At 40.7% G+C, this 144,179-nt stretch overlaps 2 protein-coding genes across 2 annotated transcripts; one reads left to right on the top strand and one right to left on the bottom strand.

Moving 5' to 3' along the window:
* Nucleotides 1–23,719: 23,719 nt before the first annotated feature.
* Nucleotides 23,720–57,567, top strand: LOC126060206 (uncharacterized). The gene is made up of 6 exons (XM_049856350.1): nucleotides 23,720–23,782; nucleotides 24,852–28,121; nucleotides 32,964–33,149; nucleotides 38,323–38,495; nucleotides 49,216–49,333; nucleotides 56,655–57,567. Exons 1-6 carry the CDS (start codon nucleotides 23,720–23,722, stop codon nucleotides 56,841–56,843), a joined length of 3,999 nt encoding a protein of 1,332 aa, XP_049712307.1. The 3' UTR covers nucleotides 56,844–57,567.
* An 8,019-nt stretch (nucleotides 57,568–65,586) lies between these two features.
* Nucleotides 65,587–143,912, bottom strand: ZC3H6 (zinc finger CCCH-type containing 6). The gene is made up of 12 exons (XM_049856610.1): nucleotides 143,454–143,912; nucleotides 116,864–117,044; nucleotides 100,793–100,915; nucleotides 95,542–95,794; nucleotides 92,057–92,190; nucleotides 88,785–88,901; nucleotides 88,036–88,147; nucleotides 83,076–83,185; nucleotides 79,231–79,484; nucleotides 77,105–77,610; nucleotides 76,360–76,590; nucleotides 65,587–73,775 (listed from the first exon to the last, which is right to left on the bottom strand). Exons 1-12 carry the CDS (start codon nucleotides 143,483–143,485, stop codon nucleotides 72,295–72,297), a joined length of 3,534 nt encoding a protein of 1,177 aa, XP_049712567.1. The 5' UTR covers nucleotides 143,486–143,912; the 3' UTR covers nucleotides 65,587–72,294.
* Between the last annotated feature and the right edge of the window lie 267 nt (nucleotides 143,913–144,179).

The following is a 144,179-nucleotide window of genomic DNA, read 5'->3' as shown; positions in this document are numbered from 1 at the left end:
ATCAACAAAAAGAACACCGAAGAGGAAATAACCAAATCAATACCATTCACAGTACCCCCAAGAAGATAAAATACTTAGGAATAAATCTACCAAGGATGTAAAAGACCTATACAAAGAAAACTATAAAACTCTGCTACAAGAAATTCAAAAGGACATACTTAAGTGGAAAAACATACCCTGCTCATGGATAGGAAGACTTAACATAGTAAAAATGTCTATTCTACCAAAACCAATTTATACATATAACGCACTTCCAATCCAAATACCAATGTCATACTTTAAGGGGATAGAGAAACAAATCACTAATTTCATATGGAAGGGAAAGAACCCCCGGATAAGCAAAACATTACTGAAAAAGAAGAAGAAAGTGGGAGGCCTCACCCTACCTGATTTCAGAACCTATTATATAGCTACAGTAGTCAAAACAGCCTGGTACTGGTACAACAACAGACACATAGACCAATGGAACAGAATTGAGAACCCAGATATAAATCCATCCACGTATGAGCAGCTGATATTTGACAAAGGACCAGTGTCAGTCAATTGGGGAAATAATAGTCTTTTTAACAAATGGTGCTGGCATACCTGGATATCCATTTGCAAATGAATGAAACAGGACCCATACCTCACACCAAGTACAAAAACTAACTCCAAGTGGATCAAAGACCTAAACATAAAGACTAAAACGATAAAGATCATGGAAGAAAAAATAGGATCAACCCTAGGAGCCCTAATACAGGGCATAAACAGAATACAAAACATTACCAAAAATGACGAAGAGAAACCTGATAACTGGGAGCTTCTAAAAATCAAACACTTATGCTCATCTAAAGACTTCACCAAAAGAGTAAAAAGACCACCTACAGACTGGGAAAGAATATTCAGCTATGACATCTCAGACCAGCGCCTGATCTCTAAAATCTACATGATTCTGTCAAAACTCAACCACAAAAAGACAAACAACCCAATCAAGAAGTGGGCAAAGGATATGAACACACATTTCACTAAAGAAGATATTCAGGCATCCAACAGATACATGAGAAAATGCGCCCGATCATTAGCCATTAAAGAAATGCAAATTAAAACTACGATGAGATTCCATCTCACACCAGCAAGGCTGGCATTAATCCAAAAAACACAAAATAATAAACGTTGGAGAGGCTGCGGAGAGATTGGAACTCTCATACACTGCTGGTGGGATTGTAAAATGGTACAACCACTTTGGAAATCCATCTGGCGTTATCTTAAACAGTTAGAAATAAAACTACCATACAACCCAGAAATCCCACTCCTCGGAATATACCCTAAAGATACAAGAGCCTTCACACAAACAGATATATGCACACCCATGTTTATTGCAGCTCTGTTTACAATAGCAAAAAGCTGGCAGCAACCAAGATGTCCATCAACGGATGAATGGGTAAATAAATTGTGGTATATTCACACAATGGAATACTATGCATCGATAAAGAACAGTGACCAATCTCTGAAACATTTCATAACATGGAGGAATCTGGAAGGCATTATGCTGAGCGAAATGAGTCAGTTGCAAAAGGACAAATATTGTATAAGACCACTATTATAAGATCTTGAGAAATAGAAAAAAAGGAGAAGAACACATAGTTATGTGGTTACAAAGGGGGGAGGGAGGGAGGGAGGGAGAGGGCTTTTTATTGATCAATCTGTAGATAAGAACTGCTTTGGGTGAAAGGAAAGACAACACTCATACAAGGAAGGTCAGCCCAATTGGACTGGATTAAAAGCAAAGAGGTTTCCGGGATAAAATGAAAGCTTCAAAGGTTAGCGGAGCAGGGGCTGGGGTCTGGGGAACTTGGTTTGAGGGGACTTCTAAGTCAATGGGCAGAAATAATTCTATTATGAAAACACTCTGCAACCCACTTTGAATTGTGGTGCCTGGGGTCCTAAATGCCAACAAGCGGCCATCTAAGATACATTAATTGGTCTCAACCCACCTGGAGCAAAGGCAAAGGAAGAACACCAAGGTCACACGACAACTAAGAACCCAAGAGACAGAAAGGGCCACATGAACCAGAGACCTACATTATCCTGAGACCAGAAGAACTAGTTGGTGCCCGGCCACAATCAATGTCTGCCCCGTCAGGGAGCACAACAGACAATTCCTGAGGGAACAGGAGACCAATGGGATACAGACCCCAAATTCTCATGAAAAGACCATACCTAATGGTATGATTGCGACTAGAGGAATCCCAGAGACAATGCTCCCCAGAACTTCTGATGGCACAGGACAGGAACCATCCCCAAAGACAAATCATCAGGCATGAAAAGGACTGGTTAGTGGGGGGGAGAGAGATGCTGATGAAGAGTGAGCTAATTAAATCAGGTGGACACTGGAGAGTGTGTTGGCAACTCTTGACTGGAGGGGGGATGGGAAGATAGAGAGAGAGGGAAGATGGCAAAATTGGCACGAAACGAGACACTGTAAGGGCTGACTCAATAGGGGGAAAGCGAGTGGGAGAAGGGAGTAAGATGTATGTAAACCTACATGTGACAGACTGATTGGAATGGTAAATGTTCACTTGAAGCTTAATAAAAATTAAAAAAAAAAAAAGTAATAATTTGTGTTCATCAAAAGATACCATTAACAGAGTGAAAGTCTACCCACTGAGTGGGAGAAGATATTTATAACACATGTATCTAATAAGGGATTCAAATCCCCAATAGATAAAGAAAAAAAAGAACTACAAATTGCATGAAAAAGACAGGTAACTGAATTAACAAATGGGACAAATTCTTGAACAAACACTTCCTGAAAGAGGATATCCTAATGGCAAATAAACATAAATAAGTACTAAGACTTCTGGTTCAGGACAAAATGGAGTAGACACATGTCATTCTATTCCTCCCGCTAAGTCCAGTACAAGTAAAAACCCTGGACATAATACATAAAACAAACATGAGAAGACTGAAAGGTGAAGAGGAGAAGGTGGACTGCTTAGGGACCTTAGGACTCAAGAAACAATATAATGGTGAGTTCCTTGGGTTTTCTTTTGGTGTCCTATATTTTCCAAACTGGGCGCTGGTGAAACTCACAGTCCAGAAATACCAATAGTAATGGAGCCTGGACTTTCGCCCCTTCCCAGCACTTCTCCCTACTCCGTGGTGCAGGCGGAGGCCAGGTAGAGAGCCCAAACTTGCATGCCTTCCCAGCAGTAACAAGGCAGTTCTCTGTCTTCCTACCAGAGTGGTGTTAGCAGAGGCCAAGTAGGAGTCTGGACTTCTGCTCACATGTAGCAGTGTGGAGGCACCATTCACCTCCCTCTGGGGCAGCATGAGCAGAGGCCAAGTTGAGAGTCTGGAATTCCACCCATACCCGAGGACAATAAGGCAGTATTCCCCTTCCTCCATTGGTGCAGTGTCACTGGAGGACTGCTAAAATAGAAGATTTAAATATGATGCAAAATCTCATAACGTAGTACTCATAATGTCCTGGAAAAAATAGAACATCGCTAATCATACAAATTGATTCTGCTCTGGCCTATAGGGTCGCTGTGAGTCGGAATTGACTCGACGGCATTGGGTTCGGGTTTTAATCATACAAAGAAACAAGAAATAAGATAATCAGCAGACGTGAAGATCAAGGTGTTGGAATTATGTGCTGTATTTCTAATTTGACAAGAGCTATTATTTTTTTTAACCATGAATGAATGTTGAATTTTATCGAATACCTTTGTCTATATATATTTAGTTGATCAAAAGTGAGTCCCCCCACCCCCCCGACCTTTTATCCTGATAATGTGGTGGATTGTATTGGTTGCTTTTAAAATTTCAAACAAAACTTATGTTCCTGGAGTAATATCATTTTGTCATGATGTATATTCCTTTTTATATATTGCTGGATTAAGCTTGATAATATTTTATTTAAGGGTTTCATATCTGTGTTCATAAGAGCAATTGGTTGTAATTTTTCTCACTCCTGGTTTTTATATCAGGATGATGTTGGTCTCTCAAAATGAGTCAAAGTGTGTTCCTTCTTTTTCTATAATATGTCTTTTCCTATGCCACACGTCTAGGTGTGGTTTTCTTTTGTTATTCTAGTCCCATGTAACTGCCAAAAGCTTTCATGATTTTAGTTTCCCCTAGCACTGGACTTCGCTTGGTCCAGGCCTTATCCCCAGCCTCTGTCCAGAATCAGCAACTGCCCCTAAAAAAACAAAAAACCACCGATTCTTAGCTCATCTCTGAAAGATTCTCCCCTCTCTAGAATTTCAGTCTACCTAGTGATCCTTGCTTCCACAGCTCTCTGATGTTTTTTAAACATAATTTTTGTAATTTATCTGATTTTTCTGATGTTATAGTAGGGAATTTGATTTGTTGTAGTCTATTATATCTTTTTTTTTTTTATTATTATATCCTAGTTTTTTTAGTTATAGTCAGAAGAGGAAGTATGGGCCTTCTTTAAATCTTCATTTTTTAAAGGGATTTTTAATGAGAGAACAAAATTGAACAACTCACAGGATTTCGGCTTTGGGATTCTGTCTATTTTTCCATACAGTGCTTGAGATTTCTATAAAACATCCTCAGGTAGTTGTCCAGCTTTGTATAAGGTCAGATGAAGGAAGTTTACTCTACCCTAAATCATACTAGGGTTATTGGAGAATTTTGCTTGTGAAAGACCCACTCGATCTAAGGGCAGGCTTTCTATCACCACATGCCTTCACTTCTTGTTCTGAGAAGCTCCTTAGGATACAAGTCAGGAAAAATATGTTCCCTTTAATTTTTTTTTAGTTTTTAATGTATGGTAGTGCTACAAACATTGAAGGCCTCATTCATGCCTTTATAATTAGCAAGCCCATTTCTTAAACTGTCTCTATTCCATATAGTTTGTGAGTCCATGGCCATTCTATTGGTCTTCCTTGGACCCTATCATATTGTATCTTTATCATACCTTTTCACATGTGACTGTTAAGTCACCAGGTGTCCTGTACTTACAAGGTCCTGAAAAGAATCCCTGTTTATCCCTTTAATAGTTTGTAGGTTTCTTTCCCATCAGAGAAATAAAATCAGATGATTAGTACTTCAAAAAGAAGTACTTTTACATGTCAATCATCGTGGGTTACAACAATGTCATAACTTCTGCTCACAGACTAGAAGAGATGGGGTCTTTCCTCTTGGATGACATTGGCTCCATGATACATAACAAAGCCATTGAGAGAATCATCTCACCAATGACTGTTCAGCTTTGCCACCTGATTATCTCAATGGAGGGGACAGATGTGGAAAATGAAGTATTTGCTTCTTTGGAGAAGATGGCAGAGGAATTGGCTGAAGCTAGTGAAGAGTTTGTGCAAATTGCCAAAAGGTAATAATTTCAAAGAACTCAAGCCTTTACTCTGATGAATTTGCAGAAGAAGAAAATTATAACTACAGTGTTATTGTTATGGTTTCCTTAAATGCTTTTGGAAAGAAGTCAGGTATGAAAATATAAATTGATAAAACGTAAAGCAGGCCTATTTAATAGGTTGTAAAATTTAATAGTTGGCGTGTAATTTCAGAATGCAAACATTGCAGAATTAGTTGACTGAATGTTCCAGTAAGAAGCAATTCTCTTTCCCATTAAATGGTTTCTAGGTTCATTCATATTTCATCTCATAAATTAATTTTTTTCTTATATTGTTGTTATTATGTGTCATCAAGTCAATTCCAACTCATAGTGACTCTGTGTACAACAGAACGAAATACTGCCAGGTCCTGCGCATCCTCGTGATCGTTGTTATGCTTGAGCCCATTGTTGTAGCCACTGTGTCAATCCATCTCATTGAAGGTCTTCTTATAGGAATCAGAATTTTCAGAGTTGTCTAAACATAATTTTCATGCCTGTCAATCAGTGCATTGAGTCTGATTCTTCATTTAGTAAACCTGCACACAAATATTTCCATATTAAGTTCCAACTCCAGGGCCTAGTTATAACATAAAAAGTGAACTCTATAAATGATAGTTGAATGCTTTGATAGAAGTTTTACTTTTTTACTGCCCCAAACTTTATGTAAGCTCTGGAGCTAGACTGCTGGTGTTTGAATCCCACAGTGGGCAAGTTCTGAAACCTGTCTGAGTCTCATCTGTGAAGGTGGAGGTAGTAGTCACCCTGCCTCAGGATTGCTATCAGGGTCATGAGAAATAAGTCACATGCTCACTGAGCACAGTGCTTGGCACATGGCAACCAGTGAAAGATTGTTTCAGGTGCATTTTTAATATAGAAAGAGGTCTCATAAATATTCCCTTCTTTCATCCAACAAATATTTATTGACCACCTACTAAGGCGCCAGATATGGCTTTAGGTGCTGAAATATAACAGTGAACAGGACAATCACAGTGCCTGCCCTCAGGACAGTGGAGAGAACAGAAAACATATAACTGAAAGTTACCTTATATGGCAAAAGGGACTGTGCAGATATGATTAAATCAAGGCTCTTGAGATTATCCAGGTGGATCTGATATAATCACAATAGTCCTTATAAGAAGGACACAGGAAGAGTCTGAAAGAGAAGGCGATGTGGTAATGGAAGGAGAAATTGGAGTGGTGTACCTTTAAGATGGTAAGAGGGCCACAGCCAAGGAATGTAGGTGGCTGTGAGAAGCTGAAAAAGGCCAGGGGGCAGATCCCTTCCTCAGAGCCTCCAGAGGAGCCAACCTTGTAGACTTGAGCTCGGTGAGATCCATTTCAGAGTTTTGACCTCGAGAACTGCAAGAGAATGCATTTGTGTTGTTTTAAGTCACTAAGTGTGTGGTAATTTGGTACAGCAGCAATAGAAACTGATACAGGATACTGATAGCAAGTGAATAAATACACAAAGGAGAAGGGGAAGCTCTTCCTTCTAGTAGGATGACAACTAACTGAGTAGAATGATACAGGATACTGATAGCAAGTAAATAAATACACAAAGGAGAAGAGGATGCTCTTCTTCTAGTAGAATGACAAGTAACGGAGTAAAAGGAACAAGGGAGCTAGAAAATTACCATTTCTGCAACTGTCCTAAGAATAACTGTTTCAAGCAAGAGTCATCAAAGGATGCTAAAAGGTTAATGAGGAGTGGGATATTTACATTGTCTCAGGAAGGTTTACTGGGCTCTTATCTGGAGGCTCTCGGGTATCTTCTTACAAGTTATTTATTAATTACAAAGGGGAAAATAGTAATTCCACAAAGGAGAGATCTGGCAGAGATCACCTTATCCAAATGATAAAGCCAACGTTACTGTTACTGGGACAAAAATGATGTCATTTGTCTGCTGATGTGACGCACTGAGAAGGACACAATGGCCCTTCTGAGGAATTACTTCCAAAAATATATAACCTGAATCAATCAATAAAACATCGGACATATCCAAATTGAGGGACTTTCTACAAATAACTGGCTTCTCTTCATAAAAATGTCAAAGGTCAAAAAGACAAAGACCCAGAAACTGTTCAAGAGTAAAGGAGACTAAAGGGATTTGAGAAGTAAGGTGCACCTGACCCAGTCATGGTGTTTTCATTCGCCTCATATGCATGTGAAAGCTGGACAATAAATGAGGAAGACCAAAGAAAAATTGATGCCTTTGAATTATGGCGTTGGCCAAGAATATTGAATATACCATGGACTGCCAAAAGAAAGAACAAATCTGTCTTAGAAGTACAGCCAGAATGCTTCTTAGAATCAAGGATGGCAAGACATCATCTCACGTTCATTGGACATGTTATAAGGAGGAACCAGTCCCTGGAGAAGGACGTTATGCTTGGTAAAGTGGAAGGTCAGTGGAAAAGAGGTAGACCCTCAAGGAGATGGATTGACACAGTGGCTGCAACAATGAGCTCAAACATAGCAATGGTGGTGAGGATGGCTCAGGACTGGGCAGTGTTTCATTCTGTTGTACATAAGGTTGCTGTGAGTAGGAACCACCTCCACAGCACTTAACAATAACAACAACAACAAAGGAACGTGTATTAATTTCCTTTTGCTGCCATAAGAAGTTATCACAAACTTAGTGGTTTAAAACAACAAAAATATTTTATCTCACAGTCAGAAATCCTGTAGGCGTGGCTGGCTCCTCTGTTCCAGGTCTCACAAGGCCGAAATAAAGATGTCAGCAGGTGGGGTTCTTACCTGGAGGCTCTGGGAAGAATTGTTTCCAGGCTCGTTCAGATTGTTGGCTGAATCCGCTGCTTGAGGTTATAGGACTAAGGTTCCTGTATCCTTGTGTCATTAAGGGGCCACCCTTTGCTCCTCCAGGCTGATTCCACATGGCCCCCTCCAGTGACAGGTTCAGTTCCACTCACATTCTAGAATCTTTCCTCTACTTTAGGAGGCTGGTGTGATTCCATTGGCCCATCTGAATAGTCCAGAATAATCATCCTATTTTAAGGTCATCTGATTAGTAAACTTAATTACATCTGTAAAGTCCCTTCAGTACCTAGATTATGCTTGATTAAATAACCAGGGGATGGGAATTTTGGTGGGACGTCTTTGAAATTCTGCCTACCACAGGAATTGACAATTCAATTTAACACAGGTTTTTGGGTTGGGGATAATTAGCAAATTTGAATATTTATTTTGGATTGGACAATAATATTGTATCAATGTTTAATTTCCTGATTTCAATGATTATTCTGTGGTTTTGAAATCAAATATCCTTGTTTTTAGGGAATCCACACTAAATCATTTAGGGGTAATAAGGCATCGTGTCTGCAACTTTCTACATGCATACACACACACACACAGAGACATACAGATAGAAAGATTATGATAAAGCAAACTTGGCAAAATAATAGCAATTTGTTAATCTGGTTAAAGGATATACAAGAGTTTGTTGTATTATTCTTGCAACTCTTTTGGAAGGTTGACATATAAAGTTACAAAAATATTGTTGAAAAAATACTCATGTTCTAAAGTTAAGTAAATTAGAAAAAAAAGAATTCGAAACTGTACATGTAGTGACTCTAATTATGTAAAAGAAAAAAATCCATGGAAAGAAATTTCCCCCCCAAATTACAATAATTTACTTAGGATTTTGGGACAGAGTGATTTTATTGTAATTTAATATTTTTTATGTATTCTAAGTCTTCTAATGCAATGCATTTTGTAATCACACATACACAAAGGCATAATCCATTTTAAGAGAAGTTGAATATCTCTTTTGTTTCAGTGTAAATGCCTTTGCTGCATTGTCGGATTCTGGCAGGTAAATTATTTATAAACGGACTTTATCCATGCTTAGGACTGTCCAGTCCACATATCAGGATAATCCTGTTTCCCATTGCCATCGGGTCCACTCCAACTCATAACAATCCTATAGGACAGAGTAGGACTGCCTCATAGGGTTTCCAAGGAGCGGCTGGTGGATTTGAACTGCCGACCTTTTGGTTAGCAGCCGAGCTCTTAACCACCCCACCACCAGGGCTTCATCAGGGCCGTACTGCAAATAATTTATATGCTGATTCCGGTTTGGCTCCGATGGTTTTCCAAGAAGCTTCTTGGGCAGCTCTCAGGGAAGCCCAAATGGAGGCAATCAGCATACAGCGTGCTAAGTGCTTGGCTGGCAAGTTCCAGACTTCCTCTCCGCTGGGCAAGCTCTGAGGGCCAGAAGGAACTTGCCGCATCAGCAGACCCTGGAGCAGTGCTTGGCGGCAGGGCAGGGCTTCAGTCAGGGCCCCTTGAGAAGAGGCTGGCACAAATGCATGCTTTCTGGAGCTTAAAAAGCAAATGCAGGATGAACATTTAGAAGATAAAAATGAGCCAAAGGGAGGGAACAATTATGCATTAGTCTGCGTCGCAGAGCTAACCACTGTTAACGTTTTGTTATATATTTATTCAAGACACTTACCTTTCTCTCTTGTCTTCTCATGCCTTCTCATTTTCTACGATTTCCCATCTCACCATTTTTCCTTCTTTTATTCTTATAAAGAAATACATGTGTAAATATAATTCTCTCTATATATAATCTACGTTGTTGTTCTTAGGTGCCATCGAGTCAGCTCCAACTTACAGCAACTCTGTGCACAGCAGAACAGAGCACTGCCTGGACCTGTGCCATCCACACAGCCGCTGCTATATTTGAGCCCATTGTTGCAGTCACTGTGTCAGTCCATCTCATTGAGTGTCTTCTTTTTTTGCTGACCATCTCCTTTACCTGTCCCTTCTCCAGGAACTGGTCCCTCCTGATAACATGTCCAAAGTACATGAGACAAAGTCTTGCCATTCTTGATTCTAAGGAGCATTCTGGCTGTACAACTTCTAAGACAGATTTTTTTCTTTCTTGTGGCAGTCCATGGTATATTCAATATTCTTTGCCAACACCATAATTCAAAGGCGAGATTTTTTTTTTGGTCTTCCTTATTCATTCTCCAGCTTTCACATGCATATGAGGCAATTGAAAATACCGTGGTCAGGCTCACCTTAGTCCCCAAAGTGACATCTTTGCTTTTTAACACTTTAAAGAGGTCTTTTGCAGCAGATTTGCCCAATGCAGTACATCGTGTGACTTTTTTAAATAATATTTTAGATGAAGGTTTACAGAACAAACTAGCTTCTCATTAAACAATTAGTACACATATTGTTTTGTGACATTTGTTGCCAACTCCAATGTCAACACTCTCCCCTCTCCACCTTGGGTTCCCCGTTACCAGCTTTCCTGTCCCCTTCTGCCTTCTCATCCTTGTTCCTGGGCTGGTATGCCCATTTAGTCTTGATTTGTTTTATGGGCCCGTCTAATCTTTGGCTGAAGGATGACCTCAGTAGTGATTTCAGTACTGAGGTAAAAGGGGTTCCGGGTTTCTCTAGTCCCTGTCAGACCAGCAAGTCTGATTTTTTGTGTGTGTGAGTTAGAATTTTGTTCTACATTTTTCTCTAGTTCTGCCTGAGACCCTCTGTTGTGATCCCTGTCAGAGCAGTCGGTGGTGGTAGCTGGGCACCATCTAATTGTGCTGGACTCAGTCTGGTGGAGGCTGTGGTGATTGTGGTGCATTAGTCCTTGGGACTGATCTTTCCCTTGTGTCTTTAGTTTTCTTCATTCTCCCTTGCTCCAGATAAGGTGGGATCAGTGGAGTATCTTAGATGGCCCCTCACAGGCTTTTAAGACTCTAGGTGTTACTCACCAAAGTAGGATGTAGAACATTTTCCTTTTAAACTATGTTATACCAATTGAACTAGATGTTCCCCAAGGCCATGATTCCCATGCTCCCAGCCCGGTAATTCAGTCCCTCAGGGCATTTGGATGTGTCTATGAAGCTTCCATGCTCTTGCCTTGGTCAAGTTGTGCTAACTTCCTCAGTATTGTGTACTGTCTTACCCTTTGGCAACATTACCACTTATCTATTGTCAAGCTAGTGTTTCCCCCCCCCCATAACCATCAAAGATTGTTTCTTTCAATGTATAAACCTTTTCATGAGTTTTTATAATAATGGTCCAATACAGTATTTGCCCTTTTGTGAGTGACTTATTTCACTCAGCATAATGCCCTCCAGATCCATCCACGTTGTGAGATGTTTCGAAGATTCATCATTATTCTTTACTGTTGCATAGTTTGTTTATTCATTCATCTGTTGTTGGGCACTTAGGTTTTTTCCTTCTTTTGGCTATTGTGAATAATGCTGCAACGAATATGGGTATGCATAAGTCTATTCATGTGACAGTTCTTATTTCTCTAGGATATAGTCCCAGGAGTGGAATTTCTGGATTGTGATTACTATTTCTAGTTTTTTAAGGAAGTGCCATGTCCTTCCCCAAAATGGCTATACCATTTTACATACCCATCAGCAGTTCAAAAGAGTTCCAATCTCCCTGCAGCCTCTCCAATATTTGTTACTTTCTGTTTTTTTTATTTATACCAGTAATGTCTGAGTGAGATGGTATCTCATTGTAGTTTTGATTTGCTTTTCTCTAATGGTAGTGATCGTGAGCATTTCCTCATGTGTCTGTTCGCAGCCTGAATGTCTTCTTCAGTGAAGTATCTGTTCATATCCTTTGCCCGTTTTTTAATTGCGTTATTTGTCTTTTTGTTGTACAGGTGTTAGATTTTCCTGTAGATTTTAGAGGTTAGAATTTTGTCGGATTTGTCATAGCCAATTTTTTTTTTCCCTGTGCAGTCTTTTGATGAGCGTGTTTAATTCTTAGAATATCTCAGTTATCTAGCTTATTTTCTGGTGTTTGTCTATTGTTAGTTATGGTTTGTCTCCTATTTATGCCATATATTAGAGCCTCTAGCGTTGACCCTATTTTCTCTTCTATGATTTTTGTAGTTTTCGGTTTCATATTTAGGTCTTTTATTTTGAATTAGTTTTTGTGTGTGGTGTGAGGTATGGGTCTTGTTTCATTTTTTTGTAGATGGGCATACAGTTTTGCCAGTACCATTTGTTAAAAAGACTGTCTTTTCCCCATTTAGTGGAACTTTGGGGCTTTTGTCAAAGATCAGGTGACCGTAGGTGGATTGATTTACATCTGGGTTCTGGATTCTGTGTCTGTCATTGTGCCAGCACCAGGTTGTTTTGACTACCTTAGCTGTATAGTAGGTTCTGAGGTCAGGTAGTGTGAGTCCTCCTACTTTATTCTTCTTCAATGGTGCTTTACTTATTTGGGTCCTCTTTCCTTTCCCTAAAAAGTTAATGATTACTATTTCTGTCTTGTTAGAGAATGCTGTTGGTATTTGGATCTGGATTGTATTTGTAGATTTCTTTGGGTAGAATCGACATTTTCACAATGTTGAGTCTACCTATCCATGAGCATGGTATGTTTTTCCATTTATGTAGGTCTTGTTTTGTTCCTTGCAGTAGTGTTTTGTAGTTGTCTTTGTATAGGTCTTTTTTTGTCTCTCATTAGATTTATTTCTGAGTATTTTATTTTTGTAAGGGCTATTATAAATGGTATTGCTTTGGGATTTCCTTTTTGTAGTTCTCTTTACTGGTGTATAGGAATCCAACTGCTACTCTGCTGAATCTTCTCTTAGTTCCAGTAGTTTTTTTGTGTGTGTGCATGAAGTCCTTTGAGTTCTCTATGTATAGTATCATACTGTCCATAAATAAAAAAAATAGGGATAGGTTTATTTCTTCCTTACCAGTTTGGATGCCCTTTATTTCTTTTTCCTGCCTTATTGCTCTAGCTGGGATTTCCAGCACAATGTTAAGTAGTGGTGGTGATAAAGGGCATTCTTGTCTTGTTCCTGTTCTCGGGAAGAATGTTTTCAGCTTCTCTCCATTGAAAATGTTGTTGACTGTTGGTTTTGTATAGATGTCCTTTTTTTATGATGAGGAATTTTCCTTCTATTCCTATTTTATTGAGATTTTTATCAGGAATGGGTGTTGGACTTTAATGAGTGTTTTTTTCTGTGTCAATTGAGGTGATCATGTGAGTCTTTTGTTTTATTTATGTGGTGGATTATGTTGATTGATTTTCTAACATTGGCTTACCTGGTATGAATCCCACTTGGTCATGGTGTATTATTTTTTCGATATCATGCTGAATTTATTGGCTAGAATTTTGTCGAGAATTTTTGCATCTATATCGTGAGACATATTGGTCTGTAATTTTCTTTTTTTGTGGTGTCTTTGCCTGGTTCTGGTATCAGGGCTATGCTGGCTTCATATTATGAATTCAGAAGTATCCCTTCCTTTTCTATGTTCTGAAATGGTTTGAGTAGTACTGGTGCAGATTGTTTTCTGAATGTTTGGTAGAATTCTCCAGTGAAGCCATCTGGGCCAGGGATTTCTTTTGTTGGGAATTTTTTTTTTATTATTATTGCCTTTTCAAATCTCTTCTCTTGCTATGGGTCTGTTCAAATTTTCGGCCTCAGTTTGTGTTAGTTTAGGCAGGTACTGTGTTTCTAAAAATTTGTGCACTTCCTCTAGGCTTTCAAATTTTTTGGAGTATAGTTTTTCATAGTACTCTGTTATGACCCTTTTTATTTCAGTTGGATCTGTAGTAATGTCCCCCATTTCATTTCTTATTTGGGTTATTTGTATCCTCTCCTAATTTTCTTTAGTCAATTTGTCAATGGTTTGTCAATTTTGTTGATCCTTTCAAAGAACCAATTTTTGGTTTTATTGATTTTTTTCTATGGTTTTTCTTTTCTCTATTTCATTTATTTCTGCTCCGATCTTTATTATTTCCTTTCTTCTGGTGGCTGTGGGCTTCTTCTGCTGTTCTCTTTCTATTTGTTCATGTGTAGAGATAACGTTTTGATTTTGTCCGTTCTTTTTTGATGTGTGTGTTTATTGCTATAAATTGACCTCTGAACACCACACAATGAAGAGGAAGTCAGCACAACTGGACTAAACCAAAAGTTAAGTTTCTTGAATACAACCAAACACTTCGAGAGAGAGAGTAACAGGGACGGGGTTCTGGTGACCATGGTTTCAGGGGACATCTAGGTCAATTAACATTAAGAAAACGTTCTGCATCCTATTTTGTCTATTTTTTTCCTTATTTTTGTCTGCATTTTCCTTCATCTCTTGGAGAGCCCTGAATATTAGAGTATTGAATACTCTATTAGGTAGTTCTAGTGCCTTTTCTTCTACCACAAGGTCATCTGGTGTTTTATTTTGGTAGCTTTCTGTAGTCATCTTGTCCTGCCTTTTTTTTTTTTTTTTTTTTAGTCTGATTTGATATTGTTTGCTGTCTCTGGGAAATTCAGGGATTATTTTCGTTGTTTTTTGATTGTAGATTTGTTTATTTCGTCCCGCTTTTTTGTTTCATTTGGTTATGTCTTGGCAGGTGGCCTGTGCTTGTTTTGTTGCTTGCTTACCTGTGGGCATGATACTTCTCACCACCTTGTCCAGTTGGCCAGGGCCTGTCACTCAGCTATGGTGCACCAGGGCAGGTCCACTGGGGGGATGGGCAGGGATAGGTCATTTGTGGCATGAACTGGAGCCAACGGGGCTCAGCTGGGGGGCAGTGCATGGTGGTGTTGGGGGACTATATCAGTGCCAATTGGGGGTATGGCGCTTGGTGCAGATAGGCAGGAGGGAAGGGAAATGATGTTATCGGTGGAGCTAAGTGGTTGAGAGAAAGAAGAGAGAGAAATAAATGCAAAAAAGCAAAAAAAAAAAAAAGTAAATAAAGTAGTGGCATGGTAGGATTCAGTAGGTGAAGTGGTGCGGACTCAGGGAGGACTTGTGCTGTGGCTCTCTAGCTGAGTGGTGTGGCACAGCCCATCAAGCAGGGGAGGGGATGCCATACGTGGCTAGCTGGGCAGGGGAAAGAAAAGAAAGGAAGAGAAAGAGAGAGAAGAAACAAGAAAAGCCAAAAAGAAAAAACATTAAGTAGAAAAACATATAAAAACAAAAAACAGAATAAAACAAACAAAGAAATGGTGCTGAAAGAGCCAGAAGTAGGAGCAGGGTGGACCCAGGCAACAGTGAGCTGGTGTCTCTCTGGCTGAGTGACAGTGGCCCATTGGAAAGCAGTGGAGGCCTGATACTGGAAAGGGTGGGGGGTGGAAAGTGTGTATCCCTGGTTTCTGGGTGCTCTGTTTCCTGTCAGGAGCTCTGTGAAGTTGTCTTCTAGTACTCCCTGTGTACAGTCCTTGGTGGCTGAGGTCCAAGATGGCGAATCTGGGTGGCAGAGAGCTGGCATCTCTCCAGCCAAGCAATCATGGCCTGTTGGAAAGCATTGGAGGCCTCGCACAGGGAAGAAGGGTGGAGGGTGGGAAAGCATGTATCTCTGGTTACTGGGTACTCTGTCTCCTGTTGGGAACTCCATGAAGTTGCATTCCTGTACTCCCTGTCCATGATCCTTGGTGGCTGAGATCCAAGATGGCAAATCTGGGTGGCAGTGAGCTGGTGTCTCTCCAGCCCAGCGACTCTGGCTCTTTGGAAAGTGGTGGAGGCCTCATACAGGGAAGAAGGGTAGCAAGTGGGAAAACATGTATCCCCGGTTATGGGTGCTTTGCCTCCTGTTGGGAGCTCCACGAAGTTGCCTTCCCATATTCCCTGTCAATGTTCTTTGGCGGCTGTAGTCCAAGATGGAGAATCCCTGCCGTGTTAGCTGGTAGGGATCCTCCACTGTGTAGCTCTCTTCATTCTCTGTTGTCTGTCAGTTTCTTATTCTCTTCGGTGCTTGATCAAGTACTTTATCCCTTCATTTGATGCTTAGGGTTCCAGGATTGACATTTGTATCTGTTTTACTTAGTTTGTTGGGTTTTTGCTGTAGAGGAACGGCATGGTGCTTCTGTCGTAGTGCCATGTTGGCTCCTCCTTCTTGTTTTTATTTTTAAACAGTTTTATTAAGGTGTGATTAATATATATAAAAAAAAAACCTGCATATATTTAAAATGCACAACTTTTGACAAATTTTGACACTTCTATGCGTACATCACCACAATCAAAATACTGAGCATATCCATTATGCCCAGAAGTTTTCTAAGGACCCTTTGTACTCCCTCAGCCCCACCCTTGCTTGCCCACCCTTGCCTCAGGCAACAGTTGATCTGCTTGTCACTATAGGTGACTTTGTATTTTCAAAAATTTTATATAAATGAAATCATACAGTATGTACTTTTTTTGGTGGGGGAGTCTGGCTTCTTTCACTTAGCATGGTTATTGTGAGGCTCTTCTATACATGTATCATTTCTTATCATTGCTCAAAAGTTTCTGTTATATGGCTATATCACAATTCATTTATCCATTCACCTGTTGATAGACATTTTGGTTGCTTCCAGCTTGGGGCTATTACAAACAGAGCTGCTGTGAACATTAGTGTACAAGTCTTTCTGTGGACTCTGTTTTCATTTCTCTTGACTAATACCTAGGAGATGAAACATCTGAGTCTTATGACAGATGAATGTTTAAGTTTTTCAGAAACTAAAGAACTGTTTTAAAAGTGGATGTACCATGTTACATTCTCAACAGCAGTGTATGAGAATTTCATTCCTGTACATCCTCACCCACACTTGAAATAATCAATCTTCTTAACTTTGGATAGTCTAGTCAGTATTTCGCTGTAATTTCAACTTGAATTTTCTAATGACTAATGATACCAAAATCTTTTCATGTGTGATTTGGCATCCATATATCTTCTGTGGTGAAGCATCTGTTCAAATCTTTTTTTAACTTATTTATTGAGTTTGTTTTCTTATTGTTACGTTTTACATATTAGATACAAGTCCTTTATCAGATATATGCTTTGGAAATTCTTTATCCTGCTGTGTAGTTTGGCTTTTTGTTCATTTAATAGTGTCTTTCAAAAGCCAGATATTGTGGGAGAAAGATGTGGCGGTCTGCTTCCATAAAGATTTATAGCCTTGGAAACCCTATGGGACAGTTCTACTCTGTCCTACAGGGTCGCTATAAGTCAGAATCAACTCCATAGCAATGAGTTTTGAAGGTGCTGGGCCCTCCTCAAAGAACGCTGGCTTGGGGCCCTGCAGGGCTGTGGAGCTGTTCCCAAGTGCCATCACCTTGCACTGTGCCCACAGTCAGTGGGGCGTGCTGATGTTGCCTGTGTGGGCAGCGTCTCTACAGGCAGGGCTAGGGCAGGCTGCTGGGGAGGGCAGTATGCTCAGTTCAACACTGCAAGGTGGCAACACAGTTTGCCCTGATGCCACCCAATAAATGCCTGTTACTTATTTTTTAAAAAAAAGCCAGATATTATTTGCTCCTGAGGTTCACTCTTCATCCAAAGATTAGACAGACCCATAAAACAAAATGAGACTAAAGGGACACACCAGCACACCAGCCCAAAAGCAGGAAGGGACAGGACAGCTGGTAATAGGGAACCCAAAGTAGAGGAGGGAGAGTGTTGACATGTCGTGGGGTTGGTGACCAACGTCATAAAACAATATGTGTACTAACTGTTTAATGAGCAGCTAGTTTGCTCTGTAAACCTTCATCTAAAGTATAATAAAAAAGTTAATAATAAATAAATAAAACCCAGATATTCTTAATTTTGATGAAGCTCAGTTTAACAAAATTTTTGTTTGTGGATTATACTTTTAGTGTTGCATCTATGAAATCTTTGCCTAATCCAAGATGGCTAAAGTTTTTGTCTAGAAATTTTTGAGTTTTAAGATTTATATTTAGGCCTAAGATCCATTTTGAGTAGGTTTTTAAATATGATGGGAGGTATAGATTAAGTTTCTTTTTTTTTTTTCCTTGTATATAGATATCCCATTATTCTTTCACTCTGATGAAAAGGCTATCCTTTCTCCACTGAATTGCTTTGAACCTTTGTTGAAGATCAGTTGTCCATATATGTGTGGGTCTGTTTCTGGACTCTTTATTCTATATGTCTATCTTCACACCAATACCACACACCCTTGAACAAGGTAGCTTTATAGTAAGTCTTGAAATCTGTAGGTGAGATCTCCAACTTTGTTCTTCTTTTCCAAAGTTGATTATTCTAGGTGCTTTGCATTTCCATGTGAATTTTAGAATAAGCTTGCCTATTTTTACAAAAATCCTGCTGGGATTTTAATTAGGATTATATTGAATCTACAGATCATTCCGAGAGAATATTGAGCCTTTTAATCAATGCATGTAACAGAATAGATAGTCCAGAAATAGACACATATATATGAACAACTGATATTGGGCAAAGGTACAAAGGCAATTCAATTCAAGGAAGGTCAGTTAATATGACTATTATTCAAATATATGCATCAACCACTAATGCCAAAGATAAGGAAGTTGAAGATTTTTACCAACTTGTGCAGTCTGAAATTCATCATATATGCAATCAAGATTCTCTGATAATTCCTGGTGACTGGAATGCAAAAGCTAGAAACAAAGAAGGATCAGTAGTTGGAAAATATGACCTTGATGATAGAAACAATGACAGAGATCGCATGATAGAATTTTGCAAGGACAATGAGTTCTTCATTGCAAATACATTTTTCAACAACATAAATGGCAACTATACATATGGACCTTGCCAGAGGGAATATACAGGAATCACACTGACTGCATCTGTGAAAAGAGATGATGGAGAAGCTCAATATCATCAGTCAGAACAATGGCAGGGGCCAACTGTGGAACAGACCATCAATTACTCATATGCAAGTTCAAGATGAAGCTGGAGAAAATTAGAGCAAGTTCACAAGAGCCAAAATATGACCTTGAGTATATCCTACCTGAATTTAGAGATCATCTCAAAAATAGATTGAACACTAATGACCGAAAACCTGATGAGTTATAGAATGACATTAAGGACATCATACACAAAGAAAGCAAAAGGTCATTAAAAAGGCAAGAAAGAAATAGGACTAAAATGGATGTCAGAAGAGGCTCTGAAACTTGCTCTTCAAGGTAGAGTAGGTAAAGTGAATGGAAGAAATGATTAAGTAAAGGAGCTGAGCAGAAGATTTCAAAGGACAGCCCGAGAAGACCAAGTAAAGTATTTTGGTGAAATGTGCAAAGTCTTAGAGTTAGAAAAACAAAGGAGAAAAACACACTCAGCATTTCTCAAGCTGCAAGAACTGAAGAGAAAATTCAATCCTCGAGTTGCAATATTGAAGAATTCCACAGAGAAAATATTAAATGATGCAGGAAGCGTTGAAGGAAGATGGAAGGAATACAGAGAACCACCGTACCAAAAAGAATACATCAACATTCAACCATTCAGGAGGTATCATATGATCAAGAACTGATAGTACTGAAGGAAGAAGTCCAAGCTGCACTGAAGGCATTGGTGAAAAACAAAGCTCCAGGAATTAATGGAGTACCAACTGAGATGTTTTAACAAACGGATGCAGCTCTGGAGTTGTTCACTCTATGCCAAGAAATTTGGAAGACAGTTTCCTGGCCAATCAACTGGAAGAGATCCACATTTGTACCCATTCCAAAGAAAGGTGATCCAACAGAATGCAGAAATTATAGAACAATATAATTAATATTACACGCAAGCAAAATTTTGCTGAGATCATTTAAGAATGGTTGCATCAAGTACATTGACAGGGAACTGCCAGAAATTGAAGCCAGATTCAGAAGAGGATGTGGAACGAGGGATATAGTCACTGATGTCAGATGGATCCTGGCTGGAAGCAGAGAATACCAGAAAGTTGTTAACCTGTGTTTTATTGACTACGCAAAGACATTCGACTGTGTGGATCATAACAAATTATGCATAACATTGTGAAGAATGGAAAATCCAGAACATTTAATTGTGTTCATGAGGAACCTGTACATAGACCAAGAGGCAGTCGTTTAAACAGGACAAAGGGATACTGCGTGGCTTAAAATCAGGAAAGGTATGTGTCAGGGTTGTATCCTTTTACCATACTTATTCAATCTGTATGCTGAGCAAATAATTCAAGAATTCGGTTTCTTGGGGCTGTGGGATTGATGCCCTCAGCCCCCAGCTGCTGCCTGCCATGATCTGACATGTGGCTTTTTGCTCTGTAGAGTTTTTAATGGCTGATTTTTCAGAAGTAGATCAGCAGGACTTACTTCCTTTCTTCTGCATGGATTTAAACTGCCAACCTTTTGGTTAGTGCTGAGTGCTTAAACACTTGCGTCACCTAGGGACTCTTAATATTAGGATATAACAGTTGAATTGCCTTGATGCTGGACTCAGCAGTCTCATTTTACATGTACACCTCTGATCCTTGAGAACTTTGTTTCTCTCCCCTCCATTTTAATGCTGAGAAATTAGAAAACCCAGGAAGTTAGGCTGCCTGGATGACAGCTCCAGCTCTGCAACTGACCAGTTGCAGGATGTGGCACAAACTTATATTTCTGAGCAGAGGGGCAACCGCAGCTGAAGTGCAAACTCTCCACAAGGAAGCAAAGGTGAAAAGAATGGAAGGAGACAGCTGTCATGTAGTCTCTACCTTCTTCCTTTTTCTCCCGATGTTTAGCCATTTTGCCACGCTGGGTTGTTTGGGTGAGTGGGGTGATTCTGCACACTTGGAACTCAGGGGGATATTCACATAAAGGTAGCTGGGATGTTTGGGGCAGAAGGGATAAGAAGAGTTAAGTGGACTGCCACTCACTGTGGCGCCAAATGCTGTGAAGAGCTTCTCAGTGGTCACATGCGCTGGCTCACCTGTGTCCCCCCAGCCTACAATTCCAAGGGCACAGGAGTAAAAATAACCATTGTAAGGACAGGGACCAGAAGGAGTGGGACTTTTCTTCTTTTGTTTTGTGTAATTGGGGACAGTGATGTCACTAAGGGGGTGCAAAGCGTGCAGACCTCACAGGATGATACTGTCAGAGGGGGTGACGTCCAAATGACTGTCTCTAAAATTTTTGTACAATGTTTCAGCAGAAATTTATTATTTTTCATAAAAATATCCCTGTAGTTAGTTTTAACAACAAAAACATTTTTTCTAAGCCCTGCTTACACATTGCCTTCAATTTCAACTCATAGCAACCCTATAGGACACAGTAAAACTGCCCCTTAGGGTTTCCAAGGAGCAGTTGGTGGATTCAAACTGCCAACATTTTGGTTAGCAGCCATAGCTCTTAACCACTATGCTGCCAGGGCTCCTTAAAACATGTATCAATATACCTACAAAGGCTAAAACTCTATGCTGACTTACTTTTTGAACCTTCTAATATGCTCCAGTGAGAGCTGTCATTATTACCCAATTACAATGAAGCTTCGAATCACTTGGTTTAGTCTGCACGTGCTATGCGCTACAAGTATGTGCGATTGTTGTAGGTACTGCCAGTGTTTTTACAGTTGCTGATTTTGTCAAATTTTCTGGTGATTTGGCTACAATATTGTGGTAATTAGTATTTGTGAAACTGTGTCACTAACTTTTTGAGAATGAAGTACTACTTAAAGGAAAAGGAGTGATATGCAGGAATTACGATTTACGGGTAGCATTAAAAAAAAGTACAAAAAAAACATCACTAAGGATTCTGTATGGTCTGGGATGGGAGGAGGTCTACGGGGGGGTGACACTATGAGTCACCACAGTGGGTGACATCAACCCTAGTGACACCACTGATTGGGAATTACTTATTGAAAGAGAAAGGTTTGAGATCACATGTACAAAACAATTGCTGTGGATATCTGTGTTCATGGAAACTGATTTTGTTACAGGAGATGTCTCCCCTTGATAACCTGAATCAAAATGGCATTCTAGATACTGTTTTCTTTCTTACAAAAGTAGATTTATTGTTTTTATAGTAATTATGCATGTTCTTTGCAGAGAAAATTAGAGCAATTCAGAAAGGAACAAAGCATGTTTTAAAATGCTGAGATATAACCCATTTTGATGACTGTCCTCCTTCAAGACAGATAACTTTCGTATGTAGATCTGTACATAACTGAAAACAAATGCGATCTTGGCATACATGGTATTCTGTAACTTGGTTCTTTTTACTAAACTCTGTCTTGGAGATGCTTCTATGACCCTAAATATAAACCCACATTATCATTTTAAGGCTGCATAGTGTTCTATAATCCATGTATCATAATTTCCTTATGAATATATGTTTCTTTTTTGTTCATCACTGTGGGATACAGAATTTAACACATAGTCTTTGCCCTTGTTTCCTGAAAGATAAAGCTATACCCTTGGAGCTTCCTGAGTTAACTGAAACACATGATTTGTGCTAGTGAGTGGGGAGCTGGCCAAGCCAGAAGGACAACCTCATGGCCTGATACCAGCCGACCTCAGGGAAGGAGAAAAGGAGGGGCATGATTTAATCAATCATGCATAATCAGTGAGGTCCCTGTTATGACTATTTAATGAGGCTTCAGTCATGACTATGCAATGAAGTCCAATAAAACCCTGGACACACAAGATCCAAGAGCTTTCTGGTTGGTGAGAGACATGCATGCATGTGGAAGGGTAGCACAATCCTTGGGACATGGAAGCTTTGTGTTGGGGACTTTGCCCTATGCCTCTCTTCATTTGTATCCTTTTTTGCTATAAGTCTCTTATCGTAAGCATGATATGCTCCATGAGTTCTGTGAGTCGTTCCAGTGAATTATGGAACCCAAAATGGGTAGTGGGAGCCCCAAATCTGTGGCCCGCAACTCAGAGGGTTGGTGTCATGTGGGCTCCCCATACTTGTAGCTGGCGTCTGCCTATTTGGCAGTCTGAAGGACAGTGTCCTTTTAACTTGCGAGCTCTGACCTGTGTCTGAGTGGCTAGGGTCAGAGAGAGAGAGAGAGTACCACAGGGGCGGCTGGTGTCAGAAGATGATTGAGAAGTGGAAACACGGGGGCTTGATTAATCTTCATATCTTGGGGATTGGATTGACGTTGGTCCTCATCTATGAAACCGCCTTCACTGAAGCATTGGTAAGTGCTGACTGAAAACATGTCCGTCCAGGCTGGCAGGAGACTCCGAGGAGGAGTGGCTAGGGGAGGAGATGGGGCCTGCTGCTGAGTCTCTGATCCTGTCTGGGAGGAACATCGTGCTGGTGGCCCAGAATCTCCATCTTCAGCCAGAATGTCAGAGCTACAGGGAGAAGCTAGTGACCACAGCACAGCAGATCCTGGTGGACACCACAAAGGTGAGCTGATGTCAGAGTTGGCTGGCAGGTGGCTCTGAACAGAAAACTCACTGTTGGAGAGGAAGGATGGGGCAGGTCATTCCAACACTGGAGGTCCGCCTTGGAGGGAGAAAGCTGCCAAGATCACAGGCACAGAGTTCATTACCAATTTAATAAAAGCTAATGTGGAAGCTGCCATAGGAGACTGGGTAGACATACTGAGTTAGGGTCTACCATCTTAAATGCATGTGTGGCCCCTCACCGCCTACACTTGGCCATCAAACCCTAATAAAGAGGTGTCATTTAAAGAGTCAGTCACTTCCCACCATGCCGGTGGCCAGGAGTTATGTGGAGAGGCTACTGAAACCTCTGCAACCCTCAGCTGATTTGGCAAATCTGGCCCTTAAATGAAAGCTTTGCTGCATTGGCCTACAGCTGTAAAGAACAGATGATTCCCCAGGTGGTAGGATCTGAGGAGGTCCCTGGGTGGCAGTGCTGCAAACAGTTTTCACTCAACATTAACCTAAAGACTGGTGGTTCAAACCCAACTAGTGATGCCAAAGAAGAAAGGCCTGTGCAATCTGCTTCTGTAAAGATTACAACCAAGAAAACCTTATGCAGCAGTTCTACTCTGTAACACATGGGGTTACCATGAGTCAGAGTCCACTCAATGGCAATGGGTTAGGATCTGAGGAGGCCAGGATCACCCTTCAGCCCCCGCAAAACTCCCCATTCTCCAAATTGGCCTTCCACCATTATGGCACAACTCTTTTAGGTTAAGACATTGTTCCCTGTTAGACTCCACGTGCCTTAAACATTATTGCTCATCGTTAAAACTTTAGAGCTGTGTGTTACAGGGAATGGGGCTTTGTTTAACAGATCCTTATTAGGGGAAGATTGAAAATGGGGAGATAGTCTAAGCCAGAGGGCTTTGGGTGTGTGCTAACAGGAGCTGGAGAAAGGAAGCCAGGAGGCTCCTGGAAAAGGCTTAGATACCAACTCTGTTGAAGGGGGGCTGGCTGATAGAGCTTAGGGAGTAGTGGGTCAGGCTGGGAAAGATTTTTCTAAGAGGCACTTCCTGGACGGGCCATCCCTCTGGCCACATTCAGACAGTAACTTCTCCCTAAATGCTCTCAGTTTGTGCTCATTACCACAATGAATTACCCCTTACTGTACCTCCGCTAAACTGGAGAGCAGCACACCAAACACCACTACTGTACCCCACATTAAATTTAATGCATATTTCGAAGGCCTTACATTTGCAGTTAAGACAAATGTTTTCTTGTAAACTCCATTACTTTTTTGGCCTGAGACTTGAGTACCCTAATCCCGGGAGTGAAAGGGGGAGAGGAACATTTATTCGTAAAACTGGGGGAGGGAAGTAGCTGCCTTGGGCTCGCCATCCCTCTGGAAACGAGCGAGCATCCTTAAGCCCCTCTTCTCCTGATTGCCCTAACAGGTCCTGCTTCTTGAAGACGCTGCGACCACGAGGAAGATGGTGCGGGCAGCCGGTTGGTGCCTCACTTGCCTGGACGCGCTAGAGGCGGCGGGAGACGCGGCCTCGCTGCGCGGCTCCTTCGCCGACCTCGCCGCGGCGCTGCTGCGCCTGGACCGCCTGGTGGCACGGAGGCCCCGGCAGCGCCTGGGCCGCGAAAGTTGCCTCCTGCGGAGCTGCGTCCCTGCGCTGCTCGCGGCAGCAAGCGGCCACCTCCGGCGCCCATGCGACCCGCAGCTGGCGACCTCCCGGCGCCACATTTTCGCTCTGACCAGGAAGACCCTCGGCGAGTTCCTGGCGCAGCTGGAGCCCAGCGCCGCGGCCCCGGAGGCCCGGGCGCGAAATGGCGCCCTCGCCTGGCGCCTGAGGCAGCTTCACAAGCTGCTGGCGGGGCCGGGGCCCGAGCGCCTGCTGGGTGGCTCGCTGGACGCGCTGCTGGCAGCCGTGGTCTGGCACAGCATGCAGCTGGCCGCCTGCTCTGCCCCGCCGGAGAGGCTGCGCCTGGTGGCCTGCTGCAGCCGGCTGCTGGACCTGCGGAGCGCTGTCGTGCGTCCGGGCAGGGTCGATGGGCTCCCGGGGACCGGCGAGAGGAGCCCGGAGCTGCGAACCAAGTGCGCAGCGCTGTGGGCTGCGGTGGAGGCCCTCTCCCAAGCAGTCCAAACGGGGTTACTGCGCCAGATCCTGGACACGTTCACGGACACGCAAGGCCCCCTCCAGAGGCTGCTACACGCTGCCTTGGGAACTCCCTTGTGCAATGATGAGGGCTTGCAAAACAGCCTTCAGCTCTTCCTTGCTGCTTTCCATGATCACGCCAAGCAGATGTTCAGAGTGGCTCACTTGGTCTTGGTTTGCTGCCCCCGACAAGAAACTGGCAAAGACATGGAGGCCGCCATGGCAGGCCTGTGGGGGCTTGTGGCCCGAGTGCAGCAACTCCTTTCCCCAAGCCACCAAGGTTCTGGTCTGAACTGGAGCCCTGAGACCCCGCCGGCCCTTCTTCAGGCCTGGGCCAGGGTATCTGAAGGCTTGTTGGCATGTTTTGATGATGTTCTCAATATTCCTGAGTTCCTGACTGTGTCCCTTCAGGACATGACAGAGCACTTGGACTTCTCCACGTGGGCTTTGAAGAAGGGAGATTCCCGAGAGTTTTCTCGACACTTGGCATATTTACAGGGTCGAGCCACACACATAGTGCAGGTAATAAGCAGATATGTGGACCAAGATCGAGATCCCATTTTCCGGAACGGCCTGTGGGTCTTGATTCAGCAGCTGGAGCAATCTTCCCTGGTCCTGAGAGGAGCTGCTGAGCACTGTACAGGTGATGGGCACAGCCTTCAGGACAAAGATACAGTTTTAACGATGGCAAAACATCTGGTTGATTCAGCTCAGGGTGTCCGAGAAGGCCTGGATGGAACCAACCATCCAGATATTCTCAGCCCCCTTCGGAACCAGGTTCAAAGGTTTGACGTTGCTAAGGGACAACATTATTTCATTCTCCCAGGCCTCCAGGACTATGTGGCTCCTGAATTGAAACAGCAGTGGGGGCCTGGGTTAGGGAAAAGTGACTTAGGCACCCTCTATCAGCCAGCAGACCATCCTTCCAGTTCTTTGATTCCTGGCATCCTTCCAGAGAGGATGCCCTCTCTGCTCCCTATCGGTGAAGCCATCCTTGCTGTAGGACACCGTGACCACCTGGTAGGGACCTCAGCTTGCACCAACCACCTGGAGCAGGATGTGGCTATGGATATACCTCAGGGTGCCCTGGCTGAGGAGAAACCCCTGGGGTCAGAGAGAACGACTGGACCCCAGGGAACCCCAGCACTGGCACCTCCTATTATTGACCTAGTAAATGAGGTAGCGTATTGCATACCTTCCAGAAATGACAGGCTTCCAGGAGTGGCTTTCCAGCTGTGTGGCAGGACCAGAAAAAACGGACAGGCTTTGGTAGCCATGGCTGGTGATTGGTATCCTCTCTGTCAACAGCTGTTTCATCACATCCCAGCAGCTGATCTTCTAGAGAGCAGGGCAGTGTTCACGGAGCTTCAGCAGAATTTAGCCACAATGGTTCAACTAGCAGCCAAAAGTGGACCCAAAGATTTGGATAATGAGGTCCGTGACTCAACCGGGCATTTAGAAGCGCTGATACAAATGCAAAGCAAACTGGCAGAAGTGGAGACTCATGGTAAAGAGCTGCTGGACAAGGTTGGAGCCTCCGATGGGCTCCAGGCCCCCAAGTCACAGGAGGAGAGCATTGAGGATGTGTGCCTTCTGTGGTCACTGGCTGTCCAAGACCTGCTGCAGTGCCTGGAGAGGCTCAGTGGGAGACAAGGCCTATTCCTGTTGTGCCTACGACAGGCCGTGAAGGACCCACAGGGGCTGCAAGAAGGGTTGGTTCAGACAGAAGATGTTTCTCAGAGGGTGCAGGAAGCAGCCAGGCTGTCTAGCCTGCTGTGTGGGGATGAGCGGGTGAAGGGTGAGGTCAGGTTTCTATGCATGGAGGTACATGTACTCACTGATGCTCTGCTGGATGTGGCCCAGATCCTGGCCTCCTCCCCCAAACCATCTCCCAGCCTGTCCGTGCGCTTTGAGCTTCTCTGCTGGGAGCTCACCCTTCGAGCCAAGGCCCTGACTGGCCACCTCAGCAGCATCAATGCAGACTATGAGCGTGTCCTCCAAGATGCCATCTGCCCAAGGCTGTCTGCCTGCAAGGACCCCCAGACCAAGCTAGAGGGCTCCCTGGAAACAATGGTGTCTGGTATACAAACTGTACAGGAAATTGTGGCAGAAGATCAAGAGTCTGGGCCCTGCCGGGAAGGCCTTCTTGTGGCTTTGGAGAGTATTCTTGTCCTCACCAAGGAGATAGCCCAGAGGGTCCCTGTGCTCCGAGAACAGCCAGAGCAGAGGGGCCTGCACATCCTGGACTGGCTTCAGTGGGAGTGGGCAGCCAAGGCCCACCATACTGTGGCCCAGCTCCAGGCCTGGAAAGGTGGTCACAGCAAGGCCTGGAGACTCCTGGCCCAGTGCTTGAAGCCCAGTGATGAGCTGGGAAAGGCCACAGAACAAGACCCTGTCCAGGCCCAGCTCTGCTGTGAGGAGGATGCAGCAGGAGCCACTGTAGCAGGCAGTGTGGATGCTCAGGGTGCAGCCCCAGCAGACACCCCAGTTAGCTCAGTGGGGACCTGTACTGCTGAGCCAGCCAGCACCAGGATACCAGCAGCCACGGAGAACCTAGACATGGTAAGACAGTCAGCATCTTTCTTCCAATCCTGCTTATTCGGCCCTCTTCCTAGTAACCAAAACTTCCTAAGTTCCAGAAAAAGCTCTTTGTGTCCATGTGTGCAATTCACATCCAGGAGGCCCGAGCTCAGGCATCAGACTATCTGGGCTGCACCTGGCTCTACTTATTCCCAGCTCGGAAAGCTCAGAAAAGCGTCTTAACCATTTTGGTCTTCAATATCCTAATCTAGAAAATGGGACCTTTGATACCTACCTGATAGAAGATTAATGAAAGCCTTGATTTAAATATGTGTACCTGCCTGGCACATACCAAGCATCCTGTACAAACCAATTGCCGTCAAGTTGATCCCGACTTACGGTGACCCCACGTGGATCAGGGTAGGACTGTGCGCCTGAGGGTTTTCAATAGCTGATTTTTCAGAAGTAGATCACCAGGCCTTTCTTCTGATGCACCTCTGGGTAGACATGAACTGCCAACCTTTCAGTTAGCAGCTGAGCACTTTACTGTTTGTGCCACTCAGGGACTCAAGCATCCTGTATACGGTATTGTAATTATTACTGCCTTCCTGAAGATTATCTTCCCTGATCACTCCAGCTGGAAGTGATCCCTTTGCTGTGACTGACAGCACTCCTCCTCTGGATCACGCTGCCCCCCTTGTGACCTCAGTCTCTGCAGATGTTACCTCCCTGTTCCAGTCAGGACTTTTTTTTCACAAGTGGCAGAAATCCAACTTGAATTGTCTTAGGCAAAAAGAGGATGTATTGGAAGGATACTGGGTCTGTAGAACACCTTCCATTCACAGCTGTTTTCTTCCAAGGCACCAGACAGGACAGCTTAGGCATTGTGGACCCCAAACATTTGATTTACTTACATCAACTGTGACAATAGGTTGACAGTGCCTTGGAAGTTCCTAAGCAGAAATGACCCATCAGTGTTTTATGCACATCCTTGTCTATCCTCTTCATGACCTCATGTTTGACTGCACAGATCCTCCCAAACGCTTCCCTTGGCCCTCTCGTAAGATGAAGCCTGCCAAACCATGTGTTTCTCCACTCCATCACTCTTCATTTTTCTCGTTAAAATCTCATTATCCTGAAAAGGGACCCCAGTGCCAAAGTAGCTGGGAGTGGGGCAGGGACAGTTTCCTCTTCCCTGGAACCTGAGTCTTCTTTGTTTAGTAGCCAACAATCTTCTGTCTCATCTTGCTCCATACCTTCTGGTATTGTGAATTCAGATACCATGCTTTCCTTATCTGTTTGTCTATGGGATCCTTCTAACACTTCATGCCTCTGAATTTACTAACTTAACACATTCCGTTTCTGTCAACTTAACCTGATACATCCCTCCTTATCCAACATTCTCATCCAAACCTCCTGACAAGAGTATCTCACATAACTGCCCAAAGGGCAGGGCAAGGCTGGTTGCTCAGGTCAGCTGGCATCCAGAATCCCAGAGAACAGCAGGCTCGTTCAGCCCTCATCACCTCTCCATCAAGGAATGTCATCTCTCCTATTGTAGGCTGGTTTTCTCTGGGTGAAGAACAAGGGCTTACCACCCAGGGTTTCTACACCAAGAAGCCCTGTCCTTCACGCAGTTCCAGTTTGAAAGATAAGAGGGAGATGACTTTGCCTCGAGGGCTGGCCCTTGAATGTTAGGGCACTCAGAAAAGGGAGGATCACCATCAGATTGCTGTGTCTATTTCACCTTCCCACTCGCTGTGGCTTCTGGAGGGTGGAGACACACCGTCCATGCAAACCAGACCAGCGCCTTCAACAGTAGTATCTGTCAGAGCCTGCCGAGGAAGGACATGGGTTTGGGAAAGGGCTTGAGCATCTTCTGAACACTTGTAAGTCATAACCTGTGTCTCCAGCACACAGTCCTAGGTCCCCTTCATTATTAAAAAACCTGGAGACAAATTCTATGGGGTCTCCAACACACAGTCCTAGGCCCCTTTCATTATTAAAAAACCTGGAGACAAATTCTAGCTTTGGATGCTTAAGGTCCTTGACAGTTAAATATGGGACACGTGTTGAAAGTATTTCCTAGTCTCCTAACCCCTGGGTCACCAAATCACATATTTGCCATTTTCTCCTTTCCTTTTCAGCTGAGTTCTCTCCCCTTATCTTCACCTACTCCTGGGCCTACATGTGGGTGGCCTTCTGGCCCTCAGTGTAATTTAATTCTACTCCAAAAAAAGCTTCAACTCACGCACCCCAGATTTCAGAGGACATCTCAACCTGACTAAAACAGGGCCAATGAAGTAGACACCACAGGTTTTCAGAAAGTGGTAACAATTTAATTGAAGGAGGCAACACAAAAATAATAGCAAAGCCAGATGATTCTCAGTATGCACTAGCACAGAAGGGCTAAGCCATCTCACTCGTCTTTAGAGTCCTCATTCCAAGCACAGTGTCCGACGCATTGCAGGTACACCGTAAGTGATTTTGAGTCTTTGTTTTTTTAATTTTTATTGTGTTTTCAGTGAAAGTTTACAAATCAAGTCAGTCTGTCACACAAAAACTTATAGACACCTTGCTACATACTCTCAATTGCTCTCGCTCTAATGAGGTAGCAAGCTACCTCCTTCCACTCTCTGTTTTCGTGTCCATTTTGCCAGCTTCTAACTCCCTCCAACCTCTCATCTCCCCTCCAGGCAGGAGATGCCAACATAGTCTCACGTGTCCACCTGATCCAAGAAGCTCACTCTTCACCAGCATCCCTCTCCATCCCATTGTCCAGTCCAATCCCTGTCTGAAGAGTTGGCTTTGGGAATGGTTCCTGTCCTGGGCCAACAGAAGGTCTGGGGGCCATGACCACTGGGGTCCTTCTAGCCTCAGTCAGGCCATTAAGTCTGGTCTTTTTACGAGAATCTGAGGTCTGCATCCCACTGCTCTCCTGCTCCCTCAGGGGTTCTCTATTGTGTTCCCTGTCAGGGCACTATCGGTTGTAGCTGGGCACCATCTGGTCCTTCTGGCCTCAGGCTGATGTAGTCTCTGGTTTATGTGTCCCTTTCTGTCTCGTGGGCTTGCAATTGCCTTGTGTCCTTGGTGTTCTTCATTCTCCTTTGTTCCAGGTGGGTTGAGACCAATTGATGCATCTTAGATGGTAGCTTGCTAGCGTTTAAGATCCCAGACTTGAGTCTTGATAGGATGCTAAAGACAGTCTAGAGGTGCAGAGGCGATTTAAATTTGGGCCAAAACGATCATGGAGGGATGGAGTGGATGCTCTTGATATCTTCTAAGAGGAAGGGAGTCTCGAGTTCAGCCTTAAAGGAAGCACGGGTTTCACATATGCTGATGAGAATGGGCTTAGTCTCTGGATTCCACAGAGTTAGCAGTGGGTCCCTTTGTGTGTGCTTGGAGGATGACTGAACTTGACATGGCTGACTAACCAGGGGAAGTGAGAAGGACACAGTGCCCATGGCAGGTCTCTCCACAAGGGGCTGCATGGTTCACCTTTGATTTCTGCTCCTCTCTTGGTGAAATAGAGTCCCTGTGGAGTACACCCTATGGGGTACAGTTCTACCCTGATACGCATGGGGTCACTGTGACTTGGAATTGACTCCATGGTAACTGGTTTCTTGGTGAAATATTTGCTAGGTTTACCAGCATCTGACCAAATAGAATCATGAACATATATCCTCCAGTTTAGGTTAAGTGCTATGGTTGCTAATCAAAAGGTCAGCAGTTCAAATCTACCAGGTGCTCCTTGGAAACCCTATGTGCAGTTCTACTCTGTCCAACAGGGTTGCTATAAGTCGGAATTGACTCGACAGCAATGGGTTTGGTTTTTTTTTGGATATCATGTTTGTGATCTTTTGCTTTTCCAAGACTTTTTTTTTTTCCTTTCTGAGGCACTGGCATGCTGCATTAAGGTATTTGGGAAGGTGTAGGGATAGAAGTCGGCCATTAGTTGCTCCCATCCATATTCCCACCTACACCTTGAGCACAGCTCAGGATCTAACTGGCAAGGCAAAGAGCCACAAAGGCCAGGTTCTTGACTCCTTTTTATAGGATTTACCTCAAAGTACAGTACAACTTGCCCTGATCCTGGAGACTGCAAAAGGCCCAGGAGAGGCTCCACTAAGGGTTGAATGTCAGAAAAACATGACTTAGCCATGAGTATAAAAGCCCGCTTTTAGATGTCAGGGGCTGCTCTTTTTTTTTTTTTTCATTCTCAATAGAAAGTTACAACAGCCAAGTTAATGGGAAAAAATTATAATTATTCACACCACAATTGCAAAGTCCTTTTATATAGAATAATGATGTGCAAATGTTTAGGTTCACAAAGTCGGAGCATTCAAGGATTTTTGAAATTTTTCAAGAGGCTACCAATTGTCCCTTCTCCCAGGTGAGACCTGAAAATTAACAGAGGAAAGGAAAATTTGATATTTTAATTATGTTGGGATCTGAGTATATCAGGTTTCTGTTTATGCAACTTCCAGATATGAGGAGCACAGATTTAACATGGATTCATTATCTTTCCTCCTCTCACTGTTTTTCTATATATTTAGAGAAGTTTGCTGAGAGTTGCTAGGACAGGGAAAACCCTGGTGGCATAGTGGTTAAGTGCTGTGGCTGCTAACGAAAATGTTGGCAGTTTGAATCCACCAGGCACTCCTTGGAAACTCTATGGGGCAGTTCTACTCTGTCCTATTGGGTCACTATGAGTCAAAATCGACTCAATGGCGGTGGGTTTTTTTTGCTAGGATGGGGGGATCAAAAAGCCCTCCTGACTCCCACTCTTCTTTTAAAGATGATAATAATAGTAGCACCCCAACTCTAGTTTAAAGGCACGGGCTTCAGGAATGTCATTAGTTCTAACCCTGTCTTTTCCGGTAGCAGCAGCTCAGCGGCGCCCCTTCCGGCTCCCTCAGCTGTCCAACCAGGCTGCATGCTGAGCCAGACCAGCCTCCACAGAAGGACAGCAGTGCCGACAGTGGGAACAGAATCACCCGGATCACCCGAGAGATGGCCAAGGAGGTGTTCCTGATGGCTCAGAGCTTGAGGAGGAGAGGACACGTCCTGGTACTTGTGATTAGGCAGGCCTTGGTGATGGGATGACTGGGTACCATGTGGGAGCAGGGGCCTTCCCAGTGCTGCCCTGCATGAGCCGGACAGCCTGAGCAGCTCCGCGGCAGCAAGGGCCAGGCTCAGGGGCTGCCGGGTACTCAGCACTGTTACATGTTGGGCTCACTGTCTATCTGGATATATATGTCATTAAGTCCACCTCACTTCTGTCTTCCCTCCTCTTTTGGGCTCAATTAGTAAGACTTTATTTCACCAGGGAAAGTAATTTAAGAGAAGTTCCAACCAAGTAACTCAAGGACTCATTCATATCCCAGAAGGATAGACTGGGAACCGTTCACCCTTTAAAAAATTCAACCCAAATGGAGACAACAAGGGCTGTGCTCTCCTGAAGGATGGCCCTCCAGGGCCAGTACAGCCTGAGGAGGAGGGAGCCGCTGCCCAGTGGCTGTTTTGGGGCCAACTTTCATCATTCTTGGCCTGTTCTGATTCTCTTTAGCCCTCTCCCTGATTAAATTTAGTCAAGAAAAAAAAAAAAAAAAAAAACCAAGCATTGTTTAAATCAATGCGCCAACATTGAGAATAAAACAAGCCCATTTACTGAATGTGTGAAAGAGAGAGAATAGCACTAACTCCTTACAGTGTGTGTCTGCCAGGTACCGTTGTTGTTGTTGTTAGGTGCCGTCGAGTCAGTTCTGGCTCATAGCGACCCTATGCATAACAGAACGAAACACTGCCCAGTCCTGCGCCATCCTTACAATTGTTGTTATACTTGAGCTTATTGTTGCAGCCACTGTGTCAATCCACCTTGTTGAGGGTCTTCCTCTTTTCCGGTGACCCTGTACTCTGCCAAGCATGATGTCCTTCTACAGGGACTGATCCCTCCTGACAACATGTCCAAAGTATGTAAGACGCAGTCTCGCTATCCTTGTCTCTAAGGAGCATTCTGGCTGTACTTCTTCTAAGACAGATTTGTTCATTCTTTTGGCAGTCCATGTTATATTCAATATTCTTCACCAACACCACAATTCAAAGGCTTCAGTTCTTCTTCAGTCTTCCTTATTCATTGTCCCGCTTTCACATGCATATGATGCGATTAGAAATACTATGGCTTGGGTCAGGCACATCTTAGTCTTCAAGGTGACATCTTTGCTCTTCAACACTTTGAAGAGGTCCTTTGCAGCAGATTTACCCAATGCAATGCGTCTTTTGATTTCTTGACTGCTGCTTCCATGGCTGTTGATTGTGGATCCAAGTAAAATGAAATCCTTGACAACTTCAGTCTTTTCTCCATTTATCATAATGTTGCTCATTGGTCCAGTTGTGAGGATTTTTGTTTTCTTTATGTTGAGGTGCAATCCATACTGAAGCCTGTGGCCTTTGATCTTCATTAGTAAGTGCTACAAGTCCACTTCACTTTCAGCAAGCAAAAAAGGTTGTGTCATCTGCATAACGCAGGTTGTTAATGAGTCTTCCTCCAATCCTGATGCCCTGTTCTTCTTCATATAGTCCAGCTTCTCAGATTATTTGCTCAGCATACAGATTAAACAGGTATGGTGAAAGAATACAACCCTAACGCACACCTTTCCTGACTTTAAACCAATCAGTATCCCCTTGTTCTGTCTGAACAACTGCCTCCTGATCTATGTAAAGGTTCCTCATGAGCACAATTAAGTGTTCTGGAATTCCCATTCTTCACAACGTTATCCACAATTTGTTATGATCCATACAGTCAAATGCCTTTGCATAGTCAATAAAACACAGGTAAATATCCTTTTGGTATTCTCTGTTTTCAGCCAGGATCCATCTGACATCGGTGATGATATCCCTGGTTCCACGCCCTCTTCTGAAACCAGCCTGAATTTCTGGCAGTTCCCTGTCGCTATACTGCCGCAGCCGTTTTTGTATGATCTTCAGCAGAATTTTGCTTGCATGTGATATTAATGATATTGTTCTAATATTTCCACATTCAGTTGGATCACCTTTCTTGGGAATAGGCATAAATATGGATCTTTTCCAGTCAGTTGGTCAGGAAGCTGTCTTCCATATTTCTTGGCATAGATGAGTGGGCACCTCCAGCACTGCATCTGTTTGTTGAAACATCTCAATTGATATTCCATTAATTCCTGGGGTCTTGTTTTTTGCCAATGCCTCAGGTACTAATGACTCCAAAATCCATGGCTGGGCTGCATGGACTCCACGTTCCCATCCTGGGGGGAGTTGCAGAACAAAAGAGTAGATTCTGGGCATCCCATGACTGTAAAGCCAAAGCCAAAGTCAGCAGCTACTGACCACATCCAAGGCTCAGATGTTTCATTGTGTCGCCCCATTCCCAGCCCTATCTACCAGAGCCAGCCAGTTTCTTCCTGGATCAGTTACCACAAGGTCGTCAGATCAGCAGTGTGAACAGTTTCTTCTCCATGGCTGACTCCTGTTTTCTTTCCAGTTTTCTCAGACATCCTAGTTAACTCAGGATTTGGATGCTGGCAGTAGTGGGTGGCTGAGGCCCAGGAATAAGCAAACCCTGAACTGTGAATCATCTTTCCACTTCATGAAGCTCCTGGGAAAATATTCACATACAGGAAATGGCAAGAGGAAAACAAAGGCCCATTTATTAGGATGGGGCGGTTATGCAGAATTCTCCCCAAATCCCGATCTTACTACTGACCAGATTTTAACAACCAAAGTGCCCAGTGCTCTTGAGTAAAACAACAACAACAAAAGAAACGAGTTAAGGATGGCAAGTAAGGGGACAACTGGCTTCAGGGGAGCCATGGATTTAGAATTTCCTGAGGCAGATCACCTGGATTCTAAGACAGCCAATAACAACAGTATCAGGCTTGTTAGGACTGAGCTCTTCCTGACTGGAGAAGTCAGGGCAGCATGATAATAGAGGAGAGAAACCAGACTATCAGTCTGAAATCTCCCCACCAGGGCCAGCTGTCACAAAAAGTATGGCACAAGCCAAGTGTAAGTTCTCCCAGATAATCCCTAGTGCCCACTCTCAACAGGGCAGGTAGAGTCTGACTCCATTTTTGATGGCTGTGCTTTCAAGCTCGACCCCTTCCTCTTCCCTTCTTGCCCCACATCAGAAAAAGCCTATAAGAAAGACCGGTCATTCCATCCTTTGGTGCTGGTGAGAAGTTCAGACCACACAAGCTCTGGCCCACACACAGAAACCCTTGGCCTGGCCTGACCCTCTAACAGCCCCAGGCTGTCTCCTCTCCTTGTTCATTCAAGGCATTTTCACATCTGCCTGGAAGCCTGCCTGCTCTCCCCAGAGACTCACTCTGTGAGCGATAAATCTTTTAATGCCATTTGGTTTGTATGTGTGGCCATCAGTCTCAACACCTGAACTCAGTTTTGGGTGGAAGAATCCATCCTGTATATGGGCGTGGCTACAACAGCAAGAATCATGGATTTCTTTGGTTTTCATCTTCCAACCCTCATCTTCTTTTCCTACAGCCCACTAAAGGGCCACTCACCTCCTCATCCGAGACAAGCGGATGAGGTTTGGTCCAGGCTCTACATGAGCTACAGCCACCAATTTTTAGCCTGTGTTAATTGTCTCAATCTTCACGATTATGTTTGATTTTTTTTTTTTAATAAAGTGCTCTGTTGTTTAAAAAATTAAAAAGAAAGAAAAGGAAAGGAATGGAAATTGATTTAGTCTAAATTCCTTTTTTCAAATGAAGAAAGTAAGGCCCAAACCAAAACCAAACCCCTTTGCCATCGAGTTGATTCGACTCATAGTGACCCTATAGGACAGAGTAGAACTGCCCCATAGAGATTCCAAGGAGCACCTGGTGGATTCAAACTGCCAACCTTTTGGTTAGCAGCCGTAGCACTTAACCACTACACCACCAGGGTTTCCAGGTAAGGCCCAGGAAGTTAAAAAATTCAAATCAGCTTACTAATGAGTGTCTCTGTAACCAACCCTTCAATTATCATTTCCAAGCTGGGGAGCTCACACGTGGCTGTAGTCCTTGTACCTTTGCTCTAGCCAAAACTTCCTCTGGCCTGGGCATTCCCACATCTGGCCCTCCTTGAGAGCCTCAGCTCTGTCCTAGGCTTGTTGAAAGTTGGCCTGAGCCCATGCAGGCCGCAGCTTCTTGTGGAGAATGGGCTGTCTTCCTTCCAGCCCTGTACAGCTGTATGGCCACTGGCCACCTTCCTCTGCTGGTTTTCAGGAGATGGATCTTCTTACTAACCTGTGAGTAACTGGCCTTATATTCATTCTGGGCTGGAATAAGTTGTGCCAAACAAGCTTTGGAGGCTTTAGAGTTTGCCACTGATTTCTTGAGGATACTGTATAAAACCAAAAAACCAAACCAGTTGCTGTCGAGTTGATTCAGACTTGTAGCAACCCGATAGACAGCATAGAATTGCCCCATCTGGTTTCCAAGGCTGTAATCGTTATGGTAGCAGACTGCCACCACATCTTTCTCCCAAGGGGTAGCTGGTGGGTTCGAACCACCAACCTTTTGCTTAACAGCTGAATGCTTTAACCACTGCACCCACCAGGGCTCCTTTCTAACACTCTTAGTCCTTTCTTCTTTTTTTTTTTTTTATTGTGGTAAAACTATAGGTAACAAAACATATACCATTTCAGCGATCTTCTCATGTATGGTTCCATGACATTAATTATGTATCTTTCAACCATCACCATCAACTGTCCCAGAATTTTTTCATCACTTTTGACAGAAATTCAGTGCTTCCTAAGCATTGTGTCTTCCTTTCCCCCTCCCTCCTGACTGCCCCTGGTAACTACTAATAAACCTTGATCTCCATACACTTACCTCTTCTAGATATTTCATGTAAGTGGGATCATACAATAGCTATCCTTTTGTGATTGACTTTCTTCACTCAGCATAATGTTTTCAAGGTTCACCCATGTTGTGGCATATATCAGGACTTCATTTCTCTTTATGGCTGAGTAATATTCTATTTTATATATATACATATGCCACATTTTGCTTACCCATTCATCTGTTGATGGACATTTATGCTGTTTCCATCTTCTGGTTGTTATGAGTAGTGCTGCAATCAACATTGTTGTCCAAGGATCTTTTTGTATCCCTGATTTCCATTTTTTGGGGTATATACGTAAGAGAGGAATTGCTATATCATATGGTAATTCTCCTTTTTGACTTTCTCATTTCTTTTGATGTAGACCAAAGATCAGCTCACTGCTTCTGCTAGAAAAATCGCGACTTTTGGACAACATTTTGCCAGACTTATCCATATCATTGCTAAGAACTGCATGGATCGAAGATGTTCCCAGGAGCTTTTGTGTGAGGTTGAACAGATCCAAACAATGAGCAACCAACTCCACATTATCTCCAGGTAGGAAGCACCTTTGCTAGGAACTGCAGAGCTCTGCTTTCTCAAGGCCCAGAGGGAGAGGCTGGAATGTTTGTTATTGGTTTTTTGTGTACTTTAAAAAAATTTTTCTATCTCCCCAAAGTCTATATATTTTTTAAGGAATATTAAATAAATGCTGAAAATATAGAGAATTATTATAGAGCAAAAAAAGCACATTTAAGCCAGTGCCATGCCTCGTTTTATCACAAATAGATGACACCTCATAGTACACATAAGAAAGAATGAAGAAAGATGTAATACGGAAAACTCACTCCTGAGTAGGTGTGAACGTAAAGTGGTCATAGGATTTTTAAGTAATCAGACATGTTAGAACTCATGTTACCCTTCAACGTTGGTGCCTCCTCCCTTCAGAACACGTGCACTCACTGAGATAATGCTGCTGTGTTCACAAGTGTACAACTGGCACAGTTAGCTTCAGGGTTGATTTACAGACACCAACCACTGATCTCCTTTATCATCATGTCTGAATGTTGACCATGATCTTGATATTTGTGTATACACTAACCATATCTAATGAAAAAAATTGTTGTTGGCTGCCATCCAGTTGGCCCCCGACTCATGATGACCCCATGCACAACTGGATCAGGCCATTGTGATCCATAGGGTTTTCACTGGCTGATTTTCAGAAGTAGGTCACCAGGCTTTTCTTCCTAGTCTGTCTTAGTCTGGAAACTCCACTGAAACCTGCTCAGTATCATAGCAACACGCAAGACTTCACTGACAGATGGGTAGTGGCTGCATTGGCCAGGAATCAAACCCCATTCTCCCACATGGAAGGTGAGAATTCTACCACTGAACCATCACTGTTTCCAGTAAAAAATTAGTTATCTTTAAAAATACATTAATTTAAAAATGAAAGCACTGTGAATGTATTTGCCTAAAAAAATCTATGGCAGCACAGAATTTATGTTAAGATTATTTCTTTTAATATGCCCAAACTCTGGAATTAAGTAGCTTTAGATAATTGACTCTCCCCCCCACCTTTTGTGTTGGTAATACAGAGCAACATCATAATATAATTAGGGAATGGTTTAATTTCAACCTAAGCTCCTTAATACCTGTAATGGCACATTTACCAGTAACAAGATTCAGTTAGTAATATTCCCATATTGTGGAAAAACTTGATAGTTAAAACTATTATCATTGACAAGGTAAATATAAGCCCATGAGACAGAAAGGCCCACATAACCCAGAGACTACATCGGCCTGAGACCAGGAGAACTAGATGGTGCCTGGCTACCACCGATGACTGCCCTTACAGGGAACACAACAGAAAATCCCTATGGAGCAGGAGAACAGTGGGATGCAGACTTCAAATTTCTCATAAAAAGACCAGATTTAAATAGTCTGACTGAAACTGGAGGGACCCTAGAGGTCATGGCCCCTGGACCCTCTGTTAGCCCAAGACTGGAACCACTTCCAAAGCCAACTATTCAAACAGGGATTGGACTGGCCTATAAGACAGTAACTGATGCTGGTGAGGAGTGAGCTTCTTGGCTCAAGTAGACACATGAGACTATGTAGGCAGCTCCTGTCTGGAAGCAAGATGAGAAGGCAGAAGGCGAAATACAGAACACAGGGTGGAGAGGAGGAGTGTGCTGTCGCATTAGGGGGAGAGCAGCCAGGGTTACATAGCAAGGTGTGTGTAAATTTTTGTATGAGAGACTGGCTTGATTTGTAAACTTTCACTTAAAGCACAGTAAAAGCAAACAAACAAACAAAAACTATTATCATTGTTGTGATGCATAAAATAAAAATAACATCACCAAAACCGGGTATATAGATTGTTTTTAAATTAAAAATAAAACCTGGCTATTGTTCTCTAGGAAATAATATTTCATGTACAAAATTACCTCAAGATCAGCTACCAAAATTTTTCCACTTCAGATATAGGAAATGTCCCACTTTGTCTGGAGCAAGGGAGAATGAGGAAAACCAAAAACACAAGGGAAAGATTAGTCCAAAGGACTAATGGACCACAACTACCACAGCCTCCACCAGACTGAGTCTATCACAACTAGATGGTGCCCAGCTACTACTACCAACTACTCTGACAGGGGTCACAATAGAGAGTCCTGGACAGAGCTGGAGAAAAATGTAGAACAAAATTCTAACTCACAAAAAAAGACCAGGCTTACTGATCTGACAGAGACTGGAGAAACCCTGAGAGTATAGCTCCCAGACATCCTTTTAGCCCAGTACTGAAGTCGCTTCTTCAGCCAAAGATTAGGCCTGTAAAACAAACAATAATACACATAGCTCACCACATACATGAGACTAAATGAGCACACCAGCCCAGGGGCAAGGACAAGAAGGCAGGAGGGGACAGGAAAGCTGGACAAATGGAAGTATGGAACCCAAGGTCAAGAAGGGGAGAGTGTTGACAAGTTTCAGGGTTGGCAACCAATGTCACAAAATAATGTGCATATTAATTGTTTAGTGATAAACTAATTTGCTGTGTAAACCTTTCTCTAAAACACAATTAAAGAAAAGAAATTTTAAATGTTAAGCCTTTTAAAACAAAAATAAATAAAAACGTGGCAGACTGAAAAAAAAAGATATAGGGACTGCAATTAACTTTAGCATTTCAAATATGGGTATGTTTATCAAGCTCTCAATCTTCTAAAGGATCTGGAAGTCCTGAAATTTTACCAAAGTTTAATTCACTTGAAGAGTTAAATAGTTTTAAATAGTAGAAAACAACTTGCATAATTAAATCCAGTTACATACAATTTAAAACAAATACTATTGAGGTCCATAATTCAATTAGGAACTACCAGTCTGATTTTCAATTTAACTTTCAATCTAAGTCTTGAATGCAATTCTATAGAAAATTTTTTTGCTCCCTTTCGTTATATATGGATGTTCGCATGTGTTCTGCTACTTCTTTGCAGTTATGTTCATCAAAACACACTTCTTGTTAATTTGTAGATACTGCATGAGTCATACTTTCTTGGTATTAAAATAAAAGGTTTTATCTAAAAATGTTAAATGATTCCTTTAGGAAAAATGAGGCAGCAAACTCCATTCTCATTCACTCCATCATAGAATCCGGAGCTGTGTGTCCCTGTCTGGTTCCAGGTGGCCAGCATCTGAGCCACCTGGGAATCTTCAGAAAGTAGATCCATCCTGGATTTACTGAATTACAGTCTCTGAGTTTAGGGTCCAGGAATGATTTTGGGAGCCAGTGATTTCAGTCAAAACAAAGATGTAATCTTGTACGAAGGTATAGAATAAATTAAAATACTTTAGAAAGTCTAGTGATATGCCATGGTGGTCTGTAAGGTAATCTAGCACTGCCGATGACTCCAGAGAGTACCAAATGCCTTTTCCTGCCTGAAGTTATCTTTTCCATCATGTCTATTACATATTGATAAAAACGCTGAGCTCAGGAGCAGTGTCTTCCCAGCTGTAGGGGCATTTCACTGGGATCTAATTAAAAGCAGGCATCGCCAGGTTTGCTAAGAGTCCTCTTGCAAGCAGCCCACCATCTGTCCAGTAATTTGCCAAATACTTTCTGCTTCCTTTAAGCTTCTGATGTTCCATTAGCAATTCCGGGCACAGATATATTGTCCTTGATTGTGTTAATGATGTAGTGACTGGCAGATGTTTCTGTTTTATACTCATCCCATAGCCTGTGCTCCAGGAAATGCTCACTGCCTTAGGCTTTCCACAAGGATCTGTGGTTCTTATAAAGTCGATGTACCCCCTGAAAAAAAAAATTAATAATATTTTATTGTCTGTTTGGTGAAAGTTTACACAGTAAATTAGGTTCCCGTTTGGCAATTTCTGTACAAATTGTTCAGTGACATTAGTTACATTTTTCACAATGTATCAGCATTCTCTTTCGTTGTGTTCTGGTTGTTCCACTTCCAGTACTCCAGTTTCCCTGCCCCCTTATCTTCTCATCTTTGCTTTAGAGTAGTTTTTGACCTTTTGGTCTCATATAGATGGTTTTTTAATGGAGTATCATACTCACAGATAATATCCTTTATTTTGTGTGCCAAAGGTGACCTCAGGGAATAGTTTTGGTTAAAGACGTAAAGAGTATCACAGGGCGATAGTCTCAGGGAGTCCTCTGGTTTCAACTGGTCCAGTAAGTCAGGACTTTTAAGATTTTGAGTTCTGTTTCATGTTCCTCTCCCTAAAACTTTTAATAATAATAATAATAAACCCCTATAAAACCCGTTGCTGTGGAGTCGATTCCGACTCATAGCAATCCTATGGGACAGAGTAGAACTGCCCCATAGTTTCCAAGGGGTGGTGGTGGATTCGAACTGCTGACCTTTTGGTTAGCAGTTGTAGCTCTTAACCACTACGCCACCAGGGTTTCTGAAAAATTTTAATAGGCACTGAAAATTTGAGGTTTTCTACTTGCTTGCTTTCTTGCCTCACTGTTTCTTGAACCACGTCTGGCTTATTTATTTGTTTTTTTATTTATATTTGGTTGGTTGTTTCTTTGTTTTTTATTTATATTTGGTTGCAAAGTCATATAATAAGTCCATCTAAAGATGTTTACAATCAAGTCTTACAAGTCTTATGATAGTTCAGGTAGTTCTCTAAGTATCAGAGCTAAGACATGTATTTTCAAGTTTAAAAACATAATATTTAATAATTTCCATGGGCAAGTGCAAGAGAAATATGAATAGTTCTACAAAAGGACAACACAAATTTTCTATTATGGGAAAGTTTGGTTCATGTTTTTTTGTTTTTTCCTTTTTGATTGTTGTAAAAATATAGATAATAGAACATTTGAAACTCAAAAATTTTCAGGTATACAATTCAGTGACACCAATTACATTAATCATGTTGTGCAAACATTACCAGTATCCATTGACAAATTTTCTACCACCATAAACAGAAACTCAGTGCTTCCTAAACAGTGATTTCACATATTGATTTATTTGACAATGAGGAATTAATCATTTTTAGGTCCAAGCTCAAAATAACGGTTCCTGCCCAGCTTTTCTGAGGGTAGTGGTTGAATCTGCCTCTCACCAGGCTCAGCCACGTGTGGCCCCAGGACCTCTTCCCAAATTTATCCCCCACTGCTCATCTTTACACACCCTTCTCTCAAGTCAAGAGGAACGGTGTGATCTTCCCCAGACACCGTCTGCTCTTCCCTCCTCCATGCATTCTACTCCTCATCACAGATACTTTGTGGTGGCTGCTCTGCCTACTGAGGAACTCCTTGCTGACCTTTCTGTGGTGACTGCTTTGCCCATTCAGGAAAGCTCCCCATTGACCTTCTGTGGTGACTGCTCTGCCCATTCAGGAGCTCCTCACTGACCTTCTGTCGTGACTGCTCTGCCCATTCAGGAAAGCTCCCCACTGACCTTCTGTGGTGACTGCTCTGCCCATTCAGGAACTCCTCACTGACCCTTCTGTGGTGACTGTTCTTCCCATTCAGGAAAGCTCCCCATTGACCTTCTGTGGTGACTGCTCTGCCCATTCAGGAGCTCCTCACTGATCCTTCTATGGTGACTGTTCGGCCAATTCAGGAAAGCTCCTCATGGACTTTCCCGTGGTGGCTGCTCTGCCCATTCAGGAAAGCTCCTCTGGCCCTGATCTACGTTACCCCACTCCCTCCATTCACCCCCTTGGTGCAGGAATGACTTCTTACTTTGCCCCATGGCCTTCCCCAGTAGCCACCTCAGATGGCAGTGGCCTCTTCTTCTCTGACCCCACAGCTCTTTGCCTGCCGGTGTCTCTCCGGCTTGCAGAGTCTACTTGAGTGTGCCCTTTGACCAAACTATCCATTCCTCACTGCATCCTCCAAGGAGCCCACCAAAAGGCCATGCATGTTCTAGTGTCAAAACAGGAAGACCCCCAGAACCCAGAGCAACAAAGCTGATGGGCTCTGCGTGACAGGCAGGAGCAAGCTACCTCACCTCTGGAACAAGGTGAATGGGTCTCCCTGATTAAAAATAGAGGGGCTAAGGGTCATCACACAAATAGATATATGTATACCCATGTTCATTGCAGCATTGATCACAGTAGCAACAAGAGGGAAACAACCTAGATACTATGAACAGGTGAATGGATAAACAAACTGTGGTACATACACACAATGGAGTATTATGCAACGCTAAAGAACAACGATGAATCTGTGAAGCATCAAGTAACATGGATGCATCTAGAGGACATTATGCTGAGTGAAATAAGTCAACCACAAAAGGACAAATATTGTATGAGACCACTACTATAAAAACTCATGAAAAGGTTTACATACAAAAAGAAACAATCTTTGATGGTTATGAGGGAGGGGAGGGGTGGGGGTAGAAGAACACATAATAGACAATAGATAAGCAGTAACTTTGGTGAAGGGTAAGACAGTACACTATACCGGGGAAGCCAGCACAGCCTTACAAGGCAGGGCCATGGTAGCTCCATAGACACATCCAAACTCCCTGAGGAACCAAATTGCTGGGCTGAGGGCTGTGGGGACCATGGTCTCAGGGAACATCTAGCTCAACTGGCATAACATAGTTTATAAAGAAAATGTTCTACATTCTACTTCGGTGAGTAGAGTCTGGGGTCTTAAAAGACTGTGAGCGGCCATCTAGGACACTCTATTGGTCTTACCCTTTCGGGGGCAGGGCAGAATGAAGAAAACTAAAGACACAAGGGAAAGATTAGTCCAAAGGACTAATGGACCAAATCTACCACGGCCTCCACCAGACTGAGTCCAGTACAATGAGATGGTGCCTGGCTACCACCGCTGACTGCTCTGAGAGGGATCACAACAAAGAGTCCCGGATAGAGCTGGAGAAAAATGTAGAACAAAATTCTAACTCAAAAAGAAAGACCAGACTTGCTGACCTGACAGAGACTGGAACCCTGAGAGTATGGACCCTGGACACCCTTTCAGCTCAGTAATGAGGCCACTCCTGAGGGCCACCCTTCAGCCAAAGATTGAACAGGCCCATGGAACAAAACAAGACTAAAGAGGTGCACCAGCCCTGGGGTGGGGACTGGAATGTAGGAGGGAACAGGTAAGCTGGTAATAGAGAACCCAGGGTTGAGGAGGGAGAGTGTTGACATGTCGTGGGGTTGTTAACCAGTGTCATACAACAATGTGCGTATTAACTGTTTGATGAGAAACTAGTTTGTTCTGTAAACCTTCATCTGAAGTACAATTAAAAAAGGGTGGGGAGGGGAATAGAGGAGCTAAATGTGGGGTAAAAAGAGGAAGGTTTGCTCAAACAAGGTGTACTTTAATCGGTTAAGAGGAGGACTGTAAAACCTCCTTTGAGGTTGGTCGTTGCTCTGGTTTATGTCACAGAAGTGCAGGCACTGATTTCATAGAGGTCCAAGATGAATTCCATCTTGTCTGTCAGGCCCTTTCGAAGCATAAGCTTGGGGCTTGAATTTTTTTTTTCAACTAGGCATCCGTAAATTTTTTTTAATTAAAGAATTTGACTGCTGTATGAGAACCTTTTCCAGTCCAGCCATTTGATCTCACCACATGGCCTTGCCGGTCATCAGACAGTTATTAGTTATTATTCAAAGGATCAATTCATTTTTCAAAGTACTTTTTATACCCTTTAACCCTTCTGGTTTAGGAATAGACTTGTGGATGCTTACAGAGGCCACTTCAGGTCCAGGACAAAATGCTTCTCCTTTTAACTGATTGAAAGAATTCTGTTCCTCCTACATTAGAGACAGACCTGAAGAGTAGATATTCCTGAGAGAGGTGACCTGTGCCAAAAGCCCTTCTAATAAAGAGATGTGTTGGTCAAAACCTGGAATGGAAAGTGGAAATTGCAGTAAGGTACCCCCTGACTTACAGCATATTCAAGTTACAACGAACCGTACTTATGACGGTCTGTTTTTTTTTTTATATCTTATCATTAGTAATATGTACTCCATACAATGTTGTGGCATCTATTTTGCTGTGGTTATATTTGTAAGTTTATATGCAATATTTCCAACCCCCAAAGACAAATAGAGATCTGGTTTATAAAGATAATGACAAAAAAAGTCAATAATAAAAAAAATGAGGTATTCAGCTTATGTCAGAACCAACTTCAGACAGAGTCAACAGAAAGAAACCCCGTTGTAAGTGGGGGACTACCTGTATGTGGAACAGAGGAGATGTAGCACAGGGGATTAGTTACAAAGACATTGGAAGGTTGAAGGAGCAAAAGCAGGTGCTGAGGTAACCCAGATTTAGTAATTGCAACAAGTCATTGCCACCGCTTAGGGCTGGTGGAAAAAGAGATGGGGTTACCAGACCCTAGGAGCTCAGATCCCTAAGGAGGACCGTGCAGCTAGTGAGTGCTGTTAGAGCCAGAAGAGGCTGAAGCCTAGCCCTACAGCTGTCTTCAGTGGTTGGAGCAACTTTGTCAGGAACGGAAATAGAAAGAACATCCTGTCTCTCCTCCTTCCCCAACCAGTCTCCTTCAAGGGCCTTGTGTAGAACCCTAAGAAGAAGGCAGGGGGCAAGTGAGTCTGGAAATGTGGCTCTCAGGGTCTCAGCTCCAGCATCACAGAGCAGAGCAGAGAAGGGGAGTCTTGGAGTTGAGAGACAGTAGGTAAATGACTAGCACAGGGGTGAGGAAGCGAGAAGAGAGCGTTACAGCTTGTTGTTAGAGACGTGAGGACCTCAGCGCGAGTAGAGGAGTGTAAGGGGAGTCCGAGGTATGGAGCCCAGCATGGGCAGGCTTCAGCAGTCAGACCGTGGCTGGTGAGCATCCTGGGTTCTCAAGGCCCTGGGGCCAGGCATCTAAAGATCTCAAAGAGAGTTTATGAGTCCATAATTCAGGAATTTTGGCTCCCAGGTCTTTTGTCATCTTTCTAGATCCTTTGTTTTCCACCTCTTTTGAAACTCATTTCTCTGCCACAGCAATTCTCACAGGCAAATGCTTTAACAAGGGCAACATCCAGCTTGCCTGCAAATGGACTTTTAATAAGTCAACTGCTTAAAAAATCCTTTTGGGCCCAAGGGATCTAGACCATTGGCAAGGACAAGAAAAACCCCTCTGCTACCTGGCCTTGACTGGGCCTCTCTCTGCTGCATAGGAAATCCCTAGGCCAGAGTCTGAAGGCCAAGCAATAGCTGAGGCAACTTCTGAATGTCTCCACTGTGCAGCCTTCCCCCTTGGGCCTCTCTCCACAGAAGTACAGTTCTCTGGAAGAATTAGATGGCCTTATATTGAGCCTTAGAGCCCTGGATGGTGCACATAGTTAATGCAGTCAAGCTGCTAATTGAAAGATTGGAGGTTCAAGTCCACCCAGACGCACCTTTGAAGAAAGACCTGGTGATCTGCTTCTAAAAAATCAGACACCGAAAACTCTATGGAGCACAGTTCTACTCTGACACATTTAGGGTTGCCATGAGTCAGAACTGACAAGACAGCAACTGTGGTTTTTTTTTTTTTTAAGAGATCTCCCAACTGTTCATCTCAACCTAGTGGGGTAATTTTCTGCTGTGTATCAGGCGTTGTGCTGGGCACTGAAAATGCACGCATAGACAAGGCATATTCTTTGCAGCTCTTCAACGGGAAGACCTTGGACAAAAGTTCGTTCCTGGTCTGCCTGTAATTCTATTTTCCCTTATTTTTTCATTGTTTGATTCTTTCCCTTTACCAATTTTCAAAATGCAGACTTGGTTCTTTATTATCCTTTGACGGTGACCAAATAGTTTGGGTTTTTAATATTATTGTGAACACACAGCTCTAAACATACTGTGTTTCAGCTCACCACAATTACTATCCTTATTGAGAAGGCATCTTTTATCAGATTTTCAAGTGTCTGGTTGGTTTCTGTTCTCAATTGGGGGGGTGGGGGGCTCGGAGCTCCTGTCTTGTAAACTCATTCTTGGAAGGGGGCCTTTAGGTGAGTCCTATGCACCCTTCTGAATTGAAGTTCTCCCCATTTAATAAAGGGAATTAAAAGAGAAAAAGCATTTACTGTCTAGTAGGACAGTCTCAGAAAACAATTAGAGAACCTTTATTGCTGGTAATCTTTATGACTGTTGTTTTGACTTGATTAAAAGCTCTGGAGACCAGGATTTTCTTTGCAGCATTCTCCAACACCCAGCCCAGACCCTCACACACAGGAGGTACTGGGTAAATCTTTATTAAAGAAACACATGGAGGCCTGGTTGCACGTGGATTAAAGTGCTTCGCTGCTAACCAGGAGGTTGGTGGTTCAAACCCACCAGCTGCTCCATGGGAGAAAGATGTGGCAGTCTGCCTCCCTAAAGATTAACCCATTGCTGTCAAGTCAATTCTGACTCATAGCGACCCTATAGGACAGGGTAGAGCTACCCCATACTACCCCTGAAGATTTCAGCCTTAGAAACCCTATGGGGCAATTATACTCTGTCCTTTTTATGGGGTTACTATGAGTTGGAATTGACTTGATGGCAACAGGTTTGGGTTTGGGTTTTATGGTTGGTATTAAGCAAGTGTTATATTGGATTGACTGAAAGAATTAAAGTGCTTTCCTCTGCCTATGAGCTAAATCTTACTTCTCAACTCTGCGCTCACCTTGAAGAGCTGTAAATCTTTCCGTAGGCCTTTAAAATATTCTTTCTCTGAGTAATCCCTGTAAAGGCATCCAGCTTTCTGGGAAAGGCTTGTATTACAGCTCTTTCAGGTATTTGACGATCTGCTTGAGATTGCATCTCTTACCTGGCATAATGTTATCCGCTTTCCTCCTGTAAACTCCCAAGTGTAAAGGCCTCCCTGGCAAGAAGCAAGTCCTCTGAAGAGCTCCTGGTAGAAAATGCACAGCAGCTCCTCCGGGCTGTCTCCAAGACTGTGAGGGCTGCAGAAGCCGCAAGTCTCCGGGTGAGTGTTGACCCCAAGAGTGGACCCTGGCACAGAGCAGATGTGCATGGTACCAAGTCTGGGTCACAGGCTGAGAGAGCAACATGGTAAATTGCAGCCCTCCACAGGGACACTCTATGTTCTTTTTGGCTATTAAATTCAATTTCATTTCTTCCTCACTTCTGTCACCAGAGTTTCTGACAAGGCTCAGGATTGATGGGTCCTCTCCTTTTATCTCCCAAGTCCATCTCTGGATGGAAGCCTTAGACTTGTGAAATGCAGCAGTCCAAAGGCAGCTAGTCAAGGCGAAGAGTGACAACCTGAGCCTGGGGGCCTCTCTGCTCAATAAGCATTCTTGAATAATTGTCAGAACAGCCCAGCATGGAGGCAGCCCACTCTCCCTACCCTCATTTGTGGAATATGGTGTGAATGGGAGAGAACTGTGTGGGACATTTCTTTGTGTTCTAATTTACCTACAGTAAATACCCTTCTTTTGGTGTACAATTCTATGAGCTTTAAGAAATGAGTACAGTCATGTAACCACAACAACAATTGAGATATAGAATTTTTCTGTGACCTTCTAAATTTCCCTCTAGTCATTTTGTAGTCAAACCCTCCCCTGGCGCCCCTACCTCTGGCAACCACCGATCATTTTTCTGTCTCCACAGTTTGCCTACTTCATAATGTCGTGTGAATCATAACACTGTATAACCTATTAAGTCTGACTTCTTAACAATTAGCGTCATACATTTGAAATTCATCCAGGTTGTTATGTGTATCAGTACTTCCTTTTCTCTCTCTCTCTTTTTTTTTTATTATGCTTTAAGTGAAAGTTTACAATTCAAGTCAGTTTCTCATACAAAAACATATACGTACTGTGACCCTAGTTGCTCTCCCTGCAATGTGACAGCACACTCCCCCTGTCCACCTTGTATTTCCTGTGTCCATTCAACCAGCTCCTGTCCCCCTCTGCCTTCTCACCTCACCTCCAGGCAGGAGCTGCCCACATAGTTTCATGTGTCCACTTGAACTAAGAAGCACACTGCTCACTAGTATAATTTTATGTCTTATAATGCAGTCTAATCTTTGTCTGAAGAGTTGGCTTTGGGTTTTAGTTTTGGGCTAACAGAGTGTTTGGGGGCCGTATCCTCTTGGGTCCCTCCAGTCTCAGTCAGACCATTAAATCTGGTCTTTTTACTAGAGTTTGAGATCTGTATCCCACTTTTCTCCTTCTCCATCAGGGATTCTCTGTTGTGTTCCCTGTCAGGGCAGTCATTGGTGCTAGCTGGGTACCATCTAGTTCTTCCAGTCTCAGGTTGATGGAGTCTCTGGTTTATGTGACCCTGTGTGTCTCTTGGGTTCTTATTTTCCTTGTGTCTTTGGTGTTCTTCATTCTCCTTTGTCCCAGGTGGGATGAGACCAATTGATGCATCTTAGATGGCAGCTTGCTAGCTTTTAAGACTCCAGACACCACTCACCAAAATCCTTCCTTTTTATTGCCAACTAATATTCTGTTGTATAGATATACTACAGGTTGTTTATCCATTCAGCAGTTGAGGGATATTTGGGTTGTTTCTGTTTTAGGAGATTGTGAATAGAGGCATTATAAACATTTGCATGTGGGTTTTTGTGTGAACATGCATTTTGTTTCATTTGTGTAACTACCTATGAGGGGCATTGCTGTGGGTCTTGAGGGAGGTGTATGTTTAACATTATAAAAAAACTGCCAAACTATTTTCCAAAGTGGCTCCGATCACAGCAGAATCTGTGACAACACCATTAGCAGAAGGCAGCCTACAAGGAGGGCTGCACTCTCTCAACTGTGTTTTCTCAAAGACCTAGACCTGGAAAAAAAATTCTGTCCATTTTACTAATTCTGCTATCCTGATACATGTTATTATCACTTTTTAAAAGTGTATTGGTCTATTTATGACACAACTGAAGTTATATTTGCCCATAAGAACAAAAGAATTCAATCAAGTGGATGGCTACCATTAATAAGAGTCACAAGTCAAAAGCTACAAAATAGCCAAGAGGTGTAGGCATAGAAATAAAATAAAATTTTCCTTTCTGAATTTTGAGGTTTTGTATAAAGGTATGATGAGGCATGGGGGACTCAGATGGGGCCCCAGATGATACCATGCTTTCACTTTCCGAAGAAGCCCACAACCTGACCCCTGCCTGCTGTGTTAGGGGCACCATGTTGCAGACCCAGGAACAGCAGCTCTGGGCACCCTGGGCAACAGAGCTGGGGGCAAGCACAGTTCTAGGATACCTCTGTGAACCAAGGAACACTGGGTTTCTGAGGAGTGGTGGTAGATAGTACCCACACCAGGAGTCAGGGGACTTGGATTCTAGTACCACCTCTACCCCTGATCTTGGGCAAGTCGTAACAGTCTCTGGGCCTCAGTGGATTCCTGTGTATCCTGGTCCAGACAAACCACAGTGCAAACGGGAAAATGTCAGGTCCTGCTGTTATAGAAACCTAGTAATCAGGACAAAAAATCAGTTAGGAAAAAAACTTCATCAAACACATGTGCCCTCACCCCTATAGAGCAGTGTTACTCCCACAGCCCATAGCCTTCTTTGTGTGTGTGGTGATTTCTTTTTTTTTTGGTGAAGATATACACAGCAAAACATTCATCAGTTCAACAATTCCTACAAGTGCAATTCAATGACATTGGTTACATTCTTCAAGTTGTGCCACCTTTCTCCATACCTATTTCTGATTTGTCTCACTTCCATCAACACACACTCACTCTCCCGAGCTTCATATATGACCTTTCAAGTTGCTGTTCTTAATCTGATCTCATGTAGATAATTCTTTGAAAGAACACAATGCTCAAGGCAGACATTCTTTTCTAATTAAGCTAAGCTATTGATTGCTTGGAAACCCTGGTGGCATAGTGGTTAAGTGCTACAGCTACTAACCAAAGGGTCAGCGGTTTGAATCCACCAGGTGCTCCTTGGAAACTCTATGGGGCAGTTGTACTCTGTCCTATAGGGTCGCTATGAATTGGAATCAACTCTACAGCAACAGGTTTGGTTTGGTTTGATTGATTGCTTTAAAGATGACTTCAGGGGATAGTTTTGGTTTAAGGTTTAAAAAATTTACTGAGTGCAATGGTTTTGGGGGGATTATCCAGTCTCAATGGCTCTGGAAAGTCTGGAGTCCATGGAATTTGTAATTCTGTTGCACAGTTTCTCCCTTTTGATCAGAATTCTTATATAGAATTTTTGAGCAAATCATTCAGTAATGGTAGCCAGGCAAAATCTACTTCTTTTGGTCTCATGGCAAAGCCCACAGCCTTCTGCTGATCCTGTAGCACCAACTGTCTACAGGCCAGTCATGTGCAGGAGAGCCCAAAGCTAGCCTAAGTGCCTAGCTTTGCTTAGATCATTGTCCTAAAGACCTGGATAGTTTCCATAAAGTAAAATTAATAAAGCAAGATCCAAAAGGAGGCAGAATTTGGAGTGGAGAGAATTTTTTACTAATATGAAGTACCAAGAATAGGCAAAGGTATACAGATTAGAGTTTAATAGTGGTTACCAGGGGCCGAAGGAAAGGGGAAAGGGGGAGTTATTGTTTCAGTAGCACAGAACTTTTGTTTGCGGGGATGGAAAATTTAGCAGTGGATATTGGTAATGGTTTCACAACATGATTGAAGTAATTGGTTTTATTGAATTGTGCACGTAAAAATGCTGAATTAGAAAGTGTTGTGTTCTTTACCATAGAAAATGAATGAATACTCTCAAATTCATTCTGGGAAGCCAGCATAACCATAATACCAAAGCTAGGCAAAGACACCACAAAAAAAAAAAAAAAAAAAAGAAAATTACAGAACAATATCCCTCATGAATATAGATGTAAAAATTCTCAACGAAATTCTAGCCAATAGAATTCAACAGCATATCAAAAAAATCATACATTATGACCAAGTGGGATTCATACCAGGTATGCAAGGATGGGTTAATATTAGAAAATCAATCAACATAATCCACCACATAAATAAAACAAAAGAAAAGAATCACATGATCATCTCAATCGACACAGAAAAGTCGTTTGACAAAGTCCAATACCCATTTCTGATAAAAACCCTTAGCAAAATAGGAATAGAAGGGAAATTTCTTGACATAATAAAAGCCTTTTATACAAAAGCAACAGCCAAAATCATTCTCAATGGAGAGAGACTGAAAGCATTCCCCTTGAAATGGGAACCAGTCAAGGATGCTCTTTATCACCTCTTTTATTCAACATTGTGCTGGAAATACTAGCTAAAAAGCAATAAGGCTAGAAAAAGAAATAAAGGGCATCCATATTGGTAAGGGAGAGATAAAACTATCTCTATTCACATATGATATAATCCTATGCGTAGAAAACTGCAAGTACCCACAAGAAAGATACTGGAACTAATAGAAGGTTTCAGCAAAGTAGCAGGATACAAGATTAACATAGAAAATCAGTTGGATTCCTCTACACCAAAACAGAGAACTTTGAAAAGGAAATCAGGAAATCAATACCATCTACAATAAAAATAGCCCCCCCAAAAGATAAAATACTTGGGAATAAATCTAACCAGGGACGTAAAAGACCTATACAAAGAAAACTATAAAATGCTACTGTGTGAAACCAAAAGAGACCTACATAAGTGGAAAAACTTATCATGCTCATGGATAGGAAGACTCAACATTGTGAAAATGTCAATTCTACCCAAAGAGATGTACAAATGTAATGAAATCCAACAGTGTTCTTTAAGTAGATGGAGAAACTAATCACCAATTTTATATGCAAAGGGAAGAGGCCCTGGATGAGCAAAGCATCACTGAGGAAGAACAAAGTGGGAGGCCTCAGACTACCTGATTTTAGAACCTATTATACAGCCACGGTAGTCAGAACAGCCTGGTATTGGCACAACAACAGACACGTAGACCAATGGAACAGAATTGGGAACCCAGACTTAAATCCATCCACCTGTGGGCAGCAGATATTTGACACAGGGCCAAAGTCTATTAAATGAGGGAAAAACAGTCTCTTTAACAAGCAGTGCTGGCATAACTGGTTGTCCATCTATAAAAAAATGAAAAAAGATCCATACTTCACAGCATACACAAAAACAAATTCAAAATGGATCAAAAACCTAAACATAAAACCCAAAACAATGAAGATCATGGAAGAAAAAATAGGGACAATGCTATGGTCCCTAATACATGGCATAAATAGTATACAAACCATAAATAACAGTGCACAAACACCAGAAGAGAAACTAGATAATGGGAGCTCTTAAAAATTAAACACTTACGCTCACCAGAAGACTTCACCAAAAGAGTAAAAAGAAAACCTACAGACTGGGAAAATATTTTTGGCTACGATATACCTGAAAAGGGTCTAATCTCTAACATCTATAAGAAAATCCAAAACCCACTTAAAAAATGGGCGAAAGGATATAAACAGACACTTCACCAAAGAAGACATTCAGGCAGCTAGTAGACACATGAAGAAATGCTCGTAATCATTAACCTTTGGAGAAAAGAAAATCAAAACTACAATGAGATATCATCTCACCCCGAAAACACTGGCACTAATTTAAAAAAAAAAGGTAAATGATAAATGTTGGAGAGGTTGCGAAGAGATTGGAACTCTTATGCACTGATGGTGGGAATGTAAAATGGTACAACCATTTTGGAAAACGATTTCACGCCTCCTTAAAAAGCTAGATATGGAAATACCATATGATCCAGCAATCCCACTCCTAGGAATATATTCTAGAGAAATAAGAGCCATCACACAAGTAGACATATGCACACCCATCTTCATGGCAGCACTATTCACAATAGCAAAAATATGGAAACAAGCTAAGTGACCATCAATAGATGAACAGATAAAGAAATTAGGGCACAGCAGAATACTATGCAATGATAAAGAACAATGGCAAATCTGCAAAACATCTGATAACACGGGTGAATCTGGAGGGCATTATGATGAGTGAAATAAGTCAATCACAAAAGAACAAATATTATATGGGAACAGTATTATAAAAACTCAAGACAAAGTTTATACACAGAAAAAACATTCTTTGATGGGGAGGGTGGGGGAGGAGAAATCACTCACTAGATAATAGACAAGTGTCAACTTTGAGGAAAAGACAACACATAATATAGTGGAAGTCAGCACAACTTGGCCAAGGCAAACTCATAGAAGTTTCCTAGACACATCCAAACACCTTGAGGGAAAGACTTGTTGGGGCTGAAGGCTGGGGACCATAATCTCTGGGGACTTCTAGGTCAATTGGCTTAACACAGTTCATAAAGAAAATGTTGTACATCCTAATTTGGTGAGTAACATCTGGGGTCTTAAAAGCTTGTGAATGGCCATCTAAGATAAAATTATCAGTCTCTTACCATCCAGAGCAAAGGAGAATGAAGATAACCAAAGACACAGGAAAATATTAGCCCAAAGGACTAAAGGACTACGTGAACCACAGCCTCCACCAGTCTGAGCCCAGAAAAACTAGATGATGCCTGGCTACTACCACCGACCACTCTGACAGGGATCACAATAGAAGGAGGAAAATGTAAAACAAAATTCAAATTCACGAAAAAGGCCAGAATTACTGGTCTGACAGAGACTGAAGGAACCCCCAAGACTGTGGCCCCTGGACACACTGCTAACTCAGAACTGAAACCACTCCTGAAGTCCACTTTTTAGGCAAAGATTAGACAGTCCTATAAAACAAATAATAACACACTTGAGGAACGTGCTTCTTAGTTCAATCAAATATACGAGACCAAATGGGCAACTCCTGCTCAAAAGCAAGATGAGAAGGCAGGAAGGGACAGGAAAACTGGACAAATGGACATGGGGAACCCAGGGTGGGAAGGGGGATAGTATTGTCACATTGCAGGTATTGTAACGAATGTCACAAAATAATATGTGTATAAATTTTTGAATGAGAAACTGAGCTTTATCCTTTCATGTAAAGCACAGTAAAATTGATAAATAAATAAAAATACAAAAAAAGAAAATGTGTTCTTAATATTTTTACCTTAAAAATTTTTCAAAATAATACACACACACACACACACAAATTGGGTACACTGTCAGAAGATTGTATTGTGACAAGCAAAAGATTCCACAACAGATCTTCCTTTGCTTCTCCTTTCAGAGTGAATGGGTTCCAACCCCAAGCCACTATTCCTCGACATCTGTAAATTTAGACTAGAATGTCAGAAAACCAGCCCCAACTCCACTTGAAGGAATCCCATAAGGCACATTTCCAGTCAGCCAACACTGGGAAAGTGTGCACAGCATCACCCAGTACTTAATTTTCTTTCTCTCCTGCAGGGTTTGAGACAGCCTTCCCCAGACCCAGAGGAATTAGAAGTTGCTGCCTTATGTATGCAGTGGAGAAGAAAACTGCTGAGGCACAGACTTCAAGAAACCTCGAACCTGGACTGTGATGAGCTGGGCCTGCGGAAAACAGGCACAAATAAGGCCCCTACATTGTCAGCCTTGGTGGAAGAAGTGTTATAAAATTTGAAAAATATTCTACACGTCAAATTTCTGTTGACCTGTACTTTGCCTATAGAGACTCTGGCCACTGATAGAAAGTGTCTTTTAGGTTGAATCAGCCTGTGGGGACCACAGGGGGACACTGTAGGCTGGGTGGGTGCAGTGTGACCACAGCTGGGCCTTGGGCAGAGTCCCCCTAACAATGTTTCAGGCTAGGGAGATGCCCCTGGGCCACTGGGAGACTGATTTCCTCCTTGGAAGTGGGATACCATGTTTCTGGGCTTAGAAGTAACATCATGTATGAACTGTGGAAGGAGGAAAAAGCATCCAAAGCCACTAACTCACTCCTTTATTAAAATGTTGCAACCTTGGGGCAATCTCAGATGAGTGTGCTGCAAGGAGGAAAGAGCTGAAAGATTTATAGGAGGGAGGTCAGTCGGGGTTCATCTTGTTCAAATTCTTGGAAGCTGTGGGGAAACTGAGGTTGCATCAGTTATGGAATAGGATGTATGGGCTGCAGGTCTGGAGCAACTGAGCTGTCATGGGTAAGGTTGTGTGTCAACTTGGCTGGGCCATGATTCTCATTTGGCAGTTACGTAATGATGTAGTTATCCTCCATTTTGTGATATAATGTAATTACATCCATGATGTGATCTGATCAGTTCTAAGGGGAATTTCCTTGCAGATGTGGCCTGCATCCGATATGTATGGATATTCTGGCAAAACTTGCTGGCTTTTGCTCACTCTGGATCCTGCAACTGGCTCATTGTCATTTGACCTCCAGTTCTTGGGACTTGAGCTAGTGGCCTGCCCTATTGCCTGCTGATCTTAATATCCATCAGCCTCTGCAGCCTGTGAACCAGCAGCCTACCGTCTTACCTGCCGATCTTGGGCTCATCAGCCCCTGCAGCTACATGAACCAGGAGACACCTCCAGCGTGACACCTGACCCACGAACTTGGCACTTACCAGCCTCTACAACTACATGAGCCATTTCCTTGAGAGAAACCTCTCTCTCTCTGTGTATATATATATATGTGTGTGTGTGTGTGTGTGTGTGTGTGTATACACTTCACTGGTTTTGCTTCTGTAGAGAACCCCGCCTAAGACATGAACTATTACTTGGCTAATATGGGTTTAGCATTTGAGGTGTAGAGGAACAATTGGGAACTAAGGTCTTGGCTGAGTTGGGAGGAATTTTTCAGCATCTTCCACAAAATCTATTTGGTAAATGAAGGAGGAAAAGGAAAGCAAGGTGATCAGTGACCCTTCACCGGCAGGGGCTGAACCTTGCAGGCCAGAAGTGGAGGACTAAGTCCTGGCCAGTGGATATGGACTGGGAGGGAGTGAGGAGATAGGGGCTGGGGGTGGACAGGAGTGGGGAAGGGGCTTGGAGTGGGAGAGGAGCCTACAATGCCCACCAAGACACACTCCTCCCCTCTCTGCCTTTGTCCAGTCCCTAGAACAAGTGATCTGCTTTTTTGCTTAATGATGTTTGCATTTTCTAGGATTTATATATGGAATCAGATTGGTTATCCTCACCCCCTCAGCTTCTTTCATTGGTATACTTGAGATTCATCCATGTTATTGCATGTATCACTACTTTGTTCCTTTTCATTTCCTAGTAGTATTTCCATTGTATAGGTATACCACAATTTGATCATCTATTTGCCTGTTGATGAACAGTTTGAGGCTGGTAACAAAGCTGCTATGAACATTAATGTACAAGTCCTTCCATTTCTTCAGGAAAACATCTAGGACTGAAATAGCTAGATGGAAGTATACTGAATACTTTCAAAGAAACTGCCAAATTGCTTTCTAGAGTGGCTGTACCATCTAACATTTCCATCAGCAATGTATGGGAGTTCCAGTTCCTCCACATTCTCACCAACACTTGATATTGTCAGTCTTTTTAGTTTTAGTCATTGTAACAGGTGGGCAGTAGTATTTCATTGTGTTTTCTTTTGCTATTTTAAAAAACTTTTTACTTTGAAAGAACTCTAGATTTACAAAGAGTTGCAAACATAGTACAGAGGGTTCATGCATACCTTCCACCCAGCTTCCCTTGTTAACATCTTACATAATCATGGTACAGTTATTAAAATGAAGAAATAGACTTTATTTGGGTTTAAAATTTTTTCCACTAATTTTCTGTTTCAAGATACCATATTGCATTAGGCCCTGCTGATTTTTTTGAAAATATTTTTTATTGTGCTTTAAGTGAAAGTTTACAAATCAAGTCAGTCTCTCACACAAAAACCCATATACACCTTGCTACACACTCCCAGTTACTCTTCCCCTAGTGAGACAGCCTGCTCTCTCCCTTCACTCTCTCTTTTCGTATCCTTTTCACCGGCTTCTAACCCCCTCCACCCTCTCATCTCCCCTCCAGACAGGAGATGCCAACATAGTCTCATGTGTCCACCTGATCCAAGAAGTTCACTCCTCACCAGCATCCCTCTCCAAAACATTGTCCAGTCCAATCCATGTCTGAAGAGTTGGCTTCGGGAATGGTTCCTGTCCTAGGCCAACAGAAGGTCTGGGGGCCATGACCACCAGGGTTCTTCCAGTTTCAGTCAGACCATTAAGCCTGGTCTTATGAGAATTTGGGGTCTGCATCCCACTGCTCTCCTGCTCCCTCAGGGGTTCTCTGTTGTGTTCCCTGTCGGGGCAGTCATTGGTTGTAGCCGGGCACCATCTAGGTCTTCTGATCTCAGGATGATGTAGTCCCTGGTTCATGTGGCCCTTTCTGTCTCTTGGGCTCGTAATCACCTTGTGCCCTTGGTGTTCTTCATTCTCCTTTGATCCAGGTAGGTTGAGACCTATTGATGCATCTTAGATGGCTGCTTGGTAGCGTTTAAGACCCCAGACACCACTCTTCAAAGTGGGATGCAGAATGTTTTCTTAATAGATTTTATTATGCCAATTGATTTAGATGTCCGCTGAAACCATGGTCCCCAGACCCCTGCCCCTGCTAGGCTGGCCTTCGAAGCATTCAGTTTATTCAGGAAACTTCTTTGCTTTTGGTTTAGCCCAATTGTGCTGACCTCCCCTGTATTGTGTGCTGTCTTTCCCTTCACCTAAAGTAGTTCTTATCTACTATCTAATTGGTGAATACCCCTTTCCCACTCTCCCTCCCTCCCCCCTCTTGTAGCCACAAAAGAATGTTTTCTTCTCAGTTTAAACTATTTCTCAAGTTCTTATAATACTGGTCTTATACAATATTTGTCCTTTTGCAACTGACTAATTTCACTCAGCATAATGCCTTCCAGGTTCCTCCATGTTATGAAATGTTTCACAAATTCCTCACTGTTCTTTATCAATGCATAGTATTCCACTGTGAATATACCATAATTTATTTATCCATTCATCCGTTGATGGGCACCTTGGTTGCTTCCATCTTTTTGCTATTGTAAACAGTGCTGCGATAAACTTGGGTGTGTGTATATCTGTTTGTGTAAAGGCTCTTATTTTTCTAGGATATATTCCAAGGAGTGGGATTGCTGGATCATATGGTAGTTGTACTTCTAACATTTTAAGGAAGCGCCAAATCAATTTCCAAGGTAGTTATACCATTTGACATTCCCACCAGCAGTGTAGAAGTGTTCCAGTCTCTCCACAGCCTCTCCAACATTTATTATTTTCTGTTTTTTGGATTAATGCCAGCCTTGTTGGAGTGAGATGAAATCTCATTGTAGTTTTCATCTGCATTTCTCTAATGGCTAATGATCGTGAACATTCCCTCATGTATCTGTTAGCTACCTGAATGTCTTCTTTAGTGAAGTGTCTATTCATATCTTTTGCCCATTTTTTAATTGGGTTATTTGTCTTTTTGCAGTTGAGTTTTTGCAGTATCATGTAGATTTTAGAGATCAGGCACTGGTCGGAAATGTCATAGCTAAAAACTTTTTCCCAGTCCGTAGGTAGTCTTTTTACTCTTTTGGTGAAGTCTTTGGATGAGCATACGTGTTTGATTTCTAGGAGCTCCCAGTAATCTAGTTTTTCTTCTACTTTCTTTATAATGTTTTCTATACTGTTTATGCCATGTATTAGGACTCCTAACATTGTCCCTATTTTTTCTTCCATGATCTTTATCGTTTTAGGTTTTCTATTTAGGTCTTTGATCCATTTTGAGTTAGTTTTTGTGCATGGAGTGAGGTATGGGTCTTGTTTCATTTTTTTGCAGATGGATATCCAGTTATGCCAGCACCATTTGTGAAAAAGACTGTCTTTTCCCCATTTAACTGTTTTGGGGCCTTTGTCAAATATCAGCTGCTCATATGTGGATGGATTTATGTCTGGATTCTGAATTCTGTTCCATTGGTCCATGTATCTGTTGTTGTACCAGTACCAGGCTGTTTTGACTACTGTGGCGGTATAATAGGTTCTAAAATTGGCCCTGCTGATTTTTGTTTGTTGTTGTGTGTCCGTGGGTTGATTTTCTTTCTTTTTTAAAGTAGAATGTTTTATTTATTTTTGATTTTTTATTGTACATTAGACGAAAGCTTACATACAAATTAGTTTTCCATTCAGTTGTTTGTACACAAAGTGTTCTATGACATTGGTTCCATCCCCCACAATATGCCTGCCCTCCTCCCATTTCCATCCTACATTCCCCATTTCCTTTCATCCTGAGTTGTTTCCCCTTTCCTGCCTTCTCATCTTTGCTTTTGGGCAAATGTTGCCCATCTACTTCTTCTGGTCTTGGCGATGGGTAGACTGTGGCTCGTGTGACCCATTAGTCCTTTGGCCTAATTGTTATTTTGGGTTTTTGGTTTTCTTAATTCTCTTTTGCTCCGGATGGTAAGAGACCAATAATCGTATCTTAGATAGCCACTTGCAATCTTATAAGTCCCTAGACGCAACTTAACAAAGTAGGATGCAGAACTTTGTCTTTATGAAATATGTTGTGCCAATTGATGTAGATGTTTCCTGAGTCTATGGTCCTTCGCCTTCAAGCCTAGGAACTTCAACCCTCGAAGTGTTTGGTTATTCTAAGATGTTGCCTTGACTGTGGCCCTTGTGTGTGTGCTATTGTTTATATTGATATATAATCATCATCTACAAATATGTATGTAGAAATATCCACTAGACCTATATCCACAGATAGGTGTGTTTGATAATAAGCTCCCACACCTCTTATCATATCTAGCTATGTATCCATTCATAAATTAGTGTTTGTTAACACTCTTGTTGCAGGATTCTCTATGCTATAGGAATTACTGTTGTTGCACTTTGTTCTTGCTTTCCTCTCAGCGTCCTCCCATGCCTTGGTCATGTTTGCCTGACTTCCCCAATATTGTGTATCACTTTTCCCTTCAACAAAATTAACGTGTCTTTTTTTTTTTTTTTTCCTAGTGGTTAAGTGCTACGGCTGCTAATGAAAAGGTTGGCAGTTTGAGCCCACCAGGTCCTCCTCTGAAATTCTTTGGGGCAGTTCTACTCTGTCCTATAGGGTCACTATGAGTTGGAATTGACTCGACGGCAACGGGCTTTTTTGGTTTTCTATTTGATAATTTTCTCTCCCACCTCCTATCCCTGGTAACCATCAAAGAAAGTTTGTGGTTTGTTTTTTCTTTGTATAAATCTTTTCTGTTTCTTTATAATAGTGGTTCTTATTTTGGTTTTAATTTGCGTTACCTAAAGATGATGATGACCTCAAGTATATTCTATCTGCATTTAGAGACCATCTCAAGAATAGATTTGATACATTGAATACTAATGACCAAAAACCAGATGAGTTGTGGGATGATATTAAGGACATCATACATGAAGAAAGCAATAGGTCATTAAAAAGACAGGAAAGGAAGTAAAGACCAAAATGGATGTCAGAAGAGACTCAAACTTGCTCTTGAACGTAGAGTAGCTAAAGTGAACAGAAGAAATGATAAAGTAAAGGAGCTGAGTAGAAGATTTCAAACGGCAGCTCGAGAAGACAAAGTATTATAGTGAAATGTGCAAAGACCTGGAGTTACAAAGCCAAAAGGGAAGAACATGCTCAGCATTTCTCAAAGTGAAAGAACTGAAAAGAAAAATTCGAACCTCGAATTGCAATATTGACGGATTCCAATGGAAAAAATTGAACACAGGAAGCATGTAAGGAATAAACTGACTCACTGTACCAAAAAGAATTGGTCAAGATCCAACCATTTTAGCAGGTAGCATATGATCAAGAACTGATGGTACTGAAGTAAAAAGTCCAAGCTGCACTGAAAGCATTGGCAAAAACAAGGCTCCAGGAATTGACAGAATTTTCAGTTGAGATGTTTCAAGAAACAGGTGTAACACTGGAGGTGCTCATTCATCTATACCAAGAAATTAGAAAGACAGCTACCTGGCCAACAGGCTGGAAGAGATAGATATACATCCCCATTCCAAAGAAAGAAGACCCAATGGAATGCTGGAATTATTGAACAATATCATTAATATCACACACAAGTAAAATTTTGCTGAAGATAATTCAAAAACGGTTGCAACAATACACACACAGGGAACAGCCAGAAATTCAAGCTGGATTCAGAAGAGGACGTGGAACGAGGAACATCGTTGCTGATGTCAGATGGATCTTGGCTGAAAGCAGAGAATTCCAGAAAGATGGTTACCTGTGTTGTACTGACTACACAAAGGCATTCAGCTGTGTGGATCATAACAAATTATGGATGACATTGTGAAGATTGGGAATTCTAGAACACTTAATTGTGCTCATGTGGAATCTGTACTAGACTAAGAGGCAGTTGTTCAAGCAGAACAAGGGAATGCTGCATGGCTTAAAGTCAGAAAAGGTGTGTGTCAGGGTTGTATCCTTTCTCCACACTTATTCAATCTGCATGCTGAGCAAATAATCCGAGAAGCTGGACTACATAAAGACTATATATCAAAATTGGAGGAAGACTCAATAACAACCTGCGATATGTAGATGACAACCTCGCTTGCTGAAAGGGAAGGTGACTCGAAGCACTTACTGAGGAAGGTCAAAGACTACAGCCTTCAGTATGGGTTACACCTCAACATAAAGAAAACAAAAATCCCCACAACTGGACCAATAAACAACGTGATAAATGGAGAAAATATAGCTGTCAAGGATTTCATTTTACTTGGCAGTGTTTCGTTCTGTTGTGCATAGGATCGCTAAGAGTTAGAACTGACAGGAATGCACCTAACAACAATGGCTAATGACATGGACCATCTTTTTATGGGCTTACTTGCCATCTACTTACCTTCCTTGGCAAAGTGTCTTTTCAAATATTTTTCTTTTTATTGAATTTTGAGACTTCTTTATATAGTCTGGATAGTCAAATAAGTGACTAGCAAATATTTTCTTCTGGATTGTAGCTTGTCTTTACATTCACTTAACAGTGTCCTTTAATTTTTAAAGTACAATTTATCAGTATTTTTCATTTATGGATCATAATTTTGGTATCCTAAGAACTCTTTGCCAAACCCAGTGTCACAAAGGCTTTCTCCCATGGCTTCTTCTAAAAAATGAGTCTTTAACTTTACATTTAGATCTATAATGCATTTTGAATCAATTTTTGTTTAAAGTATGCAGAGGTCAAGTTTGTTTGTTTTTTGGATATAGATATCCAATTGTTACAACACTATTTATTGCTAAGACTATCTTTTTTTCGCATTTGATTGCATTTGTACCTTTGACAAAAGTCAACCGATAGTATTTGTGTAGGTCTATTTCAGAAATCTTCATTCTGTTCCATTGGTCTATGTGTTTGTTCCTTCTTAAATACCACACTGTCTTGATTCCTACAGTCCTATAATTAATCTTAAAATCAGATAGCGTTAGTCCTACTGATTCACTCAGCCACAACCACAGGTGCTGGCAAAATCAAGATTGGTAGGCCAGAAAGCAGGACTGTTAAAGACTTCTGCTGGTTCAGGTAGTGGCAGGGGCTGGCGAACCCAAGACTGGCAGGCCGGAGAGCAGGGCTGTTGCTCACAGGCTGTGAAGATCGGCAAATCCCAAGATTAGCAGGCAAGACCGCTGGTAAGCTGCTAGCTCAAGTCCCAAGAACCGAGGTCAGATGAACAGGAGCTAGCTGCAGGATCCAGAACAAGCAAAAGCCCCAGAAAGGCAAGCAGGAAGGAAGTAGGTGGTGGGGGGCTGAGAGATGAAGGCTGAGGGGGTGGTGAGCCACCACAGGGCCTGCCCCTGCTGGTACCTCTCAGCCAATTCCATCAGGGGGGTGATCACATATCAAATTTCAACAGGGAAGTGATCACGTTATACAACTGCGAAAACACTGAGAATCATGGCCTAGCCAAGTTGACACACAATCTTAACCATCACAGCATCTTTAAATCATGTACAGCAAAAGGTTCCTAACCTTTGGGATAAGCATGACCAGTTGCTCCCTGAGAGACTTTCCTGCTATGAGATTCTATTTTGATCCTAAGAGTTCCTGCTCTGCTCTAAGCAACCTCTCAGATTCAGATCTTTTAATAGAAAATTAATTTAAGCTAACGTAAGAGATGCTTCCCGGGCTAAAGACGGTGTCAGGAAATAGGGCCTTAGTTGCTATTAATTTATGGGGTTAAAGGAAGCACAACCACTGTGTATTAAGGCTAAACTGAAGGGCAAACAGTGTATCATCACTCCTTCTTTCAAGAAGGCCTGGGATGGGTTCCATTTGCAAGCTGTTATATGTGTACATGGCTTCCCTATAGTCTGTTTTTAAACACTGAATATTTACTAAAGCAAGCAACACACTGGCAGACAGATGTTAGTAGAAATATCTTTATTTAAAGTCAGAAAGGTGTCACAGAAAAAAAAATTCAGAAACTTGCAACAGAACAGAATGCAACTTGGAAAAGTTATTAGTAAATGAGGAGAGAACAAAAAAGATATTCCTGATTTTACCAAGTGATTTGTCTGTACTTTAGTAAAATAACTTAGCATTCCAGCAAAGCACACCCCCTGATGGTATCTTTTGAACAGAAAAAAGCTGCTAATCTGCTAATTTGATACCTACTAAAACCTTCTGAAGAGAAATAGTCAAGGCATTTTTTCCTCAACGTTTGACATACAACTTGGGGGACTGAAATAACAATATCAGGAAGTTAAAAAAAAAACAAAAAAACTCATACTAAATACATGTAACCTGCATTTCAGTCCACAGGTGGCACTTGTTGCTCTGATAGAAAACAGGAGATCTTAGTCTGGATACAGCCCCCTCTCCCCCTCCACAGACATACCACATCACAGGACACAAGGGCCATTGATGCTCTTCCCGTGTGCAGGCACAGAGCTAAAAACACAATGGCCTGGGTCCTGGAAGTCTGGATCTCTGCTGAGCCCTTTCTGAATTCTGGGTAGGTGGGGTAAGGGTTTAACTTAAGAGGTGTAAAAAAATTTTAAACTTTGGCAAGTAAGTATACAAATGACTATTTCTTGATTGTCACTCTTATAAGGAAATATCATTCCACCTCCTGAAAAGATATTCTACCTTATTTGACTTCCCTCTTAAATATTTGGAAGGCAAACACTTGTAAAATAGAGGTGGATAAAATGTCCTTGTGATATTTACTTGTAATAATGATCAGTTTATTGTACTTCAATCTCTCTACTTAAAAAAGCATATAAAATATGTTATCTGTCATTGAAATCTAAATTCAAGATATTGCTGGTAATGGAGGTTTAGGAACATGATTAGTTTTAAGAAAATTGGCCTTTATAGATTTAAGTCCTTTACAATACCGGGCCCCTGACAGAACAGGCAAGTGTCACCTCTCCTCTCAGTCTTCATGTGGTTGTGTAGTAAAGTAAGCAGGGTGCTGAGCCAGGAAGTAGGGGCCTGATAGCTCACAGAGCGGATTTTTTTCTAAAATGCTAAAATAAGCTGTATATTTACTTTTTTTCCTATAAAGTCTAAGTTTAAACACCAAGATTCAAGGATAAAACAACACTATAAAGTATTATTCTAAGAACTCACAATCTCATTCAAAGTTAAGAAATAGCTTTTCTTTATGCTCACGATTTTGCTAACTGTAGTACGATTGTTCTACTCCAAAGAATAATGAAGGGAGACCAGACACAAAAAGAGTCCAATCATGACTTGAAAGGGTAAGTTCACGGTGTCAGGATAAAAGGAATTTTAAACGCTGTTGGTAATTCACTAGGTTAAGCCTCCCTTCATAACTTTAGCTGATATTTTGAGGAGAACAGGAAAGGAAAAATTAGAGAAATACACTGTAAAATAAAAATATAAGACTAGTTATGCATTCCTTTTCTTGTTACAGAAAGAACACTTCACAGATCTGTAGGGATAAGTTATCGATCTATTCAAACTTCCACCACAGAGTAAGTTATCTTACAAGTCTGGAGGACTCTAACAGTTATAAGTTATTATAGAAGAACCTGACTCCTCAACAAAGCTGCCGTAACTCTACCTTCACATTGCTTGGTCGGTAGAAGCAGGGAGAAAGAAGGCAGGTGTGTGTCTACAGAAAGGTGTAATTTATAAGCTGCACATTGTCCATTGCAATCATGAGACAGCTCAACCACACCTGTTCTAATAGTTGATGGCACAGTACAACCTATGCCTGGATGGACGCCAGGAAACAACCAACAAGCAGTTAACAAAGCACCTACAGTGTGCCTAGAGCCAGGCTTGTTGCTATGGAGAAATATAACAGTAAGGAGACACAGATGGGTCCTGCCTCCAAAAGCATAAAATGTGTTTCTTATTTAAAAATCAGAAATTACAAGTACCATGTCGAAGTTAACCTGTAATCCTTTGTTAGGTTTTTGTCCCTTCTAAGAAAGGCAGGCTAATTTGGGCTTTGTTAGAACCAGCAGATATTGCTGACAACACACTCAAACATGAAACTCCACCAATATAGGACTGGTATCCACCAAAACTGGTTCTGCCAATCACACTAAGGTACATGGAGAAAAGGCATTATATAAATGGTAAATTATGACACATTAAGTGAAAACAGCTTCAAACACTGAAGCCCTGTTCAGTTGTTACATTTTGTCAAAGCTTAGATTTCCTAAAATAAGTCTTATTTCAACTACGTAGTTGTACTTTATTAATGACTTACGTATCTACTGGACTTAATTTGGAATATGGTATTATCAAGTGCTTCCAAACTACATGTGAAAAGATAATTACAGGCTCTCCCCTTAGAAATTCACAGAAAGCCAATTATTGAGGTGGCAGGGGCCAGTCAATGGACTGCTTGACTGCAGACCACCCCTCCGAGGTGCAGCCTTCAGCCCAGAAGGGTGGGCTGAGGGAAACATCTCTACCGCAAGCCTCTGTGTCACACAGATGGAAGATTTTAACAGTCACTCCAAGACTTCACAGCTAAGTCCCTAGGAACTTCCAAACTTGTAAGCAATTAATGTATTTTGTTGACATTAATCAAAGGAAATGATACCTTTATTAAGCAAATGGTCACTCAGAAATGACTTTCATGTCACATGTCTGCAGAATATATAGTAAAGGGAAGGAGCCAACAGCTCTTACAATGAATGAGTTGGTCATTTTGCCCCCATGTGCCATGACTTAAAGCAAGCATGCCATGCAACATGGACTTTTGTAGCATGTTTAACCCTCTGTCAATATCCAACTTGTATGAAATGGCAGAGAGGTCAGTTCTCGAATAGACACTAAAAGTCGATACAGCTCTAAAAGAGGAAAGCCCTCTATCTTCCTGACACACAAAATATTTAAGAAAATTGTTAACCTGATGGGTCAATATTCTCCACAACAACTTCTCAGGCATTCTATTATCTTCAGTGCACATCATCTGAAACGTCATAAAATTGGTGAACCACACAAACCATGTTTTTTTTTTTTTTGAATTTGTACAATTAATTTACTTTAATGGGAGTGTAACGGCTATGTCCATGAAATTTATAAAGCAATTTTATATTTACAAACACTTTACAATAATTAATTCATCCACTCTTTACATCAAATCAGTGAGCAGTCAAAATCATTCCCATTTCACAGAAGAGGAACTAGACATTTAGCTAAACTGCCTATAAATCAATTCAGAATATGAATTTACTGCCTTTAAACTTCCAGATCTCATAAATTCTCCTTTCCTTCATCTCTGTCTAGTTAATTCCGCAAACGGCTCACATGACGGTTCATACAGGATGTTTTTTACTAATCAATTGTTCTTCCACTCCTAAAATAGGTAGAAGTAGCAAGAAAAACTAAAGTCCTATGGTTAATTAAGGAAACCGTGGTGGCGTAGTGGTTAAGTGCTAGGGCTGCTAACCAAAAGGTCGAGAGTTCGAATCTGCCAGGCGCTCCTTGGAAACTCTACGGGGCAGTTCTACTCTGTCCTATAGGGTCGCTATGAGTTGGAATTGACTCGACAGCAGTGGGTTTTATGGTTAGTTAAAAGGAAGCCCCCGGGCAGCGCAAATGGATTGTATTGGACTACACTAATCTAAAGATAAGTGGTTTGGACCCACCCATGAGCGCCACAAAAGAAAGCCAAGAAAATCCTATGGAGCAGTTCTACTCTGTAACACATGGAGTCGCCATGAGTCAGAATTGACTTGACAGCAACAGGCTTGGTTTGGTTTTGGTTTGGCAAGTTAAAACACAAATAGAAACTTAAACATCATTTCATAATTAGACTGCTTTTGTTGCAGTGTGATTCTGGCATTTGAAACATAAAGCTGGGTAGCGCAGAGGGTCCATAGAGAAACAGACCTTATTGCCAAGACAGGTTCTGAAATTACTCCAACATTTGATTCGTTTTCAAGGTTCAGAATGAGGGCCTAACTGGCAGGAGTCTGGAGCAAAAACTAAACAAGATGTGGGAAAATAGCTGTTCAATCTAAATTATAGTTATATGGGTGTCCCAATTGAACACCCTGACATATCTCACTCCATTCAACATCAAAGGGAACAGATACAAAACTTGTGTCATGAACCAATATGAATAAATTACATCTTGATTGATGAGTTTAATCCAGACTCTTTAAAGACACAAGTTAATTCTGGTATCTCAAAGAGTGTGGCTTCTAAGACTAGGAACCTAACTTACTTGTACTGGTATAGATCAAATTACATGAATTCTAAGAATACCAACTTACCTTAAAGAGAAGTTTATTCATTGGGGAAAGTGGTTACTTACTAAATTTTGGTGAGAAGTAGGAAAAAAGAATATTAAAATAATTTGTTGACAGGATGTAACAGAGTATTTCCTAAAGTTATCTAATTAAAAAGTGTTATCTATATAAATAGCAATTATTATTTTAAACTTAAGCCATTTTCATATAAAATATATTCTTAAATTTGAATGCAAGTTCAAACTTTTATTGTAAAATAGAATCTAGGATAGTACTGATATAATAGGGGCTCAAGAATAGTGAATAAATGTACATCACATAATTTTCATTAATGACTTAAACCTTACTTTTTAATTAATCCTTTAAAATTTCCTTTAGTAGAAAACAGATCTCTAAGAGTCTGGATTCCATTTTGATCTCTAGTAAGCCAAATTATCTTCTCCGAATGGTATTTAAAATGTGGACTGCATTTTACTTAACACAAAAAAAAGAGATCATAAAATACAAGAATGAATTAAAGATTTGTTAAAAATTTCTAATCACTAAAATTCAGCAATTTTGTCATTTTATCCTGGTAAAAGAGTAAACTATACCTTGGAGTATACAGCATATTTATGGGTCTCTTTTTTTTTTTTTCCTGTCCGGTTATCCATTTTATTGACTTACTCTGTTCAGAGAGTAAACCAGGAAACATTTTCTATGGTGGCTTACAACATGCATTTTTAAACCCCAAAATGCCATCCAGGCCCTTCTTGGGCAACAAAGTAAGCAAAATATAGCAGTAGGAATACACATGCCCTGAATAGTACCCTGCCACTTAACAAAAAAGCACCTCTTATGTAGGCAGAGTTTTTGTTCACTGAACTACAACCGCATTTTAGCACAGAGTCCGAGCAAAAAACAAAAGTAACAAAAAGCGAAGAAGTGAACACAGAGGACATATGCTGTTGAGCATTAGGGTCTCAAAGACATATTTTGCTGTGTGTTTTTAAAATCTCCTCTGAAGAGCGGTTGTTTTCACTTCAGAACTGATCGAGCTAAGTTAAAAACCTTAACTTTCCTTTCATTATCCTTTATAATGTTATGCTCCTTTTCAAGTTACTTGCTGGAGTTGTTAGCAGCAATCACTGTTGTATGTAGACCTCCAGTTCAAGATGGGAGAAGGAGTGTAATATTTAGTCCCAGTTATAGATAATACATGTAACTTTCACTTAAAGCACAATAAAAATTTTTTTTTAAAAATGATACATGTATGAAACAAAGAGGGCTGCTATTATTTACATACCTCAATAAATACACAGAAATGAATACGAGTTTTTTTCATAAAAATACAATTTCCAATCAAGTTATGAGATTTACAAACTATGAGGACATTAAATACTTAAAACACCAGGTAGTCGCCTCTGCTACAGAATACCAGTTGGGCGAGGTCTGGAAGAGATTCTTTCTTGGTAGCCATATACCAGTGACTACACCTGCAGTCTCCGTGTTTTCTTGCTGTTTAAGTAAAAATACGGTACCTGGGCATTTAAAACATTATCAGTGTAATAATCACTACAGACTGTCACTAGATCTTTTAAAATTTTGTTAAAATTTGCCAGTCATAATGAATACAATTATTACAGCTACATTACTTGAAAAATATAAATTATGCTGCTAAAGACAAAAATACATTGAAATACATGAACATTACAATGTAACACAGCAGAAGCTCATAACTATTTAATATGAAAATTAAATTAAAAAATTATGTTAGAGAACTTGGGAATTTTTCACTTTAGCAAACATTCTATTTATATACTTTCAACTTCTATTATACAGAAAACAATAAAACACTTGTAAAAGATAACATTCGAATGCTTCATGTACACAAATACTATTGCCAATACTAATAAAAGTGATGCCCTTAATGTGAACTGTTCCGCTAATCATGATTTTAAAGTCTTTTCTCGACTTCATTTTCTATTTTAGTTAGCAGTTAGCATTACAAATGAATCAGTTCTGTGCTGACAAGTAGAGAGGATCCTAGTCAAAATAATGTTTCTCAAAAGTAATGTATATCATATTGCTTGAAACTAAACAACCATATAAAAGTGGTAATCATCTATCTAAACATTAATTATAAAAGACAACTGGCATATATTCAGGCAGAGTATTGAGTTCATGATGGTTTATTTACAATAAATGTACTTTTACTGACGCTAACATGATACATAGGTTTCTATGTCAATGACTTTATAAAAATATTATATAAAATACCACAGGATTTAGAGGATATAACTTCATGTGGTTCTAATACTAGCAGCTGAAAAGTGTTTAGAATTTAAAAATAAATAAACTATAGAGGTAAACCAGTTACAAAACCGCAGAGGACTGCGACAGTCACAGGAGTGAAAAGAATTGCTTAATCACACAACAGCTAACAAAATGGGGAAGCAGTTGGATCAAAAGTTTTGAAAACCTCTTTCAGAGATTTGTCATCTGCTTCTTTATTGGGGTCATTATCTGGGGCTGGGCTCACCTGTCCAGGCTGCCTGGCCTGCCTGGGATCGTTGTACTGGGGTCTAATTAAGCCTGTTAATGCCGGGATAGGAAGACTGTGCACTGCTGGGGCCTGGATCTTACCAGAACTCCTGAGAAGATCTGCCTGGGGCTCAGCTGGCCCATCAACAGTGACTTCCATATTTGGAGTGGTTTTCTGCGGCAGGATCGGTTCTGCAGGAGAAGGCTCATTTTTGCCACTACTTTTTAAACCACCACTTTTTTTCTGGTTTTCTGCATTTTCTCCTAAAGAAACTGTTGCTAGCTCAGATGTAGATAAAGAACCATGCTTCCTAGGACCATACAAACTAATGCCACTAAGAACTGAACTTGGAGTTCCCAGTGGAAGACCAGTTGAAGATGACAGTTTAGGGGCGTATGGAGGCAGAGCCCCGGGCCCAGAGCTGCTAGTTACTGCCCCTGAGGGCTGTGCTGAACCAGGGTTTGATCTCGCTAAACGAGGGGTACCCTTAGATGTATGTGAATCCTTTGTAACCACCTGATGCAACTCTGGATTGGGCAGTCTGTGAAGTCTAGGATCAAAACTTTTTTGCCTCCTGGGATCTCCTAATTTACTTCTTGAACTCTGTAAGTCTCCCAATTGCTCTAGGTAGCCTTCTCTGTTTGTTGTATTATTTTTGGCTTTGGCTGCTAATTTTAGGTCAACGGGCACTGTGTTTTGATGAAGATCACTTTTTGCCTCCCGTAACCTACTGAGCCTCTGATCAGCTATAAGAGGGGGTAGAGGTAAGTTGATTGAAGACACTGGGTCAGGTTTAGGTAAAGGTACTGGAAGTAAGTCTTCTGGAGCCCACACGATGTGTTTTGCAAAGTTTGGTTTCGTTAGGATAATATCCATTTTAATATGACTGAACTGTCTCAGTTGTGACCTTGGATCCTGGAGTGTTATACCAGGTGAAAGATCCAAAGGTATCAAGAAAGCTTTTTCTCTCAGTTCTCTTCCTGCCTTCTCATCGTCATCTCCTCTTGTGTGTTTGACATTAGTGCTAGCATTCGCATGACGTAAATCACACTTGGCTTCACCAACAGAAGAGCCTACACGGCCACTTCCATTCCCTCTAAATTTCCTGGGATCCCACACAAGTCTGAGATCCAGTGGGGCAGAGTCAATAGGTTTTCTAATGCCTTGACCTGGGATAGTCCTGAGTCTAGGGTCAACCACTTGGTGTACTTTGTTTTTCTCCTTAGCAAGTCTTGGATCAGTCGGAATGCTGAGTTCTGCTGGGGGTTGTTGCTGATTCCTTAAAGTTTCTGTTTGTTTCTGTAATGTCTTCAGTATTGACTTGACACTACTTCCTTCCTCCTCTTCACTGCTGGAATACCAGTTAACAGTATCATCTAAATGCAGATAAAAAGTTAGTATAAAGAATGAAGCATTTATATTTGGCCTTATTCAAGATGAAAAAAACCACATACCATTTCTGAAAAAAGTATAGTCCAGGTTCAAGTAAAGGAGGCCTGGTGGCACAATGTTTAAGCACTCGGCTTGCTAACTGAAAGGTCGGCAGTGTGAACCCACCAGTGGCTCTGTGGGAGGGAAGACCTGGTGATCTGCTCTCTTAAAGATTACAGCCTAGGAAACCCTATGGGGTAGTTCTGCTCTGTCCTGTAGGGTTGCTGTATGGTTGTTGTAAGTCGGAATCGACTCAACAGCACACAACTTCAAGTAACTGCATGACAGAGATGCCTGGGTTTCCACAATGGTACAAGATTAAGATGTGGCGTGACAATGATCACTTCAGTTATTATACTCTACAAAGGAATAGGTCCGATGCGGACACGTGTGACATCCCCTCACTCCAGCAGGCAGAAGGGAACTCAAAAGTGTGGGGTGCATGTGGGGAGAAGGGGAAGACTCTTGGAAAGGAATCCTAAATGTTTTGGATCTCTTTAATTCAAGAAATCCTTAAACTTCATAGCTCTAGCATTACCAGGATAACAAGGAAAAGATGTAAAAAAAAAAAAAAAAAATCTGGAAAGAAAGCAAAACAGTAATAATGATGGTTAAGGGAATAAGGGGAACTGAGCAAACAAGGGACAGGGATGGGGACTTTTCATTTGTACTTTATTAAACTTTTAGATGTTTGACCTATGTGAATATATTAACTATTTGAACATTAAAATTAAAAAAATAACAAATAAAATTTATATGCTTTATGAAGACACTTTGGGTCTTACTCCTAAAGCCTGTTTAACCCTAGTATGTTAGACAATTTTACAAAGTTTAGCTTCCAGGGTTCTTCTCTAGAATAGTAGTAGAGCTCATAAATGGAGGCTTCAGGAGGGTGATTCTCCTTGCTCTCCATTAAAACACACATAGATTTGCTCTAAATCGACCACAGGGTATTTACTCTTCACATTGTCGTCAGAACATACAACCTTAGGAGGGGGAGGGGAAGACAGAGAGAGAGAGAGAGGTCCCCCAGAATACCTTCTATCAGTAGAATAGACTAGATAGTCTAGTTTTTACCTAATTTCACTGCTCACAAGTATGTTTCTACTACCTGGATCTTTGGTGTTACGTGTTGAGTTTGAACAGAGCGGTGCTTACAAACCAAGCATTGGTATTTTAAGGTGTGGGTGTGGTTTAAAATAGCATATGCTATATCACAAGGCCAGAAAGTTTTACTCAGACCTTGCTGTCTAAATAAACCACCTCTAGAATTTTTAGAAAACCAGCTCTTCTCTTCTCTTTGGCCTCTAGGACCTGCTGCAGTTATCTCAAATATGTCTGCACGGTAATTTCACTCCTCATCTTTTATTTTCTTTTCATTTTCATATCAATCTCTTTTGTAAAGAGTCTGAAATCCTCTTTGGAACGAGAGTGAATGTATTAAAAGAAAGAAAGTAGAACAGCAAAGATAGGCCAGAGGAAAACAGATACTAGATAGGAAATGACAGTTGATGGCTTTTCATCAGTGGGAAATAAAGTTCATAAAGCATTAAGACTTATATAAGTAAGCACAAACACACACACAAAACAACTGTACAAGATTGCTTCTGAATACAGAGGAAACCCTCATAGAAAATCAATTGTATAATATTACAGTATAAAATTTTATATCATCTAGAAAAGTTTTAGTTTTGTTTATGAAAACATAAGACTGTAAGAATTTATAGGAAGATCACCATACAATGTTTTTAATTAAGTTTTATCATTTAAAGGAGTAAATTTAAATTACTTTTATTAGCAAGAATTCATTCTCTTGTGATACTAGATAAATGAAGTGTTAATGTTACCTTCTTTTAACATGTAACAAATAAGGTTTATATAATAGTTTGTAGCTACCTAGTGTTATCTGGTTTTACCTAGTTGTTCATCAGTTTCATGTTTAAGAGCAGCCAAACATTATCAATTTTGTAATTCAGAAAAAGAACTGGATGCTTAAAACTTTTCTCAAGCTTAACTGAATTAACTAATCAATTATGAATTAATGTGTCAATATCAAAAATACTAAGTTAAGCTCACTCTACATAATCTTTTTATATTAAAATAATAACATTTAACTAACATATAACCTTAAGTATACAGCCTATGCCCATAAAATTTTCTCCAATAACTGAACAATTTTGAACTTAGGTGAAAACTCAAAATCCCTGAACTGGAAGGTGTTCTGTTCTTGTCCTGTGTTGTTTTCTTCCTAGAAAAATGAAGAGATTCAACAGCAAGTCTGCTGGCCCAGGCCTAGCACTCTAGTTTTAGATCTATTCACTGCTTCAAGTCAAACCTTCTGCAATTCATTATTAATGCATTAATGGACCTAGAAACCACAATTAATCCCAAGTGGATAAAGACTACAAAGTAAATTGGAAATAGAGAGTTCAGAGGAACTCATACATCAGATTTTACCTATTCAAGACCATTTCAGAATCTAAGTGAAGCAAACAGGTAAGATGGACGCTATCGTAACACCTGACACACCTTCTTCCTTGCTTGGTACCCTGTGAGGCTCAGTGCTGCTTGGTTCTTCATCTTCTTGGTATTTCTGAGTAAGTCTCACAAAAAGTGCCCTCTGCACTGCAGGGAGGAGCCCTGGTGCAGTCAGAGGGCTGTGGACTGTCAGGCTGCTGCCGTCACACTCGCTCCTGTGGTCCTGCGAGTCCTGAACAACGGGAGGCTGATGGTGGGCAAATTCACCCTGCCAGAGCTCATCTACATCCGTAACACAGAAAGAGACACACGCTGACTTAGCACCAAAAGCAAACCAAACTCGTGGCCATCAAGTCAATTCCAACTCATAGTGACCTACAGGACAGAGTAGAACTGACCCGTAGGGTTTCCAAGGAGCAGCTGGTGGATTTGAACTGCTGACTTTTTGGTTTGCAGCTGTTATCACTTACACACGGCACCACCAGAGCTCTGATTTAGCACTACAGATTACTAAATACAAAGTACTAAATTCCACTACCAATTCTACTTGACAGTACTACCGTCAGTTACAGGAAATTGAAGCTCTAATAAAAATCATATTTTATTATCAATTTATAACAAAATTTTAAATATTTTTAAAAAGTTATCGAAAGTTCTATTATTTCAAAAGTTTGGTTAAATTGAAAGCCTATTTGAAGGTTTCAACTTTATAACATCTTACCTAGTTTTATTTAAAGCATACATTCCTACTATTTTTTCCTTTGATGAAATGAGTTATTTTAAAGTGTACACTTACCACCAGAGTTACTGGGAAGCTGAAAACTATGGACGGCATGATGTGAGTAGTAACTATCATAGAACTCAGCTGGGTTTTGCAAGGACTCATAATTGGTGTCGAATTGCATTTCAGCAGGACTTTGCTGGTGTGATGAACCTGGAGAAGAGTGGTTTTCTCGAGGTACATTCATCGTGTGTCCTTGAAAGCCTGGAGAATGGTAAGCACCACTCATACTAGGTGGTATCAGAGGTGGACCTGGTTGAACAAGTACTCCAGCTTGACTGTGAGGGCCTACAACGCCAGGTGGGCCAGGTGGCAAAGGTGGGCTCTGTGACATTGGTAGACCAGGAGGTCCTGCACATGGGTGATGTCCAGGGGAGCCTGGGTGCATCACAGGACTATTGTGTCCCTGAGACATATGAGGCCCAGGACTTGACCCAGGACTATAGGCATGCTGAGGGTGTGGGCTGCTTCCCTGAAATTGTGGTCCTGGTGGTGAGGCGCTGTTATAAAATGCTGGTGTTCTGTAGACAGAAAGAATAATATTTCTTAGTCCAAAGAAAAGAGATTTAAAAAGAGTGTTACATTTCTAAATAGATATTTGTTAAGTATTTTTTCTATATCAGAATAGAATAATATGTTTTTAAGAAGCAATTTACTCCATATCACCTATATAGATGGAAACACTGCACATGGGCCTTGCCTTCATTTTAGTCCACAGTTTTCTTAATTGGCTGCTTGCTATTAGCTGTTCTAAAAAGTACTTATTACAGATATCGTGAAAAATATATAAGAGTATAATGATAAATAAGAATCACCTCTAATTCCACCACCCAGAGATACATTTTTTTATTGGTTCTCTTGTAGCCCTTTTTCTAGACATATGCAGACTTTTTAACAATCGTTAGAATCACACTATATAAACCTACGCATTCGGCTGCTAACTGAAAGCTTGCAGGTTTGAGTCCACCCAGGGGTACCTCAGAAGAAAGGCCTGGAGATCTACTTCCAAAAAATCAGCCACTGAAAACCCTGTGAAGCAGTCCTCCTCTGATACATATGGGGATGTCATGAATAGGAATCAACTCAATGGCCACTGGTTTATATAAACATACAACTTTATTTATTTTTTTACAATTTGAAATTGGTTATTGCTGGCATACAAAAAGGCTTTTAGGCTTTGAATGCTGCTCTTCTTTCTGGGCATCTTGCTAAATCGGTGATTATTTCTAGTTGTTTTGTCAGTTGGTTCTTTTGGATTTACTGAGGCAAACTGATGAAATAATGAGTCTGCCTTTCCATTTCTAATTCTCATACCTTTTCTATCTTTCTCTCATTGCACTGACTAGGATCTAATAAACAATATTAGCAAAATAGTGGACATACCTGTCTCCTTCCTGACTTTAACAGAAATACTTTCAATGGTTCATGTTAGTTGTGATATTTGCTGTGGATTTCTTGTTTCTCATTTGCTGAGACCCACTACTTCCCTGAGTGTTCAGGGTTATAAGAAATGTCAACAATGGGACTTTAGGCCCAACTGCACAGACCCTGGGAATTGTGTTGTTAGAAAATGCTATTATCTGGATCCTGGAAAACTTACCAGGAAGTTTTCCTCCAATAGCATAAGGAAACACTACTCTAAAAAAATGAGATATGCTGGAGACATATTAACCCACTATTAGAAGAAATAGAGCCCTGGTGGCATAGTGGTTAAGAGCTCAGGCTGCTAACCAAAAGGTCAGCAGTTCGAATCCACCAGCTGCTCCTTGGAAACCCTATGAGACAGTTCTACTTTGTCCTATAGGATCACTATGAGTCAGAATTGACCCGATGGCAATGGGACAATTAGAAGAAATTCCTAACCAGGTGGCAGGAATGACAGTCCCATCCCCATGGGAATGCCCTTCAGGATTCCCGTACAGAGAGGGTTCTGAAGCTGTGTAAGAATTCCCAAGATAAAAACACTGATGCAGGCAGCAGAGGGTGGGATCAAAGAGAATGGGGAAGCAGCCATCTGTGTACCTGCTGGTATCTGCCATCGCTGCCTGAGTCTGAGTACATGGTTGTGGAATGCAAGTCATTTTTTAAATGAGAATTTTTAGAAAAAAAAACTGCTGCCATTTTTAAAAAATTTAACTTACTTCTTCCCAATCTTGTGTGCCAAATCCACAGTAGGTTTTACAACTATTTCAAAAAGAGATGGGATTTTCTTGAAATCATCAGAAAGGTCTGTCGGAAAATCATCTTCAGGTTCAGAAAAAGAAAAATGCTCTGGTGGGGTTGGCAGAAGCCCAACTCCTGGAGGTGGTTTGGGCAGAGGAGTTATGCCACGTTTTCTCAGTTCTTCTAATTCTCTTTCATCTTCATTTGTGGGTTCTTCATCAGTATTCAACACCTAAAAATAGTTGGCAAAGATTGCTGTTTCAACTAATGGACCACAATTACCACAGCCTCCACCAGACTGAGTCCAGCACAACCAGATGGTACCTGGCTACCACCACCAACTGCTCTGACAGGGATCACAACAGAGGGTCCCAGACAGAGCTGGAGAAAAATGTAGAACAAAATTCTAACTCACAGAAAAAAACCCACACTTACTGGTCTGACAGAGACTGGAAAAACCCCGAAAGTATGGCCCCGGACACACTTTTAACTCAGTACTGAAGTCCTGAGGCTCACTCTTCAGCCAAAGATTAGACAGGCCCATAAAACAAAATGAAACTCAAGGGGCACACCAGCCCAGGGGCAAGGACAAGAAGGCAGGAGGGGACATGAAGGCTGGTAATAGTGAACCAAGGCTGAGGAGGCGAGAGCGTTGACATGTCGTGTCGTTGGCAACAAAGGTCGCAAAACAATATGTGTATTAACTGTTTAATGAGAAACTCATTTGCTCTGTAAACCTTCATCTAAAGCACAATTAAAAACCAAAACAAAAAAAAGAAATATCAATTCAGGCACCAAGAAGGACCATTGAACAAGGCAGTCAGTAAAACTGGATTTTTGTGAGCAAGTTACAACCTCAGGGTACCACAGTTGCCTAATTTGAAAAATGACGAGGTGGGAACAAATAACCCCTAAGGTTGAGGTTGTCAAAGTTGCTTGCACATTAGACTCACTTGGGGAACTTTTTAAAACTCCCCTTGCCCAGGCTGCACCCATACCAATCAGGCCAGAATCTCTGAGGGTGGGGCCTTGGCCTCAGTATTTTTGAAGCTCCCCAGGTGACCCAGTGTGTAGCCAACTTTGAAAACCATGGCGCTAAGCTCTCGTCCAGCTCTAGTACTGAATTATTCTATCCCTGATATTTAAAATTAGCAAAATCAGGGAGAAGTCTGGAACAGGTGTTGGGCAGGCAACTAGCAGTGTCTGTCACTCAAAGTCTCAAAGTTTTCCATCCATGCTTTGTTTACCAGAAGGGTCTGAAGGATACTCTCCACCAAAAGGAGGAAGTAAAAAAGAGGCAGGAAAAGGGGAATCCAGTTTAGGAAGTAGGTGAAGGCAATTTGCAAAGTGATATTGCTGAATAGGAATTAGAAAGCAACCAGGGTAGGCTGGAGCAGGAGGAAAGGAATTGACAGGATATCTACTTATTTAACTGTCTGGAAGGGAGCTGTCAGATTCAGCCACAGTTTGGAAATAAAGTCATTGTTAGTGTGTAGAAAACTAAGCATATGGGAAAAAAAAAGGACAATTCTAGATAAAACAAATTTGTACAAGGAAGAATATAAAATCATGGTGTACTAATGGCTCAAATGTGAAGAATATTTGCATATTCACTTCATAAGTTCTGAAAGTAATTTTGGCCAAAAAGTTTTGGGAAGATGAGTGGGAAGGTGAAGTGTGTATGTTTATGGGGGCAATCTATATAGAAAGTAAGATTTATGAACTAAATCCATACTTTCCATGAAAAGAAATCTAAACCCATTTCCGTTGATTCCAACTCATAGTGGCCCTATAGGGCAGAGTAGAACTGCCCCATAGGGTTTCCAAGAGACAACTGGTGGATTTGAACTGCCAACCTTTTGGTTAGCAGCTGTAGCTCTTAACCACTGTGCCACCAGGGCTCCATACTTTCTTCAGGAAGATTTAAGTTGATGATATTTAAAAAGGGAAACATAGTGGCCTAAGAATTATTTAGAAATATCAAAATAAATAACTGAAAATAAAACTGATAAAGTGGTTACCTTTAAGGATCAGAAATCAAGAGTGGGGTGAGGATCTGCTTTTTTTCATTATAGTTCATTTCAAACTAGGTACACCATTAAGTTTGTTAAAAAAAAAAAAAGACAAAAGATGGAGGAAAGGTGGGCAGGGCCTATCATGCAGAGCTATGGAGATGTGGGTTTCTGGTTTGAGGGCCTGGAAGACTGGTGGTACCATCCATTGTGACGGCAGTGCCATCATTGTGATGGTGATGCCATCCACTGTGACGGCAGTGCCATCCGCTGTGATGGTGGTTTGACAGTGGTACCATCCACTGTGATGGCAGTACCATCCCTGTGACAGTGGTGCCATCCCTGTGACGGCGGTGCCATCCACCATGACGGTGGTGCCATCGCTGTGACAGCAGTTCCATCCCTGTGACAGCGGTGCCATCATCACTGTGATGGTGGTGCCATCGCTGTGACAGCAGTGCCATCCCTGTGATGGTGATGCCATCATCACTGTGACAGTGGTGCCATCGCTGTGACAGCAGTGCCATCCCTGTGACAGTGGTGCCATCATCACTGTAATGGTGGTGCCATCACTGTGATGGCAGTGCCATCCCTGTGACAGCGGTGCCATCATCACTGTGATGGTGGTGCCATCGCTGTGATGGCAGTGCCATCCCTGTGACAGCGGTGCCATCATCACTGTGATGGTGGTGCCATCGCTGTGACGGCGGTGCCATCCCTGTGACGGTGGTGCCATCATCACTGTGACGGTGGTGCCATCGCTGTGACGGCAGTGCCATCCCTGTGACGGCGGTGCCATCCACTGTGACAGTGGTACTATCCACAGGAAGGAGAATAGATTTAGGAAGAGATTCACCCTGCTGTCTCTGCCCCATTCCCTGTAATTAGTAGGAGGTACTCATGAATTAAAAAAAAATTCTGAGTGGAATATTCATCTATAAGAAGAAATAAAATTCTGACACATGGTACAACATAGATGAACCCTGAAAACATTATGTTGAGTTAAATAAGTCAGACACAAAAGGACAGATATTGTGGGGTTTCATTTATAGGAAATATCTAGAATAGGCAAGTGCATAGAGATAGAAAGTAGACAGTGGTTACCAAGGGGCTGGGGAGAGGAGGGACGGTGAATTATTTCTTAATGGGTACGGAGTTTCCGTTTGGAGTGATGAAAAATTTTTAGAAATAAAGACTGGTGATGGCTGCATGACACTGTGAATATAATTAATACCACTGAATTTGTACACATAAAAATGATTAAAAGGGCAAGTTTTCTGCTATATATATTTTACCACAATAAAATTTTTTTTTAAATTATCAAATAGACAGCTAATGTCTGATGACTTATGAATACCTAAATAAAACATGTGGGAAAAAAAAGATTACTGTTTTTCAACAACCTCTCTTCCTCACATTTAAAACTGTGAAGACTTCAGTACAGGGAAGACTTGTAGTAAACTAGAAAAATATAATATCAAAATTGAATGGATCATAGGTAGCTAATTCCTCACTTTTGACAAAGAGAATGAGGTTCAAAGTTGTAAGACTATTGCCCAAAGTAAATTAGCTTATTAAATGGCAGAATGAGGATAAGAAAAAAGATTCCTAATGCCCTAGTGCAATAGTTCTGCTTTTCCAGCACACTATATTAGCAGAATAAAACATAAAATAATTCCTCAATTTCTCAGTAGGGTTTTGTAAGATATGATATGTCCAATTATGCGCTAATGTTGCAGACATAGCTATTCAAGTCAAATGAATCTGTGCAGAGAGCTAACTAATAACCAAGGTATAAAAACGTTACTCACTTTGTCCAAAAGTTTCTTTGTTTCTTTAGTCAGATCATCATGAGAAAATTTACAGTTGTCTCCTTGGTAACATTTTGCTCCAGTATGATAGAACTTGCATGGAAATTCATGTAAATAAAAACATTAAGGAACAGGCCAAAAATAACTGTGCTGAATTGATAAGACTGTATTAGTATTGAATTTTTTATAATCATATTAGATAAAATTATTTTTTAATTTTATTAAGAATATATATTGTAATTATGCAGCAAAACACTCCAAAAAGTTTTAAAAATCTATCTCACTCGATTAAAACTAGAAAACTATCTTTGAAAATAAAAAATATTTATAGGGTTATGGCAAATACTACAGTATTTTAATTATGCAAGCTTTTACTTTCCACAATAAAATATCATGGAGAACAAACACATTTTTGCAAGAGCTCATTTCTATGAAGAAAAAAAGGGGTCTGATATGCCATGTTAAAGTTAAATATAAAAAAAAAAGAAAATTACAGATCAATTACACTAAAGATTTTTTGAGACAAACATCTAAAGGAAATATTGAGAAGTATAGTGAAAAACACCATTCTTAGGTGGTTTTTGCTCAGATGGGTGGTTTTAGGAAATTTATTAGTATAGTTATAATACTGATAAGATAAAGGGCAGAAAATCACATGATCATCTTGGCATATGCAAAAGGCAACTGATAAAATTAAAAATCCTTTTCTGATTTTAAAAAACTTGGTAAAATGAAGAATATAATACATTGAAAGCTGCGAGAGTCAGAGCCTGTGTAAGGCAGAAACCTGTTAGAGAAGCAAAATTCAAATATTTTCCACCAAAACGAGCAACAGGACAATGATAAGACTGCACCCTGTCAAAGGCGGAAAACTTGCGAGACCCAGAAAAACAAGGCAGTCCCGTCAAGTTCCGGCTCTCACAGGTCACTGTATTTCCTTAACTGGATGTTTAAAGACAATCTATCTTGAAAGTACAATCACAAGCTAAAGCCAAAGGGGCACTATCATTAAAAGACGTTTTATGTTTACCACAATGGCTGTTATTTAACGTTATCCTGGAAATGTAACCAATACAATTAAAATTAAGTAGAAGGTATAAATATTGTGAATTAAATAAAAATTATCACTATCTGTTAATGGCATGACCACGCAGAAAAAAAAAAAAAAACACGTAAGAATAGACTTAAAAGCTTTTAGAAACAGAGTTCAGCAAGTTCAGTAAGGTGCCTAGTTTCCAAAGAAATACAGCTAAACCTGCAAAAGTTTTTATTTTTCTCGAGTAGGTCAAAATTATTATAAGATTCCTCAGGGGGTGGGGTGGGAATGTGAAAAAAGAAGGAAGGCATATTTGCCCTTGCCCTCCTGACAGCAAACACACCACGAGAGAGGGGACCAGCCACACGGCACGGCAGACAACAGCAGCACAAAAGCAGAACTGTGCATACAGGAAAAGTCAGGCTCTCATAAAGGCAGCATCTTAAATCAGTGATGATGAGACAATGAGTTAACCATTTGGAAAATAAGACCCTTACTGCACATTATACAGTAAAATAGAACCCATATGAATTAAAGATACAAAAGTTAAGTAAAAAAATACAAGCTTCACAATCATTAGAGATCATTAAAAAAATTATGTATATAAGTATATACACATACATAATCAAAACCAAAAACCAAACCCATTGCCTTCAAGTCATTCTGACTCATAGCAACCCTACAGGACAGAGTAGAACTACCCCATAGGGTTTCTAAGGAGCGATTGGTGGATTCGAACTGCTGACCTTTTGGTTAGCAGCCAAGCTCTTAACCACTGCGCCACCATGGCTCCATACACATATATACATCCATTCAAATGCATACCTTAGCACAGAAAACAGTATGAAAGACTTTATGCCTTATTATTAGCATAATTCATCCCTGGAGGATGGGATTACTTAGGATTCAAAAAAAAAAAAAGTAATCTTCAAAGTAGAGAGAATAATAAAATGAACTCCCTCATGCTGACCATGTAGGTTCAACAATCTTCATCATTTAGGCAATTCTGTGAAATCTACACTCCTATACTTCCTTCATGAGTCTCCCTCCAAACACTGGAGTGTTTTAAGCATATTTCAAATGTATTTTATCTGTAAATATTTAAGATTCTATTTCAAACAAAGAATATATTTTTTAACAACCTTATTAAAAATCTAACATAATCAATGAACTAATTTAATCTAATATCCACCAACATACAAATTTTCAGGCTATTTTTAAAAAATGTCCTTTTATGATTGCTTTATTCAAATCAGGATCCAAACATGATCCACAGATTGTGTCTACTACATTTTTACACAAATAATACACGCCTTCTATGTTTGCCAACCACATCCTCTTCCCACAAGGTATGTTCGTAAGCTCACTATGCTAATTTTTTTACAGCAACATGTACAAAAATTGGCATGGTGGCACTTAAGGAACACCTCACCCAGGGAGGCTGCCGTTGGCAAACAAACGTAAAAGGCATGTGTTATTTGCATAAAAATAAGGTAGTTAATATATCTCACAGGTTTCTTTTATCTCTCTCTAGAAGCTTCCCCCCCCCTTTATTTTTGTATCATTTGTTAAAGAAAACACATCATTTGCTCTCTTGACTGGAATTTGGTTAACCGTACCTCTGTGATATCCTGTATCTCCTGTAATTTTTTTATGATGTTCTATATATCCTGTTAGGTCCCCGGGTGGGGCAAATGGTTTGCACTGGACTTTATTAATGACAAGGTTGGCAGTTCAAACACACCCAGTGGTGCCACAGAAGAAAGGCCCGAAATCTGCTTCCACAAAATTACAGCCAAGAAGACCCTATGGAGTGCAGTTCTACTCTAATGCATGGGGTCGCCATGAGCTGAACTGACTCTACTGCAAAGGGTTTTGTTTTGTTGTGTTGTTTTATCGCCTGTATCTCCTATATTCTGGTAATCAGATCTAGAAGTTTGGTCAGATTCAAATTCCCATTTCTGTTAATACTACTTCATAGATGGTGTTGACATACTCCCAATTGCATCATATCAGGAGGCACTTAATGTCTGCTTGCTTCCCTTTCAGAGCTTGAGTGGCACACTATTTAAGAGATCAGCTGCTAATCAAAAGGTTGGTAGTTCAAATCCACCAGCTGGTCCTTGGAAATTCTATGAGGCAGTTCTATTCTGTCCCATAGGATCGCTGTGAGTCAGAATTGACTCGATGGCAACAAGTTTGGGTTTTTTGGTTCCTCTTTCAGTGATGTTAAGGCAGATCAGTTGGTTCAGGTCTAGCAGGCCTAATCCACCCATTGTAAGGTTCCTCCTCAACTTTTCACTTAGTGATTTTAGCAGCCATCAACAATCACTGCCTAGATCCATTAAGTAGAATTTGCAAAATGGTGGGGCTATTAGGTCAAAGGGTAAATACATGTGTAATTTTGCAAGACACAGCCAAATTTCCCTCCATCACGGTATATCATTTTTGCAATCCCACCAATGAGGTATGAGGATGTCTATTTTCCCACAGCGTTGTCAACAAACTTTACTGTCAGTTTTTTTCGTAAGTCTGATAGCTGCAAATGGCATCTCAGTGTAGCTTAATCCACTTTCCTCTTATGAATGTGATCATCTTTTCATATGTTTCTGGGACATTTTCATTTCTTTTTCTATAAACTATATCTCTTGCTCTATTTTTTTTCTCAATATTTAGGAACTCATGTATTTAGGATATTACCTGTCTGTGTAAGTTATATAAGTTGAGAACAATTGTCTTCACTTTAATATTTATATTTTTACTTTGCTTAAGTCATATTTTTTGTTATGCAAATTACAAATTTATGCAATCAAATTTTCAGTCTCTTCCCTTATTGCTTCTGGATTTTGAGCCATAGTTAGGAAAGTGTTCCAGTTTCCTGAGTTATAAGGAAATTCATTCACACATCTCTCTGGTATCTGCATGGTCTAATTAACCACTGCACCACCAGGTCTCCAAATTTTTTACACTTAGTCCTATGATAACAGATTTTTCACTTTCTATGATATTTAGTTCCTTAAAAAAAAAAATTGTTGTAAAGGTGACAAAATTATTTCAAAATTTATCTGGAAAAACACAAGAGAAATTACAGGAAATTAAAAAAAAGACTAGTGAGCAAAGCTGCTCTACCAGATACCACTGTACTGTTGAGGTAGAAACAATTAAAGCAAAGCAACACAGACACGAGGGCAAGTAGATCCACGGAGTCAAACAGAAAGCCTAGGGTACGGGGAGCCATATACATAAACACTCTGTGCTGTGTATGATAAGATAGAATTTCAAATGCATGGGGAAAGGCTCCATTATTCAGAAATGGTAGTGAGTAAACCAGCGAGACATCTGGGGGGAAATTAACATAGAAAGATTCAGAATATATTATTTAAAAACAAAATAATAACAGCACCACCACAACAGATATAATGAAATTCCAATTTTGGGTGGGGGCAGGGGTACAATTTAAATGTATAGATTTCCGAGGGGAAAAGTAAGGAAGAATATATGGTGTTTATCATTGAGTGGTAAGATCTGACGAGACTTTGATTTTATAATTTTCAACAATGATCATTTATTACCTATGAAGCTACGTAAAATAAGTCACAGAGTAAGTATTTTGCCAAGTCTTCCCTCAGGAAGCACAGCCTCTTGAAATATTTTAAGCTAATTATATTAAATATAAAGTACCCTTACTTCTTATAATTTTTTTTTTCCCCAAAGGGAAGTTACTTCATTTTCCCTATAGAATAAAATTCAGTTTGCCCTTTTGAAGTACAAGATTTTTTAGGCTGGGTTTATATAATACGGTATTTTAAATTTAAAACCAAACTAGGCTTTCTAGATAGTATTTATGATTTTTTAAAACCTCAATGATGTTTAAAAAACATCAATACTCAATATTCTGGAAACATATATTTTAATAAAGGATATTATGCATATAAATGCAGTTTTCTCCTTTGGTACAATATCCTTGTAAATAAAATTTGCAGACCTCTTTTCTCTTCTCCAACTCGGCATCATGATCAAATTTACATTGATCTCCCTGTTCACAGAAGAAAAGGAAAGAAATAAAGAAACAAAGAAAAAAGAAAAACAATCAAATTGAACCTTCTCCCTGGTGTGTCACAGCAGAACACTGTCATATCTCCAGTCTTTCAGTATCGAGTTAGCAATTCAACCATCCCTTAGAATTCTCACCCAGGACAGTGGATCTGGCTGAGGGCCCATGCGCAGAGGCAGCATGGTGCAGCGGTGAAGGGCATGGCCTAGAAGACACTGCCTGTGTTCCACCAGCACTCATCATTTCTAGATGACATTCTGTGGGAACATTATTTAACCTTGGTGTTTCATGTCAAATGGGGATAACAACAGCAACTACTTCATAGCGTTGCTGCAAGGATTGAATCATTTAATATTAATGATCCACTTACAATATCTGCCATACAGTCAGCATTATATATCTGTCAAATAAAATCTGATTTCAACAAATTTTATCATTGTCCCAGAATATAAGAATATAATAACTGAGCCCAATGTACAGTATTTCCATGCAAGATACATTTTGAAGAACCAGTTTCTTTGAAACTATGAGACACAAAAAAATTAATCCCCCAAATAAGATTTCAAATTTTAATGAGTATTTTGAAAATTAAAATCATTTGCTACTCCAATAAGTTTACCTTAATACATCTCCCCTCCAGAAAGTATTTGCAGATTTGTTTTCCTTTGTGTTCCACTGTATGCTGATTAATAAATTCCTGTGTCATAACCTTCCATTTTTTCCCTGGTTTACTATTCTGTAAGAAAAACATTCATTTGAATGCTACATAGGAAATATTAATAGGTATTAAGATTTATATGCATATGGATCTTGAAAGTAATACAAAGTGAATATTAAAAGTGATCAAGACTAGACACTTTGATCCTCTTATCTGGAGAGAGATATACTTTTAGTAATCTGCTTATTGCTATTAGTGACTGCAAAGAACCCTACTTCTTTCTATTTTAATGGAGATGCATAATATTCTACGCATCTAAAAACCAAAGGTTGGTCAAAAACACTATGAAATATTTAGGTGGTAGAATATTATGCACTCATTAAAATAGCATGTGGTGAAACGACTATTTTGGAACATAAGAAAATGTTAACAATATGTTACTATGTGAAAAACAAATATTTTAAAATATATAAGGAAGAGGAAATGAAGGGTGGCATAGTGGTTAAGTGCTATGGCTGCTAACCAAGAGGTCAGCAGTTCAAATCTGCCAGGTGCTCCTGGGAAGCTCTATGGGGCAGTTCTACTCTGTCCTACGGGGTCGCTATGAGTCAGAATCCTCACAACTGGACCAATGAGCAGCTTCATGATAAACGGAGAAAAGACTGAAGTTGTCGAGGATTTCATTTTACTTGGATCCACAATCAACAGCCATGGAAGCAGCAGTCAAGAAATCAAAAGACGCGTTGCGTTGGGTAAATCTGCTGCAAAGGACCTCTTGAAAATGTTGAAGAGCAAAGATGTCACCTTGAAGACTAAGGTGTGCCTGACCCAAGCCATGGTATTTTCAATTGCATCATATGCATGTGAAAGCTGGACAATGAATAAGGAAGACCGAAGAAGAGTTGACACCTTTGAATTGTGGTGTTGGCGGAGAATATTGAATATACCATGGACTGTCAAAAGAACAAACAAATCTGTCTTGGAAGAAGTGAGGCCAGAATGCTCCTTAGAGGCAAGGATGGCGAGACTGCGTCTTACATACTTTGGACATGTTGTCAGGAAGGATCAGTCCCTGTAGAAGGACATCATGCTTGGCAGAGTACAAGGTCAGCGGAAAAGAGGAAGACCCTCAACTAGGTGGATTGACACAGTGGCTGCAACAATGAGCTCAAGCGTAACAACGATTATAAGGATGGTGCAGGACCGGGCAGTGTTTTGTTCTGTTGTGCACAGGGTTGCTATGAGTCAGAACCGACTCGAAGGCACCTAACAACAACAACAACAACAGGAAAAGAATATACATTTACAGAAAATTTAATAGCTACTATAAAGATTGAAGAAATTTAAGAGTTTTGTGGCCAATAGAATGTATAAGTATTTAAAATCCAGCACAAGTTTTTTTGTTCTGTGACTACATTTGAGTTTTCAAGAAAATTAGCATGGACGTGAAGGTATACCTGGACTTACTTGGCGTTTGGGGGATCTAACAGTCCCTGAAAGGTCCCTAGGCGGCCCAAGGTTTTGCATTTGACTGCTAACTTAAAGGTTGGTGGTTTGAACCCACCCAGCTGTACAAGGGAAGAAAAGGCCTGGTGATCTGCTTCTGCAAAGATTATAGCCAAGAATACTATGGGGCAGTTCCACTCTGTACCACATGGGGTCAACTCGATGGCAATAACAACAACATAGACTCTGAAAGGTCTAGGGTGGAAATGGATACATGTTGGCCATTCTAGTGTGGACCGCATGCTCACTCTACTCTGGATGCGCTTCCTCCAGACCACTCCTGAACATGAGTTGCTCTGGCGCTCTCCTGGTTTTTTCTGGAATCATAAGAAGCAATACCTCTCCTGACAACTAGTAAACTGACACAGTTCATAATATATTTTAATCATGATAAACAAAAGGAAAAATATTCTAAATCTGATGAATGCAAAAGACAGTTTTATCTGATTTTCTATTACATGATAAAGAATCTTTTCGTTGCACCTGAGATTTGCAGACATCTAAAGCGTTAGTGCTTTGAGAGGCCGTTTAAGTCATTTTCACTATGCCCTCATTTTACAGATTAAGGAATTGAAACTCAGAGACAAGTAGTAACTTCCTCAAAGTCATGCTTTCTTGGAAGCTAGTTTTTTCAGCTAAGTATTGGGTATAGGAGAAGGCTTACTTAGAAAGTGTTCCTATTAGAATGGTCTAGGGAAAGCAGAACATTCTAGAGGTCTACTGGTGTCTAAAAAGATGGAGAGGAAGGATATAACCACCCAGAAATTCCAAGTCAATGTTTCTAAAGCTGCTCTTCCATGGAAGAGTGAGTGGCTCAGTGAATGTTTATAGGTTACGTTGGCAAAAAAAGAGTTCACAGACAAATAAGTTTGGAAAATGATGGAACAAATAAAGCAAAATAGGTTTGTTTATGCCTAACCTTCTCAGCACCTTTAATATGTTAATGTCAACTGAGAATCCCCAAGAGCAGATTAACACGTGCTGGGTTTCACAAATATACTGGGGCTTGAAATAAATTTTTTAGGTCACGCGTCTTAACATCTTCCTAAACAGTATACTAAGCAATACACATTAAGAGATCTTTGCCTATAATCTTTAAACTCAGAGACCAGAGAAACAAGAATTTTCAAATTATAGTACAGGTTTCACTCAAGGTTGCAACTTCTAACACGGGCTTGCTCTGTGTAATCAGATCAAACCCTACCGGAACAGTGGCAGAATGCAGGCATTGGACTACTCTGGAGAGTCGCTGCAAGTTTGAAATGTCTATGTTCAGAATTCAATTCAATTCAGCATATATTTATTCAATATCTACTACATGCATGGCATCTGAGTTCATCTTTCCAACCATTTATATCCACTTTTCTTCTCTTTCAATGCTTTCAGTTCTAATAACTAAGCTTTTTTTTTTTTTAATCGACCACCACCTCCCTTCTCGGCCCCCTTATTGAGCTGTTAGGTTTTACTGCCATTTGCACCTGGGGAAGATGACGCCTGGAAAAGAAAAACACAGCCAAGGACTAGTAGAGCATATATTTTTGCTTTTAAAAATATCTATTTTATTTTGAGATAGCCTAAATTTACACCTGGGTACTAGTATCGTGACCAATTAAAATAAAAATTTTAATTCTATACTCATTTAATCTGAGACAGAAATTTTTCATTTCAATGCCTTCTTTGCAACCAAATAGATTAAAAGATGGAAAAGCTCCTCTTTTCCTCGGTACCTCTTGAAAGTCATCCACTCCTGAAAAAACATTAGGGCCTTTATTAGATCTTCCCCCACGGTCTTTGCGTTTGATTTTCTTCTGCAAACCACGTCCACAACCAACGGCATAACTTTTAACCCTCTGTTCGATCCCTAAAAAAAGTTAAAATATGCTTGAAATATTATAGAAAAACAGCACACCTTCAATCTATTAGTTTACAAGAACAGCTTATTTTAATTAGTCTATAATGTAAAAAAAAAAAAAATTTACAGTGCATTCCTTTTTTCCACTAGATTCAATGAAAAAAATTAATTAAATCTTTACATTTCACTTACTGGGTTATTGCTTCTTGTCCCTCTGTTTATTAAGGGATGCAAACAACACAAGGAAAGCAAAAACAAAACAAGTATATACACGGCTAAAGAAGTCAAATCTCCTAGTTTCATTCTTTTCAATTTTCCTTAGAATAAGATCACTGATTAGGTCCCAAAGGTTTCCTGTTTTTAAGAGAATTACATATCGTATTCATTTTTAAGGAAGACATTATAGGTATTAGTGGTTAATCTGCAGCAAATCAAGTTCCTATTGAAAATATACACATATATATCTCCAAGTAAAAATTGTATTCATCTTTAGCTTCTGAAAAACTTGGTATTTAAAAGCATCTAAGAAGATACCAAGTTACAAAAATTACATTAGGGCAGTAAGTTACAGTACAATTTGTTTTTTTCATTTACCAAAGTTATATTGAACTAGTAAGTTTTCTAATGCCCTTAAAACTTGTCAAACTTGACTGACCCAAAACTTTCCTGGGTTACATTACTATGTAAAGAAAGGCCAATCTGTACTGTATTCTTTAACTTTAAAAACTGTTGATAAAAGTCAATCTATATTTTTATTCTAAGATGCTTAAATTGATTTAGTATGGTTATAACTATATGGAGAAATGTTTGGGGAAAATACCAAAAAAAACCCAAACCTTTTGCCATTGCGTCGATTCCAACTCGTAGTGACCCTATAGGACAGAGTAAAACTGCCCCACTGGGTTTCCAAGGCTATAAATCTTTATGGAAGCAGACCGCCACATCTTCCTCCCAGGAAGCAGCTGGCAGGCTCAAACTGCCAACCTTCTGGTTAGCAGCTGAATACTTAACCACTGTGCCACCAGAGCTCTTTTTGGGGGGAAATAGGAAGGAGTAAATTATCCCAAAATAAGAGTGACAGAATTTCACTTATGGACTAAAATTGATTTGATGAGGCTCACTGGTTAGGATCTCATATGACTATATACTCTCATTGATGGAGAACTTTCTTGGATCATTTTTTATTAAACAAATAAAAGTAAACTTGATAGCATTCTTCAGCTGAAAAATATTTTATAAAAGATTGAGACTTTAAACAATCTAGAACAGCATCAACATCACCTAGGACCTTGTTAGAAATGAAAATTATTGGTCCCTGCCTCGACCAGAATCAGAAACTCTGGGGGTATGTCCAGCAATCTGTGTCTTAACAAGCTCTCCAGTTGATTCTCATGCACACTAAAGTTAGAGAATCACTGGTCAAGGGAGAATTGCTTTGACAGCTTACACTCAACTAATTAAACATACATACACAAAAAGAAAGAATTCTGTTTCAACTAGAAAGAAGATGAAGAAATACGAGAGCAAAAGTACCAGCAAAGGCAACTGAAACAAAGAGGCAACTTAAAAAAGAGAAATATAAACAGCCAATAAACAAAGGAAAAAATGTTTCAAAGTAATTACAGTTTTAAAAAATAATATACCAGTTCTCCCCTTCAAATAATAATAAAGCTCTGTGTTAGGCAGATTTGGAGAAACTGGCATTTTCATATAATGGTGGGGTGAACTGGTATATCACCTTTTTGCATATCAACTTGGTATATGGATCAAAAACCATATGTGGCTATGTCTTTTGATCCAGCAATTCTACTCTTCAGAATTTATTCTTAAGGAAAAATGTATTCCAGGATGTCTTCTGAGATATTTATAAAGATGTTTATTCCAAGGTTAATTATACAATTAAAACAAACTATGGGTAACGTAAATGTCAAATAATTACAACCAACAAGCCCAACAATTTGTTAGACAAATTATGGTATATCTATTTAACCTAATACAATGGAGATATTAGAAACTATTCATTAACTTAAGAATGACTGAGCTATAATTCAGAATCAATAGGAAAATAAATTATAACAGTACATACAGTTTTTTTGTTAAAAATAATGATCAGAAAAATTCAAGAAGAAGGTAAGCCAAACATATTAACAGTAATTATTTCTGAGTTGTAGGGATTCCAATTATCTGTTTTTTGCTCCCTCCTCCCCCCGCCAGTTTTCTGCATTGACCCATGTATTACTTTCATAATTCAGGGAAAAAAACAAATGTGAAAATAAAATATGATATGTAATCCTTTAAAGGAACAAACAAGGAAGTGCTTGAAAGGAAAAGCTTCCAGTGAGGAGGGGTGAGCTGGTCCTCTCTACACACGGATGATCCTGGACACCACCACATCTAGACTCCAGGAACAAACCCACTGATTACTACAGCATAACGTGTAGATAGATAAATTTACTTTCCCTTAGTTTAGCTAAGACTAGGTTCACATTTTTCAAAAGAGTTTTGCTAAGAAATCAAGAAAAAACAAATAAAGCCATAGAAATAACAGTTTACTCATAACTGGTTCCTTTATTCAAAGATAATTAAACAACAGTTACGTAAGAGTGTGGCTGCTCAGTATTTCACCTCGGCCTCACCGTGGCTCCATTTGCTTGGTGTAGACATACTGAGTAGCCAATTCTTAAGGCTGATTTGAGCCTTACATGCTCTACAGCTTCTTCACTCTTGTCACCAGCTAGCATCTTGCCCTGTTGTCTCCAGGGACCATATGTCTCAATATGGCAGGTGAATAGGTGATTGCTCCAGAAATTCCTTGAAATTATATTCTTATTTCCAATTGTTCCTAGTCCTATGTACGTTTCTATAGCAAAGATAATCGCCATATTTAAAACCTAACAAAAGAATGGCTCCCCAGAATTTTGTCCTTATAGATATAACATATAAAGTAATGCATAGAGTAACAGAGACAACTGCAAAAGAAAAGTTGTTTTCCAGGATGCTGACATCATAGGATAAAAAAAAAAAAACAAAAAAACTCATTGCCGTTGAGTCAATTCCAACTTATAGCAACCCTACAGAATAGGGAAGGAAAAAACATAAACAGGAAAGATATATTATAGTTTGATATACTTTTAAAATATTAGTATATCTTTCTAATTAAAATACTAAGCTATTGTGAAGATGGAAATATTTGTAGACTTTTGTCCTCAAGGTCTGCAAAATAAAGGAAAACAAATTCAGGTATCACAAAAATAAGCTGATTTTGAGAATGGGCTAATAAGGCTCTAAACTTTTTCTCCATAGCTACCTGTTTTACTAAGGGTCTCATAATCTAAAATCGACTGCTGACTTCAAACTTACCTTGCTGGAATCCTTTCATTCTCTGTTTTTTTCCTGTTTCTTTAGAAAATGATGATCCTAAAGCAGTACTTGAGATTTCTTTAGCTTGTCTGTATTGTTTCAGTTGCTTAACAAAATCTTCCTCTGTTTCCTGATTGTAGTTACCGAAGTTGTCATCACTGTAGGTACTGTATTCATCATAGTCTTTATTTTTATATTTTTTATTATGTTGACCTTTCTGTGATGTCATGTAGCTTCCTGATATATGTCCACTCTAAGTGAAAATGGACAATCATTATCAGGACTTTTCACTTACATATAGCAGTTGATAGTAACACAGGGCATCTTTTTGGCCCAGAAAGTTGGAAGAAAGAAGGGCAAAAAGCTAGTTATTAGTTCTGCCTCTCCATTAGTATTTATCTACAACACTATTAAAACTAGGTTCAAAACCTAAATGCTTCTCTGACATTATTAAATATTTTAATGTTCATGCTTTAGCTTTTCTATGTTGCATGTCAGCATCTATACATTACACATAATAATACTTAAAAATCCACATAATCATGTGTGAATTCCTTCTGCACGATAATAAAAAGGCCTTTTGAAAGTAAAGAAAAGACAGCAGAATAGCTTTGGGGGTGGTGGGGTAGAAAACTATATATGTTCTCCTAAACCTTGAAGATTTCAAAATAAAACGTTTAAGCAAATTATGTTTAATTAAAAAAACTATATATGTGGAAAATTTTGTAAAAAGAAAATGTTTACATATGAAGTCTAACAGAAAAAGTAGAGCTTAACCTAACAGTGAAAAACATCAGGTGAATAGATTGCTCATTAGAAACTGTTTAATACAATATACATTATTAATTTTATTGCTTCTTTACTAAAGAATATGAAAACAACAACAAAAAAATACACTTTAGTCCTAGAAGTTGACTGAATGACAGTATTCAGGTCTATCTCTATTTACTAAAATATTTTTATTAGTTCTATCATGTCCTCTGTCATTTCTTTTATAATAAAGTAAGAAAAAATTGCACATAATTACAAGTTGAGGATCTAAAACAGCTCAGACCATGACTCATTTCAGTTTACTGCATTTTAAGTGTGATATAATAATACTGCCCTGGAAAAATATCTCCCTGAGACTGTGTTTAATAAAATACAGAAAGATATTCAGATCTTTATGAATTATGAAATACAGAAAAAAATACATAAACTGTCAAGAAAATCAATTAGCCTATCAACTGTAAATTTTAAAGACACTGTCTCTTTTCTGACTTGTTCTAAGCAGAACTGTTTAAGGTTTATAAGCTCTTATTTGTTGTCTAGCACTTCAAAAATTCTGAAGAAGGAGATTTACAATTGTAGCCAAAAGGCTGTATTTCTGATATTTCTTAAAAGCTACTATTAAAGTAAAACAAAACAAAAAAATTGCTTAGATTAATTTAATTATTAACTAAAATAGTAAAATGGTGCTTACATCTCCATTATGTTATAAAAATGTTATTATATTATTGCTTCATGTTATATTTCAATGCTCTATGATTAAAAATTACTCTGTTAATGGGCAAGTTTAAATTTGTCTCTGGCGATTTAGATGCTTGTCATAAAAGTTTTTAATCCTCCATATTAATTTCCCACAGCCTTTACAAAAAAAACTCCATATTCCTACCTTTTAAAATAGATTTACCCTTAAACTTTCAATGTATCTCCTCCTTAGTTTCCCCAAGCTGAAAATATTCCCAGTAGCCTCCTGAGATAGGTAAGCATTCCATCCCAGGACTCCTCAGGAAAAAAATCTTCCGGAGACTTTGGCATAAGGATCGGAGTGCCACCTGCCTGTGTGCTGAGAGCAGGACCATCTGGGCTGAAAGGGCTGCTGTCCAGGAAGCACTGAGTGGATGTAGGGGTAGGGGCGAGCCCCAGTGCTCCAGGAGAACACCTCCTACATTCTACATGCTCAGCGTTGGAGTTAACAAAACGCACTCATCAATAAGGGTCTAACAAGTATTTTTTTCAAGCCCTATTGAGAGGACATAAAAGAAATAAAAAAGACTGTAAATTCTACCAGAAGGTATAATTTCTCCGACTGTCTCGCTGAATGATTATTAGGCCAGGTACACTGCTAGGATGTCTATGAGGGCAGATCTGGTTTCTGTAAAACAGAAATTGGCCCCCTGGTAATTAAGGGAAAATATGAAATACAGAAACAGGAGGCCCTGACCATGATGAGGAAAAGGGAATTATATTAAGTCCTCTAATTTAACTGCTAGGTTTTAATTCTATCTTCTACCTTTGGTCTGGAATTGTGTAAGTTATTTAATGGATTCTTATTATCCAAGAAAATGTAAATTTTTGGATGTACTTGAATTGACTCGATGGCAGTAGGTTTGGTTTTTGGTTTTTTAGGGATTTTCTAATTCTCAGTGAGTCCACTCTAAAATATACATGGAGGAAACAGTACTGAACTTTCTCTTCTCATAATGGTAGTCAAGGTAATTCAAATTTACCCCTAAAAAAGCAGAAAAGATAGAAAAAATATTTTTAAAAATCCGCTTTAAGACATCAGAGAGATAACAAATTAGTGCAGGATTACTGGCCCCATATCCACCAAGCAGACGCAAATCCCGAGAAGTGAGCAGCATCTGGAGATGCTTTTGCTCTGAGAGTATCAGCCCATCATGAAGAATCAGCTGAAAAGGTGAACAGCACTTTTGACTATCCCTTCAACCTACAGAAACAAAAGGCGGAGGCCAGAGTCTGGTAGGACTGGAAGCCCTAGTAACCTCCATCCCTCAATTTTGGGGGAATCTCAAAGCATGAATCAGGGGCTGCAGCCCAGTTTTAGGTCCATAGTCTAATCTGGGGTGGTCCAGAAGTCTCAAATCCTGAAACTGTAATAAAATTTGGTCCCCAGGACCACGGTCAATTGGCAAAATAATTCTATTATGAAAACATTCTGCATCTCACTTTGAAATGTGGCATCTGGGGTCTTAAATGCTAACAAGCGGCCATCTAAGATGCATCAATTGGTCTCAACCCACCTGGAGCAAAGGAGAATGAAGAACACCAAGGTCACACGATAACTATGAGCCCAAGAGACAGAAAGGGCCACATGAACCAAAGCCTTACATCATCCTGAGACCAGAAGAACTATTTGGTGCCCGGCCACAACCGATGACTGCCCTGACAGGGAGCACAACAGAGAACCCGTGAGGGAGCAGGAGATCAGTGGGATGCAGACCCCAAATTCTCACAAAAAGACCATACTTAATGGTCTGACTGAGACTAGAGGAATCCCGGCGGTCATGGTCCCCAAACCTTCTGTTGGCACAGGACAGGAACCATTCCCGAAGACAACTCATCAGACATGGAAGGGACTGGACAGTGGGTAGGTGAGAGATGCTGATGAAGGGTGAGCTATTTGTATCAGGTGGACACTTGAGACTGTGTTGGCATCTCCTGTCTGGAGGGGGGATGGGAGGGTAGAGAGGGTTGGAAGCTGGCAAAATTGTCACGAAAGGAGAGACTGGAAGGGCTGACTCATTAGGGGGAGAGCAAGTGGGAGTATGCAGTAAGGTGTATATAAACTTATATGTGACAGTCTGACTTGATTTGTAAACGTTCACTTGAAGCTCAATAAAAATTAAAAAAAAAAAAAAAATTTGGTCCCCAGGCATCTGTGGGATCAAGTGAAGATCCCCTCAAGAGCAAGCAGGTATCATCCTAGGCCTTGAATTATTTGTACAAAATGTATTATATTTTGGAATACAATGCTCAGTGCACACATGTGCAGATATACACACACACTCAAAATGGGCATATGAGAAGAAAACACCAGGAATGAAAGAGAGAGAGAAGAAAAAAAAAGAGGAAGGGGAGGAGGAGATGAGGGAGCAAGGTGGGAAGGAGATGGGTGGGAGGGAGGAAGGGTAGGAGGGAAGAGGGTGAGAGGCAGGAGGGAAGGAGGGAAGGAGGGAGGAGGGAGGGAAGTGGGAGAGAGGCGGAAGGAAGAAAAAGATCGACAGATACCAGACTGAAACTCAGATCTACAGGAAAGAATGAAGAGCACTGGAAATGAAATGTGGACCAAAAAAATTTTTGGAGTTCTTTCAGTGACAGCTTTGAATCAAGAACTTATAAATCTAACTACTTGATATTTTCAAATGCCTTGTTATCTGGAATAGAAATACCCATTTGAACATCTTTTAATCCGTTGAAAGAGTCCCCAAATAATTTTTGACTATTTCTAAACAAATAAACCCAACTGCAAATGATGAAATTTATGGACCAGATTAATGCTTGCTGAATTGATCTGATTTGAAAATAATTCTAATGAATAGTTATAAAAATGTTCTGAAAAATGGCAGTACCATTGACCCCACATTGAATATATATAGATTCTAATATTTACTGAACTTGATAAAATTATTAACAAGACTATAATTCCTTTTCAATTTTTAAAAGAAGACATTTTAAAAAAACTTCATTTATTCAGTGGTCACTTACTGAACAACCTCAAGTATAAAGAAAAAAACACCAAGTCAGAATTTAGAACTAACTGTAACGAACACAGTAATTTGGTTTCTAAATTTTCAAGAGATTACCAGGAAAAAGAAAAAAAAAAAACCCGTTGCCATCGAGTCGATTCCGACTCATAGTGACCCTATAGGACAGAGTAGAACTGCCCTGTAGAGTTTCCAAGGAGTGCCCGGTGGATTTGAACTGCCAACCTTTAGGTTAGCAGCTGCAGCACTTAACCACTACGCCACCACGGTTTCCTCTCAAGAGATTAGAAACATCAAATTTGTAAAAGGAATAGGCAAACAAACTGGTAGAGGCACAGTGACAGACTGGCAGAAACCAGAGCTCAGAAAATCATTTCAAAAAGGTGCACATTGATCTGAACACTCCCCAGGGCTCTTCAGAGCATTAGTATTTTTCTAGCAGAGAAAATAATTAACACTCACAATGAGGACTTTGTTCATACAATGTAATATATTTAAGAAAGACAAAGTGTATCATGTTGTTTTAAAATTATTTTTCAAAACACTTGAAATAGTTTTTGCACTTAAAGAGCTAAATGTCACCTTTTTTCAAAATTCAATACTATCTCATTTCCTAATAGTTCTGGACAGTGCTGTTATGTATCCTTCATTTTCCAAGATTTAAAATTTCTAGCATATGTCTTATAAAACATTATTTTCAAAATACCAGAAAGCAAAGGTATAAAACTGAAAGCTTCAATTTTCTCTTTAAAAAACAATACCTGAGGAAATGGAATGTCATAATCCCTGTAGAAACCAGTTCCTTTTTTACGGGAAATTTCCGTACGTTCAACATCTGAAGCAAGGCTGACTTCTGAACTATCATCACTAGATGGAGAATTATGCTAAAGGGAAAAAGCAAATACGTTACATTTACAAAAGGAAAAACATTCAACTAGTAACTAGATAGGCTTGTTTCTATCAGGGGTGCCAACTAGATTATAACAGATTATTAAATTCTTGCTCCAAAGGCCATCATCACACCAACTTCCCTAAGGTTTTCTGGGGAAAAGTCTATCTTCGCCTCTGCTCAGGGACTTGATGTCCTCATTTTCCTCATCATCCCTTTGGCCAAAGGACTTCAAACAGACATATTGCAACCCTATGTTCTAAATAGGAGCCCTGGTGGTGCAGTGCTTAAGCACTCAGCTGCTAATAGAAAGGTTGGTGGTTCAAACCCACAAACCGGTCCATGGGAGAAAGATGTGGCAGTCTGCTTCCATAAAGATTACCCTATGGGGCAGTTCTACTATGTCCTGTAGGGTCACTATGAGTTGGAATTGACTCAAAAGCAATGGGTTTGATTTTTTTGGTTTTTAGGTGCTCTAAATTAGATTTAAGTTAATCTCAAAGGAAGTAAAAACTGACTACCTCTCACCAGAAATGATCCTAGAACATGAGCAGAGTATATATTAGTTTATTTTTACCAAAAATTGCTTTAGATATCTGATTTAATTTCATAGCCTCCCTAAAGCTAAAAGGTACTGTCTTAGTCATCTAGTGCTGCCATAACAGAAATACCACAAGTGGATGGTTTTAACAAAGAGAAATTTATTTTCTCACAGTCTAGTAGCTTAAAAGTCCAAATTCAGAGTGTTGGGTCCAGGGGAAGGCTTTCTCTGTCAGCTCTGGAGGAAGGCTTCCCCTGGTCAAGGACCTTCTCAGGCACAGGGACCCCATGTCCAAAGGATGCACTCTTCTCCTGGTGCTGCTTTCTTGGTGGTATGAGGTCCCCAACTCTCTGCTTGCTTCCCTTTCCTTTTATCTCTTGAGAGATAAAAGGTGGTTTAGGCCACACCCCAGGGAAACTCCCTTTACCTTGGATCAGGAAGGTGACCTGAGTGAGAGTGGTGTTAAAATCCCACCCTAATCCTCTCAACATAAAATTACGATCACAAAATGGAGGACAACCATACAATACTGGGACTCATGCCCTAGCCAAGTTGATGCACACATTTTTTGGGGGACGTAATTCAATCCATGACAGATATCAAAACATTTCAAATTACAATAAGAAATACAATCCACAGAATTGAACAAAAGTGAAACTAAAACTGTAAGTAATTGATAGATTGACAAATATCAAGAGTGAACTTTTCCAGGTTTACATACAAAAAGAAACAATATTTGATAGGTACAAGGCAGGGGAGGGCTGGGGATGGAAAAACACTTAACAGACAATAGATAAGTGGTAACTCTGGTGAAGGGTAGGACAGTACACAATACTTGGGAACCCAGCACAACCTGTACAAGGCAAGACCACGGTAGCTCCATACACACATGGACCTGAGTGACCAAATTGCAGGGTTGAGGGCTGTGGAGACCATGGTCTCAGGGAACCTCTAGCTCAATTACTATACAAAGTTTATAAAGAATAAGTTCTACATTTTACTTTGCGAGTAGTGTCTGGGGTCTTAAAAGCCTGTGAGTAGCCATCTAGGATACTCCACTGGTCTCACCCCTTTGGGTGCAAGGAATAATGAAGAAAACTAAAGACTAAGGAAAAGATTAGTCCAAAGGCCTAATGGACCACATCTACCATGGCCTCCACCAGACTGAGTCCCGTACAACGAGATGGTGCCTGGCTACCACCACTGATTGCTCTGACAGGGATCACAATAGAGAGGCCCAGAAAGAGCTGGAGAAAAATGTAGAAAAAATAGTAACTCAAAAAGAAAGATCAGACTTGCTGGACTGACAGAGACTGGAGAAACCCTGAGAGTATGGCCTCCGGACACCCTTTCAGCTCAGTAATGGGACCACTCCTGAGGTTCACCCTCAGCCAAAGATTGAACAGGCACTTGGAACAAAACAGGACAAGAGGGGCACACCAGCCCTGGGGCAGGGACTGGAAGACAGGAGGGAACAGGAAAGCTGGTAATAGAGAATCCAGGATTAAGAAGGGAGAATGTTGACATGTTGTGGGGTTGTTAACCAATGTCATACAACAATGTGTATATTGTTTGATGATGAGAAACTAGTTTGTTCTGTAAACCTTCACCTAAAGTTCAATTAAAAAAAAGAGAGGCGGAGCCAAGATGGCGGACTAGCCAGACGCTTCCTGTAACCCCTCTTAGAACAAAGACCCGAAAAACAAGTGAAACAATTATACTGACAAGCTAGGAGACCTAAACATCAAAGGCAAAGTTTAAAAAAAGACTGAGTGGCGGGGGAGAGAGAGACAGTTCAGATGTGGAGAAGAGCTGCTGGGTCTGAATCATTGGGATCCCCCAGGCACCATTCCTGGGAGTGACAGTGGTGGGCTGGTAGTAGAATTCTGCTGCAGTTTCCTCAGGGAGAAACAGCCAGCCGCACAGCCTACTCACACCTCCGGAACCAGAGAAGAACGGCACTCTCAGCAAAAGCTAAGTACCTGCATATATTTTACCGCGCTCGCCAACCCCCAGACAGCTTCACTGTCTGTTGATTTCCCTGGGCCTGAGATAGGTTCTGCTGAGCATCCTGAGCCATTCTCCTACCCTTGGAGAAGGAATGAAATCACAATTGGGGGAAAAGATAATTTGCCATCACCACTAACCTGGGGAGCTCAGAACAGAAACAGCTTCTGTCCAGGCATAAACGCTCCATGGACTTTGAATACCTTTCCCCCCTGCATGGACCTGTATGGGCCTATTTTAGGAGAATAGGCCCTGTTGGCAGACTGCAACTGTTTCAGCTGTGTGGTGGAGAGGTGGGAGTTTGACTCTTGACACCGCATTGCCTACTAAGCAGGGTCCTCACCTACCCACATCAGGGGCCTGAGGACTGATGGCTCCACTCAGGTCACCCAGCCACCCTAGACAAGTGCCCAAGGATAACTGGTACCTCCCAGTCCTTACAACCAAAAGCATTGGGTGCCCATGGTCCGTCTGCAGAACCCACCCACCTGTACACCCTAGGGAACAGAGATGCACTTTACTCACAGACACTCGGGGGACGGTTGTCAACCCCTGCCCAGTTCAGCGCGTGACCCCCTGCTGCAACCAGATACCAGTACCTACAACAATCACCCCTGCCCCTCTAAGACTGTAGTACAGAGCCTGGATCACACCCTTGATGACCAACTACCTGGTCACCTTGGCTGAATCCATACAGGAAAAGTGAATGGATTCCTAGGCTGACATACCTGATAATAGGTCTAGCCACCTGGTGACAGGACGTTACAGCTTCAAAGGGGGAAATAATCAAGCTAGATCACTCAAGCAACCTATTTGGGCACACTAAAACAAAACAAAGTGAGAAGCTAGGATACAGTAAGCAATCAAAAAAAAAAAACAAAAACAATAACACCATAACTTATAGATGGCTCGGAGACAACAGTCAATATCAAATCACATAAAGAAGGAGACCATGATCGCTTCAACAAACTCTCAAAAAAAAAAAGAATCAGGGGACCTTCTGGATGAAGGTGCCTTCCTGGAATTGCTGGATGTGGAATACAAAATATTAATATACAGAACTCTTCAACATATCAGGAACGAGATCAGGAAAGAGATCAGGCAATACAAAGATAAAGCAGTTGAAGAAATTAAAAAGGTTATTTAAGAACATAATGAAAAATTTAATAAGCTACAAGAATCCACAGGGAGACAGCAACCAGAAATTCAGAAGATTAACAATAAAATTAAAGAATTAGACAACTCAATAGAAAGTCAGAGGAGTAGGACTGAGCAAGTGGAAAGCAAAATTGGTAAGACTGAAGATAAAGCACTTGGCACTGATACATTTGAAGAAAAATCAGATAAAAGAATTAAAAAAATGAAGAAACCATAAGAATCATGTGGGACTCTATCAAGAGAAATAACCTACGAGTGATTGGAGTACCAGAGCAGGGAGGGATAACAGGAAATAGAAAGAATTATTGAAGATTTGTTGGCGAAAAACTTCCCTGATATCATGAGAGATAAGAAGATATCTATCCAAGATGCTCATCGAACTCCACATAAAGTAGATCTTAAAAGAAAGTCACCAAGACATACTATAATCAAACTTGCCAAAACCAAAGATAAAGAGAGAATTTTAAGAGCAGCTAGGGATAAACGAAGAGTCACCTACAAAGGATAATCAATAGGAATAAGCTCGGCCAAGAGACAGAAAGGGCCACATGAACCACAGACTACATCATCCTGAGACCAGAAGAACTAGATGGTGCCCGGCTACAACTGATGACTGCCCTGATAGGGAACACAACAGAGAACCCCTGAGCGAGCAGGAGAGCAGTGGGATGCAGACCACAAATTCTCATAAGACCAGACTTAATGGTCTGACTGATATTAGAACCCCTTTGGTCATGGCCCCCAGACCTTCTGTTGGCCCAGGACAGTAACCATTCCCAAAGCCAACTCTTCAGACATGGATTGGACTGGACAATGGGTTAGAGACGGATGCTGGTGAGGAGTGAGCTTCTTGGATCAGGTGGACACTTGAGACTATGTTGGCATCTCCTGCCTGCAAGGGAGAAGAGAGGGTGGAGGGGGCTAGAAGCTGGTGAAATGGGCACGAAAAGAGAGAGTGGAGGGAAAGAGCAGACTGTCTCATTAGGGGGAGAGTAATTGGGAGTGTGTAGCAAGGTGTATATGGGTTTTTGTGTGAGAGACTGACTTGATTTGTAAACTTTCACTTAAAGCACAATAAAATAATAATAATAATAAAAAAGAATAAGCTCGGACTCCTCGGCAGAAATCATTCAGGCCAAGAAGGAAATAGGATGACTTACATAAAGCACTGAAGGAAAAAAAATTGCCAGCGAAGAATCATATATCCAGCAAAACTGTCTCTCAAATATAAAGGTGAAATTAGGACATTTCCCAATAAACGAGGTTAGGGAATTCGTAAAAATCAAACCAAAACTACAAGAAATGATAAAGGGAGTTCTTTGCTTAGAAAATCAATACTATCAGATATCAACCCAAGACTGGAACACTGGACAGTGTAATCAGATGTCAACCCTGTTAGAGAAATCACAAAAGTAAATCAAGAAAAAAAAAAAAACACTCAAAACAGGGCAACAGCGATCTCATTATGGAAAAGAAGACAACATTAAAACAAAAAAGAGGGACTATGAAATGTAGTCATAGATCTTTCATATGGAGAGGGAGACAAGGCGATATAAAGAAAAAAAAGTAAGGTTTAAACTTAGAAAATAGGGGTAAATATTAAGTTAACCACAAAGGAGACTAACTATCCTACTCATCAAAATAAAATATAAGAAAAAAATAGAGACTCAACAGAAACAAAATCAACAACAATGAATAAAAGAAAAAGATAATATATAAACTACTCAGCACAAAAAATTAAGTGGGAAAAAGAAACTGTCAATAACACACAAAAAAAAGACATCAACATGACAGCACTAAACTCATACCTATCCATAGTTACACTGAATGGAAATGGACTAATTGCACAAATAAAGAGACAGACAGTGGCAGAATGGATAAAAAACACGATCAGTCTATATGCTGCCTACAAGAGACACATCTTAGAGATACAAACTAAAACTCAAAGGATGGAAAAAAATATGTATCAAGCAAACAACAATCAAAAAAGAGTATGAGTGGCAATATTAATTTCTGTCAAAATAGACTTTAAATTTAAATCCCCACAAAGGATAAGGCAGGACACTTTATAATGATTAAAGGGACAATATACAAGGACAATGTAACCATATTAAATATTTATGCACCTAATGACAAGGCTGCAATATACATAAAACAAACTCTAACAGCGTTGAAAAATGAGACAGACAGCTCCACAATAATAGTAGGAGACTTGAACACACCACTTTTGGTGAAGAGGACAGACCATCCAGAAAGAAGCTCAATAAAGACATGAAAGATCTAAATGCCACAATCAACCAACTCGACCTTATAGACATATACAGAACACTCCACCCAACAGCAGCCAAGTATACTTTCTTTTCTAGTGCACATGGAACTTTCTCTAGAATAGACCGCATATTAGATCATAGAGCAAGCTTTAGCAGAATCGGAAACCTCAAAATATTACAAAGCACTTGCTCTGACCATAAGGCTATAAAAGTAGAAATCAATAACAAAAAAGCAGGAAAAAGAAATCAAACACCTGGAAACTGAACAATACCCTGCTCAAAAAAGACCGAGTTATAGAAGACATTAAGGATGGAATAAAGAAAGTCATACAATCCAATGACAATGAAAACATTTCCTATCAGAACCTTTGGGATACAGCGAAAGCAGTGCTCAGAGGTCAATTTATATCAAAAATGCACACATCCAAAAAGAAGAAAGGGCCAAAATCAAAGAATTATCCCTAAAACTTGAACAAATAGAGGGCAACAAAAGGAAACTTCAGGCACTAGAAGAGGGGAAATAATAAAAATTAGATCAGAACTAAATGAAATAGAGAACAGAAAAACAATTCAAAGAGTTAACAAGACCAAAACCTGGTTCTTTGAAACACTTAACAAAACTGATAAACCATTGGCCAAACTGACAAAAGAAAAACAGGAAAGGAAGCAAATAACCTGAATAAGAAATGAGATGGGCGATATTACAACAGACCCAACTGAAATTAAATGAATCAGATTACTACGAAAAATTGTACTCAAACAAATTTGAAAACGTAGAAGAAATGAATGCATTCCTAGAAACACACTACCTACCTAAACTAACACAGAGGTAAAACAATTAAATACACCCATAACAAAAGAAGAGATTGAAAAAGTAATCAGAAAATCCCCCCGCCCCCCAAAAAAAACCCTGGCCCAGACAGCTTCACTGCAGAGTTCTACCAAACTTTCAGAGAATTAAAACCACTACTACTAAAGGTATTTCAGGACATAGAAAAGGATGGATTGTTCCCAAACTCATTCTATGAAGCCAGCATATCCCTGATTCCAAAACCAGGTAAAGACACCGCAAAAAAAGAAAATGACAGACATATATCCCTCGTGAACTTAGATGCAAAAATCCTCAACAAAATTCTAGCCAAGAGAATTCATCAACATATCAAAAAAATAATTCACCATGAAGAGTGGGATTCATACCAGGTATGCAGGGGTGGTTCAACATTAGAAAAACAATTAATGTAATCCATCATATAAATAAAACAAAAGACAATAATCACATGATTTTATCAACCGATGCAGAGAAGGCATTTGACAAAGTTCAACACCCATTCATGATAAAAACTCTCAGCAAAATAAGAATGAAGGAAAATACCTCAACATAATAAGGGGCATTTATACCAAGCCTATAGCCAACATCATCCTAAATAGAGAGAGTCTGAAAGCATTCCCATTGAGATCGGGAACCAGAGAAGGATGCCCTTTATCACCACTCTTATTCAACACTGTGCTAGAGGTCTTAACCAGAGCAATTAGGCTAGATAAAGAAATAAAGAGCGTCCAGATTGGTAAGGAAGAAGTAAAGTTATCTCTATTTGCAGACGATATGATGTTATACACAGAAAACCCTCCAGAATTCTCAAAAAAGCTACTGAAACTCATAGAAGAGTTCAGCAGAGCATCAGGATACAAGATAAACATACAAAAACTAGTTGGATTCCTCTACACCAACAAAAAGATCATCGGAGAGGAAATCACCAAATCAATACCATTTACAGTAGCCCCCAAGAAGATAAAATGCTTAGAAATAAATCTTACTAGAGATGTAAAAAACCTATACATAAAAAACTACAAGACACTACTGTAAGAAACCAAAAAAAGACCTACGTAAGTGGAAAAACATACCATGCTCATGGATAGGAAGACCTTAATATTGTAAAAATGTCTATTCTACCAAAAGCGATCTATAGATACAATGCAATTCCGATCCAAATTCCAATGACATTTTTTAATAAGATGGAGAAACAAATCACCAACTTCACATGGAAGGGAAAGACGCCCCGGATAAGTAAAGCATTACTGAAAAGAAGAGCAAAGTGGGAAGCCTCGCTCCACCTGATTTTAGAACCTATTATGCTGCCACAGTATTTAAAACAGCCTGGTACTGGTACAACAACAGATACATAGACCAATGAAACAGAATTGAGAATCCAGACATAAATCCATCCACATATGAGCAGCTGATATGTCACAAAGGCCCAAAGTCAATCAAATGAGGAAAAGGGTGTCTTTTTAACAAATGGTACTGGCAAAACTGGACATCCACCTGCAAAAACATGAAACAAGACCCATACCTCACATCATGCACAAAAACTAGCTCAAAATGGATCAAAGAACTAAATATAAAATCGAAAATGATAAAGATCATGGAAGAAAAAATAGGGACAACAGTAGGAGCCCTAATACATGGCATAAACAGTACACAAAACATTACTGACAACGCAGAAGAGAAACCAGATAACTGGGACCTCCTAAGAATCAAACACCTATGCTCATCCAAAGACTTCACCAAAAGAGTAAAAAGATTACCTACAGACTGGGAAAATGTTTTTAGCTATGACATTTCTGATTAGCGTCTGATCTCTAACATCTACATGTTACTGCAAAAACTCAACTACAAAAACGATTTGGCCCTTCCTTAAAAAAGCTAGAAAGAGAAGTGCCATACGATCCAGTGATCCCACTCTTTGGAATATATCCTAGAGAAATAAGAGCCATCACACAAATAGATATGTGCACACACATGTTCATTGCTGTACTGTTCAATTGCAAAAAGATGGAAACAACCTAGGTGCCCATCAACAGATGAATGGATAAACAAATTATGGTACATACACAAAATGGAATACCACACCAATGATAAAGAACAATGAGGAATCTGCGAAACGTCTCACAACATGGATGATCCCGGAAGGCATTATGCTGAGTGAAATTAGCATTATGCTGAGTGAACAGCAAATATTGTATGAGACCAGTATTATAAGAACTCAAGAAAAGGTTTAAACACAGAAGAAAACATCCCTTGATGGTTATGAAAGTGGGGAGGGAGGGACAGGGGAATTTACTAACTAGATAGTAGACAAGAATCATCTTAGGTGAAGGGAAGGACAACACACAGTACAGCAGAAGTCAGCACAACTAGACCAAAGCAAACACCTAAGAAGTTTCTGAACAAGACCAAACACTTCGCAGGATAGAGTAGCTGTGGCTGGGGCCTAGGGACCATGGCTTTGGGGGACATCTAGGTCAACTGGCCTAACAAAGTTTATTAAGAAAATGGTCTGTATCCCACTTTGGTGAGTGGCATCTTGGGTCTTAAAAGCTTGTGGGTGGCCATCTAAGGTGTATCAATTGGTCCCAACCCACCTGGAGCAAAGGAAAATGAAGAACACCAAAGACACCAGGAAAATATTACCCCAAGAGACAAAAGGTCCATATAAACCACAGATTCCATCAGCCTGAGACCAGAAAAACTAGATGGTGCCCGGCTAACACCATTGACTGCCGTGACGGGGAACCCAACAGAGCATTTCAGACAGAATGAGAGATAAGTGCGGAGCACTCGAATTCACATAAAAAGACCAAACTTAATGGTCTGACTGGAGGAACCCCCAAAGCCACTGCCCCAGACACTCTGTTAATCCAGAACTAAAACCACTCACGAAGCCCACTGTCTTAGTTATCTAGTGCTGCTGTAACAGAAATATCACAAGTGGATGGGTTTAACAAAGAGAAGTTTATTTTCTCACAGTCTAGTCAGCTGCAAGTCCAAATTAGGGCATGAGTTCCAGGGGAGGGCTTTCTTTCTCTGTCCTTCTCATCAATTTTCCCCTGGACTAGGAGCTTCTCTGTGCAGGAGTCCCGGGAAAAAAGGACGTGCACTGCTCCCTGTGCTGCTTTCTTGGTGGTATAACGTTCCCCCTTCTGTGCTCGCTTCCTCTTCTTCTCTTGTAAGATAAAAGGTGGTACAGACTACACCCCAGGGAAATTTCCTTTACCCTGGATCAAGGATGTGATCTGAGCTACGGTGTAACATGATCTAATCTTGCCTCATTAACCACAGACAGAGATAAGGATTTACAACACAGGAAAATTATATTAATCACAAAATGGAGGACAACCACACAATACTGGGAATCATGGCCTAACCAAGTTGACACGTATTTTGGGGGGACACAATCCAATTCATGATACATACTCTTCAGACTAGGATTAGACTGGACTATAAAACATAAAATAATATTCATGATTTTTTTTTTTTATATATAAAACATAAAATAATATTCATGAAGAGTGTGCTTCTTAGTTCAAGCAGATACACGAGACCAAATGGGTGGCTCCTGTCTGGAGGGAGGATGAGAAGGCAGGAAGGGACAGAAACTGGTTGAATGGACACAAAAAACCTGGGGTGGAAAGGGGGAGTGTGCTGTCACATTGTAAGGATTGCAACTGATGTCACATAACAATATGTGTATAAATTTTTGTATGAGAAATTAACTTGAGCTGTAAACTTACACGTAAAATACAATAACAGAAAAAAAAAAGACAGCCCCAAGGCATTTTCTACTTCAAATCAGACACTTCTGAAACTTACTCTGAGTTGAGGAACCAACATGGTGGTATAGATAGAAAGACCATGCTGTCCCTCTCAGCAAAGACCCAGAAAACTAAGTAAAACAGATATAAACACCAATCCTGGAACCCTAAGCATCAAATGAAGGGATAAAGAACTCAATCAAACACCAAATGAAACAAGAAACTGACAGAGAACAAGGCGAGCTATGGAGTGGAGGTCCCCTACCAGATAACGTGGCACAGATTATCCATCTTGGGCCTCAGCCACCAAGGACCTCCACAGGGTGTACCGGAAGGCAACTTCATGGAGTTCCCAAGAGGAGGCAGAGCACCTGCTAACCAAGGATACACACTTTTCCATCTCCCAACTTTCTTCCCTGTATGCAGCCTCTGCCACTTTCCAATGTGCCATGGGAGAGACACCAGCTCACTGCCACCCAGGTCTGCCCCATCACCAACAGCTGGTTCTCCCACCGTCATTTTTTAATTTTTTTTATTTTTGGCTTTTTTTTTTTGTTTCTTTTCTCTCTCCTTTCCTTCCTCCCACCCAACTAGCCCTGTGCACCATCTCCACTCCTTCTCCATGGGCTGTGCTGTACTGCTGGGCCAGGGAGCCAATGGCATGGCATCCCCAGTTCCATGCTGTCCCCACTGCTGGCTCCCTCAGTGCCATTTTTTTTTCTTTTTTACTTTTCTGTTTCTTTTCTCTAGCTCCCTTCTTTTCTCTCTCCTTTCTCCCACCCACCTTGCCCCGTTGCCATCCCCGTCCCTCTTCAACAGGTTGTGCCATACCACTTGGATAGAGAGCCTCCAGCACACAGCCTCCCCAGGTCCACACTGCCCCACTGGTCAGCTCCTTCAGCACCATATTGTGTTTTGGTTTTTTGTTTCTTCCCTATTCCTTCCTTCCTTTCTCCCACCCACCTAGCCCATGTGCTGCCCTCACCCCTTCTTGACAGACTGTGTTGTACCACTTGGCTAGCAAGGCACTGGCACACAGCCTCCCTGGGTCCATGCCATCCCCACCAGCCAGCTCCTTCAGCACCATATTATTTTATTTTTATTATTTTTCTTCTTTCTTGTTTGTTTTGTTGTTTCTTCTCTCTCTCCCGTCCTTTCCTTTCTCCCACCACCTAGCCCTACGCACTGCCCCCCTCTTCTTGACAGGCTATGTTGCACCGCTCAGCTTGAGAGTCACTGGCCCATGGCCTCCTTAGGTCCATGCCACCCCCACCAGGCGGCTTCATATTATTATTTTTTGTTTGTTTTGGGGTTTTTTGTTTGTTTCTTCTCCCTCTTTCCCTTCCTTCCTGTCCTGTCTCCTGCCAACCTATCCTGATATGCCACCCCTGTCCCTTCTCAAAGGGCTGTACTATACTGCTTGGCTAGAGAGCCACTGGCATACGAAATCCCCATGTCTGCACTTCCCATGCTGACCAGCTCCCTCAGTGTCACATTTTTTAAATTTGTTTGCTTTGTTCTTTTTTTTCTGTTTCTTTTCCTTCTCTCTCCTTTCCTTCCTTCCCTTTCTCTCACCTACCTAACACCATGCACTGACCTCACCCCTTCTCGATTTCGACTCAAAGCGGCCCTATAGGATGGAGTAGAACTGCCTCATAGTTTCCAAGGAGAAGCTAGTGGATCCAAACTGCCAACCTTTTGGCTGGCAGCCAAGCTCTTAACCATCAGGCCACCAGCATTCTAATATATATAGATCTTTTATGTCCTTGGTTAGATTTATTCCTAAATATTTTATTTTTTTTAGGGGCTACTATATGTGGCAGTATAACAGCCCCTATTTTTTTCAGGTATTATATACTACCACACATAATAGCCCCTAAAAAAATAAAATACTTAGGAATAAATCTAACCAGGGATGTAAAAGTCCTATACAAAGAAAGCTACAAAATACTACTGCAAGAAACCAAAAGAGAGCTGCATAAATGGAAAAACATACGATGCTCATGGATAAGTAGACTCAACATTACAAAACTGTCACTTCTACCCAAAAAAAAAAAAAAAAACCCAGAGCAATCTACAAATACAATCCTTATACAAATAACAATGGCATTCTTTAACGAAATGAAAAAACTAATCATTAACTTTATATGGAAAGGAAAGAGGCCTCGAGTAAACAAAGACTACTGAAGAAAAAGAATACTGTAGGAGGCCTCACACTACCTGAGCTCAGAATCTACTATACCGCTATGGTAGTCAAAACAGCCTGGCACTGGTACAACGACAGACACACTGACCAATGGAACAGAATCAAGAACCCAGGTGTAAATTCATCTACCTACAGTCACCTCATCTTCAACAAAGCCCCAAAGTCCAGTGAAAGGGAAAAGACAGTCTTTTTAACAAATGGTGCTTGGCAAAACTGGATGTCCATCTGTAAAAAAAAAAAAATGAAACAGGACCCAAAGCTCACACAAAAACTAATTCAAGATGGATCAAGGACCTAAATATAAAACCAAAAACTATAAAAAAAAAAAAAAAAAAATAGGGTCAATGCTAAAGACCCTAATTCACGGCATAAATAGAATACAAACCATAACTAACAATACACAAACACCAGAAGATAAAGTAGATAACTAGGATCTTCTAAAAATTAAATACTTATGCTCATCAAAAGACTTCACCAGAAGAGTAAAAAGAGAACCTACAGACTGGGAAAAAAAAAACTTTTGGCTGTAATGTATCTGACAAAAGTCTAATCTCTAAAGTTTATAGGAAAATCCAATACCTCTAGAACTAAAAGGTAAACAATCCAATTAATTATTGGGCAAATGATATGAACAGACACTTCACCAAAGAAGACATTCCAGTGGCTAACAGACACATGAGGAAATGCTCGTAATCACCAGCCATAAGAGAAATGCATTACTGGCACAAATCAAAAAATACAGAAAATAACAAATGTTGGAGAGGCTGCAGGGAGATTGGAACTCTTATGCACTGCTGGTGGGAATGCAAAATGGTACAACCACTATGGAAAGCAATATGGTGCCTCCTCAAAAAGCTGGAAATACAAATATCATATGATCCAGCAATCCCACTCCTTGGAATATATTTTTTTTTAGTGATATAAGATCCATCATATGAATAGACCTGCACACCCATGTTCACTACAGCATTATTCACAATAGCAAAAGATGGAAACAACCTAGGTGACCATCAGCAGATGAATGGATAAATTACGGTACATACACACAATGGAATACTATGCAAAGAGAAAGAACAATGATCAATCTGTGAAACATCTCACAACTTGGATGAATCTGGAGGGCATTATGCTGACTGAAATAAATCAATCACAAAAGGATTAAGTGTAAGACCACTATTATGAAAACTCATGAAAAAGTTTACACGCAGAAAGAAATATTCTTTGATGGTTACAAGAGAGGGGAAGGATAGGGAGGGAAAACCACTAACAAGACAATACGTAAGTGATAACTGTAGTGAAGGATAAGACAGTACACAATACTGGGGTAGTCAGCACAGCTGGACCAAGGCAAAATCATAGAAACTTCATAGACACATCCAAACTCCCTGAGAGACCAAATTACTGGGCTGAAAGCTGGGGACCACAGTCTCAGGGATATCTAGCTCAATTGGCATAACATAGTTTATAAAGAAAATGTTCTACATCCTACTTTGGTGAGTAGCGTCTGGGGTCTTAAAAGCTTGTGTGCAGCCATCTAAGATGCTCCACTGGTCCCACTCCATCTGGAGCAAGGAAGAATGAAGAAAACCAAAGACACAAGGGAAAGATTAGTCCAAAGGAATAATAGATTACAACTACCACAGCCTCTACCAGACTGAGTCCAGCACAACTAGATGATGTCTGGCTACCACCACTGACTACTCTGACAGGGATCACAATAGAGGGTCCAGACAGAGCTGGAGAAAAATGTACAATAAAATTCTAACTCACAAATGAAGACCAGACTTACTGGTCTGAAAGTCTGGAGAAACCCCAAAAGTATGGCCCCCAGACAGCCTTTTATCTCAGCACTGAAGTTACTCATGAGGTTCACCCTTCAGCCAAAGATTAGACAGGCCCATAAAACAAACAATAATACACGTAGCTCAAGCATGTATACAAGACTAAAAGGGCACACCAGCCCAGGGGTAAGGATGAGGAGGCAGGAGTGGACATAAAGCTGGACAATGGAAATGGGGATCCCAAGGTCAAGAAGGGGAGAGTGCTGACTCATCAAGGGGGTGACAACCGAGGTCACAAAACAATACGTGCATTATATGTTTAATGAGAAACTGATTTGCTCTGTAAACCTTCATCTAAATAAAATAAAATCTTACTCTAGGAAAGTGTATAGTAAGCATTCTGTAACTATGATTTGTAATCTCTGTACCCTCCTCAATTTATGTAAATTATCCCTGTACCAACATGTAGTCCCTTTGTATACATGTACCCAAAAGAAGTCTATTACCCTGCCTCCTAGCCCATCCTTCTCGTAACCTCAACCAAAGACTAACCAGGCAAAATACTGTAAACCCTTACAAGGAGAGCAATTAAGGTCTCATAACAACGTGTGTATAAATTTTTATATGAGAAACTAAATTTCACTTAAAGCACAATTAAAGAAAAAAAATACCGTAAGCTCTGTTTTTTTGTATGAACCCTATAAAATGTTTGTGAAATCTGGCAGTTCGAATTCATCTGACTCACAGAAACTGTGTGAGATAAATGCATTTCAGTGTAATCTCTGTTAAAGCAGAGACATCGTTTCACTCACCACTATAACTCCCAGCATCTAGCACAGAGGCTTCCACAGCAAGAACTCACAATACAAACGAATGAATGATGAATAAATGAATGCATGAATGGAGAATGCTGCTAATCCAGATCTACAGAGAATAAAATTTTCCTTAACTTCTCAATATCCTTGCACACAATATTTCATAAAATAAAAAGATTTATTTTAATTTGCATTAAAGGTTACATTTTTTTTTTTGGAGCCCTAATTGCTCAGCGGTTAAGGGCTATGGCCGCTAACCAAAAGGCTGGCAGTTTAACTCCACCAGCCGCTCTTTGGAAACCCTGTGGGGCAGGTCTACTCTGTCCTACAGGGTCACTCTGAGTTGGAATCAACTTGACAGTAATGGGTTTTTTTTTTTTGGTTTTGGGTTATTTTTTAAATCTTCATTTTAAGATAATTCATTTAATCTTCATGTTCACAAAGATGTACTAATCACATAAATAAGAAGATATAATTAATATTTTTAAGAAACTAGGCAATGATTTATACTTGTAATTTTCAGTATATTTCACAGAATTTACAAAAAATATATAAAGTAGATTCTAACCAACCTTGTGTTTCTCATGTTTTCTCCTTTTGGACTTTTTCTTCTCTCTTTCTTTCTTGTGTTTTTTTCTTGATTTTTTGTAGCCTTTCTCACTTTTCTGCTTTTCATCCTCTTTTGCTTCCTGTTCTTGTGTTTCTTCAAATCCTGCATCATCTATTTCACCATCTTCTAATTCACCATCTTCTCTGTAGAAGAAAATGAAAATTTTAATTTTTCAAATGCCAATTATAAAACAAACCTAACAGAAATATTTTCAAAAGAAAAAGCTTGTGCCAATAATTTGTTACATATAGTTAAACCAGGGGCTGGCAAACTTCTGTAAAGGGCCAGATGGTAAATATTCTGTTTGTAGACCACATATAGCTTCTATTGGAAACTCTTTCTTTTCTTTTTATAACCCTCTGGAAATGCAAGAACGATTCTTCACAGCCAAAATTTGCCAAATTCTGATTTACATTAAAATCACTGACTCTCACAAAATGAATGAATGAATGAATACAGTGTTATCCCAAAGGACCAATAAGCAATATCATGATCAACGGAGAAAATATTGAAGTTGTCACGGATTTCATTTTACTTGGATTCACAATCAATGTCCATGGAAGCCCCACTCAAAAAAAAAAAAAAACCCCATTGCATGGAGTTGATTCCGACTCATAGCAACGCTACAGGACAGAGTAGAACTGCTCCATAGGGTTTCCAAGGCTATAAATCTTAACAAAAGCAGACTGCCACACCTTTCTCCCATGGAGTGGCTGGTGCATTCGAGCTTCCAACCTTTCAGTAAGCAGCTGAGCTCTAAACCACTGCACCGCCAGGGCTTCTTCCATGGAAGCAGCAGTCAAAAACTTAAACAACATATTGCATTAAGCAAATGTGCTGCAAAAGACCTTTAAAGCGCTAAAATGCAAAGGTGTCACTTTGAAGACTAAAGTGCACCTGACCCAAGCCATATTTTCAATCCCCTCGTATGTATGCAAAAACCAGACAATGAACAAGGGAGACTGAAGACGAACTGATGCCTTTGAACTATGGTGTTGGAAAGGAATATTGAATACACCAAGAACTGCCAGAAGAATAAACAAATCTGTCTTGAAAGAAGTACAGCCATAATGCTCCTTAGAAGGGTGGATGGTGAGAATTTGTCTTGCATACTTTGGACATGTTATCATGTCCAAATCATGACCAGGCCCTGGAGAAGGACATCATGCTTAGTAGAGGGTCAGCAAAAAAGAGGAAGACCCTCAATAAAATGGACTGACACAGTGGCTGCAACAATGAGATCAAACATAGCAACACTGTGAGGATGGTGTAGGACCAGACAGTGTTTCGTTCTGTTGTACATAGGGTTGCTGTGAGTCAAAACCAACACATGGAAAGAGAATAGTAGAATAAATCCTCATATACACATACCACAGTTTCAACAACTATCTTAGTGAAAAGCTCTGAACTTTTATAGAACTACAAAACTGTATGACCCAAGAGACATGGTGCATATATTCACAAAAAGACAAGAGTAGCAACTTTAGTCATAAAAGTAAAAAATTGGAAACAACCCAAATCTCTATTAACAGGTGAACTGATAAATTGTGGTATATCACATAATGAAATACTGAAGAAAACAAAAAAGAATTAACTACTGCTACTACACACAATAGAGCCTAATTTTAGACATAATGATGAGTGAAAGAAGCCAGACAGAAGATGCTAGTACTGTAGCATTCCATTTATATGCATTTCAAGAACAGGCAAAACACATCTATTGTGACAGAAATCAGAATAGTGATTACCTCTCAGAGTGATGTAACTCACTAAAAAGAAATACTGAAAAGTCTTTTAGGGTGTTCACATATTCTATATATTGATCTGCGTGGTGGTTATGCTATCTATTACATATACTTGTGTAAAAAAATCATCAAGATGTACATTTAAGAATTGTGCACTTTACTGTCTATACAATTTATACCACAATAAATTTAAAATACAAACAAAAAACCCTATGAACCTTTATCCTCCTTTATCCTCCTTTACCTCCTTTCCTCCCCAACCTGAGCTCCTTAGAGCATAAAAAAATTTGTTCTGAATATCACCAATTCATATTTATCATTTTTGACAACAGCTATTTAAATACATAAATTACTGAAGCTGAAAATGCTGTGTATGAATTTATGTCCTACTTTACATAAATTCTTTAAGTGTGAAATACGGGGCACTTACATTTGTTATTAGACATAAAACTCTAAGTTTTTTCTTTCTTTGCCCTTATTTATCATTTCAGCATTTATACAACAGGCTTAAATTTATGAATTTATGTTTGGTTACAAAAAAATGGAAGGGCAAGAAAGAGTAAATAAAGAGCAACAATCCATACTTCTATGAATAGCTTCCAAATATTGAAAAAAATCAACTTCAGGCACATGTGAAAAGCATATCCGTGACATAATGGAAAGAAAAATGACTTAATGGTGAGGAAAGCTGGATTTTAATTTAAGCTGTCACCAAAATAAAGTTTTCTTGAGTGAGCACCTACTAACGTATCAGATATGAATACAGCTCTGTGACCTTAAGGAAAAAAAAATAGAAGTAATTAAGAGTTTAGCATTCTCTAGGTTTTTGATTAGCTCAACACTATTTATGAAAGCTATTTTGTTTACTAAGATTTTTTTTAACTTGATAAATCAAAAAGAGAAGCTTCTAAGTTAACTGTATAAAAAAAAACTGTATAGGCATGACTTATTATTAATACAAAAATAACGGAACGATTATGTACTTTTCAGGATATTTATTTATGTTCATGCACTAAAGACTGGTACAGTAACTGTGCAGTTAACAAGCAAATTTATTTTTTAAAATATTTTACGTCTTAGACAAATCCACAGAGACTGAAAGCAGATCAGTGGTTGCTGGGTGGATTAGACGGAGGAATGGGGAGTGACTGGGAATGGATACAGGGTTTCTTTTTGGAGAGATGAAACGTCCTGAGCAGGTGTGGATTAACCAATAAGCAAGATACGCACGCACGGACTTACATTAAGCCAGGTACGCGTGAGTTTGCTTGGGCTTATTTAATAATCTGTAGTGCACAATTTTTGATGTGGTGAAAAGCAGGCGAGTCTTTGATGTGGTAAAAAACAGGTGAAATTGTGCACTACAGATTACTAAGTATGCACAAGTAAACCCGTGCATACCTCACTTTTGGGGTACTCCATTCCTGGTTCTGAAATTAGATAGGGGTGATAATTGCAAAACTGAATATACTAAAAACCAGTGCACTGTACACTTTAAAGGAGTGAATTTTATCTCAATAAAGCTATTATTTAAAAAAATAACAAAGTTAAAAGAGTTTATCTCTAGTTTTAAATATCTACATTGGAGTCAACTGGAGAAAATCAGAACACACTATGGCATAAATTAAAGGCTCTGAAATTGGTTAGTGCCCTCACTGGGATGGTTAAGGTTCTGTGTCAACTTGGCTGGGCCATGAGTCTCAGTGTTTTGGCAGTTATATAATGATGTAATTTGGCAGTTATACAATGATCCTCCATTTGTGATCTGATGTGAGCAGTTAAATCAATTGAAAAGAGAGTTCCTTGAGGGTGTGACCTGCATCCAATATATATGGGTGTGTTGGCAAAGGTCGTGTGCTCTGGATCCTCCATCTGACTCGTCATTCTCTGACCTCCTGTTTTGGGGATGTGAGTCAGCAGACTGCCACCTGACCTACAGATCTTGGGATTCATCAGCTCTCACAACCCCATGAGTCAGTAGCCTTCTCCCTGACCTGCACATCTTGGGATTCGTCAGTTCCTGCAACCCTGTGAGCCAGCAGACTTCCGCCTGACCTGCTGATTGTGGGTTCATCAGACCCTGCAAACATGTGAGTCAGGGGAAGCCTCCAGCCTGACACCTGACCCACAGATTTGGGACTTGTCAGTCTCCATAACTGCAAGAGCTATTTCCTTCAGATAAATATCTCTACATACATACATATATATATACATATATATATATATATATGCTTCACTGCTTTTGTTTCTCCAGAGAATCCAAACTAAGACATTGTCTCTTATCTGTTCTTATTCTGAGGTAATTATTCACTAAATCCTTATTAACTGATTGTTTTATACCTCCAGAAAGGCTTCTGCTTTCCTCCATTTGATATTGCAGGCTGTTAAAATAAATTAACCTGAACCATTCAGTCTTACATTCACAGGTAGTTTGTTTTTTTCTTTATGCCTGCCTAAAGACTCATGTTACAAGCTACAGATCAGAAACAGTCTTTTGGAAGAAATACAAAAGCCTCAATAAAAGACTATACAAGCATTCCTATTGGATGATATTACAGACAGTTGTTGTCATTGATGTTAGGTATCATATCATGTCAGTTCCAACTCATAGCAACCCTGGAACAACAGAATGAAACACTGCCTGGTCCTACACCATCTTCACAATCATTGTTGTGCTTGAGCCCATTGTTGCAGCCATTGTGTCAATCCATCTCGTTAACGCTCTTCCTCTTTTTCACTGACCCTCTACTTTACCAAGCATGATGTGCTTCTCCAGGGACTGGTCCCTCTTGATAAAATATCCAAAGTATGTGAGATGAAGTCTCACCATTCTTGCTTCTAATGAGCATGCTGGCTTTACTTCTTCCAAGGCAGATTTGTTCCTTCTTCTAGCAGTCCATGATATATTCAATATTGTTCTCTAACACTGTAATTCAAAGGCATCAATTCTTCCTTGGTCTTCCTTATTCATTGTCCAGCTTTTGCATGCATATGAAACAATTTATAAAACATACAATTACATCAGATCACAAAATCGAGGACAACCACACAACAATGAGAATCATAGCCTAGCCAGGTTGACACATATTTCTGGGGGACACAATTCAATCCATGACACCTGTCTTTTTAATGACCATTTGCTTTCTTCATATATAATGTCCTTGATGTCATCCCACAACTTATCTGGTCTTCAGTCATTAGTGTTCAATGCTATTCTTCAGATGGTCTCTAAATTCAGGTGGGATACACTCAAGGTTGTACTTTGGCTTTCAGGGATTTGTTTTAATTTTCTTCAGCTTCAACTTGAATTTGCACATGAGCAATGGATAGTCTGTTACACAGTTGGCCCCTGGCCTTGTTCTGACTGATGATATAGAGCTTCTTCATCATATCTTTCCACGGATGTAGTCAATTTGATTTGCTGTGTATTCTATCTGGCAAGATGCACGTGTATAGTCATCGTTAGTTGTTGAAAAAATATACTTCCAGTGAACAAGTCATTGGTCTTACAAAATTCTATCATGCAATCTCCAGTGGAATTTCTATCACCACAGCCATATTTTCCAGCTATCAATCCTGACAAAATCTTAGAAATTGTCAAAGCCTTAATCCAAATACAAATTCCTCAGAAACAGGACTTGGTAAAAATTTATGGGCAATATTATGAATTTTAATTATGTGCTTCATAGTTCTACGACGATCTTTGCAAATTCTATTTAACTCTGTGTAAGGTGTCTGTCTCCCATAAATGAGAATTCCTTTCCTACTCACTTCTGTTACAAGCAATTTCTCTTTTGTTTTTGAAACTATATGTGGCCCTCCTGATCTATACTTACTTAACAACCTGTTTACTCACATTTTCCTCTTCAAAACCTAATTTGCACATAAAGGTAAAAACTATATGTAATAGTATATAATTAGACAATTTTAGGTGTTTCCTCATCTCCTTCAGGGGACCATTCCTTTCACGGAGTACCTCAAGGGACACTGATCTCCTTGGGGAAGAAAAAAAAAACAAAACTGATAGTCCCTTTATGCTAGAATCATTAAGGCTCTATTTTCAACTGCCAACCTTTTGGTTGGCAGCCAAATACTTACCCACTGCACCAGCAGAGCTCCTATTTTCAACATATAACTTAAAAAAGTTATCAAAAATTTGTTACTAAGATTGACTGAGAAGATAATACAGCAAAACCCTAGAAGTACTCTAATGTCATTGATTCAAGTGGTTATGGATAACCGTATCGCCCACATTTCTGGGTGGGGGGGGAGTGAAATACTGCTAACATTTCTTGCTACACATGGAGTAATACCACAGGAAATGTTGACCAATCTACATTCAAACTAAAAGAAAAAGTAATTTGGCTCTCAAAAGTAAACTTAGGAGGACCCTGTGATCTCATCTCCTGATTAAAGCGAGAAAATCTTTGGTCCTAACTCCAAAATGCCTTCCTCATAAATAGTCAAGGTTATTTTTGTTTGTCTGATAATCTTCCAGCGCCTGGTCTCCAGAGTTATATTTGCTGCAATACAGCTGTATTTCATTATATGGTACAAAAATTTATTTTGTAACTGAACAAAAAAAGTGACTCTGATAATCAGTCCGGCTAAATTCCAAGGCCTTTAGTCAGAACTCTTTGAAAAATATCATAACACATAGAACAGTGAACATGTAATCTGCAATTCTGTTAAAACTTTGCCACGTTGCCAAAATGTGTATATGTATATGACAGTGCTGACTGTATGGCCCTGAGTCTAACAGACCCTTTTATATCCTGCCTTAGACCTTTTTGTAAACAATTCCTGTGCTTTTGTGGCCTAAGAAGAATGAAATCAAAAGGCGGAATTTCTAATCTCCAAATGAACCAATAAGAACTTAATACCTAGAATCCCTCCCAATCTATTTTTTTTTCCTCTTCATCTATCTCTTCCACTTTCAGAGTGGAGAGATGTATTTAACTTGTTTCTTACACAACAAGCAGATAAACTTAGCTTTTTATTTTTTTTTTTAACTCTGGTGAAGTTTATATTTTTCTTTGATTGCTATCTATAGGTTCCATTTTTTGGACAAGCTATAAAATAAGTAAATAAATCACAAAGTCCTAAAGATTAAGATGAAGCTAAGGCTGAGATTAGCTTGCATACAGGTATGCCAGAAATTCCTAATTTTTAGATGTGAGCTTCAAATTTGGCTCTGAGTTTCCAAGTGTCCAAAGCAAAGAAGGAAATAAGGATTAAGTACAAAATAATGCTTCCAAGACAAAAATAGACCAGTTGCTTAAGCACACTTTTTTTTTTTCTTGGAGTGAGACCAGTGAGAAATTCTCTTCTGAGTCCTGATAAAGAGAATATTACCTGATACAATGAATGTTACTTGACACAACATTGTCCTCATTAGTATCCATACAACCATTATGACAGTTTACTCCTTGCAGTTTCCTCAATTTGAGCCAAGCGCATGATGTCAAAGTTCAATTGAGTAAAATATCAGGAAACAAGGTAATATTGTCCAAGTACACAACCATCTGATGTTCTGACTTGACCCAAGGATGAAATGTGAAACATCTAGAGCAGCAATTCTCAAAAACTATATGTTATACAATAATTTTCTGTTCCCCCAGCCACAAAATTCATTCATTCATTCATTCAACATATTTACTCACCATCTTCTAAGTGGAAATATGATGGTGAAAAACAACAAAAGAGACTTGGTTTCTTCTCTCATTAAGTTTTCAATTTAGTGGTGGGTGATACAGACATCAATGAAAGAACCACACAAATGTAATAACCATACCTAGAATATCTAAGAGGTAAAAAGTGCTATGGGAACACCCAGTGAGGAAATTCATTTGTCAGAGAAGTCTGGAAAGCTTTCCCTGAGGAAGTCATGGTTGAATTGTGATGAAGAAACAGCCTGAGAGGTAGGGAATGGGGGAGGGACCTCTGGCAAGCAGAGGAAACAGAATGTACAAAATTTCTGTGGTAGAAGAAAACACATTACAAGAACTGGGTCAAGGCCAATATCACCGGATCATAAAGAAAAAAGGGGCTGGCTGAAAATGATGCTTACGTAATGAGTAGTGCTACATCATACAGGGATTAGAAGACCATGTTTGACTTTATCCTAAGAGAACTGAGAAAGCATTGTGTTTTCAGGAAAAGAGGTGATGTGATTAGATTTGCATTCTGAAATTTAACTTTGTTTGAGAGTGAAAAACATCTAGAGGGAAACAAAACAGATAAAAGGAAAGCAGTAAAGATACCACTGCAATAATCCATCAATAGTCCAAAATAAGAATGGAACACACATGGAAATTCGTTTAGTAGACACTCCGCACTCAAATACACAATGCTTTCCATAATACTATTAATATAGCAGTTCTCTAGGAATGTTTGTTGGATGAAATAACAATGAAACGGGGTAAAATCGCCTGTGATCCAGCAATATCCTTAAAGGACACTTGTTATGTAAGTGTCGGATATTCCAGTCCAGCGTCTGACACCACTCTAACTATCATTATAGGGTAGTGGCACTCCAGGATTTCGGGATCTGGTAGGAGCTAATTTTTTTTCCAAGATGTTCCAAAGTTAGGCTTTGGCCTCAGTATTCAGCTAAAATATGCTTCCTTGATTCTGTGTTGGGCTCCTTCCAGTCATTTCTGGTATCCCTGAACATGGCATGATGAGAGATTGTATGATCACTAGGTTACCATCATATCTAATAAGTGTAGCAAGGTCGTATTTAAAACAACTATGTCATTTGGATTTATTGTTAGTATCTGCTATTCATTTTCCAAGTTAAGGGGTTTTAGGTACGATTTAGAATGAAAATCTTTTGCGCTTTGATGGTAAAATGTTATCAATTAGGTGAAGTATACGTGTACATTTATTATTGCAAGATAAGAATATTGCAATTGATGATTACAAATGCTATTGTTTTTATGTACAAAAGAAATTAAGAATTTTTAGTCAAACGTGATAATTTAAAAAAAACCCAAAAACCCACTGTTATCGAGTCAATTTCAACTCATAGTGACCCTATAGGACAGGACAGAACTCCCCATGAAGTTTCCAAGGCTGTAATTTTTTTTTTAATTTTTATTGTGCTTTAAGTGAAAGTTTACAAATTAAATCGGACTCTCATACAAAAATTCATAAACACCTTGCTATATACTCCTAATTGCTCTCCCCCTAATGAAACAGCACACTCCTTCCCTCCACTCTCTCTTTTAGTGTCCATTCAGCCAGCTTCTGACCCCCTCTACCCTGTCATCTCCCCATCAGACAGGGGATGCCAACATAGTCTCATGTGTTTACTTGGTCCAAGAAGTTCATTCTTCCCCAGTATGATTTCCTATCCCATAGTCCAGTCCAATCCTGGTCTGAAGAGTTGGCTTTGGGAATGGTTCCTGTCTTGGGCTAACAGAAGGTCTGGGGACCATGACCTCTGGAGTCCTTCTAGTTTCAGTCAGACCATTAAGTCTGATGTTTTTATGAGAATTTGGGGTCTGCATCCCACTGCTCTCCTGCTCCTTCAGGGGTTCTCTGCTGTGTTCCCTGTGAGGGCAGTCTTCGGTTGTAGCCAAGGCTGTAATCTTTACAGGAGCAGATTGCCACATCTTTCTTCTGCAAAGCAGCTGGTACGTTCTAACTGCTGACCTTTCGGTTTGCAGCCCAGTGTTTTAACCAGTGCCACCAGGGTTCTTTACAAATATAACAACAGAATAGTAATATTAAGAGAGAGGCGTTAGCTATGACTTGGGGAGACTACTATATCCTCTTTGAGCTGACAAATGATTATAAAACTTAAATGAAAAATACCAAGCAGAATAGTAGAGATTATATATCATAAGTCTAACTTTATTCAATTCTTTGGCAGACTACTATTCATAGAATTAAACAAAATAACTTCTAAGGACCATGTTTAATTTTTATTTATTAAATCCTATGAATCTTTAAAGGAAAAATCCTATTTGGGAATTCTTCGCATATTTTATTGATGAATCAAAAATAGGATGTTAACCTTATCACCTCAAAATTTCACAAGGGAAAAAAAAAACCCAAAGTTACACACAACATATCAATTACCTTTGCTCCAGACATAAAAGGAGAAAATAAAAAAGAAAATGTTTGAGACAAAAGTTCTCCTCAACTGTCTTCCTATTCCACTAAGCTCAGCTGAAAGCAGCCCTCTATAATGTATACTACAGTGATCTATGACTTGCACTGGAGTCCCTGGGTAGTACAATGGTTAACACTCTTGGCTGCTAACCAAAAGGCTGGAGACTCAGGTACACTCAGAAGCACCTTGGAAGAAAGACCTGGTGATCTACTTCTAAAAACTCGGCCACTGAAAACCCTACGGAGCATTGTTCTACTCTGACACACAAGGGTTTGCCGTGGGTCAGAATTAACTCCATGGCAACTGGTAATGGTTATAATGTGTATTACAGTGATGACAGGAGACCATCAACATTTCTAATAAAATATTGTAATAACTTGGAGAATAACAAGATTGTATGATCATTAGGGGAAAAAAACGTATATTTGGTACAATGTATGTATAGCCAGAACACACAGGTATTTCTCGTTTGTTTCCATTTTTATTTCCTAACAAAAAACATAATTTTAAACAGAATCTTAGGTACTTTGAGGATGTAGAAATGAGCCCACGATCACCTTTATGGGTCTAAAAGGAGAGACTATAAAGAACTCAACCCCACACACAAGCACCAGTGATCTAACATTTTATTGTCAAATGCCAATGATCGAGAAAAATCCAAGCAAAAGACGTGTCCATTCTTCTGGTATCTATGCATTCTCAAGAAATTCCTTTAACAGGTTGAAATTTGCACACAAAGAAAAATCCCTGTTTTCTACAGTTAAAAATTTACATATCTATATTAGCTAGATTTAACTGATTTCATAGTCTCTAAAAATATAAAAGTATTTTTATAAACTCACTTTTTGATATTTCAAGATCTAGAAAAACCTTTGCTGTATAAGATGAATTCATAATGAACTAGGGTAAAACTGCCTGTAATCCAGTAATATCCAGAAAGGACCCTTTGCAAGTGCCCCAAAACCAGATGAGCACTTAATACCAGATGAGCTATCATTACGAGGCAATGGAAAGAGTGCTGAAACTGAATGCTGTAAGGACAGGCTGCGCTTCTCATTCAGATGCTTAGTCATCTTAGGCAAGCTTTTACCCTCTGAATCTGTTTCCTAATCTGTAAAATGAAGATATTAATACCTGCTCTGTCTATATGGGCCAAATGAAATAACATGTGAATTATTAACAGTGATAAATTTAAAATAATGAGTGACATAAGAGTTTCAAATCTACGTTTTTAAAATTTTGGTACCAACTTTACAAATTGATTGTGATTGATTTTTATATGGTGTTATGTGATAATTTTAATAATAAGAACTCTCTTTAAAAACCATTTGGGAACTGCTTTGGTCATTTATTCACCACTCAAGAATGTGGGTATAATTTATGAAAGTTTAAGTATTAAAACAGTTCATCTGAAGTATTAGTGTTAAGCCATGAACTCTAAAAACAAAGCAAAGCAAAAGAAAATAAATATAAAATCATTCTAAAATAGAGAAAGCTTGCTCTTTGCCAGGAGTAGTATCATCTGCTGAAACTGATCTTGCTGAAGTCATCCAATGACTACTGTACCCGGCATTGGCATTCAAGTAACATCTCCCAGAACTCACTCACCCCCAAAAACATACTGGACATAAGAATGTCCTCGAAAAGTTCAACTACAAAACCAAAAGATAAGCCAAAACAGAGATTAGGAAATCGGGCACAGAGAATTAAGTAAAAGATGGCTGTAACACAGTTTCAGACATTAAGATGCAATGAAACGAACACTATCTATCATAAAGGGGGGTCTGTCAGCAACGGAAGCAGTGAGACAGGAGAGGTGGAGAGACAAACACAGACACTGTACACGGGCGAGAGAATATCCTGTAATACAGACAGAGCCAAACATCAGCTTCACAGGTGTATTACAGAGACGCTTACCAGCCTCTTACTGTTTGTTTCCTCATTTGTAAAAAGGAGGACTAGGGTTGTTGTGAAGATTAAATAAAATACATGAATTATTTCCCAACATCCCAGAGTAAAGCAGTGTGAACTCAAGTAATCTGACTCCAGAGCCCACACTTTCATCTGAGGTACACATCCCCATCACACGAATGTACATACACAGAATACAAATCTATTCACTACAGTGACGACTAGATGTCTACTTCAAGAATGTATTCTTGCATGTAAAATGCTATATGGAAAACCAAATTATCAAGAGTTGTTTAATGAACAAGAGCGTGGGGAGTGTGGGATCAGAACAAGGGAGTTGGTTATAAATGACTAGAAATTTAAATGACATTGAATTCTGTGTGATATTCCCATCTCCGTAAGACACCTGTCAAGCAGATACTCGGATCTATCTGCCTTATACGGTTATCCTTTCTCCTTGGCGTCACCATACAAGGGGTCATAAACTCAGATGCCTACAGCGGTCAGGCAAGCCATCTAAATGACTGAAGAGGACCTCAGGTGTTGAGTTTGCCAAGGAAGTATGGATGATGGGGGATGTGGAAACTGGAAAACACAAGTCAAGCCTAATGGCATTCAAATATAATAAAAGATTCTGTGGGGCAAACAAGAGTGTGGGCAAATTTTAGGCCTGAGGGCCACCAGTTTGCAAACTCTGCAGCACCTTTTCATTCACATTTTAAAATGTCCTAATTTAGTATATCCTATTTTTTTTTATGGCCTATTTTCAGAGCCCTGGGGGCGAAGTGATTAAGCGTTCGGCTGGTAACCAAAACGTCTGCATTTCAAATCTACCATCTACTCCTTGGAAACCCTATGGGGCAGTTCCACTCTGTCCTATAGGTTGCTCTCAGTCAGAATGATTATCTTATGGCCTATTTTCAACACTTACTTCCCCTTACTTGCTCTGTGATCACCACTTTCTTAAAACTTTTTTCTCTCTGGCTTCCAGAAATCTTCTATCCTCTTCTTTCATGGTCTGCTACATAGACACCCAAGTGATCTAATTCATCAACTAACACCTCTGCTAAAAATTTCCAGAGCTTCATCTCCAGTTCTATTAAACAAATATCTCATGAATTTTGCCTTTTTTCCGCTTCCTCGTTGTCAATGCCTTTGATTAGGTTCTCATCATCCTAACTGTAGGGTTTTATAGTAGCTTTAAGGAGCCCTGATGGCACAACGGATAAGCACTTGGCTGCTAACCGAAAGGTCTGTGGTTTGAACCCACCAGCCACTCTATGGAAAAAAAGACCTGGTGATCTGCTTCTGTAAAGATTTCAGCCTAGGAACCCCTATGGAGCAGTTCTACTCTTACACACGGTCACTATGAGTTGGAATCAACTCGACAGCACACAACAATAGTAGTTTTGCCTCATTCTTTTCTCTCATGCTCCACATCCATCCATCAGCAAATCCTATTGGTTCTACCCCCCAAATCATATTCAAAATCTAACCATTCTTAGCCCCTACACTCCTGCCCCCAACCTTAACCATCATTATGTGTCAGTTAGATTACTGCAGCAGCTTCCTCTTTACCACCCTTTTTGAGTTGGAATCGACTCTACCAAAACGGATTTGGTCTGGTTTGGGTTACCACCCTTGCACAAGAGCCAGGATGGTCCTGTCCCTCTTCTGTTCAAACCTTCCGGTGGTTCTCATCTCACTCGGAGTAAAATCCTATGTCCTTACAATGCTTTACAAGGCCCCACACAACCACCCCTGATACCTCTCTAATTTCATCTCCTACTGCTCTCCCCCTTGCTCCCTCTTTTCTCTAGCCACACTGCTTCCTTGTTTTTCCTTAATTACACCAGGTCCCTCCTGTTGCCTTTACCTAGAATGCTCTGCCCTCAAACGTCCTAGGTCTGGATGTCTCTCTTACTTCAGGGCTTTACTCAAATGTTAGTTTTTCAGTAAATGTTTCATTAGGACAAGGACTTCTTTCGTTACTGCTATTTTCCCCGTGCCTAGAACAATGCTTATTAAATATCAGGTGCTTAATATTTAACGAAAAGCCCCCTAACTTGTCTTCCTTCTACTGATCTCCCCCTTCTGTAGTCCACTTCCTTCCAGACCCCAGGTAATGTACCAAAAAAATGCATCTGGTCATTCTCCTGCTTATAAAACCGTGATGGGCTTCCTAATCCTTCAGGGTCTGGCCCCAATCTCATTTAAGCCTTTTCCTCATTTCCCAAAATATGCTGAACACTCTCCACATACTAACACTTTTATCATTTCTCAACCTACTGGTAAGCACTGTTTTACTTCTCCATGCTTTTCATATATTTCTGCCTCTGCTTGGCCACCTTTATTGATCCTCCAGACCTAACTAGTCTGTGATGACTCCTGGAAGCTGAAACCCTTGCCAGAGGCTCCTGTGAGGCACCCCAAGATAAGACAGAGTTGTTGTACAAGATCCATTAACTCCCTTTTCTTCATCACTAACCACTGATATGCTCTAGGCAACATTTTCTTGGTACCATTTTTCAGACCAGAAGGCTGCACCTTGAAAACCAGCTCCAACCGATCACCCACACTTGCACAGACCCTGACCTCGGAACTTCCCTCCTCCAGAGGTGAGCACAATTAACAGCCCACCGTTGTACCCGGAGCCCATTCTGGGGAGAGAGGTCCATCCACCAGTACATGACTTGACAACTGGAATCCCAAACTTGGACAGGGGAGGGGAATTCCAAGAATGGGCAGGCTAATGGGGACTGAGGAGTAAGACCGGAACCAGTCTCCCCATAAAGGATCCCCAAGTCCCCCGCTTAGGGAGCTCGCGATCTTCTGGTCACTAGACCCTGTGTTGCACTTTATCTGCACAGATAATAAACTTGCCACTTGTTTCCTTTGCAACTGGTGTCTGTCTTATTTCATTCAGCTAATAGGACTGGATAAGAACCTGAGAGGTGTCTGTTTACAAATTCTGGTGACTCTGCCAGGACCCATGGACTTTAAAACCTGGGCGGTGAGCACCTGAACCCCTGTGACCCCTTAAGGTGTGCCCCAGTCCCATCACTAAAGAGTCTCAGGTGGCCACTGTGGTCCCCACTTGGGCTGAGGTCCACCGGGCCCCATTCAAGCACAGAAACAGAAACTAGATGCAAGAGGCCTCTAAATTCAGGTAAGCACGTTCAACCAGATTGTTCCATTGGTTGCAGGTATCTAGGCAGAAAGAGGGTGAGCAAGCGCAGTCCTAAGACCAGACCCCATAATAACAACGGAAGTAGGGGTCATGACCCTCTGGGACCCACTCTCGCCTAGTTCAGGGGCCCTCACTCTGTTGGTGACTTGAGGGTTCGAGTCCCTCCATGGTTGCCCTGTCGGTGACAGTCTTTCAGAACACTCTTCCCACCTTGGTATTCACTCAGCTCTATTTCTGCACTCCATCCTTTATTTTCTTTCTCTTTCTAAGTATAAAAGGGTGGCTTCTCACCCCTGGGTAGACTGTAATCCCAAGAGTTACCAGACTTGGCAACAGGCTATAAATGTAAACCTCCGATTGGGAGAAAACCAAGAAGATAGATTTGAGGGTTTCTCCCAGGCCCTAAAGATCTTTCAAGAAGGGAAAAAGAAATGCCCTCCAAAATACAGGAGAGTCTACCAACACTTTAGGGAGCCACTGCTTCAGTGCGAAAAAGAATCCAACCTCATCTGGGTCAGGGGTTGTGGCATTGAACCCCTGATTGGCACCAGAGACTAAAACCTAGTAGTGGTAAATAGCTAGGGGAAATGGAGAATGAAAGTTCAACACTTTATGACTCCTCTGTGGGGTGTGTCAGAAAGAACTGGGATTTCTTCAAATCTGAGGAAACAAAGAAGTTTTCTTTTGTAATGCAGCCTGGTCCCGGTACCAACAAATCAAAAACCAAAACCAAACCCAGTGCCGTCGAGTCGATTCTGACTCATAGTGACCCTATAGGACAGAGTAGAGCTGCCCCATAGAGTTTCCAAGGAGCACCTGGCAGATTTCAACTGCCAACCCTTTGATTAGCAGCCATAGCACTTAACCACTATGCCACCAGGGTTTCCATATTAAAAAAAAAAAGGCCCAGCAAACGGATCTAAAGATTACAGTACCATCTTACTGCTGACCTATTTTGCAAAAGGGAAAAAATGTGAGATTAGATCCCCTACGTGCAGACCTCTATGGCTCTCTACAGCAACAAGGGTATACCTCTATGGCTCTCTGCAGCAACAAGGGTCTACAAAAGCAGTACAAGATTATGGTTCAAAAGGCGGGGAAAGCAGAAACATGAAGAAAGGAAGGGACCCCTCGTCTTAACACAGCCAGAAGACAATCCTCGTCTCAGACTCTCAGCCCCTCCTGCATATCAACCCATATACTGCCAGGTTCTCCAGACAGCCCCTGCTGATTCGGGTTCAGGGGCCAGAGTCAAGGGGTAGAGCTCAGGCCATGGGAATGGTCTCCTCTTCTCACACTAGCTGTGGGGTATCTTTTGGTGAGGGGCTACCCATATCCTCGACTAGTGGGGACCAATTTCCATTAAGGCAAACACCAGTCAAGAGCACAGTAGATGGACTGCCATGAGGACACTTATCCACATAGCCTTCACCACCTCAGATCTGTTTAATTGGAAGAACGACTTGCCCACTCACAGAACGGACTCTCAAAAGAGGCATCACATGTTCTCCTCCATTTTCAATACTCATCAGCCCACCTGGGCAGGCTGTCAGGCCCTAATGGAGGATCTCTGCACAGCCAAGGAGAAGAGGATGGTACTAGAGAAAGCCAGGCAACAGGCAGAGCAAGAGCATACCGAAATCCTGCAAGACTCTGTTAAGCAAGAGGCAACTGGGATCCCAATCAGGAACTAGGACAGAACAGGTTGAGGCACTACCAGCACTGCCTGCTAAAAGGTGTGAAAGAAGGGGCTCCAAAACAAAACAAAACCTCTCTAAGATATATGAAGTAGCACAAAATCCTAAGGAAAATTCTTCTGAGTTTCTTGAAAGAATTTTCCAGGCTTTCTGGCAGCACACAGATATAAACCAGGAAGCACAAGAGAATCAGCAGATGGTTAATGTGATTTTCACCATGCAGAGTGCTCCAGGTATCAAGAAGAAGCTCCGAAAGGTAGAAGGGGGGCTGGGCATGCCAATATTCCAACTGGTGGAAATTGAGTTCCAGGTTTTTAATAACAGAGATCAGGGCCACGAGCAGAAGGACAGGAAAATGAGATGGCAGGCTACACTCTCGGAAGCTGCCCTACCCCAGCCCTCGCCTGCAGGCCAGCCCCAACCCTCCTGACGCTGAGGAAGAGAGCCGAGAGCTTGGCCAGGGAGGCCCAGGGTGTAGAAAGGCCACCCCCTTTGGGCCCAAATCAGTATGCATACTATAAGCAGGAGGGCACTTGAAACGCAAATGCCCCCAGCAAAGAGGGTATGAAGGGAATGTGAAGGGGGAACACCAGATGGTAAGTCAAGACCCATATCAGCAGCGACAGGGCCTGGAAAATACAGCTGACCCCTTCAGGGGTCAATAAACATCTCCCCCAAAGAATCCCAGGGAACCCTGCAAGTGGGGGGAGAAACAGCTGAGTTCTTACTGGACACCGGTGCCACCCACTCGGTCCTGAATCAGGCCCCTGCTCCTTTATCTCGAGAAACAACTCAAGTTGTAGGGGTGCACAGGGTGACCAGAAAAAAGGAACTTTCTGAAGCCCCTCACCTGCAAAGCAGGGGCTCATCACTTAGTGTACAGCTTCCTCTATATCCCAGAATGCCCTATTCCCTTGCTTGGGCGAAATATCCTAACTCAATTGTGGGCCCAGTTGACATGTGCCTCCCCAATAGTTGAGGTGAGCATACCCCCAGAACAAGCACTGGCTTTACAAACACTCCTTGCTGGTGCCCAAGAATCCCAAAATGGGAGCCAACACCCCCCAGGGGAGACTGGGAAAAGTTGGTGGATCCCCGAGTGTGAGCCGATGGACTACCAGGACTAGCAGTCTCTCCCCAGCCAGTAAGACCTTGCTCAAAGATGGAGCTCCCACTCCCCCACCTACACCAGTATCCTCTCAGGCAGGAAGCTAAAGACAGGCTCCAAGGGGTGGTAAACAAGCTTCTACAGCTTGGATTGATCCGACCACACAATCTCCCTATAACACCACAATCCTTTCGGCAAAGAAGTGGACTGGAAAGTACCGGTTCATGCAGGACCTGAGAGCCATCAACCAAATCGTGATATCCAACCCCGTGGTCCCCAACCCGTACACCCTACTGTCTGTGCTCCCTGAGAACAGCAAATGGTTCACTGTTTTAGACTTAAAGGATGCCTTTTACTACATTCTCCATGAAAAAGGCTCACAAAAGATCTTCACATTTGAATGGCAAGACAAAACTGGACAAAAATCCCAATACTGTTGGACAGTGCTCCCCCAAGGGTTCAAAAATAGCTCTACCATTTTTGGAGAAATCCTGGGGAGAGATCTCCAACAATTACAATTAGAGGACGGGGTCTTGTTCCAATATGCTGATGACTGGATTAAAGCATTCCCCTGCAAGACAGAGAAAGCTGGCGAGGTGACAAAAGCCTTGTTAGAACAAATCATCCCAAGGTTTGGACTCGCCGCTTCTGTCCAATCAGATAATGGGGTGGCCTTCGGAGCTGAAGTAACTCAGTCCATCTCCTCTTCACTAAGAATTGGGTGGAGATTACATGCTATCTGGAGGCCCCAGTCTTCAGGAAAAGCAGAAAAGATGAATCATACCTTGAAGAGCACCAGCGCTAAACTGTGCCAAGGAATCCACTTACCCTGGGTAAAGGCCCTACCACTGAGTCTCCTGAGGATAAGGGCTGCTCCTAGAAGCAGGCTTCATCTGAGCCCTTCACAATATTACATGGGAGACCCTTCCTCAGGTGTGTAGGTTAAGACCCTCATTTAAAACGAATGGCCTTGATCCGTGCCTATCTACAGCCTTGCAGACAGCCTGGTCATCAATAATCCAATACACTGAGGATGGCCTGTCTTTCGCTTCTGACAACCCCCTCCCCAGCAGGTGACCAAGTCCAGCTGAAACACTGAGAGATGGGTCACGCCTACAGGAAACATGGCGGGGGGGGCCTATCTTGTTTTATTAACCCCCCACCCTTCTGCAAAACTAAAAAGAGTGAGGGCCTGGGTCTACTACACCCGGATAAAGAAGGCTTCACCTGTCGCCAAGGCTGAAACTTCTGGAGACAGAGAAGCAGTCTTCAGTGACCCTCCCTGAAAAGCTGAACAGCCAGACCTCCAGTGGTTGTTCAAGAGAAATAACCCCTAAGAGATAAGTGATTTAACATGCCAGTCAACTGTCACCCTTCAGTGGCTGTGTATATTATTCTGGCTTTGCTAATAATTACTCTTTGGTTTTGTATGACTTGGCGTTTACTCCCTGCGGGGTTTAACCATTTTCTTTGCTCCATATAATCCATTCTCACTCAAGCGAGCCTTAGCCAGGCATTATGTAGTCCTTACTGTGCGTCTCACCATGCTCATTCAGGGTTGCCCAGGACCCAAAGAGACCACAAGAAAGTGTTGCAGGTAACTGGGATACTAACTCCCTCATACACTTCTCTCAAATCATTACTCAAGGAGAAAATCTCTCCTCTGCTGGATCTGCCACAGCCCACCAGGGAAAAAAAAACAATAACAGCCCCTTAACAGCCTTACCCGTAGGGAACGCTTCAGGTGTTCCCCAGGCTTTGATCCAGCCCTTCACACCTGAGAGTGTTCTTATGTTTTTAAAATCAAATTGGGTCAAGTAGCTCTAATGGGGCTCAATATCACTCAAGCCTATTATTAGACTATTAGACCCGGGTATCCCGTCGTCCAATGAAATGCCTCCTCCCTCATAACACAGAGACACATTCCGAGTGACAACTGGAATGTAACATTTAGAATGAACAACATCAGCTTTTGTAATTATACTCAATGTCATAAAGATTTATAAAAGGTTTATTAAGAAGCTGAGTGGCTACATACCCTTGGAGAGAGCAGCACAGCAGAGGGCATCTGGGAAACTGTCAAGAATATTCTTCTGTGACAAGGTTCCTACCCCTACTGGGGCCTCTAGTATATATCCTTCTTTTGCTACTTTTTGGTCCCTGTCTTTTCAAACTCTTCGGAAGATTTGTATCTTCTAGGCTCATGAAGTTCCATTTCCAAATGGTGGTGGCCCAAGGATTCCAGCCAATCCCCTGGGAAGAAGCTGTCCAAAGGTTCCATTAGAGGCCCCTGACCTCGCCCCTAGCCAGAAGTTACAGAAGATGAGACCTTCAGCCCTCTCCCCTTTTAGGATTAAAAGGAACCTATTAGAGGAGGGAAACCTTGGTGACATAGTGGTTAAGTGCTATGGCTGCTAACCAAAAGGCTGCGGTTTGAACCTACCAGGTGCTCCCTGAAAACTCCATGGGGCAGTTCTACTGTCCTATAGGGTCACCATGAGACCAACTCAACAACAGTTTTTTTTTTTTTTTTTTTTATTACAGGAGGGATTGAAACTCTAGCTAGAGGCTCCTGGGAGGCACCCAAGGCCAACGGCTCCTGAGAGGCACCCCAAGATAGAATTGTTATACAAGATCCGTTAATTCCCTTTTCTTCATGACTAACCATTGATATGCTGTAGGTTAACATTTTCTCGGTAAAATTTTTCAGGCCAGAAGGCTGCACCTTGAGAACCAGCTCCAACCGGCCACCCACGCTTACACAGAACCTGACCTTAGAACCTCCCTCCTCCAGAAAAAAAAAAAAACCAAACCTGATGCCATCGAGTCAATTCTGACTCACAGCAACCCTATAGGTCAGAGTACAACTGCCCCATAGAGTTTCCAAGGTGCACTTGGTGGATTTGAACTGCTGACCTTTTGGTTAGCAGCCATAGCACTTACCCACTACTCCACCAGGGTCTCCTCCTTCCTCCAGAAAAAAAAAAACTAGTGCCATCGAGTCGTTTCCGACCTCCAGAGGGGAGCACAATTAACAGCCCACTGTTGTACCTGGAGCCCATTCTGGAGTGAGGTCCATTCACCAGTACATCTAGCCTAAGATGACTCGACAACTGGACTCCCAAAGTTGGACACTGGAGGGGAATTCCAAGAATGGGCAGGCTAGGGGGGTGCTGAGGTGTAAGGCCCAGAACCAGTCTCCTGTAAAAGATCCCCAAGTCCCCAGCTCAGGGAGCTCGTGGTCTTCTGGTCACTAGATCCTGTGTTGCTCTTTATCTGCACAGACAATAAACTTGCCACTTTCTGTTTCCCTTGCAACTGGTGTCCATCTATCTTATTTCAGTCGCCTAACAGGGCAGGACAAGAACTCGAGAGGTGTTTGGTTACAAACCCACGGCTATGCCAGCACTGCACTCAGTTCCTACCTCCATGAATGAGATAATATGTTCACGAGGGTTGGGGAAAGAAAATGTCTTCCGAAGAGTCAAAGTGCGTTCCACATCAAATTTGAACACGATGTGTAACTTGAGTTTCGCATTTGCTAAAGAAAAACTCGTTTTGATAGTTTTAACAACAGTTAGTGTATTTAGGAATCAAAAATAAATGGTCTAACGAGGGAAGGCATTTACTACACTAAACACACTAATTTACAAGCCAGATATTGTGTAAAGCATAAAGTATACTCTGACATGAGATTTTAATTAAAATTATTTTCTTAAAGTAGGAAGAGAGATTGGAGATGATTTAGTTCAACCACCTTATTTTACACAATGTTCAAGTTAGAGGGAAGGCCAGGATCAGAAGCCAAGTCTTATTCACAATACCACATTGAATTCCAAAAACACCACATTAAATTCCAAACTACTCAAGGCTAGAACTTATTCCATTACTTCATTGCACAAACTTAATGAAGAAGGAAAATAATATTCCAAGTGGGAATTTGTATAACCAGTTGCCATGGAGCTGATTCCAACTCATGGAAATCTCATGTCTGTCAAGAGTAGAACTAAGCTTCATAGGGTTTTCAGGGGTTGAGTTTTGGGAAGGGGGTTGCCAGGCCTTTCTTTCAAGGCACCTCTGGGTGGACTCGAGCCTCCAACCTTTTGGTTAGCAACAGAGTCAACCATTTGCACCACCCGGGGGTTCCAACAGTTTACACACCTGGGTTCTTATCTAGGCTCTATCTGTGGGATCTCAAACAAATCACTGAGCCTTATAATACTACCTTGACTATCTACCTCATGGGATTTATGTGAGAATCAAACGAAAGCTCTGTTACAATGGAAAATATAATCATCTCCTCCAACCTCATCCCTTCAGACGGGGGGCGGGGTGTAAACCAGTACAATTCTGACTACTTGGAATTTTGTTGTATTCTTTTACAGTAGGAAGGAAAGAAGGAAGAGAAAGGAAAGGAGGCAGAGAAAGAAAGAAGGTGGAAAGTTGTTTCTAACAGGAAAACAACATAATCTACTCCCAAAGGAAAGTACTATCCACACTGCCTACGGATTAAATACTTGGAGAGACAGAGACACCTCTTCTGTAGTTTATGTGAAAACGATTCCTCCCAGCACCCACCCCACAGTGCAGGCCTGTAAAATTTTCTAACTTTAGTGTATTTCAAAAATTCTGTAATAGACACTTGGATATGTATTTATCCTTCTTTTTTTTTTTTTCTTTTACTCTACTATAAAAGTGTCCAAAGCAGGGGCTCATAGTATTTAGCCTTCAAGAGTTGTTTATGGATTGTTTTAACTGGATCAACACCCAGCTGAAATATAAAGCTAGGTGGCTGTAGTTGTGCCTCAGAGATTGGGAAGAGAAAGAAGAGAGACAAGAGTTCTATCTCTCTGTCATGGCTTGAATTATGTCCCTCAAAAAATGTGTGTATCAACTTGCTTAGGTCATGATTCCCAGTATCGAGTGGCTGTCCTCCATTTTGTGATTGTAATTTTATGTTAAGTGGATTAGAGGGTGGGATTGTAACACGACCCTCACTCAGGTCACCTTCCTGATCCAAGGTAAAGAGAGTTTCCCTGGGGTGTGGCCTGCACCACCGTTTATCTCTCAAGAGATGAAAGGGAACCAAGCAGAGAGGTTGGGGACCTCATACCACCAAGAAAGCACCAGGAGCAGAGCATGTCCTTTGGCCCTGGGGTCCCTGAGCCTGAGAAGCTCCTCGACTTGAGGACAAGGACCTTCCTCCAGAGCTGACAGAGAAAGCCATCCCCTGGAGCTGGTGCCTTAAATTTGGACTTTTAGCCTACTTTACTGTGAGGAAATAAATTTCTCTTTGTTAAAGCCATCCACTTGTACTTCTGTTACAGCAGCACTAGATGACTAAAACAGTCTTCTTGACTTTCCCCCAGCTCCTTCCTCTCCATCTCATTGATTTCTAAAGCCCTTTACAAACTATGCTCCAAGCCTATGCAAAAGTCCTCTACTAACCTTCTACATATCCATTTACCTACAGGTATTTCTATATTAATAATATTTTATAATAATAACATGTTTTAGGTCCAGGCATGAAAATATTTAAAGTATATCCAATGGGTTTTTTTTTTTTTTAAGCTAATTTCATTGGGCAAACAAATTCAGTGCAAAATGTTCACCATATAAAACGTACGAGAAAACATTTTTTAAAAGGAGAAAAAAATACACATTCTGTGAATTCCCATTTATATTTGGAATTGCATTCTCATATAAATTATAATGGTAATATTTTAATTTATAAAAAATTAAAGCAGGTTGTAAATATAAATCACAGATTTCACTTTCTTCCTATACTCACAAGATACCTTAATTTTCAAAATTCTCAGAAAAAGAATATCCTTCAGACAATGCCTAGCTCTAAATACCAGAATTCATATATTCCTCTCTACCTAATTCACAGCAACTTTTCTTACAGTACAAAGTAATATAATATGGAAGCCAAGTATACTTGAGGATTCCACAGATTGCTCCATTTTCCCCCAAATTTTTTAAAAAAGATTTGCGCAGAGAGTCTGCTAAAATACACAAACCACCGGGACTCTCCCCTAGAGATTCCCATTCAGTTGCTCTGGGATGGACAAAATCTTTATTCCTCAAAGCGATTCTGATGATTAGCGAAGACTGGGAATGGGAAACACCGAATCTAGTACAGCGGTTCTCAATTAGGCACATATTAGAATTAGCAGGGAAGCTTTTAAAAATCTTAAAGCCCAAGCTTCAGCCCAGATGAATGGAAATGACATCAGTATTTTTTTTTTAATGCTCCACAGAGAAGGTTGAGAACCATTTGGGAACTCTTGTAGAACTTGAAAATTTCTTGTAGAACCCTGTTAACAATTAAGAAACTAGGATTGCACACATAAAAAAAAAAAAAGTGGTTGCAAAGTTGGAGGTAGAACCATTTCTCCTGACTCCTAGTACAGTTGTTTCTTTCTCATGTGGGTTGACAATAAAGTGTGATAAAGATAAACCATCTTTCTGCCTCACAATAACACTGCCAATTAACAATTGGATAAATTAAAACTGAGCTAACCTTTTGTGTTTCAGAAATAGGTAGAAAATATTTTCTTAGTCCTAATATAACACAAAAGACACAAAAGACTAAATATTGCTACTCCTTTAAAGTCCCTGCTACTAAGCTACTAATCTATTTTACGATTTTTTTTTAAAAGATAAGTTTTCTTTTTAAGCTCCAAATCCGTATGTTAAAATTCTCATTCTCTTAAAGGCTGGCATCAGTCTCTTACTAGTACAATTATTTTGATACCTAAAAATTGGTGACAACGCTTTCTTCCTCGTGTAGAATACTGGTGCTCTGTGAGCTAACAGGGGAGAACTGATTCTCTTCTTCCACACAAAAGAATGCATTTTAGGCTGCATTGCCAAAACTCACATCTGGTTTTTCCACAGATACTCTGAGTGGGAAACTTCTTGAGGTACTATTAGTTAACCCATTCCAAGAATATTCTTATTTTAATAACAAGATATTTTTTAAAAATCATGAAAAATGTGTGAAGTACAATCTTATGTATCCATAATTCTTTAAGAGTGGATTTTACTTTCTAAAAATTATGACCAGCCTTTTGAGGGTCTACTTTTATTATTTCAGTGCTGAAGGTGTTGAAATATCATTTCCATCCTTTTGAAGGTTGCCAGACACTTAAATATTTCAAACTTCAGTGATGTTTGTGATTTCTGCTTCTGGGTTTAAAAAAAAAAAAAAGTGGACCGCTGTATCAAAAACAGGTCACATTACAGGCAGTCCTTGGGTTACAAACGTCACACTTACCACCCATAGTTATAAACCAACCCCATAAAACCTACTACAATAAAAATTCAAGGTACATTCAATGGTTCACAATAACAAACTGGCGCTTCTTTGTGGTGTACAAAACATCATAACTATCATTACTGTATTACCATGTTAAAGATGTTTCAGTGTATCTGGAAGTGTTTCTTTAACGTTATTTATGCAGAGAAAGGTACACTGTGTACTACATACTGAGATGAACGTCTGACTAACTGACCTTAGATATGAACTGTACCTACTGTTCCCATACGTACAAATTCGATTTAAGACAGATTTAGGAATGGAACTCCTTAGTAATCCAGGCATTGCCTGTACTCCAGAAATAAAACTTTAGCAATTTGTACACAGTCTAGACTCGAGTGCAGTGTACGATTTTGATTACTTCATGAACAAGCAATTTTAAGGTTCTAGATTTTGAGATTAATATTTAAGTGAGAATACGGTACAATGCATTTTTTTTCCGGTAATTTTAATGAACAACAACGACAAAAAGTTTTCGTGTAGTCGATTCCAAGTCATAGCAACCCCACGTGTGCAGACTAGAACTGCTCCAAAGGGCTTTCAAGGCTGTGACCTCTGAGAAGTAGATAGCCTGGTCTGTACTTCAAGATGCCACTGCGTGAGTTCGATCGCAAACCTGTTTTCGGCACCCAGAGCTCCCTTAACGGATGAAAGCCCTCCCATTTTACTGATTAAGTTAGATATGAATGTGAAGCAGACATCTAACAAAACTTGAGTGCGCTATTCACACTAAAATATGGCTTAAATAAGTGTGCCTCTTAAGACACACCAAAAAATAAACAAAATAATAAAAATCTCAGTTAAATATTCAAGTGATATACACTATTTTGAAAACCGGGCTACATTAACTAATCCCATGGTTTTTACTTTAGGAAAAACTGCTGCACAAAGGTTTGCAACGCATTTAAGTATTTTGTGTTGAGATTTTTAACTTGAAACTTGCAATTTCAAATTCCAAGCGTTAAGACTGTATAAGACATGGCCTTTGGGGTTACTTAAACTGTCCCTAAAAAGCACACATTTATTTTCAGTAGTGCACCAGGGCAGCAGACAGATACTACAACAGCACTGACTGACACTTCCGGCTGCACGGAGCTGACGGCGAGCCCGGCCCCTCCGCCAGGAGACCTTTCCCTTTAAGCCCGGGCCGGACCGCAGCCAGCGGAGGACGCGCGGCCGTCCGCGCGCAGACGCAGCCGGCGGGGGCGGGGGGCTCGCACGTGCCCGGCCGGGGGCGGGGCCGACGGGGAACGACCCCGATCGGGGAGGCGGGCGCGGCCAGGCTGCCCTCCCCCGCGGCCGCGATCGGGGTTTACGGGAGGGTGCACGTCCTGAAGGGATGGAGCCACACACAGACGTCTAAGTCATGCAGGAGGCGCCCGGCCCCGGCCCACTCCCGCCGCCCCAGACCCCTCCTCTCATCCGACAGAAAGACAGACAAGAAGGGTTCCCGACCTGTCGTGCCCTGCATGTTCAGAGTCTGTCATGTTTGGTCAAGAACGGGGCGGGGCTGGAGGGCAGGTCTGCGAGGCCGGCGGCGGCGGGCGCGGGGAGGACCCTGCGCCGCCTGCGGGCACCTGCTCCCGGCCGCCGCCGAGAGGTGACGAAGTGGTAAAAACTCACGGTTACTAGTGAGCGACACAGACACAGACTTTCCAGTCTATTAACAACCACGCCAGAGAGATGGGACTCTAACTGCAAACACTGGGCAACGGCCCCGCGCTGCCGGCGCTGCCGCTTTAGTCTCTATTCGCCGCCGGTGGCTGAGGCTTGGGAGCGAGCGGGCGGGCGGCATGCAGCGACGCGGGGATTTGGACAGTGGCCGTAACGGTGATTTCTCCTCACCAACATGGCGGCACCCGAGACAAGCGACTCAGTAAAATGGCGCCGGCCGCAACACTTCGCCCGGGACTAAAGGGCAGAAGAGATTCCTCCGCGTCCCGCGGACCTTGCTCAGCCCGCTGGGGCCGAGCGCGCTACACATTGGAGGAGACTGTCCGTCAATCACCTCAAGGGGCGGGTCTTCACCCTTCTTTGTGAAGCGGCGGAGGTGGCTTCCCGATGGCGGGCAGGGGTGCCTTGGTGGCCTCATGCGGGGAAGGGGGCCCACCGGACTCAACGCCGGTCGTCAGCACCCCCGGGTCCAGGAGTTTTCGCTGCTAGGGGCCCGAGACCCACAGA

Source organism: Elephas maximus, chromosome 17 (assembly GCF_024166365.1).
Source record: "Elephas maximus indicus isolate mEleMax1 chromosome 17, mEleMax1 primary haplotype, whole genome shotgun sequence".
Classification (NCBI taxonomy): domain Eukaryota; kingdom Metazoa; phylum Chordata; class Mammalia; order Proboscidea; family Elephantidae; genus Elephas; species Elephas maximus.
This window is presented reverse-complemented; position numbering and strand designations above follow the sequence as displayed.

Excerpts from the sequence above, each read along its gene's own strand:
- LOC126060206 (XM_049856350.1), top strand. The coding sequence starts at position 23,720 with ATGCCGGTGGCCAGGAGTTATGTGGAGAGGCTACTGAAACCTCTGCAA. Across the intron at positions 38,496-49,215 it reads CAACTCCACATTATCTCCAG|TGTAAAGGCCTCCCTGGCAA; the intron begins GTAGGAAGCACC and ends TAAACTCCCAAG. Across the intron at positions 49,334-56,654 it reads CAGAAGCCGCAAGTCTCCGG|GGTTTGAGACAGCCTTCCCC; the intron begins GTGAGTGTTGAC and ends TCTCTCCTGCAG.
- ZC3H6 (XM_049856610.1), bottom strand. The coding sequence starts at position 143,485 with ATGACAGACTCTGAACATGCAGGGCACGACAG. Across the intron at positions 92,191-95,541 it reads AATGAAAGGATTCCAGCAAG|GGATCGAACAGAGGGTTAAA; the intron begins GTAAGTTTGAAG and ends AACTTTTTTTAG. Across the intron at positions 76,591-77,104 it reads GCTTCCCAGTAACTCTGGTG|ATGAGCTCTGGCAGGGTGAA; the intron begins GTAAGTGTACAC and ends TTACGGATGTAG.